A 125,079-nucleotide genomic window follows, 5' to 3' on the forward strand; every position below is an offset into this window, starting at 1 on the left:
TCCATGACTGGTCTTTGTCCCTGGATTACATTCTTTTGATTATCGCTATGACCTTGGTTCCCTTGATTATTATTTAACTGTATGCATCAATGTTTAAAACAAAATGAAGGAAAAAATTATAAAAACCCACAATTATCACTTTACTTATACTAGCTGAAATATAGTTCACACACCTAGAAAGCATAGTTGAACCAATTAAACGTTCTGAAAGTGGTAAAAAAGGACAAAGTTTGGCTGGTTGCAGCGATGGAAATGAAAGTGGTGGGAAAATACTCACAGCTCTACATTTTCAGGATTAAGTGTTTGGGGTTAGTTATGATGTGCATTGAAGATATTTCAACATAATAAAGGTTTTTGTAATGTATGGATTGCACTGCTTCGGACTACACGGTTACCACACGGGTTGCTCCATAATTATATGTATGGGGAGTATTTGATACCTCAAAACTAATTTGTAAAACGACGGGTTTATGAATTATTTAGATAAAAAAAACCAAAAGTTTCCGTTTGAGAATGTATTGAATGAAAATATGTATAAATAATTGTTCGAATATAAATCATGTTTCCGTGTAACCTGACCTTATGCATGAAAAATTACTAAAGGTTCGTTTTATCTAATGCCAAACTATTTTTGATGAACTGATAAACCGTGGTAGCTTTGCATTGCAGTTTCGACAATGTATTGCTTTTTGACAGATTTTTATACTATATAAAAATACGATATCGATGCAATATTGACAATATTGACGATTAATTAGATTATTCATTACTTTTCATGAGTTTGCTTCAATCGCTGTTTGGAATGTAACAAACGTCCCTACTTGTCCGTTATAATGCTTAGGTGAGGATCTCAATATTTTGTAAAAGTGGGTAGGGATATTCCATGATATTACATGTCAAGTTTCGCATCCAAATGCACGAAATTAATTAAAATGTCAAACAAAAGTGAGATTTCAAACGCCATTACCCTCACCAACTGGATCGGCCATGATGTTAAGACTAGTTCATTAGTGACATACTTTGTGCTGTTTGGTAGATGCTATTCCATGACACGGATGTTATTTGGGGATGTCCACTCACAACACAGGTAATTTCCACATTATCTCCTTCGTCATAATTGAAGTATCTGTATGGGAGCATAAAAGTTGCTCCTACAAACTCAAACTTAGGTCCATCTAAAAGTGAAATCATTCCAAGATTACCACAAACAATAAAACAGTGAAACCACGCTGAACGAAACCCCTTTTGGACTTTCAAAGTAGTTAACTGACAAACTGCACAAAGAAAGACCCGACTGATCCAAATTTTTGATGAAATTAAAATTGTGATTCATTGTTGGAGAGCCTACATTTTTTTAGCTTAAAATGTAATAGTAAACATGTGGCTTTTCATATAACCCTTGTTCTTAGGATATCAAAATTTTATAGAATGTACTGTAGAATTCAAAAATAAGGGTAATAACTCTGTAAATGAGACTCAAATACAATTGAATCTGAAGGATTATGTGGATTATCTCCTAAAAGTAGACAGAATGGAATGAATAACTATGCATTTCATCATATAAAGCAACTTGATAACAAAAATAAAAATTTGTAGCCTTTTTGGGGTGTATCACTTATTAGAGAATTTGTATGATTCTTTCAAAGACCAATACTTAAGTATCAATCTTTCTAAAAATCAGAGGTGATTCATGGATTTCAAAACCTTTATCCAAATTTAGTTTTATTTCTTGTTCAGGAATAGTTACTGATCAAATAAACAGTATTAGTTATTCAGTTGGTTGTTGCGCTTTTGAGATACAAAATTATATAGATTGTACATGAAATTGGCACGAGTTATTGTTCTTTATTTAGTTTCATTTGGTTGATTTTGGTGGGAGATGAATGTATGATTTTCTAAAAAGTGCAGATCTGAATGCAGAAATGTTTATCGTTATGTGAGAGTATATTATATGTAGACGGAAAAAGCATCGTTTGTTTGGAGAAATTTCTTCGACATGATCACTTTATCATTGGCTGTGTCTAAATTTTAAGTGGACTGCTACTTAAAAACAAAATAAAGAAAGATCATTAGAATGAAAGGAGTCTTGAATGGAACCATCCTCACAATATCAAGCATGGCACCTGTTCCTATGACACAAGTGGATACAGTAGCCATGCCATAGTGGGGATGAATTTAGACTGCCAATACTTGTGAAAATTCATTAAGTAAGCATTCAGAGATTATATTGATTAACACCCTCGTCGTAATTTCGGAGGGGGGGATAATTAAAAATGTTACAGACGTTATCATGTTCAACCTAATTATTATCATTTTTTCTAATAGTCCGATTAACAATTATACATACAATAACGATTGACTACCACTCTGTGTGATAATCAGGCAATTGGTGGTACATCATTTTCTCAATTTTGTCTTTTTTTTGCCCTATATATTTTCATTACATCTCAAAAAAATTTAACAAACTGAATATCAATTTAAATTTATCCACAATCTGTGAAATGGATATTTTTACGGCTTATATAGGGAAAAAGTGCGGACATTTGTTTTTACAATATGCATTTCAACAAGATATGACCTATCAATATCTAAAAAAGGCAAACTTTACAAACACTTTGATGATATTTCAAGGTTATGGTGTCTAAAGGCTAGGACAATACAATAGAATCTGCGTTTATTTTCCTTCGCGTGCCACATCTTATTCACATTTTGCCTGATTCTTAAATAGAGACGTACTTAATACTTACAGTATACGTCAATAACCCTTTTAACTAACATAACAGATGTTTTGTATATGCCTGTTGTAGAGACAACACATTTAATTTCAGTGTTATTTAAGCTGAGTTCGACAGCATCAACATGATATTTCTGCTCATAACGAGTATATATAGCCAGGTTCTGAAACGAAAATCAAAATATGCAATAAAATGTTATATACAAACACCATAATAGAGACGGAGCGTTAGCGACGTCCTATAATTTTACCAAGCTCCGAGCAGAGTTTGACCCTCGAAATTCACTCTAGACGCTGCACCCTTTTAGAAAATGCATTAATCTTTCAAATTCGGGAAAAATTGTATGATTTAGGTTACAGACCACCAATTTCATCATCAATTTGTAATCTAGTTCCCTGGTCAATATCATAAGCGACCCTAAAATAGGGTTGTATTTGACAGAAAGTATTACCCGGGCTTCCAGGTTACACCAATTTAGAACGTACGCAAAAAAAAGTCGTACGCCAAGTTACAAAGTAGTCGATTTAGCATGCCATTATATAAAAAGTTGACAATATTTTTAAATGAATGAACTTTTTTTTAAATAGGTTTGGAGTTCTCGGCTCGAGTGCAGAAGGTCGCGGGTTCAATCATTTGCCGATAAATAATGAAGAATTTTAATTCGTTGATGTCTTGTTAAACAACAAATGCGTGATTTTGACTTTGTAATATGTTAGTCGTTACAATGAATGGGACAAGACTTGTCGTGGAAACAGACAACTTTTGGGGTTAGAGATTTCCATTGTAACTTTTTTCAGTTATACTAAACCATGGAACAAATCGTTTGATGCAGTTATTCAAAGAACCTTTACTGAAATATTTAAAAACAGATTAGGCCAAAATTTGGGTAATCAGGAAACATATTGAGATGATTAAAAAGCAGATATAAACCATAGTGACATTAGGAATCATGCAGAATTATATCGTCATGATTTGTAATCCAGAGTGGATGCCTGTTTAGGGAAGTATCACTAAGTATGTAAAAGATATGAGCCTATGGCAATCTAATCATAACGAGACGTCATTTAAACAATGCTTTTTGTTATGAAAAAGCACATCCAATACAGAAATATATTCACAAGTACCAATCACAATGTAATATTTTGTGAATTACCCACAGAAAAGATTAAGATTTTAAGCTAGCAATACGGTTTGCAAGGCTTGTTTTCTACAATGAATATGACAAAATGTACTTTAACATGTACGCACACCATTTCGTTCGACCGTAGTATTACTTGCAACGGTAATTTCATCCGTGTCATTATACCATTTGAAGGTTGGTTCTGGGTACACATATCCACTTGAACAGGTCCAATCAGCACTATAACCTAAGACTCCAATCGTAGTCCCAGTAAGCTGTGCTCCTTCCGGACCATCTATTTGGGGAAAAAATCACGTTTAAGTAGTATACATTTGTATTTGTAAAAAAGAACAACACGTCGATATTTTTGGTTATTGTTCATTTCGGTTGTATAGATTTATCAAAATTGTTTGGACATCTTAGCGAGAGAGCCCGAACAATACAAATTTTGAATAATTAAATTTCCTCGAAGATAACTCGCACATTATTAGCCGGTCATAGCTAATTTTTCCAACTTTAAGAAATTCATAATAGCAACCGTTATATATACATTTTTAAGCGGCAACTCATACAGTATGACCGATCTTTCATTTTCAAACTTGTATGATTTATAATACATGTACATTTAGGCACTAATGTATTTATTACATTATTACATTATTATCTATTGAGAAATATGGGTGTAAAGACACTAACAATTTAAGGTGTGGCGGAAGGACAAGCAGGCGGATGCATGGATGCAAGGATGGACAGAAAGATTGACATGCGCCCTCATATCAAAATCCCTTTGCAGGCGGACAAAAATGGATTACGTTATCATATCCTGTTTAAGAAAACTTTTAAATCAAATAAATGTGTCACGTGTTTTGTGTCCGTTCGATGATAACTTTTGCACGATAATTTTTTTTCGACGCAGTCGGTATATTAGTGCTTTTTACCCTTTGACCTTATGGACGCTCTTCAATGGAAACGAAAGTCAACTGATTGCAATTCTGTTTCCCGAATCGCCAAAAACTGATAACTTAGTGGCGTTCGAAAAAAAATGTATCGAAAATTTGATATTGCGTACCATGTGTTATTTTCTTGAAAGAAGTGTAGAAACTTTTAAAATTTTACTGCGTCGGCTATCTTTTTTAAAGATATTACTTGTTTTAAACTGTTCACGGTTGTTAAATACGATAAATTACAGATCAAAATGTAGTTTTGGCAATTCTTAACATTTTGCCATTCCTATTTTTTCACCAATACTTGGCGGGGTATCATTTAATGTTCCTTTAATGTCCTATTTTGCATTTAATTTGGTGAGGAAATGAAACAATTATTTCGGCAGTATATTTTCTAAACTTCTTTCTCCGGAACAAAAGGATACATTTTCTTCGAATAATAAAAAAAATGGCCGAATATAAAAGCCTCCTTGTGGCTATGTTATTGTAAACAGAATTAACATGTGACTTCACATATAATCTTTGCTTTAAGGAGATAGATATTATAGAATTCAAAACCCTTTGTTTCATAGAATTTATTAACCTGGGAAACCTATGTGTATGGTCGCTCGATCAAGAACTTTACTTGCTCACTTGACCAACAAGGGTTTTATCATGTCATTTTGAGCTCAGAAATATTGGTTGTAAATAAGGCCAAGTCTAAGAGTTGTGACTTGGGAATAGCATTTTTGCATGATGGAGGATGAGAGGACGGATATTTAAGTAACAAGGGCCATCCATTGACTTGTAACAAAAATGATGCAGATTTTTTTCCGTCTCAGATTGTATACTTTATATGAAGGAAACTCTGTAAATGCCAATAGAAGATACTAGTATTGGATTTTCGATATGTATCACAGAATTGGCATGATTCTTACAAATACTGTTACTTAAAATTGCATTTGATGTTTAGTTTGTCTTTATGAACATTATTTTATGTTACTGACTGTGTGCGTGATTTGTTTATTATTATTTCTGTTTTCTCTTGTTTTCCGCCCTTTTACCATACCGATGTGTTTTCGATTAAGAAATTACAATTCACGCATTTTGATATATACTTAGGTAATAATATATATGTAGGGTATTTTTTCTATAAGGTAGACCATACCTAATATTAACAGACTACAGGTTTTCTTCATTTGACTCAAAGATGACGTTGAAAAAACATACTATAAAAGTTTTAAATTATTAAAATATAAAAACACAGGTCACAAAATTTAATTTCGAGAAAATGTTGCCCTTATGAAGGTGATTTTTAACATAGATTATGTGGTGATATTTGACTATTTCGCAAGCAGAGAAAAAATTGGGAAATACAATCCTTCAAAATTTGTATAAAATATTTTTTTTCATATTTCAATAAAAAAAGTGGGGTCACCGAAACCTACCTATTTCATGTTATATTAAAAACATAAAATTCCCATAACATCATGATAGAAACAAAAATATATATCGATAAGAACCAACGTTATAACGTTCAATAAACTAATAATTCTAATCATAAAATTCTTCATGCTTATAGCCGTTTTTTTATTGGTCAAGAGCATTTTTGCCAGAAAGTTCATAAACTATTGAATACCCCCAAAAAGGTCTAACTCCGCAAGTTGTGTCAATCTATCAGAATTATCAATAAGAAAATGGATTTTTTCATTTAGCCATTCACTTATCATCCTGCTTTTATCCACCACACCTTAACCCACATCTTTTTGTATGCTCCTAAACTTTGTATTTATATTTGAAATTCTTATTTTTAGCTAGTTTTTTATTTGTACTAAAACCTTTGTTCCTTGCTGTATTTTTTGATAGTTATTTGTTCTTCATTGTAAAATATGCATGTTCATCTGTATACCAATGTTTCTACATAGCTAGGTTTCGCAGAATACATATAAGAATATTTCCCGACCAATTATCTCAAATGATGATATTTTAAAAGTAAAGATATACCTCGTTTATCTCAAAGAAACATTCAGTAAAATTTGATATAAAACATAGGTCACTGAAATTGATTTCGAGATTATTAAGACCTATTACATAGATTCTATGATGAATTTTGTAAGGAAGTCTTGCCATGCCATTTAATGAATAGTGCAAATAATTACATCTTGTGCGCACCAGTTTCAAATCTTGAACGCAAGTTGGTAACTCGTGTACACAAAATTTAAAACTCGTGCGCACAAGTTTGTACACGATCCGTAATTTTGACTATTTCACAGGCTTTAAAAAAATCTGGTAAATAGAATTTCTCCAAAATGCGTATGACATTTTATGACATTGTTTTTCAGAGAAAGAAAAAGTCGTATGGTGAAAAACAATAACATTCTTCATGTGTAAGTTTCTGTAAGAATCAGGCAATGGTTGAAACATGGTATGAAAAAAATCCAACATTTTGAAAGTTTAAATTGACTATTTCATAAAGTTTCATTGAAATGCATTGAAAATAAACGTTTCAAGGGCAGATAACTCTGTTAAAAAACCCATTTTTCTAACATTCTCTAAAAAAAATCTGAGTAAATCCAGTGATGCAGAGATAAAAAAAAAAGGTCTGTGCAAAAAGAGAAGGCATCCTTGAGCGAAGTTATATCTTTAGATAAGTGGGTTTTTGACAGGCATGTTTCTGATTATCTCATTTTACCTGATTCTTACACAAATTTACACTTAACACTCACAATGAACATTCAATTCGTCGCTGGTTGTCGAATATTCTGTCGTGCCAATACTAAATGAGCAATCAAACCGCTTTTTATGGGAAAACCGGTTTATCCTCTTGAAAATCGTAGCTGTTGTATTGTAAGTATCTGTGATGTTGTCATGACGGACATCAACTTGAATTACTTCATAAAAAATCGGTACCGTAAAATTTTCTGCAGCATTTAGGCTCCCAATAACGTTGCAGGTAAAATTATAGTCTCCTTCTACAAACGTCTCTAAAACTCCACCGATGTAATACGCAGTTGGTCCCACTGCATAAGAAATATTAGACATAAAGAATAATACATGGCAAAATCTGTATCAACCCGATGCTCTTATATCAACCAAAAGTGCCATCGGCCAGCGGGTTGATATAGGTCGAGGGTTGATACTGCCTGTGATACATGTTTTGACATGCCATCTTCATTTGATCATATTTTTAACCATACTTCAAGTACTGTCTTTGAAGGGGTGCGATTTAATTTATGTAATATAGCTCCAGGGGTGCGACATATAGGGTATGCAATATAGGTTTAGAGATGTGATGTTGGGTACGCGATATAGGTAAATGATATAGCGTTTAAACAAACACTAATAATGCATGTACAAAAAAGTTATATTATAATCTAAAGATATGATATGTAAAGAATAATACATGAAATAATCAATATCATATGCTGTATCATCCCGAGATATCTATATCTACACGAGGGACAAGTATTGGTAGAGGGTGATACGGCTGCTACCCTTGACAGATTTTGCCATGCAATATGTATACTTTGTTTTCTTTGAATATGAGAGAAGAACAGTTTATTACATAGTAATAATTTTTTTTTCTATTCAATTCAATAGAATTTAAAAGTGCAATATTTATCAAAAGTCAATACGCTATATATTGACTCATACTCATGAAATAACCCTATAATACAAAATGTCCTAGAGACCCGGCAGATAAAATGATAGAGGACCCTGAATAGGGATGTGAAAAAAGTTCGGCGGCCATACGATAAACATGCCAGGAAATACCCCAAAAAATTTCTGGTCTGCCCCCTACAGGCATTAATTATCTTTGGTAACGCGATAGTACAGATGTGGTCATTATCTCAGCAGGGTCTAAAGTTGAATTCTGGAGTGGTTTGTCTTGGCATGGGGGTGTGGTAAAGTGTGTGACCTTAGAATGTTTGATACAGGCCAAACAATTGAGACCTGTATTCAAAACTGTAGTACTTTCTACTAAATATATAATAATTAAGGATTATTGCATGAATATTGGTGAATATTGGCCCGAGCAGATATGTTTAATGAGCGTGCGAGTGCAATATTTAACTCTGCGATGACCAATATTCACCAATATCCATGCAATAACCCTTTGTTATATGATAGTAAACTTTCATAATTGTTCTTAGCTGAGGAGTGATTTTACACATGCTTCTAATATTGCACAAAGTCCAATATAGTGATATTAGTACGATTGCAATATTACTATAGTTATCTTTTGACAGTGTTTATATTCAATAAATAAGTATATTTTTTAATCGTTCCATTTTATTCTTTTAACTAAAACCTGACAAATAAACTTTGATGTCCCCCAGCCATCCCAACTGTTAGATAAGTCGATTTATAATTTCTCGGACGGTTACAATCACTACACGGATGGGACATTGATAGAAACTTTAAATTTAAGATAGATGGAACGAGGTCATTTCAACTTAACATATATATTTTATTGTCCTGTTATCAATATTTAGCGTATTATCTCACCATTTTTGTTATTAATAGCTCCTCCGGTGGAAAAAACACAAAATATTGCCAAAATCCAATACACAGCAAATGTTAATTTCATTGTAACAAATTAACAATAAAAACATTAATTTACGTTTTAAGATGAAAGCTGGTGACGTTTGAAATTTACGTATCAATTCTATCCTGTTTTATTATAAAAGATCATGGATTGTAAAGTTCACTGGGATTAATGACGAAAATTCTCATCACAAGGTTATTCTTTTTTAATCTTGCTTTTTACAGTCAAACCTCTATAAACTGACCCTATTTTGAACTTCAAAAATTGGTTCAGTTAAGACACGTGGTGGTTGTACCAAGGTTTTATTTGACTAGTTCTTGGTAATTCCATGGCGCAGTGTTTCATCTTTATTGGCAATGCCATAAAGTATTTTCCTCTTAAATCTGTAAGTGGAATATATTCATATTTTCGCATATTTTCTGTTTATCTTATGCCCACTCTCCGTTGGTGCAGGGCTGATGAAAGTTTAAACATCCTTACGCTAGATATCATTTCCACTAGGTCTCCTGTACCCATAATGGTCCAAAATCACCGAAACTTATCCCCACATGTCATTGTGCTCTTCAGATATTACACGTAGACTTGTCCTTTGGTAATGTACTGATATAGAAGACTTACTCATGATACTTACTTTTCACATACAATCATACACATAATCTACCAAGTGACAAGGTTCCGCTTTTAAAATAAAATAGACACATCCACTGACATATGGATAATCTCTAAAAACATAGGCGGATTGCCGATTAGACATGTTACTAGTATATTATACAATCACGGGGGGGGGGTGGGGGTTGGGGGCGGCAGCCAGCGGCGGATGCAGAGGCTTTGAAAAGGGGAGGGATGCTGATAAATTGCGATAACATAAAAACGTACCAACAGAAGCAGGAGCCATACTACATCGTCTGCAGACGGTAAAAATTAACAACTATAATAACAGAAATGAGCTTTACTGAAAGTGATCAGCAATGTAATAAAGCTTTTTTAAATGACTGGATAATTTGGATTCAAAAATTAAAATTTTATACCAAGTGCTATCCAGTCTCAACTAAAGAAGTTAACGCCCATCACTAATCAAGCACATTGGAATGCGTATTTTATTACTTTTGTGGTCGTTGCCTTTCAGAGCTTACTTAAAGGTGTGTTAACACTTGTTGAAGACATTTAGATGATATCTGTAAGTATTTACTATTTGTATAAAGGTTATACGATGGTGCATATGTTGCATTTCACAATATCTGTTCTTTTTCTATCATATCCATGCAAAATATGCAAATTCGAACTACAATCGGTCATATGACTTCTGAATAAAAAATAACGAAGATGACATTGAAACAAATTCTTATTCGAATTTGAAATGCAAATTTAATTGACACCGTTTCAACATTCATTAAACGCAAATCGAATGCGCATGCGTATGGTGTTCAAAGGACAAGCAGGATGCATATACACCAGGATTTTTTTTTTAAAAATAGTGAAATGCCTATAGCAGGGCCTATATAGCATCAGACCGAACAATTATCTACAATAATAAAAAGTATTGGCGATATCTGAATTGTATTTTGATAGAAAATGTCTAAAATTTAAATAAATTATGTTGGGTACTATATACTATGAAAAAGCGAACCGGTATTTTCTAAACCACAAAAAATATCTCTGCGACGTTGGCGGTATTCTCGCTAGGATAGGGTATTGATTAAAAAAAAAGAATTCATACAAAGTATATTTATGTATTTCCTGAATAAATACACATATCCTTGTCAATGATCTTTTCATTAATTGTGCATATAGTGTCATTGGGCACAAACGATTTTCCTCTCAAGGAAAAGGGGGTGGGGGAGTATGTCGAGTTAGAATTTTTTTCGCAAGCGAGAACATAATGTTATTCCGTGTAATGGCAGCCGCAGTTAAAAAAAAAATATTTGAATATCTACATTGTTAAATAATAGGGGAAATTTTTTATCATATTTTTGCAATCTGTGGCTGTGTCAAAAAACAATTATTTTGCTCAAACTGGGAAGAATATTTTTTTTTCAAAATAATCTCAGTTCCCCCTCCTCAGTGTAATAAAGAGCTGCGCTTTAAGCGCATGAAACGTCCGTTGCCCTTTTAACTTGTCCTTATGCTTTTAATGAATTTATGTGATCAATTAGAAATATTGTGAGCCCTGTCAAATACCCTCCCCTACAAAAAAAGTAAATAAAAAATGCACACGAAATATGGCACGGTTAAGGCTACCTGAAATTTAACTAAGTTTGTTTGTCTTGATTTTTCACCCATACATATCTATCTTAATTGTTTAAAACACACTTTGCTGACAAGGTTACCAAGTACCTTTTATATTTATTAATCGATCATCATAACAAATGGTCTGTTTTAAACGATTTTTCAACGCATAAAATTTACCTGGCCGTTTCCGGCTTATTTTAACGAGTAAAACTTCATAACAAGAAAATGTAAAATTTGACATTTATACAAATCGGAAGGGAGCTATCTCCCTTTTTTAAGTATACAAAGTAATACCACGGAAACGAAAAATCTGGAATTTATAAAAATCAAAGGGGAGCTTACGTCAAAATACATGAACAATTCACCAAAGTTTCATTAAAGTTGGTAAAAGCGTTTTTGAGTTGTTGTCCGAAGTATGGACAACGGTATACCATAATACTTCCGGTCTTAGACCGGCCTTTAAAATGGTGGGTGCCTTATTAACCTGTTCATGTTATGTCCTTTAACATAAAGGATAACAAAAAAATAACAAATATTTCGAAAAATAGATATCCTTATTCGGTGGGACAACAGCCGGTTAATGCCACGTACTGTTCAGTTAAGTATACCTCAGTTTAAGGATCAGGCAAAATGTGTCTTAAGCTGTGGCACATAAAGGGAATAAATACAGAGATCTTATTGTATTGGTAAAGTATTTATATCTCATATCCTTCAGAAATAACCATCAAAGTGTTAGTAAAGGTTGATCTTTTTTAAGATATTGGTAGGTCAAATTTACTTGAAATGCACTATGGAAATATCCAGGCACTTTTTTCACTATGAAGCAGTAAAAAAAATTCAATGCCACAGAAGCTTCAGGGTAAATTTAAATAGCTTTCAGTTGTTTTCTAGAGGTACTGAATGTGTAAGAGGCAATTAAAACCAAAACCAGAAAAAAAAACCATGCTATCCATTGCCCAATTTTTACATAGAATGATACGTAAGTCATCACCATAACCTAGTTGTTCAGTGTCGTCCTTTTGTTTCTAGAATGACTTCTGAACAATATTTTTCATAGATTCTCTTCTCTTTAATGGACATGACCTTCAACAAACAGCCTAGTAGGTGTTTTGTAAGAAGCAGGAACAGCTCAATCCATCAGAGCATGAAGAACTCTTATTTTCACCTCCAATTTTTAAGGAGGACTCTTGCTGAACACTTCTGTGTACTTATTTTTGTCCTTATCATTGTTTGTCATAGTTTATATGTTCTCAATTTACCCTCTTTGATACTCCCTCATTTTCATAGGAACTCACATTTTCAATTAGCCTTCCTTTCAAGATGTTAGCAGCTTTGTTTTAAAACAATAAGTATTTCAAAGGGTTGTGAAAGTTTTAAGATCTTTCATGCTAGAACAATATTAGAAGAAAAAAACAGATGGGTAAATGTGCTTGTTTTTTAGATAAATGCATTGGAAATTTTGGTGGGAAAAGAATTCTCTAGATTTTTCAAAAGGTTCTGTCTTAGTAGGTTTTGAATTCATACAAAGTATATTTATATACATCCTGAATATATACACATATCCTTGTCAATGACCTTTTCATTGGTTGTGCATATAGTGTCATTGGGCACGAACAATTTTCCTCTAAAACTACTTAAGAAAAGAAACAAGGATTTCATCAAAACTTCCCAAATAACACTGTAAGGTGTTAATTAATGAAATAATTAAAAGTGGAGGTCACTGGGCAAAAAATATTACTGCTATGAAGTGAAAAAAAAACCAGAGAAGTCCAAAAATCTGACAAAAAAGCTGAAAACATTCTTAATACAACCAACAAGGTTTTAAGTGTCAGCCTATGTAAAAATCAGACAGTGGGTGAAACATGATATGAAAAAACAATACTTTTTAAAATTTAATTTGACTATTTGCACCATCCAAATCAAGGACAAAAGACAAGATTTTCCATATCATGTTGGTCCATTGAGTAATAATTTCATTGAAAAGCACTGAAAATGAACATTTGAAGGGCAGATAACTCTGTCTATAATCTCATTTTTCTAACATTAATAATGATCTTTTCAAATTGAGAAAGTATCCTTGAATGATATTACATTGTCAGATCAGTGGGGTTTTGACATGCATGTTTCTGATTTTCCCATTTTGCCTGATTCTTACAAACACTTACACTTAAGTTATTGTAACTGTACTGTCATTCCAATACTTCAAAAATAGTTCATCACCTCAAACACAGTTGAAAAAAATATATCATTGAAGTCAGTATCTCTTTCTTTAAAAACATGCCCTCAAAACAGAGCATTAATGGAACATTAAATGATACACCTCGCCACGTAATGGTGGAAAAACTGGTTGGCAAAATGTTCAAAATGGCCTAACTGAAAATTAAACTTAACCTGTATTTTTATCGTACTTAACAACTAAGTAAAATTTTTAAAAAATTCATTCAACTGTTCTCAAATTATTATCTGGAAACTGTTGGGGTACAGACAGACAGACAAATAGATGGACAGGCAACTTTTCAGACGGTATCACACAATACCTCGTCACTTTGTGTAGTAGGGTATAAAAACAAAAAGTTAAAAAAAAAAAAGTCCTATTTTTTCTCCTATGCCATCAGTAATGGGTTTTGTGATTGAGAAATCTGTAAAAAAAGTGTGAACAGATGGATGGACAAGGTGATGGTATAAATGTTTGCAGTAATGAAACAATCACAACAATTTCATAAAAACATGTATTGAAAATTATTGAATTACTTGGATACTGGTAATAGTTTAAAGTAATTAAAAATCAAGAGTTGACTGGATCCTGAACATCCCTATACAATCCAAGAACCAGGCTACCGGCACTGAACACAAAGTTTCTGTTCTGATTGGTTCAAATTTACCATTGTTGTCATGGATAACAAAAATACAACATTTTGATAATGGACCACAAGATGGTGCATGGTATGGCACATTTTCCATTTCTGTAAGGGTATGGCCTGGTTTCGGTTCTCGTGTTATTATTTGTCCTCCACCTGATTTCACAAGTTCAGCGACATCCTCTTTATCTGGTGTTGGATACTGGAATTTGCCATAGAAATAGAACATATAACCTTCAAATAATTTAGGGAGCTGAAAGGAGAGAAAGAAAATATAAATATAAAGTTTTTGCATTGTTGTGCTAGGCATACCCCTACCGGCATACTATATAATGAAACTGATGTCTCTACAACATGAAAATGGCAAAGTCTCACACATACAGGAAATTTATATCCCATAGCAAACAAAATTGCCAATATTGTAAGCTCCACCTGTATAAAGCAACAAACCATCCATTCATTTAAACTTAAGATACCTGTTACAAAAGAATTTGCTCTAGTAAGTACAAAATTTGGCCTCAAAATCAAAGTCTACCCTAAAAAATAATTAATGATGTTTCTCCAACTCTTTACTGTGTTTTATAGTTGATTGGATTGGTTTATGGTAATAATTTGAACATATATGTCCTTCAAAACTTGGCTGAAATTGGAAAAAAATCAGTTAAAAAGGCTGGAAACACTAGGTTTTGTGCAGTTCTTCATTCTTTTAACAATGGCCACATGCATGTTCATTCTCATGCTTCATATATTTTGTGCATAACTGTCAGTTAAAACTCATGTGAAAATATCTTAAGTGAACAAATGCGTGGCCACATTCATTCCAGACAAAAACCATACTAAAAATTGTAGAAATGTTAAAATTTCAAAATCTTTTTAAAAGTTGCATAAATACATGTACATTCTGTTATTTCGGTCTTAATGTCATAAATCTTGTCAAAAACAGCTTGAATTCATTGTTTGCAACCATTTTACTATAAAACTACCACCAATAAATCAGCTTTAATCAAATTTTAAAAAATGCACAAACAATGTGGCAAAATGAAATCCTTACCAAACTTCCTCCTTTTGGTGGAAAGAATGACAGATGAACAGACAAAATGATTCCAATACTAACTTCAATTTGTTCGGAGGGTGTAAAAGGAGAACCTGTGCTACAAATCCCTGCTTTACAAGTCAAGCTAGATAATTTAACTCAGAAGACAAGTGTTGAACATACTTTAAATCAATACCAACCTTCCTTTTTGAGTTTGGCACTTTGTGGCAAAATTTCAAAGAGATCCATTAGCTTTAACTCAAGTTACAGAAATCAGAAAAATACATGTTTCTGGCCTCCTTTCAGTCTCTCATTCCTAAATGACTCGTATTGTAACCTCCAAAATCAATCCTAGTCCGTCATTTCTGGTTCAGATTATTGTACAACATCAAAGACACCCATAAGCTTTCACAGAAGCAATATAGTTTTTAGGACCACAACCCCTAGAATCAATCCAAACCTTTATTTTGAAGTATTTGTCTTTGTAAGAATCATGCAAAACCTGAAAAATGTGATACACCGCCAAAAAAGGCTGCATATTTTATATTTTTGTAATTAAGTTGTTTTATGGGTCTATACTATGAAATGTGTAATTATTCATTCAAATCTGCCTGCTCTTAGGAGATCATCAACATTGAAATTCCAATAGATTCTTTTGTATTCAAATGTCATTTACAGAGTTACCTTCCTTAATTTTGAAATCTACAGTGAATTCTATATAATTTTTATCTCCTAAGAACACGGGTTATATGAACAACTGAAAGTAAATTTCTGTTTACTATGGCTATTCAAACAAAATATCAAAAATAAAAATATGTAGGCTTTTTACCCATGAATCACATTTTGCATGATTCTTACCAGGTGTACTACTTAAAAAAAATCCCTAACAATCAACCAACTAATATTTTCAAGTTATTGCTGCACAAACACCAAGTGTCTACAGATGATGATCACAAAAAAATAAAATTATACATGTACAACCACAATTTTTGTTCAATATTTAAAAAAGGGGCCAAACACAAGAATTATAGAATTTAACTATATTACTTGCTTTAAATCTGCTTATACTACCTGATGTATTCTGTTAGTCCTTCCCTTTTCAGCAGCATGGGATTCAATGTTCTGACTGGTGCCTGGTATCTCAAAAGCTTCTTCGCAAACTTTACTTCCAAACTCAATACACATTTTGACCCCTAAAAATTTTAATGAAAAAATTTTCAGTAATGGATTGATTACAAACAAGTTTATGCTCATTTTCTGTGACAACTTTCTTGCATATCATCTATTTTTCTGAGTACTTTATTCCTAAACAGTTCCAGTTATAACCTCAAAAATCAATTCAAGTCTTCTTTTGCCTCACTGCAGTAAATTTTCTGTCCGGTTTTATTGTTCATCTGTTACCTGTTGTTTGAAATGCATGTACCAAGTCAGGATCATAGCAGTATCAGCTGCTCCAGTGGTGGAAAATCTATTTTGCCAGATTTATTTTGGAATTGAATTATGAATTAGAATAGTGTTCGGTAATTTTGTTGTTACCCTTTTTTACCATAATCTACCTCTGCCTGGTACTCATAAAAAGGTATACTAAAACATAAGTGGGTCTTGTTTTATCTATGCTAAATACTGACATTACTGCCCAAACCCATGAAAGCTACAGCCTTCAAAAGTTGTGTCACTTGAAACTTACAATCAAATTTGACAATCCATTTTCCATTTAGAACACCATGTAAGTACTTGAATGTCCTGGGACACATCCCCTCTTCATTACATGTCGTCACTATGTGGGTAACTGAAACATGAATAATTAATTGCCCTTGAACTTTTAAGTAGCAGCTAAGAATCATGCAAAATGTGATTCAGGGGTTAAAAGCCTACATATTTTTATTTTTGATATTTTGTTTGAATTGCCATAGTAAACAGAAATTAACATTCAATTTTTCATATAACCTGTGTTCATAGGAGATAAATATTATATAGAATGCACTATGGATTTCAAAAATTAAGGGAGATAACTCTGTAAATGACACTCAAATACAATTGAATATATAGGATTTTCAATATTGATTATCTCCTAAGAGCAGGTAGATTTGAATGAATAATTACACATTTCATAGTATAGACCCATAAAACAACTTAATTACAAAAATAAATATATGTAGCCTTTTTAAGGGTGTATCACATTCTTCAGATTTTGCATGATTCTTACAAAGACAGCTACGTTGTACTTAACTCCAAATGCGAACCTCACCTTTGATCTAGAAAATTATTACTACATTTTTCCTGAAATAAATATAGATTCACATATTCACAAATTCAGTAATGAATGATTTAAGCTATTAGTATAGTTAAGATTTCCAACATGCAAGCTTTAGTACTCCATAAAAAAAAATACATATGGAAATATTCTAATTCTATGCCTTACATGTGTATTATGCAAATAAGAGGCATCTTTACACTGATGAGGTGGGAAACAGTTTTGCATTTTTTGAAACTGTCATGCCATTAAAAGAAACATGAAACTTGAAATACTGTAAGAAACTCACAAATGAATACCCCCACTTCAAATGGAATTTAATGTAGAACTGAAGTTCATTTAACTCCCTTCGAAGTCCTCAGATAGTAAGTATATTCCTTCATGTACATCTACATATGATGCTCAATCTTTCTGCAAGGTTTCATCAAAATCCCTTGACCCACTTAGTTGTGCTGACCAGAAATGTGGACAGACAGACAGATGGACTCATGGGGTGGTTCCTACATAACCTCCATAAACGTTGTTTGCTGGTGTATGATTAAGTACTTCTCCATGTAAGAATCAGGCAAAATGTGTATAAAGTGTGGCACATAATGGAAAAAACGCAGAGATTTTATTGTATTAACCAAGTATTTATACCTGATAACCTCCAGAAATAACCATCAAAGTGTTTGTAAAATCTGCCTTTTAAGATAATGATAGGTCAAATTTAGTTAAAATGCACCATGGAAAAATGGTGGGAAAATTTTCCTGCACTTTTCCCTATATAAGCAGTAAAAAAATATTCTACATCACAGATGCTTCAGAATAAATCAAAATAATTTTTTAGTTGTGTTCTAGATGTATTGAATACATTTGAGGAAAAAAAAGACCAAATTGAGAAATATGGTGTGCCACCCATAGCCTGATTCTTACACAGAATGGTACTTAACAGGTATGTAATTCAGTGGAATCCATTGATAATCACTTTGACTGCTCAAAAAATGACTCCTGTAACAAAATCAGTGTGTACCTTCTGGACAGAATTCATCCACAACTTTCCCCTGGATCATTGTTGCACACTTCTGTAATGTTATTTTCTGGTCTCTGGACAGACCCGTAGGAAGTAAACATGGTTGTTGGTATTCTAAGACATCAACTTCCTAAAATAAATATTGATACCACTGTGAAATCTATCTAAAATGTAATACAACAACTATGTCAGATCAGAGCATGCAATATTGCATCTCATAGAACACATGAAAGAAAGAGACAGAGAAGTTCAGAATGTCCATTTCATATTTTGTAAACAAAATAAATTGGTGAAACCTTTTCAGCAGACAAGGATAAGTTACACACAGAAAAAGAACTAACTGAAGTCAATTACAAACTCTTATATGATGTGCTTCAAAGCTCATTGGACCACAACCATTTTAAAAAAGTGATACATAGATGACCCACAAAGGCCTTGTTTGTTAAAAAATATGAAGAAACTAGACCAATCAGAATCAAAATAAACCATGGAAACTCCATTTTATCATACTAACGCTATACCTCAGTGTAAAATAATGCGACATAAATGGCCAGCCTGTGGTAAAACAATTATAAAATTGAGTTTCCATGACTTATTTCTTAAGTAGACAAAACAAAGTAAAGGTTTTATAGATCAGGTTCGGTTTCACAAAAAGTCGTAATTGTGAAATTGATCGTAAATCATGACGCCACAATACTATTATAGTTTATGACGACATTACTTACGATCAACTTTACACTTACGACTTTTTGTGAAATCGAGACCAGTCAAACAAGCAGCAACCGTAAACAAACTGGTGATGGTATGGGACTATAGTGTTATATTGTTATATACTAGTGTGGTATCAAGGTAAGACAAACCTGTGTGATTGAGGCTGTAGTGTAGATGATACCTGAGTGGTATTAAAGTGAGAAACCTGTGAGATTGAGACTGTAGTGTTGGTGATGTTTGTGTGGTTTTAAGATGAGACAAACCTGTAAGATTGAGACTGTAGTGTTGGTGATGCTTGTGTGGTGTTAAGGTGAGACAAACCTGTAAGATTGAGACTGTAGTGTTGGTGATGCTTGAGTGATGTTAAGGTAAGACAAACCTGTGAGATTGAGACTGTAGTGTTGGTGATGTTTGAATGTAGTGCCGCCTTCAATTCATCTGTTTCAGCAAAATCTTCTGGTGTAAGTCCATTTATATTTCTGAAAAAAAAAAAAATAAAAAAATAAAAATAAAAAAATAAAACTATCAACATTTCTCATTGTTCATTTCTGTGACTTTGTCTATGAAATAACAAATAATGTTTACTGTTGGAGTGAATGATGACCAGGAATTCTCCATTTAAAACAATGTCCATAAACAGTTAATAGACAAAAGTGCAATTACAATATTTTCATATATGTTAACTTTTCAGAATGCAAAATACATGTAGAGATATTTTTCAACCTTCTAAAAGGCATACTTAATTGATATACATGGACAGTTTCTAAACTAATAAATCATTCCATAAATATTTGTTAAACAAACAAAGGAAACCATTTAATATTCTTGCAAAAGTCAAGATGGGTGAGCAGACTGTCAACAATCTTGAGATAAGACCTTAATAGTTTGCAATCTTCCATAAAAACTGTGAGCAATGCTCACTTGGTAATAACTCCCACATCCCTCCCCAGAAACCATATAGGATACCCCACAAGTGATTTAAGCATTTAGATGGATAAAAAAATAGGTGCATGATGGCAACATGTAAAAAAGAATCAGTGGAAGTTTCATAAAATTCCATTCCAGAGTTTTAGAGGAGTCTTGGATTAGAAAGCCCTGTCCCCTACCCCTGGTCAACAAATGACAAAGTCTATATTTTGCACCAGGAAAACAAAATAGGAGATGCTTAATAAAATCATGTAATAAAGAATCTGTAAAGTTTCATAAAATTCCATTTAAAAGTTTCAGAGGAGTTGCAGATTAGAACTAAGGACGGATGAATGGATGGACACCATGGTCACTAAAAATACCTCCAAATACAAACAAACACAACAGAGAACATGAAATAACCATACAAAGAACCGCAAACTAGAAAAACTGAGCAATGGTCACTAACTTGATACCCTAACTTCCCCACTAAAAAACATGCACCTTTTGACCTCAATGTAGATTTGGATTAAAATTTAAAATGAGAGGTGAACTATTGAACATGTTTTAAAGATTCTGTAAAAGTTTCATTCAATTCCATACACTGTTGTAGGAGGAGTAATGTATAAGGGATGGGTCCACTACATGTATGTCCCCATATTCATAAATGACCTAGTGCGTGTTTTGCTATGTGAAACCCCAAAACTGATTCAGATCAACATTTAAAATAGGAGGTGCGTGAATAGGAACATGTGATAAATATTCTGTGGACATTTCATTTGTATCCATTTACTGTAGGAGGAGTAGTGGATAAGAGAAAAGGAAAACTATGACATGGGGAACATATTAGTTTTCATGGTGCACAGGACCATATCTAGACAGCGATGACCAGGAGAAGTTCAAGTAAATTCTGTTTGAAAATTAACAATATTGACATTATTGTCTATGTTATCTATTATAAAAACTTCTCCCTCTCATAGATGAATGGGAAAAGTGAGCACAAATAAGAAGTTTTTGCCCATTTCTCCCTCTAGATTAAGCTCAGGACACAGAAGGATACACCATAACTAACCAAGTGTTGGTGAGGACCATAATACTTCTGTAGTGATGCCTTTAATCTATTAGCAACATAACCCTGTTCCAGAAGCCTACTTAATGAGTTAGACCTCAGGTAAGGGACACAACTCTTACAAATCATTGGAACGTTTGTATTAAGCATTTTACATCAATCTCATGTAAGCATCACAGTAACTCAGACTGATTTCATTCTGTTTCAATTGGAAGCTTGATAAGCTTTGGTGAAATTGAATGTGATACACATGTATCACTGATTTCAACAGTTAGATCCCTTACCCTAGGTCTATCTTCTTAATCTGAGTTATCTCTTCCAGAAAAGAGTAACAGGCAGTTATTTAAAATGATTACAATATTGCCTCCAGGTATAAAAATCTCATATCCTTCAAATAGTTTTACAATGAGTTTCAATAACTGCTTCCATAAATTTGTCAGAATCATTTTAAAATTTACATTACCAGTGTAGAAAGGGAAACAAACCTGCTAGTAGTGCATGCACCATGCGATACAAGAAGTTTGACACATGCTAACTGCCTCTGTCTCAGTGCATCATGAAGGGGTGTGTCATTATCAGTCCCCGGAACATTTATCATTGCCCCATGGGCTAACAACATTCTGGCAATGTCTGTATGCCCATAGTGAACAGCTTCATGCTACAAAATAAAGTACTACTGAACTATATGTATCTTTCTTATACATGTACATTATATAAGAAATAGGCAAAATCTTATCCATAATAGTCCTAAGGCTGAAATGAAGTAGGGCTGATAAGGATATCAATATCAGTCCAGCAAAAATGCATTACACATACCTGGAGATAAATGTCACATTAATAGGAGGTACAATGTACCTATCTCTAATTTTTAATAAATATTCTGAGAAAGTTTCATTAAATTTCATTCAGCATTGTAGAGAAAGGAGTAAGTTTAACAAATTTCATTTGCAAAAGACTTGCATATCAAAACAGAAGATATAAAACAAACTATAGACTCTAAAGAGCATGAATCACTCATCTGACTTGATTTGCATCATTCTAAGTGGCCATGTTTTTTTTCAATAAAAATTCCTAATGCTCATACCTAAGGAACAAGCAAATCAATTTTCATTGAATTCTGCCAAGTAGTTTCTGGGGAGAAGATTGTTGACTGAAACAACTTTAAAAAGACAGAAAAAAAACATCAAAAAGGGCAATTACTGCAACATGGCATAACAGATTAACACAAAAATTTAAACACAGATAGACTTCATCATGCTGAACACTTTAAACCCCATGTCTGAATTTGGCTAAACCCCTATGTTCTATTTTTAGTAATGGTGGCCATGGTTTATGACAGATCAAAAATAACCCCACATTACTTCTATGCAGAATATCCTAAGGAACATTCATACCATGTTTGGTTCTAATTGGTCTAGCAGTGTCAGAGGAGATGATTTTTGAGAAAAAAAAAATTACATTAAAAATAGCAAAAATATGTAAAAAATGGCAATAACTCAAACACGGTTTAACAGATTATTAGATTATTAAAACTTTTACTGCCAGGTCAGAATTTGGCTAAACCTTACAGTTCAGGTCATATATGCAAAACACTTCTGACTGACCCCTATGTTCTATTCTTAATACCAGCGACCATTTTTTGCAGGTAAAAAATCCAAAGGCATTTAGTGCAGGATAACATTAGGAACAATTATGCCAATTTTCTTTAAGTTCTGTACAGTAGTTTTAGAGATGTTTGAATAAAATGTTAATGATGATGACTGTGAAGAATGCCAAGTGACGGCAATAGCTCACATTGCCTATGGCCAGGTGAGCTAAAGCACACTTTCTGCATCATAGAGTTACATTCTCTTCTTAAGACTACCAATGAAAGTTCTAAATATGGTATTTACTAGTGGAGTCCATCCAGCATTGTCCCTTGTATTTGGTGTAGCTCCAGCTTTCAAGAGTTCCTCCACTCGAGCTTTCTCACCCTGGAAGCAAAGAAAATACTTAATCATAATCTCAACTCTACTACTTACATGTGGTATTACACAGTGTGGTAGCTGATTACCGGCATTTATTTTCTGGACCATTTTACATCATTTCAAGACATAAAAATTTAGTTAAGACAATCATGAAACATACTTGTTTATCAAAAAATAAAGTACATTCGTTCATCAATTAATTTAATTAGAAACAGTTTACTCTGACAATTTCATTAATCACTAATTACCCCACCCCCACTTGGGAGGTATAATAAAATACAAGCTTTTGTAAGGTTAGAAAAAAGACCAGTCTTGTCCAAGACCCTCATACCTTTATTGCAGCAACTTGAAGTAGTGTTTCTCCTTTAGTATTTCTTTTTACTAGTGGGTCAATACTTTTCTTCCCACTTCCTGTCAAGAATGTATTAAGGTTTCCTTTTAAACTTTGATCATGACTAGATCTTTTAGGTGACAAACTCTTTCTGGACTTCGCAATTTCCGCATGCTCCTCTCTTAGTTCTTGCACTCTTGAGACTCCCCCAATCGAGTTTCTCCTTGATTTAGTCTTACTAGGAGGAGTCTTTTGGCTTACAATATTTGGTGACCTTTCAAAGGGACTTTTTAATGCAGAATTACAAGGAGATGTCTTTACAGATGACATGCTAGTACTTAGTTTGCTTATTTTGGTTCTAGTTCGAAGATTGTGGGAGTTGAACTTCTTTGAAGCTTGATTATTTTGTTTTGCTTTAGAGGCACTAGTTTGCTGACATTTATCGTCAACTTCCATTTTTGCATCGTCAGAATCCACATCACTGTCTGAGATATAATCAAAGAACTGACTCATAGTTGTTTGATTAACAGAAACTTGACCTTTGACCTGTTTCCTGTCAGATTTTGAGGGCTTTTTATATCTCCCTGTTTTCCTACACTTGACTGGAGTAATTTCTTCATTAAAACAGAAATCATTTTGGAATATTTCTTCACCATCACTGTTATCTGGTACAAGCATTTGGGTCATAGTCCTTTGATTTGACGGAATATGTCTTTTCTTACCACCTAATCTGGGATTAGGTGATGACTTGTCAATTCCACAAGGAGAGATCACTCTTTTTTGTATCCTTGTCATATTAGGACTGTTGTCGTGGAGACTTGAACTGGTTCTCCTTGTTTTTTGACTACTATCATCTACCTCCTTTGTTACTACTGGTTCAGGAAGACAGTGTGTGGTGCTACCTGAAAACAAAAATTGAAACTGAGTGCTTGAGATTTTCAGCATGTTTTGCTTGCATAATCAACACCCAGACTAAGTAACTTGTTTCCCATTTCTAAGATGCATTTAGTGTAATCCAGTTATTTTCCTACTGATTTTGGGAAGAGGCCAGGAGCCTAACCAATTACGGAAAATGAGGTTAATGGGGAAACAATGGTGCATGAATCATACGGCCATAAAATGTTTAGGGTAGGCACAAAAAAGGGTATGTAAGGCAACAAGAAACAAATATGTTATTTCTTTTTCACCTTTTATGGAAAGCATATTTACCATCATTGCCTTCTCTACCGATCACTCTAAAGGCCTCTTCACAATCTTGGTCTGTCAGCACAGCTTCAAGACGTTGGCACAGTCTAACAAGGTTAAAAATCTGTCTATTGACTTGGGCATCCTTGACACTGACATGGAATCCGCAGATTGGACATTCATTCTTCTCAAGGTTAAGGTCACAACAGGTGCTGCAAGTGAAAGAACAAAGTGAAAAATTCTTACAGGAAGTTTATTATCATATCAGAAAGAAAAGTGAACTAGAGGCTCCAAGGAGCTTGATTCACTCACCTGGCTCATTTCAAGGAAAATAACTCTAGGAAGGAGTCATCCACAAATTTGACATGATCAAGAATTTTCAAGATATAATAGCTAAAACAGTAAATAACTTCTGTTTTGCCTTTCCAGGGCAATAATTCTAACAATGTGTTGTCCTACAATTTTGACCCAAAGGATACTTTAGTAGAGCTTTCCAAGCAGAAGACGGATATTCACATTTACTTTCCAGTATCTCTTATAAAAAAATGTAGTTTTTGAGATATATGAAAAGAAATTGATGACTTTACCCCTGTGGTCTAAAATAGAAACTGCTGTCATGTTTTAAGCTTGATCTATACAATCAACATTATTCTCTAAGAAAATACCCTTAGGATGCTGTTGACCAGATTTGGTAATAATCTACTGAATGGTCAGAGGAAAAGATTTTTAAAGAAAAGTTAATGACGACATGTTAAGTCAGCTAAAAAAACTGCAATATTTTTATCATTAATTTTATGTTTTAGTTTCACATCCAATTTTGTTACTTTTTTCAGCATTATTTTCTAAAAAAACATTTTTTTTTATCAATGTTTATTTACAAGTACCAATCATGTTAATAGCATATGTGCATGCTTTTATATTATACTTATTTTTATTTTCACTGTAGGCAGTAGTATTTGTTATATTGATGCAGCGTTTTATTGAATGTTCCCAGTGTAATAAATTGCCATAATTCACACTGCGAAATAAATTTGGTAATTTCACTCTCAGACTTTCTCCTGCCAAATCATCACAAGTTTGGTTACAATCCGCCAATCAAAGAATTTAAAATTCCTGTTAAAAATATCGATAAATTATGAAGAAAATCTACATTGTATATAATAAATAGGATAATTAATTGGTTATCGTCAACAACCAATATATGATCATTCGTGCCAAGAACGCTAGCAGATATAACTGGTGCATGGAACAAGTTCAGCACACTCGTTAAATCTAGGCGTTCTTCGGCACACCTGATAATATTTTGGTTATTCACTCTTTCCAGTTCATTACATGTATCCTATTATTCACTGCTGTACATATATTTGACTCTCATATATTTTATATACTGTTACATTTGTACAATGTGTACACTGTCCATGCAGAAACCAGCTCGTTATGATATCAGAGACTAAGAGAGCAGGGATTTTTCTCTATAAGAAAAAGGAGGACTTCTTATATACAACTATAGTACCCTATAGTGTTCTCCCCGGGCGATTACAGGCTGTACTTTACAGGTATGATTTTTTAGCACTGTGCTATCAGTAATTAATTTTAGTTAGAATGCACCATGGGCATTGTGGTACAATATTGGACCGGGTTCGACGTTAACTTTTATATTCACTTGTCCAGTTGGGCAAGTGACATATGTGATTCACTTGCCCGAAATATTGAAATACTTGCCCGAAACTTTGTGTCACTATATAGTGTTTAAACCAGAAACCCTTGTTTAATAAGACGTGGATGGCAAGAAACTGTTCAACTATAATGCAGATGACAGTGGTTTAACATAAATTGACCATTCTAAGATTCGATTACAGTGATACATAGAGTTAGACACCATAATCAATCAACATTGTTGAATATACTATTTTCAGAGAATTCTGTAAGGCAAATAGAAAATGTACCAGTCAGACAAAGGATACACAAAGTGATGGCAAAGGTCAGCTCATGTTGTCCTGTCAGAATTGCACCAAATACAACATGACATGTAACCCCAGTTACCCCACAACAGTCAAGTGTCCCCTGCTTGGCCATGCTTACTCCCTCGACACTTGGGGAGAACTGATTAATTGCAAGCCAAAGAAATCGAAAAGCCGTCATATTTTTTGCGGGAATAAGGGGTAAAACAAGAAGCAAAGAAATTACAAGTATTCATGTGAGGAGTTTTTATTTCACATCTTTAGTTTAACAAATGGACAACAATAACTATCTTCAATAGAATTTTATTTCTCTTTTTCTCTCATATTTTCGAAGTTTTCGATACAGATTTCTTACAGTTTTCCAAAGTAAGAAATTCCATAAATAAATCGCGATGTTCAATTGGATAACGAAAATAGATGTACAATTGGACGCATCCGATTGGTCGACATTAATATCATACGATCTATTTTTGGCAAAGGGAAAATCAGAAAACTATCCAATGATAATCTAGGTCAGCAAGGTCGGGAAGAACGGCGAACTATACAGAAGTAATTTTCGATGTTTTAGAGCTGTGATGATCAGAAATAATGTAATTTGGGCACATATTTTTTTCACTTGCCCAGTCGGGCAACTTTGATGTCGTTTTTACTTGCCCAGACCGGCGATTTACTTGCCCCGGGCAATCGTTAATGTCGAGCCCTGTTTGAGGAAGGCCACAAGAGCTGTGCTATGCAAGTAAGCACTGCGCTATTTAAGAATTATGGGGAGAACAAAGAATTATTTCCCATTGTCCTAAAGTTTCATTGCTTTCCATGTGTCAAATTCATTTCATTCTTACCATTTCAGTAAATTACATACTAGCATTGATTTTTTTCCCCAATGGATAAATTTTTTTTGGAAACAAAATTTGGCATGTGCCACCCACTGCCAAGGTCTCCCATTGACATCCTCTTTTTAAGAGTACCTAGAATTGTATAAAAAATATGTTTTATTTTTTTTTTAACTTTAAACTATTTATACAGCAACTGTTCACTGAATTCTGATTATGACTTACTTGCAGAATATATGTTCACAACCTCCTAAGGTGCAAGGGTTTTCGGCAAGATTACCACTATTAAAACAGAAAGAAAGAATTAGAGATACTGTATAATTACATGTACATGTATCTGATATCATCAGATAACATCTTATGTACATGTACAATGATGTAAGCCCTCTCTTTGGATTCACTGATCTCACTTCTGCCTGATTGATTAGAACTAAGTCAGAACTTACAAATGTTACTTTCTTTATTAGTGATGTCACAATTGATTTGACGTAATACTGCCATTTGAAATTGCTGATATTTTTCCGACACAGTCGATAGTGAGTTCCCTTGGACATCATGTGACATCAATGATGCTTAACCATGGCAACAAAACTGGTGGAGCTTACATCCTCACATTTTATAAGACGAAAGTGATACATATAGCAGGCTCAATTATTAGGGGCATTTGTGTCTTGAATATTTTCAATCATGTTTATTTATTAAATTAAGAATAAACTAATTGAATAATGGAAAATACATGTACATGTAGCTCACTTGTGGAACCAATTAATAATTGAAATACAGTGTATGAAAAATAGCACAGTGATCACAGACTTCACCATATAAAATCTAATTAAAATTGGATTTGGAATGAAAGAATATGTGCCAGGGGATTTTTTTTTAAATAGTCCTCCTTTTAATAAAACACCATATCAGGATGTTGTAACAACTGAAAATTAATAAGTAATTAAGTTACTGATAAACAAACACCTATATTTGTACTGTATTAAGTACTTTGAAGAAAAATTGTAGGAGAGTTCCCCAATCTCATTAGTTGGCAAATAAACAACTGACAATATCATTACTAGAATCCCAATTTTCAAATCTGTATAATTTCTTTACTTTACATCCAATTTTAGTTCTGTAAAACGTTCCATTTGGATAAAATAATTCATATTTTGAATCTGAATTAATAACCCTTTTTTCTTGAAAAAATATATTTGGAAAGATAATTACATGTACATGTAAATCTTAATTTTCATAATTAGAAAAATATAGTTTTATAGACAATAGACAATTTTATTTGCACAAACACAATTACAGTAAATGGTTATGGCATGAACAAAAACAGAACAATGTAATATACATTACATATAAACTAAACTTATGACCATGGTGCGACAGTGATGTAAATCTGTTCAAAACAGACTAATCTATAGTTTTAACGTCATATATTAATATAATTTCTGTTAAATTAAATTGACCTTTGATTCCAACATTCAATCATGAATTTGATACTTATTTTTTAGTATTTCTACTGAACTACTGTTTAATACATGTATATATGCCATGTCTCTTGGTCTGAGGTGAGGTTTTGAGGAAGAAATTAAATTATGGTTGTCCACTCATATAGTCTAATTATTGAATATTTATTTAAAAAATTCTAACGACTAAAAGAGTTGTGTTTGCAGTTCAGGGAACCAAAAGATTTTTTCAGTGATCTTAAAAATGATGAACGTTACGATGATTTAATGTTAATGCCCCATGCCACTCAATGGATGTTTCGCCAACCCCCAAAAAAATCGCAGGTAATGGCCGGTAAGTCATTACATCACGAACAACACTCCTATAACCTTTTTTCACAACACGTACCATGACCCACATTTGAAGTATGTCTGTAAATCTTTTAAGGCATCGAATGTTTTAGGAAACTGCAGGGATGTCATTTTGTTACATAAAACAATCTCGCAATGTTTTTGTTTTCATCTGTTCGCGCCAAAAAATGACCCGGAAGTTAGGTATCTCCCATGAATCATCATTCAGCATGGAGTCTGAAGGAAGTCAAGAAGCAGAGAGTTGTCAAAAATTATCTTCTATCTGATGCTATAGCTTTCTTAATCGTAAAGTAGGTTTCACTGATAATTATTTATCTATTTTCGTTAATTTCAAATAGGCGGACAAGAGAAAACGCTTATAAAATACCTCTATTTAAGCCGACGTAGTGTTGGGACATTTCAGCATTGGTTTTGATAGGGTTTTTATTTTGAGACTTTCTTATATCAATATAAGTTTCAATATCTGTGCACGATTTTTTATTAACTTATTTGAGCTACTGGTTATTTAACATTTCAAGACTCGGAATAATACAATAAAATTTTTTTGTAATGTACTCTTAATATTTTGATGACACACCATCAAAATACCGATTAAAGTGATTTTGCCAATTTTAGGGTCAGTTTGTCCAGGTCCAAATAATTACACTGTCTTGCCACTCCTGAAAGGCTTATATCTATTTACTTGGTCACCTTCCTAAAAATTGGATGATATGAGGAAGGTGAAACCTTACACTCCCAAAGAAAATTAAAATGAAAAAGTCAAACACCTTCATTATTATTTGTCAGCCCTGTTATTAATATGAGGAAAGTGAAACCTTAAATTAACAAAGAACAAAACACCTAAATCCTTTCATAATCTTGGTTAGGCCTGTTATTATTAAACTTCCAAAATGGTAAAATTTGTTATGATGTATGGTTTTTATTGTCCTTATGCATTTTCCTATTGTCATTGTCTGAAATATGTAGATGTATGAGTCAAAATGTCTGGTTTTGTGTGAGAAACTGTAAGTTGTCATAGTCCAAAATGTCTTGGTCGAAATGTTTGGTATCGATAAGCTGATAACGTCATTTTCATTAACATTTGGGTGCCAGGTTTTGACCATTCCTATCTTGGAAAAAGTTAAGATTCAGTTTGTAATTAATCATCGAAGCTAGCTAATGTTTCTAAGACTGGTGTGATGATGCTATTTTTAAGCTCCCAAATTTACATTCACAACCAGATATTGAGGGTTTTTCTTGCTTTAAATATACTGAACCCAGTTGATAATTCAACCATTAGTGTTAGATCTAGGATTGAAAATGGGCATGGTAATTTTTTTTCCCAAGTGCACTTTTTGTCGTAATGATCGATTTTTAGGGCACATTGATTTATTTAAAAATTGTTATACAATTTAAAAAATCAAAGACACATCTGAATTAAAACTTTTTTATATGAACTCAAACTTAATTTGAAAAAGTCACATACCTGGCAACTTTGGAAAATCCTGATGAGGGTTTTTACATGGGACAATGTGTGAATCAACATTTTTGTGACATATTTTGCAATCTGCCTTGGTTTTACTGTAATAATGTATGAATTGAGACAATTGCTATAGCATTTGAGGGCCTTTTTCAGTTGAACAACGTGCATGCACTATAATAGATTGAAGATTGTATGCTTCCTTTTTTGTGTTGGATTCCTCTAAACCTAATTAAAATTCCAAAGTTTTTTTTTCGAATTGAAAAAAAAATAAATGAGAAAACTTTTATTTACGTTCTAACTCATTTCTATTATATGAAAATTTATGCATTGAGCACATGTTAATGTCAGTTGAAGTGGAGTTAGTATTCTTGTTGTGAATATGGAAGTTTTACAGTTCAGCAAGATATTTGGGGCCCTATATGTAAAAGAGTCTGAAGTGGAGCATTTGTAGCATTATGTTGTGAAGATTCTTGAGTTGATAGTGGGAAACTTGGGCAATTTTTACTTTTCGTTAAATGCATACCAAGAGGTGCAGTTTATGAGGAAATGTAAGAAATATTCAAGAATGTTGATAATGAATGTTCAAAATCATCACTATTTGAAAGGAATAGCATTTCTTTTAACTATTGCAAACAAAATTTTTGGGGAAAATACTGCATTGTAGAAATTACAGCAAATGTGAAGACTGCAGGGGAGGTAACTCATTTGTATAAACAATGATAATTTTAATTTTTTTTTACACATGTGGTTCTACGGATTTAAGATCTATTAAAATAACAACATTGTCTAATTAATTAATTGTGGAGTAGAATATTATCTTTAGAAAATGGTTGGATGTTTATAAAACAGTGGTAGATCCAATCGGGATTGGTTTTCTAATTGTCAAACCTTGATCAGCTGATTGAACCTTGGAGACTATATTATGAAATGTATAATTATTCATTCAAATCTGCCTGCTCTTAGGGGACAATCAACATTGAAAATCCAGTAGATTCTATTGTATTTTAGCGTCATTTGCAGAGTTATCTCCCTTAATTATGAAATCTAAAGTGCATTCTATATAAATTCTATCTCCTAAGAGCACGGGTTATATAAAAACCAAATGTTAATTTCTGTTCACTATGACATTTCAAACAAAATATCAAAAATAAAAATATGTAGGCTTTTTACCCATGAATCACATTTTGCATGATTCTTAGCTGGAGTGCTACTTAATATGTAAAATCAAAGTTTGTCCAGCTCTGTGATAATCAATCATAAAGACTTATCTCACCTTAACATATTAACAAAGCAGGTGATTGTTTATGCAAATGATATGAAAATTTAGTATATCTTACATGTATATTTATTCATTTTCATATTTTTTTTTAATGTTTAAGTAAATTTTACCCAATATTTGATCTATGTTTGATCTTCAGTATTCCATTTATTCTACATTGAGAATGTCTAATAGCTGTGAGTAAATCAACAGTTCTTACGAAAACTAGCCACAAATCATTGTATAAACAAATATTTTCGAACATTAAGTTTTCAGTAGAAAATAATTACAAGTATATAATGTAAAATCAATCACTGAAATTACCGCCGTAATTATCGTCACATGTCCGGATTTGCTTGACTAAATTTTGTAGACCTGACTATGACTTCAAAGGATAATGCAGCGCGTGGCCAGTGCTAAACTTTTATTTATTTAAATTACAAACATTATCTTGAATACTTCGATTAATTGATACAGAACTGTGATCTAAGTCAACATTCATCAAAGAAAACAATCGATTATTATGCTTAATTAGCATTGCGTAACTGGGCACATTGATAAATTATGGGTGTTGATAAAAAAAAAATAGAAAAAAAATAGAATAAAAGCACTTTCTTTCATAGAATAAAACATATTAAATCAATTTTGAGGTTCAAGTGTATATTTTAACGTATTCTGGTGTACATGTATTCTTGGGTATTCTGTGGTTTTTCTTTGGTCCACCTATTTGTGTTTTAGAATTGAAGCCATTTTTAACTCAAGCCATACTGAAGTTCCTCCCTTGTGACTTTCACCCAGACAATTTGTTTCCAAAATAATAGTTAAACAATAGAAGAGGAGATCATTGACAGCATTTTATTGTTCTTTTCCTGTCCCTGGCTCCCGTAGAATAATCATTTTCCTTATTGTTTTTACAACCAGTTCTAATTAACACCTGAAGTGTCATTGACCAGCAAAGGCATGGTAGAATTTTACTTTTATGTTTTACTGGTAATTTTTTTAATTGTTGTTTTATGTTGAATAACTAAGATTTAAAAATTAGATACAATTTAAGACTATATTTCTAGTTTCTTGAAAAATCTTCTTGCACTATATGAACAAGTACATTTACAAGTATTTAGGGAATGTTCAACTTTGTATTGACATAGTACATTTTTAAGGAAATTTATTTTTATTTACATAGTACATTTTAAAGGAAATTTATTTTTATTTACATAGTACATTTTTAAGGAAATTTATTTTATTTACATAGTGCATTTTTAAGGAAATTTATTTTTATTTACATAGTACATTTTTAAGGAGATTTATTTTAATAGATAAGAAAATGTGCAATTTTTGCTTGAATATCACATCCTAAAAAATTAATAGATAAGTATTCTTTACTTGAGGAGTAAATGCTGATATTGTTTCACTATTATTATATTAGTATAATAAGTATTCACATTAAATATATGCTTAAGACTAAATGAATTTTTTCCTGGAATTTCATTTAAGATGAAATTATGGATAGAATGTAATCCACAAAAGTTCTATTGACTAGTATTTGCCATTTGAGGAGTATTTGCCTGGCTGGAATTTATCATAAAAAATGATATTCAGTTTGGTTGTTTCACGTACCTTGTATAAAAACATGGACTTGAGTCTCTTGTGAATATGTTTCCCTGTGTTTGCAAGCCATTTAATGATTGAAATTCTGTAATGTTTTGGTTCCATTCAACAAGTCAGCTAAAATGTTTACCTTAGGCCAAAAAAAATATATCTTTAGGGTTATATTCCTCCCAAAAAAAGGTTTGGGCGGTAGGCATTTTCATTTTATTTTTTCTCGACTAAAGTTGAGCCTATATTTGTAAAATAGCATCATGTTTAAGTCATGAAAGTATAAACCAGTCTCCTATTCAAACGCTATTTTGACCTGGTTTTAAACGTACTTTCGGTTTTACCGCAAATGATCCGTATTATACTGGAAATTGGCGGAAATTACCAATTTTGTCAATTTGGAGAAAAAATGTATTAGGGTCGTGAGAAAAAATTAGGGTTGGTTGGGAAACCCGAAACAGACATTTTTTTTTGGCCTTACCTGTTCATATGCAAATCAGATGTTTCACTAAAACAATGGTGTTAAGTCCGACCGTTTATAAAAAAAAATGTTTTAATGTGCCAAGCTTGTGTATTGATATTTGACATCTTGAAACTGTCTATGAAGCAGATTAAAGGATTTGTGACAATTGTTACCTTTGAAATTGATCTGTTGTTAATTGATAATTTAATGACAATTGATAATTTAATGACAATGGACCATAGGACAGGTTGGCACTCCCAGTATTGTGTATTTGACGCTGCACCCCACACAGGTGAAGAAGTTAAAATTAGTATGGCATGTTTTTAAGAGAAAAATAAGAAGCCAATCATGGTTTTTTTGTACAAACTATGAAATGTATGAGAACAGCATTGATGGATGGAACAAACGTTAAATAGCACTGAAATTTTTTTGTTTATTTCAAATAAAACTGTTCAAAAATATATAAAATGGCTCGATGTTGTCTTTTGTTGACAACTTTGGTTCTGATTCAGGGAATATCTAGAAAGTCATTGATTTGGTGTATACTACGCACCCCCTTCCTGGAACAAGGAAAAAGTAAAAAAAAAAGTGTACAGAATAAAGGGAAGACTATGGTATATGAATTATTTTTCTCTAGATTTTATTATTTTATCATCCTACCTACATGTACATTTTTTAAAACTTACATGTACATGCACATGTAGATAGCAGTACATTGTATAATTATCTAAAGCCCTGTACAAGTGTTTGTAAACATCACCAACCGAAAGATTGTTTTTGTTCAACTGCATGGACATTTGCATCATCAGTGATCTCTTTCATTTTAGCTTGAAATGGAAACCAGAAACAACTAAAGTAGCCTTGGCTCTCAGCAACAATGGGTTGATATAAAGTTGGATAACAGAAGTTCAGTATGTAGACTATGGATCATGGCTGACACATCTGTCACAACGGCAAACTACACTGCAGAAGATGATTTATCATTGCCCATACCTCAATCACCTCGATTAGAGAGAGTTCACATAAGGGAGAGAAGCAACAGTGAAAATGATCTTTCTGCTGGTTCCCCTCATTACTTATCATTTTTGGATGTCAGTTCAAGGGTTGTGGATTTATCTAAAGACCCAATAGTGAAAGTATCTTGGGATATAAAAGAAGATGTTAGTGCTGGGGATTGGATAGGCTTATATTCTTCAGGTAAGCTGTATCTTTACTAAAAGTTGTTGTCGATTGTTGGCAATATGTATATTTTCCTACATGTATGTACATGTACAGTTTTCAATGTAGCATTCTTTACTCCAAATTTCGAATTGTTCAGATGAATCCATTCCAATTTTCTTATTCTGTAGTAGGAAGATTTGTCTGAAACTTTCAACTATTTAAGTATCAGTCTGTGTAAGAATCAGAAAGTGGGGGAAACACAGTATGGAAAACTCTGCCATTTTAAAAGATTAACTTGACTATTTGCACCATCAGAATCCAGGAATAAAGACAAGATATTCCATATCATTTTGGTAATTTGAGTTGGTGTTGAATATAGTTTCCAAAAAAAAAAATGGCTTTCAACAGAAATGTTTAGCATGAAAACTAACAAAAGAAAGCAATATGCAAATCTTACTTTCTCTTTCCAAAAGTAATTTGAAAATTCATGAGCTTGATCTTCAAGCAAACTCAATAACTATTGTGATAGAATATTTCTTTTTTTTTAGAAAACTGCAGGGATGATTTTTTTCCGCTTTTTAGAGGAAGTCCGCTATTTCAAATCCATATTTTACTGTTACAATTCTTTTTTTACTGTGTACATGTATTTACTTCTGATTTTGCCAATTTCTGCTTTGTTCCTAGACCTGGTAAAATCATCTTGAAACTACATGTAAATATGAATAACAGAAAAAAGTTTCATGCATTCATTTTTTAACATTTTATATTTTTAGGAGAAGTAGATAAATCAAAGTTTTGGGACAGTAAGAATCGTGGTGGTAATGGTGGTCAGATTGGAGAACTTTTCTGGGATCTTCATGATGTAATCTATAACTTCACCGATGGTGTGTAGATTTTTCTTTCAATTCCAGACATGATTTTTTTTTCCACTTTTTAGCGAAACTCGCTATTTCAAATCCGGATTTTACCATTATGATTCTTTTTTTTTTTAACTGTATATTTTGCCCGTTTGTTTGTAGACCTCGTAAAATCATGTCTAAAATTCCTATATGGCCCATTAAACATTCAAATCTAATTAAGAGGGCCAGTTATTAACGATTGATGAATAGATCAAGATTTTTTTAGATGACAGCAAAAGATTGGCAGCCTTATAATTGTATCATGCTGTCAACAATAACTTGAATATAAGTGCATGGATCTTATAAAATTGTACCATCAGATGCCATACTGCAAAAGAAAGGCTGAGATCCATTTTGTTGCTTGTGACTTTAATGGTTTACAAATTAGGGACCAGAGACAAGTATTTTCATGATATTGGACAATAACTTGATTATAAGTACAAAAAGTATGGATGTGGTGAAATTAAACAAATGTACCAGTTTTATAATATCAGTTCAAAACTGTAATCACTTTCAATAAATTGTATCATCAAAGGGTGTCATACTAATAAAAAAAAAAAACCCAAAAAACTGGGATCGGTTTTAGGGGTTTTCACTTCATTGAGGAATAAGGATCCAGAAAGAGATCAGAAACAAGTATGTTCATTATACAAAAAAATGTATTTGTCAGAGCAGTAACAATTATTAGTGAACAGATCCCACAAGATGCTTTATGTCCTGAAAAGAAGACACATTATTTTTTGGGCTTGTGACTTGAACTGATTAGCAATTAGGGGCCAGGCTCAGTGCTGTATCAAGCTTAAATGGGGTATCCATACTTGTTCAAACTGTTCAGGTGTCGACCACTGCAGTTTTATCAGACTGCGTCCTGTGAAGCATTTTACTAATCTGGTAAGCAAGCAGATGAAATGTCTATGTTTTCATTAAGCTAAACATTTCTAAGAATGATTGAATTTTAGGAGTCAGTTCAATAGCACTACATTTCGGTATGAACAAGATCCATTGAACTTCCTCTTTGTTTAAGCTTGATGAATATCTGATAAATAGTAATAGTGTATTAATTATTTAAAAAAAGATAAAACCTTTTTTACAGAGAAAACCAAAATCTGCTTTAAGTACTACACTGGTGTAAGTAACCAGATAGTGGCAACCAGTCCATCTGTGACAGTCATCAACCATGAAACTGGCAAGGTAAGATTACATGTCTTTTTATACCCCCTTTCAATGAGTGGTTGGTATACTGGAATCACCTTGTTTTTCCATCTCCATTTCATAACAATTACTTCAACTCCAAATGGATGGAATGATTCAAATTTGGTATGTGGTTTATATTAATTAGGCCTAAATAAAAAAATTCTGTGTTTCTGGTAACCCAACCGACCCTATTTTTTCTCTGCTGACCCAATTTTTTTTATGGCGTCAATAAAACACACAAAAACCTAGATTTTTGGCATTTACGTCTAAATTTAATTTTTACTAGAATCGCATTGATCTCTGATTTGGAGGTTCAAAATTTGTAAGAAGAAATGAAACAACATGACCATGTCTATGACAAGTTCATTATTTCCAATAAAGTTGTACCTAAAAATACATATAACAGTTGTGTCATAGTAGAGGAAGCAAAATGGTAGGTTTCTATGTCCTGCAAATCTATAAATTTTTTAAAGAAAAAAGAAAACAAAATAAAACCTACTTTAAACCCTAATTTTGAAGATATTACTGGAAACACAGAATATTTTTTTTTAGGCCTAGGTCATACATTGTAATAAATTTGGGTTTCTATCATTCTTTGTGAAATCAATTATCTGTTTTGTTGGTCTTTCCATTTTCGCTAAATGGATCGACAGAGAAAGTTTTTGTCACAAAAATCTTGGTTGTCCCTAGACAAGTTGATTTCAAATATGGTGTGTGCGATCATATAGATTTGGCATTCAGGGAATGTTTTAAGGAGGTAGACCTAGGGTAAGGGACATAACTCTTACAAATCATTTTTACATCAGTTTCATGTAAGCATCAAAGTAACTTTGATTTATTTCATTCTATTCCAAATGAAAGCTTGATGGTCTTAGATGAAATTGAATATGATACAAACATATCACTGATTTCAATAGTAATGTTCCTTAATTAATCTTGTTGCAGGCAGAAATGGATGTTTCTATTGTTTACTATAAGGAATGGGTAGGGGTGTACCTAACTTCATGACCAACTTATTTTAAACTCCCTAAATGATCCAAAGTGAGGAGACTCAGGCTTTTGATGAATCAATTTCATGCTGACAAACCAGAGAGAGTTTCAAGAGATAAATGAACAAACACTTCTTGTTGTTTGTGCTCACTTCTTGCATTTGTCTTTGACAGAGAAAATTTTTGGTATAGATTACATAGAAAAAAATTGTCAATATATCAAAACTTAAACTAAACAAAACTTTTATTCTAATAGAGTTTGGTTAATGCATTTTTCTCTGTACAAATGGAATGATTTGGTAAACAAAACATGATTGTGAGTGCTGAAGAGCTCAATTTACATAAAGCTATAAAAAGAAATACAAGTTCTAAGGCCTTCTCAAAATTTCTGGGACTCTTTAATCGAGAATCTGAAATCATATTTGTACTGATAACAACCACAATCCATCATCTTTTTTAATCCAAATATTAAACTATCCATGGTAGTTATTTAAAAGAGGTGCTGTTAATGTAAAAGTATTAATTTTGTGGTGCACTTATTTTCGCTATTCTCGTGGTAGACAGAAAGAGCAAAAATTAGTACCCGCAAAATTGATTTTTTTACACTAGAGCGCATATCATTTTTTGAAACTATGAAAATTATTACCCTGGAATAAGTACAAATGTGCACTTCACAGACACTGCGAAAATTAGCAACCATGAAACTTAATACATTTACAGTATTTCAGAAATTTTTGCAATGTTTTTTATTTTTGCAAAAATGCAACTGACAAAAATTGCAGTTAACCAAACTTGCACTAATGAGTTTTTAATATACTTTTTGCAGGACTGTTCTTTAAAATGCAAAATTAAGAATTCCCATTTGAACTGAAGTGAAAAAAGTCACAATTAATGTACACAATTTCAGATTTTTTAGTCTTTAACTGCCTGTTTTCATTTGTACAGTATTGCTTATTTCTTTCTTTTCAAATTCAACTCATTGTTATTTATCATAATATAAATCAAAAGAAGTTATAATGTTTCCACTATTACATAGAAGTTTTTATAAAAATCAGACATGAGATGATACATACATGTCAAAACCTACAGAATTCATTTTTATTTCTTAATTAGAAACAGTTATCGACCACATAATCAGTTTTAGTTCTTAATTTTTTAAGTCTCTAACACTGTTAAAGACTTCTTGCACTCATAATTTCAGTACTTTATATTTGCATATAATTTTCATAATTTTATATTATTACACCACCTTAGTGTTCTCTCCATAATTTTTAAATTGCACAGTGCTTACTGACATAGCACAGCTCTTCCTCCGAAATTATAGCACAGTGCCTATAGTGTATTCTAACTAAAGTTAGTTACAGATAGTGCTGTGCTAAGAAATCATAGTGCTGCAAAGTACAGTGCTGTAATGGCTTTGGGAGAACACTTCACCTTATGCTGCTGATGGGTGCCGTAAAATGTCAATTCTGAGCTTCTTACGAGATTAAAAATATAAATGTACCTCTTAAATGTCATTCACATGTATTCTACGTGTGTATTTTGCTTGTATGAAAACAGAAAGTTTACATTATAAGATGAAATGATTGGTTAGAATTGGCCTTAATGTAATATTACTCAATCTCTGATTCAGACACAGGGGCTCGTTACAGTTGACTATAAAAGTCATAAATATATATATATATATGTCTGGTTCCAAATCTGGTTCCCTGGTCAAGATCATAAGCAACCCAATAATCGCTAAAATTTTGAGAGAAACTTGTGGAACAAAAATATTACCAACACTTTCTGGTACAATGTAACTGGTAACCATTTGTTTTGATTGAGAAACATTCAGATCATCATGGTTATGGAAGAGTAACTATATCATTGGAACCAACATTCTAGCAGAGGTCACCCATTTTTGGAGCATATTGCATTTCGTGCCACTTTGGATGTTGAAAGCAAGCTTAAGTCAGCGGCATACATTGTGTAGATTATTTGACGATTAGCGACTTGGAAGAAGTCAGTCTGATTATTTTTTGCCCTTTTGAGGATTGTATATGAAATTGGCACTTAGCAATTTTGAGTTATCCTACTTGATGTATTTGCTTTCAGTGGTTGATGAATGTATAGCTTTTTTCAAAAATACAGATCTGTAAATTAAAAGGACTATAGTTTCAGTAAAATATGGCTATCATAGACCAATAAAAAACACCTTTTTTTTCATGGATTTTTCTTCTCCATGAATCACCTCAACCATTGGCAGTGTCTGAATTTAATACGAATTTATACTTAAAGCATAATGCTGAAACCTGTTGGTGAAACGAGTCATAAATCTTTGCTGTTTAGCAAGAGTCTAACTCCAATGTAAATGTCAGTACCTTTTGGTGTAATTTTATTGAATTTATCATATTTGAGTTTCTGTGTTTTGAAAATTTTCCCCATATTTTCTCTTTACTACATACTATTAAATACAATTCTGTTAGTGATTTATGACTAATTGTGAAATCCGTCTGGTTTATATTGCAATCATCACTTTGAACTACTCCTTTACACAAGTGAGACCTTTTTATTGTGATGAATTTGTTTGTTTCATTAAAGTAATGATCCCATTTTTGCCTAAAGGCTGTTAACATTTGTTTTGGTAACTATAATAACACTTAAGGACACATTTTGAGATGTGGTTACAAATTTATGACTATTATAAAATGACAAGCAACTCCACAGTAAAAGTGAATGAAAGGTGTAATGTAAATCCAACTTTATTTCTAGATGAGATAATTTGTAGCCTACCCAGACAGTGACATTTTATGTACATGTTTCTTTAAAAGCAGAGGACATTTACTGTAACATATTGGTGCGCCTGGTCTAAGTTTATTTGAGTCCTGGTTGCTTATTTATTTTTGTTTCTTTGTACATGTTATTTTGGTTATTTCATGTTTTTTGTTGTGTCTATTTTCACTGTCTAGACCTTTTCCTTGGAACATTTTTTAATACCCCAATGTTGGTTCCTTCAATTACCCTTTTATTAAATTTCATATCTAAGAAATGAATGAAATTTTTTGTTTAACTTAATGTTACTTCTACCAATCAGATGTATTAGTTCTTGTTCTCTTATCTTTTACTGTAAACATACTAATTTTCGCTATTTTCGTTGTTGACAGAAAACTGTGAAAAATAGTACATGCAAAATTGATTTTTAACACTATATAACGTGAATCATTTGTTGAAACCTCGAAAATTGATACCCACTAGTACGTTCACTTGACAGAATCCTCTAAAATTAGCAACCGCAAAAATTAATATGTTAACAGTACTCCTCCTACTCTGAATTGTATTTAGATTTTTAAATAAATAAGTTTTATTGATATGATAAAATTTCAAATCTTAAACTCATTCAGCACCAAAATCATTCAAGTCATAAAATTTGATTTACAATGTATAATCAACATGAAGATGTTAATCATTATTTTTTTTTATATCCTTTATGACTCTTACAAGTTAATACAATTTTTGAAGTACATTTCCCTCATTCAAGAACTTTGACCCCTGAGATGACCTTAGAATTGACCCCTTTCTCAATTTTAACACATTTTATTACTTTGAACTTTTTCATTTCATCAGATTAACTTAATGGGATATAATTACAATAAAATTACGTATTATTGTTTTAATGAAATGTAAACAAGCGCCCCCTGGGTTAATGCAGTATTGTCATAGGATGTTTGATCTCAGTTGTGGTTTGCTAATCAGGTGTGAATGTCGTCACGCATTGTCGAGTATTTGTACTACATGTAGTACATGTACTTGTCATGTGAAGTATTTGTCAAAGTTGTAGGAGATTTAAAAAACAACAACCTCATTCCTTGGTCAGCTGTATTATGAGTTGGATTGATTCCGTTTTGGAACCACAGTTGGATTACATAATTACTAAATCTTGGAACTGTGACAATATTTGTTTCATCATCACACTGTGGTAAGAATTTCAAGAACATTTTTTTCATTCTACTTACTATAATTGTATAAATTTTCATTGTAAACTATTTTTCGCTATTTTCTCGGTGGACTAATTAGCTTGATAAATAATTCCATCAAAGTTAATTTTTAATGCTTTGTAATGATAATCTTTTTTCAAGACCACGAAAACTGATACTCCCAAATCAAGGGTCTGGAAATTTTGACAACCCATGCTGGTCATTTATCAAACTTCAGCAGACGTTTGTGTCAGTCTTTAACATGCTCAGCTCGAAAATAAACTTAAAAAAAACTTTTTTATGGAGTTATTTTAAGATAAAATATTGGAATTTGTGTTCTTTCATCACATACTCTGTATGATATACTCTGACCCAAATATGTCCATTTGACAGAATCCACAAAAATTTGCACAGCTCATCTACCACAGTGCCACAAAAGTTAAAAAAATACTTAAGTGTGAAAATATTCTTAACCCCATGGTAATTCCAATCATAGTCCTTGAAATTAATGACTTCACAAACAGTTAAGAATTTTCTCAGTAAATTTTCAATTTTTGTTGTGCTTAGGCCTGGTTTGAAGAGGTTTTCAGATTATTCAGGGTTTTGTTTCTAGACAACATAGGACACTTACCCTACCGGTGCATCTAGTCCATGCTCCCAGTTTTTAATGGAGTCCAAGCCACTCATTTATTTTTGTTACTTTGTATATATTATTTTGGTTACTTTATGTTCATTGTTGTGTTTGTCTGTTTTCCGTGTCTGGTCTTTGTCCCTGGATTACATTCATTTGATTATTGTTACAATCTTGGTTCCCTTGATTACTTTTTCATTGTAATCAACAACTCTGTCTATAAGCATTTTCAGTAGGTACAATTTTGCCTTGTATGTATTAGTGCATTTATTATAATTTTATATTAATGTTAAATTATGATGAAAAATTATGAAAACAATTAAAAAAAAGGAAACATTTAGAAAACTTGCTTTATAAACCAATGTGCAAAATTAAGAATTTGTGCATCATTATAGTACAGCCATCCATGTTGAGATGCTATCAGATAAGTTGTTAGTGGTCATTGACTTCCTGTATAACAACAGTTATGTAATATTTCCTGATGAATGATCAGAATCGTTCATTCATGGCATCAATACAGAAGCTACCATAATTGTTTAAGATAGAAAATTAAAAAGTTCTATTCCTTCGTACAGAAAGGATTTAGCATGGATACATTGATTTGTTTGGAATTTTGCTGGAGATAGTGTCTATATAGTGTTTTATTAAGGCTATAGTAAAAAATTTCTTGGTTAATTTCCCTGAGTATCATAGTGTGGAACTCTCTGAAGGCAAGTATTGCATTTAGCTAGTGTTAATTATTGAGCTCCTGGGAAGGTGGCTATTTATACTTTTCAGACTAGTATTTTAATTTCCTTGACATTACAGTTTTAAGTGTAAGTGTTTTTAAAAGTCAGGCAAAATGGGAAAAAGTAAGAATCTTCATATCAAAACCTCACTGATCTGACAATGTAATATCACTCAAGCATACTTCCTTTATTTGAAAAGATCCTTATTTGATCTTTGTATCATTGGCTTGCCTCAGAAATTTTTCAGTAGATTGTTAGAAAAATTAGGTTTTTCACAGAGTTATCTACCCTTGATATGTTCATTTTCAGTGCATTTCAATGAAATTATAACTCAATGCACCAACATGATATGGAACATACTCTCTGTTTATCTTGATTTTGATGGTGCAAATAGTCAAATTAAACATTCAATTTGGTGGTTTTTTCATACCATGGTACACACACTGCAGGATTCATATAGAGACTGGCACTTAATGATCTTATCCCAAAACTTTACTGAACTGATCTTTTATGTTCAGTGTTTATTGGGTGTAGTTTTTAAATAAGCTGGTTATAGGGAGTAAAATTTTATATTGGGATAGTGATTTGGAATTTTCTCTCCCTGATCCATTTTGTACTCCTCATGGTTTTTTTTTTTTTTTTTTTTTTTTTTTTTTATATAAATATAGATCATGCATGCAATTGCAGGAATTCAAACTAGCTGTCAAGAAATTTTCAAATTTCAAATCAAAGGTCCCCTTGAGTAAAATTAAATTGTCAATGTAGGAAGTCCAGGATGTGGAAAAAATAATACCTTGCTAGAGCACCTGATTTCACTCCCATTTTTGTTTTTTGAAGTTCATATTTCTAGTGCTGTAGTTTTTTGTGTCATGTCTTTTTTTCCTTATCTTCAATATTTATGTGCAATCTTTTCGTTTATCTTATTAACATTGTGTTAATAGATTAGTTTTTGTTTTTGGATTTTGACTCTATTTGAATTTTCCCACTTCTGACGCTATGGTACTTTTTTACCAATAGTCTCGTCTGAATATAGCTGAAATATTGCTGCTCGGACGTTAAACCCCAACAAACAAACAAACTTTGACCGATAGTCAAATGTTTGGGTTCAGACATTGAGATCTAGAGTCCAAGACTTTTTACCCATTGTAGTAAAAAAAAAAAAAATGGTGAGGCGTCTTAATTAAATTACTTGCATATATACTAAATAAGACAGTAAAGGATCCTCTTTAAGAATAGAAGGGAACTATATGGCAGATCAAGAACCTATACATGTAAGTATCAGAAATTGAGGGTCTCAGGCCATAGTGCTTTAAAGAATTTTCAGGTCAGATAAGCAGACTATTAATTAAATTCCAATTTAATCCCTTTGATTAGCAATGATCTTTATCCAGTTAGCTTAATCCAATTATTATATACTAAAGGATGAGGTTACAATACAGGGTTTCAAGTATGCAGTCAATATTGCCTTTAGCCCATAAAGAAGCATTATTGTACATGTATTTGTGCTTTGCATGTCCATCTGTCTGTTATTGTAAACAATTTCATGCCTTTGTTTTACCAAATATTGATTGAGTTTACATGGAGGATTTATACCAATTTTTGTGGATTAGGGAAGAAGTTAGTGGATTTTTGAATTCGTGGTTTTGAGGTTTTCAGTATACACATCAATAGAAATTTTCTTTTCTGTTGGGAACCAAATCTCGTGGTTTGGCCTACCCACGAATACCACAAAAAACGTTCACAGTATATGGTATTCCAGCTCAATTATTATGAATTCAGCTGTCTTTATGAATATCAAACAAGGGATGATGCATGTTATGAACCAAAAAAAAATAAATCATGCCTTCCTAAGATCTTTCCTTAGAACATGAAAATGCAGTTATACTGTGTAGAGGAAAAGACCATATAGCATGTTGAATGTACTGTATACACATCAGGTATATATTGATAAAACAGACACCTAAACAAAACAGAAGATAAATACATGTACCTTTTGGGCGGTTTCTGTATATTGAGTATTGTTATCCTGGTACAAGATCTTTATCACAAAACAGATAATGTACATGTAAAATATTCAGGTGATATCCTTCATCATCATGATCATTGAATATGAAAGCCAAGGACATTTGTATTTTAGGAGAATAAGGCCCCAAAAATAATTTTTGAATGTGGAATATTTCCTTCTTTAGTTCAGTAAAGATTTTATTTGGCTCTAATGAGTTGCATGCAGATCTACAAGGTGGATACATTTCAATGTATTTATCTTGATATAATTAACCCTTTGGTACCCCTTTATATGTATGGTATCCAGTGACCAGGAAATTCCACAGTGACTGTATCTTGATTAAAATTCTGTGGCAAATCACTTCAATCTTTTTTATCTTGTTGAAATGTCAAATGGATTTATGGGATGTTGTCTGTGTGGAGAGTCATCATCAGAAGTCGCACAGTGCATTTGATGAATGAACAATTTGATCACCTTTTCCAGCTGTCTCTCCATGCATTGTTTGGATAGTCAATTATACTTGAATGTATTCGAACTTGGACATTTAAATTTGTGAAGGAAGACTTTGCTTGTGTTTATGTACTATAGTACTAGTATATGGTAGTAAATTTCAACAGGACTGCCGAGGGGCAGCTCTTTGAACTGTTCTTTTGTTTTGTCAAGATAATTGATCACTATGGAATGTATATAGGACTTCAACTTTACTAAAAATTGGCAGGTAGTTGTGAAATTTTAATGACTTCGTTTTGTCCAAATTGTTGTTTTATCACAGTGTTGTCTTAAGGCTGACTCATAATTTATATCTATATACATACTAGGGCCCATTTAAACATATTAGTTTAAATTTTAATTGTATTTAAAATTAATTTTGTTTGACAAATTGTTTCATTACTTGAAAATGATATTGATTTTTGTTTTGAATATAGATATTTCTGTTCCAAAGAGTTTTTTATTAGATTTACAACTCAAATTGCTCTTTAAATGTATGCCATATTTTAATTACTGTATAAGAAAAATATCTATATTGTCACATTTGTTATGGTTGAAATAATTTGTTTTTATTGAATGTGCATGCCATTGAAGTTGTAAATATCTGCAGTTAATGTGTTAGGGTTTTTTAAGGTCCTCGACTACCCTTAGGGTTTTTTAAGGTCCTTGACTACCCTGTTGGTGCTCACACAGACAGTCTCTGCAGTTTTGTGAATGTCTTAAATTTAACACATGAGCTGACAATACATTTGGCATGATAATTGTCCACAATTTGATATTGACATATTTATGGCTTGTCCAGTTGACAATTTATGTACATTTTACCTGTCTATTTACCTGATGTACACCTGTGCAGTTCTTGTTAGGTACAGGTATGTATACTATGGGTCATAACAAGTTTTCTGTGGTTTTGTCATTTAGTCTGTTATTAAAGAAGGTATATATCCTTTAAAATGAAAAATTATACTGTTGTTGAAAACTATGAATAATATACAGGTCATGGTGATTTGGGAGAAGCATTATGATTTTTTGTGGTTTTTGTTAGTTTGGCTTTCTTACAATAAAAGTGCAAAGATGTCTTTACCTAGCTTTACGTGTGTTATAGAAATTGATTTAGGGTGATGCACAACAACAAGTGAAGAAATGAGTTTTCTGGTTCTAATTTAATATGAATGGAGCATCAGCAATGTCTTATTTATGTAGAATTCAATAGGACCAGATCTATGAATGACTTAAAAATATGCTAATGGTATTGACAAAATTTTTCAACATGGAAGGAGTGATTGCACAAGTGTGGAGGTTCTTTTAATATGACATTGAGCTCGGTCCATCATAGGCATAGCCTAAAATCATATTAATTTCAGTAAACAAGTACTATGAGATTAGCAATATATATACAGTGTTTACACACAGTCACAGAATCAATGCTAGACTGTAGTCATTAGCCCAGTATCAGGCCTGCATGCGTCTAATACCAAAGGTTTGGATTTGGGCTACTTTGTCAAATTTCATAGAAAGGACTTCAGGAAATTTGTGAGTAATCATGATATGCTTGGGAGTTGAGAGAATTTTTTTTAAAGGGAAAATATAAGCTTTTTTCATGGAATTCTGAATGTTAATGGTGTAACAATTGCATTTATCTTCTTTTCTTCTTCTGGTATACACTAAACAGTCATTCACTGATCCTAGGTCTATAGAATTTTTTTTAAAATGAGAAATTAAGGTCCATTTTCAATGCTGATGAAAGAGTGGCCCTTAATTCTTCCCAAATCATTGGTTATATTAATGGTAATGTTTTTGGTCTTGATGCGTCAATCTTACATGTATGTAACATTGCAAAGTATCAAGATGGATGGAGCATCATCAATATCATATACACATAGATGCTCTGAAATCTACCTTAAATGCTTAAAATCATTCTGTCAGAAGTCTCATATTTAGAAATGAGAAATGCAGTCATTAGAAGTTTGAACTTTAAACAGAGACGTACAGTGTGTGTTACAGGAAATCTTCTGTATTCCTGTTGGTCAAGACATCAGCAATGCAACACACAGTCCATGCATTATTGGCATAATTAAAAGCTATTTGAGTACAAATAGCTCCGTCTCCTATAGGCATAGCCTAAAATAATATTATTGAAGGATAAATTGGATGGTTTGTCAAATCTATGTTAGTCAGTTTTAGATTGATAAATTGATTGGTTTAATTCATGTAATATGAGCGTCACTGTTTACATTTTATCATTTTGAAGTTAATCTTGTGTTTAATTGACTTAATGACAGAAAAAAACAAAGGAAATCTGTACCTGATAAACTTGGAAAATAAATCTCCCCAAGTTGTGAAATTAAGCTTAAATATACTTACATGTACAACTGCTAGCACTAGCAGGGTTGAAATGGGTCCATGACCTTTTAAGATTAATGATTTGAAATCATTGTCCACTTAAGGAAAACCAAAGGTTAGCTCAATGTGAGTAATAAAGCTCCAAGACTTAGATAAAGGAATTTAAAAAATCCCGTAAGAAATTGAGGGTCCTGAACCTTATCCCTACTTTAATTTGAACCCTTGAGTGGCTGACTTGGTTGACAGATTTCTGGATTTTTCAAGGTTTAGATTAGACAGGTTTCCAGATTATATAAGGTTTGGATTAGACAGGTTTCCAGATTTTTCAAGGATTAGATTAGACAGGTTTCCAGATTTTTCAAGGTTTAGATTAGACAGGTTTCTGTGTATATAGAACTATCAGTTTATTCTGTAATGATATTCAGTATAAAAAAAAACCCCAAAAGTACTAAGAAATCTAACATTACTGATATAATTCTTTTCTTTTACAGAAGTTCCTCCCAGAAAGTTTTTCCAATGCCTTGGCAGATTACAGAAAGAAGTTAATTAGGATAATAATCTCAGGTAAGAAACCACAAAGAATAAAGAAACAAGTGCTTTCCCTATAATCTTAAAATTGTAACAGCACAGATTTTACAGCTTGTTATGTACTGTTAAATTTTTGTGTTTTGTTTGTGAGTTTGGAAAACCTCAAAATACGGTTTCCAACAAAATGAATTTCCATTCATATGTCTGTGAATCTACAAACTGACATTTTTTTTGGCGAACAAAGTATAAAAGTACTTTCACAGTAGTTAACTTTTAGTAATCAAGTTGGTCTTCCAAGCATTGAATGACCTAACTGTTAACTGGAAGAGTTACCAATATTCTAGCGGAAATCAAAAGAATGTAATCCAGGGACAAAGATCATACATGGAAAACAGACAAACTCAACTAAGAACATAAATAAACCAAAATAATACATAAAAAGAAACGAAAGTAAATAAGGAACTCTGACTACATATGTCTGTTTTCCATGTCTGGTCTTTGTCCCTGGATTACATTCTTTTGATTACCGCTATAACCTTGGTTCCCTTGATTACTCTTAAAAACTGGGTGCATGGACCAGGGGTACCGGTAGGGTAATTTGACAAGGAGATTTTGTAGTTGCTTAGGTGCCTAATATAAAGTTAAATTTTTTTGTCAGTTGTCCAGAAGTCTTCCTTAGGATGGCCTCTGAAATGACAGAAAAAACCACTCAATACTATTGAAGTATTAATTTTTGTAGTGTACTCGTTATCGTTTTGCCATGGACAGAGAAACACAAGAAAATAGTACCCGCAAATTTGATTTTTAACACTATAGAACCCTTATCAGTTTGAAATTGCCAAAAATTGATATAGTGATTATGTTCGCTTGTCCGAATCTTTGAAATTAGTTCGTTTACTGTACCCTAAACATATTAACGATCAAAATAAATTCAAATCACACAAGATTTATGTTACTTTAGCCACTGCGGCCTATTATATACATGGTACAGGCCTAGTTCCAACGCTGAATTTTATCGGTGACAAGTCTCTTAATTTAAGTTCATTTTTAGTCACATAATACTTTACATGGATTGCTGATTGGCAGTTTGCCAAATCCCAAATTGCTGAAATTTTAAAAATGTTGTGGATAGTAGGCAAAAGCATTCGGTTAGATTTATGAAATTCAGAATTTTATGTTTATTATCAGTATTTTTATTTGAGAAAGAATTCCACGGAATTAAAGGTCAAATGAATAATGATCAACAACTCAAATATTCCTTCACTTTTAAAAAGGATGAAAGAATTCATCACAATATCAATATATCACAATACTTTTTGTCACGAAATTGTACTATACATTTGATGGAGGTATTAATATGATATGATACAGATCAAAATATAACTTTTTTCTTGAAACATTTGATGAAATTCGTATGCAAATAGTAAAGTAGGATATGTCTTGTGAAGAAAAATCCATTTATTTTTGTTAAGATCAAAGTAATAGACTAAGAATGAAACCTAGCTTCAACAATAGTCATTATATTTAAATCTGTTGAATATTTTATGTTCTAAATTGAAGAAAATATATAGGAAAACATGCTGTTGTGTATCTTATTGAAATGTATCATATTGCATCCCTGTATCACAATATGTATCGTATCGTGAGGTAGGTGTATCACCCTAACTGTTGATAAATTAGGTGATAAGAGATAACATTCATGTAAACCTGAACCATGGAACAAAAAAAGGAAAAAAAAAACAAAAACCAATGTATTAGTAAAAGTAAGATAATAAATGTATATGAAACTAATAGTGAGCTTGTTAAAATCTTAATTTTGTCATAGAGAGGAGCAAAATACTTTGATTCAGTGTTTTTTTCCTAACTAACATATTTTCAATAGCTTAAAAAAGTGAAAAGTTTTTTAGACAACCCGAAGTTGAATTTTTATTATTATATAGATAGCAGTGATTTACCGAATGTTCTCAATGAAATTTTTTTGATAATTCACACTGTGAAATAAATTCAGTAATTTCACTCCCATGCTTTCTCCTGCCAAAACGTCCCAACACGAATATCAATCCGCCGTTCTCAAAATTTTAAATTTATGTTGCAAATAATAATGAATAATAGAGGAAATCTATATAATAAATAGGATAATCAATTGGTTATCATGAATAACCAAAATGTGATTACTCGTGCCAAGAACGCATTAAGATTTAACTCGTGCATGGAATAAGTTCCAAACACTCGTTAAAGCTATGCGTTCTTCGGCACTCGTGATCATATTTTGGTGATTCACTCTTTCCAATTAATTAACCTATTACTCTCAACAAACTGAAAGTTAAAAATTTCCAAATTCTATTTTCAAAAGGTACATGTCTGCATTAGGTAACACAAAATATTCAGGAAGGAATGATGATACATATTTTAAAGTTCACTCTACTTAAAAGGCATGAGAGGTGTCGATAGTTTTCAAGTATGGCTTAATTTCTCTTTGATGTTTCACAAAATAGATATGAAATTAAACACCCTTTGAAGTCATTCCCTCAAGCCATTAATCTGTTTAACCCCTCTGTATGATATTTTGTAGTAACAGTGTAATTTTATGATAAAGTTTAATAAGTTATGTGTCACATTGATTTAATCATATTTGGTACTTTAAACAGTTCTATCATAATCTCATTATGAATGTATAGATTGTTCTGTATTAGAATGGCATTTTCTATCTTGAAGTGGACATGAAAATATTGTTGTTTTTGTGAATGAAAATGTTTACATTTTGGATAGTTGATGAAGGGACGGTGGCTATTTTGTAGTAAATAACATTGATAGGTACTTAAACCAAGATAACAGTAATTGCATTGAAAATTTGTTTCTTTTGAGATGGTAGACCTAGGGTAAAGGACACAACTCTTAAAAATTATTGGAACATTTGTATTCAGCATTTTACATCAATCTTATGTAAGCGTCTAATTAACTTGGATTCATTTTATTATGCTTCAATTGAAATCTTTAGAGGCATTGGTGAAATTGAATATAATACAAACATATCACTGATTTCATGAGTTATGTCCCTTACCCTAGGTCTACCTCCGTAAATTTGTTGTTTGATTTTTTTTAATGATCTACATTACACATGTACATTTAAATTGAAACTCTGCATATCATACTATTGCTTCTATTTCCATGAAATTTTTTCAGATTGTTTTTTTTTAATGACAACTTTTAGTGCAATTATATGGTATTAAGCCTCTCATTCAAAAACTATTTTAGTTTGCACTTACCCTACCAATGACTTGCTGAAGTGATTAGGTAGGCATATTTTTGTCAGGATATTTCTGCATGAATTATTTTTATAAAGATTACTTAATTCTTTATTGCAAACAACAAGTATGTAATTTTTTATAGTCTGCCCTACCATGAATAAAATTAATGCATTCATAAACATAATCATGAAGATTTGGTATCTAATAGGGAAACAAACTATTCCTATTAGTAATGTTGACATGTCAAGACTTACCAGGAACTATTAAATGTATTGGAAGTTTCAGGCCAAAAGGAAATTTCTCAATCAATATCCAATTCACCATTATACAACTGTACAATGGTTAAAATGGCCAGAGGAAAAATTAATTAAGGGTCAACAGGTAATGCGAAATTGATGTGTATAAAGTAACACTAATTATTAATGATGATGTCTATTTCAATGTAATTACAGTAGAGAAAATTGACTTATAATTAATTACATTTCCTTTGAAACTAGGCATTATTTCAGGGGTTATATGTGATATGATGGTGGCATAGTTATTTACTGATATTCATTTTTAGGTTATCTTTTTTATGGCATTTTTCTGTCTGTTATTCCATATGTTTCTTTGTTTGTCTGTCATCAAATCATAATAACAATGTGGGAGGTTGTGGGTCGATTCTCATCCAACTCGCACCAAAAACTTTAGAATTTATAGTCTGCTGCTTCTCCACCAAACTTACGCCACATTAGCGGTAGAGTAATGACTGGTTGGGAGTTAGAGCATTGTGGCTAAGTAGAATGACATGGTTACCATGAATTTGGTGAAGTTTTAGGTGCTACGACCTTTGGTTGCTGAAAAGAAAATTTAATTCAGTCTTTAGATAGAAGAATAAATAACTGACAAATTTTATCTGTTCACAGATTTGGAAGCATGTAATTTGAAGCGTGGAATGTTCTTCAACCCTGATCCATATGTGAAGATGACATTAATTCCTGGGAAATTGTACTCTCCACAGATTCATCATCATCAAGAACGAAGGACTTCCATCGCTAGTAACACAACTAATCCACATTGGAAACATCAGGTAGAAATGAGGCAAATGGTACAGTGAATCCAGCGTAGACTGAACCTCTTTTTGTTCTGTTTGGACAGGTGTTCAGTTTACCTAGGTTCTGAATGGATTATTAAAAAATTGATTCAAATAAGTGTCTGGAAATATTCAGGGTTTGGTTGAGACAGATTTTACTGTATTTTGAGTCAGAAGTTAAAAGAAGTGGAGAGAATTGGTATTTAAACCAAATTTTTATCAAAATTGTATATTTTTGCATTTCAGAATATTGATTTATATGGTGGCTATCTATTTTTGTGACTAACGCTCAGTCTTACTTATTTTCCATGATAAAGGGTTCATGGCAAATTATTGTTATGATTTTTTGTCCTTGTGAAATTAGCAAAAATATACTGCACATCATAAAAAGTGGTCTACCAGACAAAATGACCAAAAAAAAAATGAAATGCTTCAGCTTCCTAAGTGCAGTTCTTGAACTGACATGTGCTACAATTTGATGGACCAAATTACTTACGACTTGTGACCCATCAGATTGTAGTATTGCCATGTAAACTGATGGAATGAACCAAATTCAAAGTACAAATTATAACCTTTCATAATTTATATTCAAAATTTTCCACATTTTATTTAAAAAAAGCAAATATGAAGTATTTTCATGTAAATTATATAGTAAATTAGTGTGAAAAGAAATTCAGGCAAAAAAAATAATATGTCTGTTTTCTGCTACCCTATTTACTTTATGGCCATTTTGGCTTAAGCACCCTTGAAGTCTAGATTGTTTCTCCATTCATTCAGTGTAAAATGTTTTGGAAAAATACAGTCATTTCCCTTCATAAATACCTACCCTAAAAAGAAAAAGGAAAAAAGACTATATAGGCTAATGAGTTTACCCTTAGGTATTGTATGGGTATATATATATATAGGCTAATGAGTTTACCCTTAGGTATTGTATGGGTATATATATATATATATATATATAGGCTAATAAGTTTACCCTTAGGTATTGTATGGGTATATATATATATATAGGCTAATGAGTTTACCCTTAGGTATTGTATGGGTATATATATATATATATATAGGCTAATGAGTTTACCCTTAGGTATTGTATGGGTATATATATATATATATATATATATTCTAATGAGTTTACCCTTAGGTATTTTATGGGTATATATATATATATATAGGCTAATGAGTTTACCCTTAGGTATTGTATGGGTATATATATATATATATATATATATATATAGGCTAATGAGTTTACCCTTAGGTATTGTATGGGTATATATATATATAGGCTAATGAGTTTACCCTTAGGTATTGTATGGGTATATACATATATAGGCTAATGAGTTTACCCTTAGGTATTGTATGGGTATATATATATATATATATAGGCTAATGAGTTTACCCTTAGGTATTGTATGGGTATATATATATATAGGCTAATGAGTTAACCAGTTGGTGTTGTATGGGTATATATATATATAGGCCAGTCAATATAGGTATTGTATGGGTATATATGGCAAGTTTGAACTGATACATACAGATTTATTGATAATACAACTTCAAAATGGCTGTTTTTGTATATCTGTATTTTTTCCCTCTCATTTCAGAGTTTTACCATTGACACTTTACCAGCAGATATTATAGAGTTTGAAATCAAAGATAAATTTGCAAAGAGCCGTCCAACAATAAGCCGCTTTCTTGGCAAAGCCTCTCTTCCTGTACAGAAAGTTCTAAACAAATCTATACCTGGGTAAGTAACTTCAGTACAGAATAGATTGGTTTTAACCTGACGCAAATCTTTATTAGAAATAAAATTTGAAGTTGACATTTAAACATCATTTGATTCACCCGGTATACCATTGTCCATTCCTCCATTGTTCACACTGTGCAAACAACTTTCATGAAACTCTGTTGAATTGTTTCTTTTTATTGATATGAGCTTCCTTTTGGTTTTTTTCAAATTTCTTTGTTTTAAATATTTTATGGGACTTGACTTTATTCATTTGAAGTTCTCAATAAAATGTTAAAAGGGTTGAAGATCCAGAATCCCATTAAATGAATTCTAACCCTGAGCAGTTCACATTCATTTTTGGTTAATTCACGTAAGGACCCTTTTGATTTGAAAAAAAAAACTATTTTATGCATTATTGTATATTTGGACTCAATTCATACATGAATTGGACCAGTGGGTCTAAACTGCAAATTTACCCAAACTCTACTATCCATGTATCAAATGTACTCATCAATATCTTCAGAGGCTAGATACATATTTACCAAAATTCTTTAAGATTGATTGATTGTTAGGGTTTAATGCCCAAGCAGTAAATTCTTCATGAATATGCTGTTGATAGGACACTTTTAAATTGTACATGCAGATAAAAAATGACAATTTTTCTCTCACACCACTTGACCATTGACAATTTGAAGTCAAGTGGGATCTTAACATACCCTCTTCATCTGTATAATACTGTTAAGTAGCTGTCTTTGTAAGAATCATGCAAAATGTGAAAAATGTGATGCATCCCAAAAAAGGCTACATATTTTTATTTTTGTAATTAAGTTGTTTTATGGGTCTATATTATGAAATGTGTAATTATTCATTCAAATCTACCTGCTCTCAAGAGATAATCAACATTGAAAATCCAATAGATTCTATTGTATTTGAGTGTCATTTACAGAGTTATCTCCCTTAATTTTGAATTCTACAGTGCATTCTATACAATTTATATCTCCTATGAGCACAGGTTATAAGAAAAACCAAATGTTAATTTCTGAAAATTACTGAAGCATTTTAAACAAAATGTCAAAAATAAAAATATGTAGGTTTTCCAACCATGTATCACATTTTGCACGATTCTTAGCTGGAAAGCTACTTAATAATTGGAATGTTTGTGGTTTGTTTGATAATAGGTTTGTGTATACTCTTGTTTAATAGTGCAGAATAGATATTTATGTCTGCCCCCACTTTGGTTCCCTTGATTACTCTTTGAGGGTAGTGATGGCATGATATTAAGTTGATACACATTTATGTAGATGGGCATATTACAGGAATTTATGATCGGCTGAATGTTGTGGAAATTATATGCCTGTGAACTTTGGAACATCATTGTACGCAGAAACGAACTTTAATTTTAAACTGTTTTGCCCCAGCTCACTGAGCCAAGTTATTTGGTGAAAGTTGTATCTGTCTGTTCACTCAAGATTTTGTTTGGTGTTTGAACTTACGATTTGATTGAACCACCAAAACCACCAAAATTGGTACCCAATGAAGTATAATTCTTTGAATTAAAAGAGTTATGTCCCTTACCCTTGGTCTACTTCCTTAATTAATGTGCTATTAATGTAATCCTTTTTATGAGTTGAGTAGAGCATATAGTCAAACTTGTTTTAAGTGACCTTTACAAGGAAGAGCAAAATCCTGGTCACAGAAGACAAGGTGGTCTTTTTATACAGATTAGTTTTACATAGAATGCACTATTTAGGGATATTACTATCCTAGTACTTTTAGACAGGATATAGCTGAAGACAAGTGGTGGCCTAGGACAGTCTTGACTATAATATAGGAGGATTAAATTATTTTACATGTTCAAAATAGATAAGATCAGTTTTAATCAATAAGCAAAAAAAAAGATTTCTTTATAGAAGAAGATTAAAATTATATACATGTAACTCCATATTAAGATAGACAGGATTTTGTTTTGAACAACAGGACATAAATAATAATCTAACAATTTAATGACACTTTCAAGCATCTATTGTATTGTGATTTATATTGAATTGATGGAGGAAATAGAAATATTTTACGGAAAAGTTACTCAATTTCATTGTTATGCTTGAAGTCAGAAATTTTATGACAATTGTGATCTTTGTTTAATTACCAGTATTATTTAAAAAAAAAATGATTTCTCTATCAGTGATTATGAGTAATCAATATGAAATTAAATTCCAAATTTTGTGCCTTGATCAACAGTGGACCTCTTGACTAATCTTTCTACTCTTTTTGGAAAAAAATATGTGTGAGTCTGGATCCAGTATGTTTCTAACCAAGATGATCTTTGATGTTTCAAGAGAGTACAGGTTGGATATTTTTATGTTTAAGTAGCAGTCTTTGTAAGAATCATGCAAATTCTGTAAAATGTAATACACCTAAAAAAAGCTACATATTTTTATTTTTGTTATTTAAAGTTGCTTTACATGTCTATACATTGAAATGTATAATTTTTCATTCCAATCTATCCGCTTTTAGGAGATAATCCACGTGAGAAATCCTATAGTTTCTACTGTGTTTTAGTGTCATTTTCAGAGATATCTCCCTTAATTTTGAATTCTACAGTACATTCTATATTATTTTTATCCCCTATGAACAAGAGTTATATGAAAAGCCACATGTAACGTTCTGTTTACTATGACATTTTAAAGAAAATATCAAAAATAAAAATATTTAGGCTTTCCAAACATGAATCACATTTTGCATGATTCTTTTGTGGAATGCTACTTCAAAAAAAGTCAAAAAAATTGTTTTTTTATTTTCAGGTCTTCTCTTTTCAATGGTGCATTGTTATCTTATTTTCTTGGTATAATATGAAATAACTTCACATCAATACTACATGTATATAGTATTGATAAATGTGACTTACCATAATTCACCAGTTACATGTATGTATCTGCATTAATGGCCACAGAGAGACTAATAGTCCATGTAACACTAAGTCTGACTTTGAAAAAATAATGTGTAAACTATTTTATCGTAGGAAGTTGGCCTTAAACATTTTTATAGTAGTCCTCTTGTTATGTGAAATAAACAATTTTGTAAACCATGACAAGTTTCTATATACATTGTACTTTCTGCTGTAAGATTACTCGAGAAAATTTTAATGTCTTCTTTCACTGGTATAGAGACTTATTGTAACAGTTTTTATCTTGTCCATCTTTCCATCTAACTTTTACTCACTTCTTGAAACTATTTGACTGAATTTCATGAATCTTGGTAGGTAGCAAGAACACCAAATTTTGATACCTTGTAATATTGTTAAAACTTATTAGTTAGTTTATAAGTGTTCTTTGAAGTTTTGATATTCACTTGAGTTTAATTCTTAATGTTTCTTATACATTTTTTGTTTAACTATTGTTTTGGAATGGTGGTGATACAGTTTTGCAGCCAAATATTAACTTTATTTTATAAATTAATTAATTTTGATTTTTCAGCCCTGCAGAGTATAACTTGGACTTGACTAAGCGAAGCCCATCTGACAGTGTTTCGGGTACACTCAGGTTTATGGCTGACACACAAATTGACCATGGAGGTAAATATATATATATTTATATAATTTTGATAATAGAATAAATAACAGTAGAATAACACATAAAATTACACTGCTCATTGTGAGGTTTTTTAGCCTCTTTCCTCCTGAGACAGTTAATGAACTTCATTAACGGAAATGTAGCGACCATCGGTAGTATATTTATATTTATATGCTGTGGAAATACTTTAATTCGTGGGTACCGATTTTAGTGGATTAGGGAAGAAACACAGGTTTGTTGATTCTTTAATTTGTGGTTTTGAAATTTTCAGTATACACATCAACAGGAATCTCCTTTTCTTTGGAAACCAAATTCATGGTTTGGCCTACCCTTGAAAACCATGAAAATTAGTACCCCACAAATAGTACTTACGGTAAACAGTATGGTTCTTAGCTTGTGTCTTGTTTCTTATAATGTTTGTGTAAGAATCAGACAGGGATATACCTTAAAATTTTGTAGTAAATACCTTTGCTGCAGGACTTTAAATTTACTTTCAATATTGAAAGGTCCTGGACTTTTCAAAGCTTCAAATTAATGGTCCGCTTCAGGAGAATCAAAAGTGTACAATAAAGGGTCATTTAATGGGATTAAAGATCCAAGCCCTGGGTGAATGCATTTCATAAGGCCAAATAAAATTAATTATTAGTTTTCACCTCCTCTCGCCTCTAAAAAATTGATAATAATAAAACCAAATGGGGATGGAATTTTAAAATCAGGGTATTTTTGGCGTCCGTATCTAATACTGAGATACTGTAACACACAAATCTTTAATTTCTTGGTGACTAGAACAATATAATTTCTCTGAAACTGATGTGGCTATTAATTCAGAACATATCTATACAAGTACTTTAATAGCTTAAACTAGGCTAGCAAATATCTGGTAAGAAATAAAAAATAAAATCCCCCCATCCGCACTATATTTTTTGTGATTGTCAGATGAGAATCTGCCTTTTAAGTTTATTTGGCCAAAGTCCTAGGTCAGAAATGGACGGTCCATGATCTCGGACCACCACTAATTTCAACCCTTGTGGCTGAAAATCAATACTGTTAAGGGGGAGATATTGTATGTTACAGTAAAAATTTCAGAACATTATATATTTTTAGTTATCAGTAAACAGTTTTATTTTCCTTTGATCTTGTTGACAGATGTTTCTCAGTCTCTTGTACACATACATGACAAGATAATCAAATTTAACTGTCAAAATATTTTGAAGTATTGTGTTGCATCTAAATTGTCGTTAGTGCAGTTTTGAATGAAAATGATATTACTCATAAACAGTGAGTGGTATACTTACAGATTTTTTTGCAGTACAAAAGTAATCCCAAAAATAAATGTGTATTGAAATGGGAAAAAAAATGCAAAAATTTGATTAACAATAAACCTAAATATAATTACTCTATATACACCATAAAGATTTGATAACACCTATTAATATTTTTTTCCTACTTTCAAAAAAGAATCAGACAAACAATATCCTTGTCCAGAAAAACATGTAATCAGATGTATTTGTACATTTTGTATATCATGAAAGAAAAAAAAAGACAAAAAGCCTATAATGAATGAGTAGAAAATTAAAATCTTATAATTATTATAAACTTAATTGTTTTTATTATTTTTCAGAGCATTTTATTTTTCCATCTGTTACTTCTGATAACTTTTCAAGACAGTCTTCAATAACTGACGATTCGTTACATCGAATGACTCAAAATGAGTCACAAAATTTAAGTATCGATGAAAATGTGGAGATCAACGGAAATTGTGGTGAAAATGAACAGAAAAATGAACAAGAGGATTCTGGGATATCTTTTCCTCAGGAAAGAATTCCAGATGATGTTGAAGTAGAGTTGGCTGAAAATGAAGCTGAAATATTAGGTTGTAGCCCTCAGAATTTGGCCTCAGTGCCTAGTATAGTATGTGGATATAATAGTCATATTGACTCTCATAGCCTACGCAGTGATGAAATAGGCACAGCCCCAAACAGTGATAATTCTGGAGGCATGGAGCTTGTAGCTGCTCCTAGCAATAATACAGCATTAAATGGATTAGCATTAATACATACATTTGACAGCTCTAGTGGAAATTCTTCCGCTGAGAAAATTGAAAATTCAAATAACTCTGTGTTAATGGATAGTGAAGAAATTATGAGCATTGCAAGTTCATGTGATAATGAAGTGAGGACTTTAATGGGGGCTGAGGGAGGGGTTGAAGAGAGATCAACAGGCCCCCCTCCAGTTTTACCCCCGAGAACTTACAAAGCCCCACCCTTACCTCCAAGGAGTCGGAATAGTGATGCTCCGCCCCTTCCCCCAAGGACCCCAGAAAGATTGCTCGAGAAACCTGCATTTGTGAAGTCCGTCAGCCCAATGGCTGTTGCAGAGGGACACTCCCTGGAGTTGCCTCCCCCTCCTTTGCCACCAAGGACATACAGTCCCATCAGCACAACTTCAAATTCTGATGAGCTTTCTTTGCCTGCCATAAATGAAACAATAACATGTGAGGAAACCAAGGATAGTTTTGATAGTACTGAAGCTTATTTGGGATCAAATGATAGTGGTACTTCAGCTGGATCCTTAGACTCATCACGTGTCAGTGCTCCAGTTAGGTTAAAACATGAAACGACTCAGAGTTTGGCGAGAAATTGTGAAGGGTCTTTAATTGGGGCTGTAGGGGGGTGTGTTGAATCTCAAAATATGAATGAACAGACAATTAAAGCTGTGACTAACAACAGTAGTGTGGATTCCCCACCAGATATTGTAGAAAGAACTACTCATCCATCATCAAAAAGAGTCTCAAATAGTGTTGAATCCACACCTGTTAAGACAAACTCTTCCAACTGTGATTCGTGCTTAGAGGGGGTTAAACAAAAGACACGTAAAACCAAAAGTGATCCTACTAAAAGTGATAAAGTGAAAGATTCACCAGGACCAAACACTGCCATAATTGCTCATATATCAAACTTGCCTTCCGTAGAAACTGTGGCATCTTCCAGTCGGGGGCGACCTAAACTTGGCAATAGCCCACAAAGTCATAGTGTAGAATGCAGTCCTCGATCGAGTCCTGTATCAGTAATTACATCTTTTTCTGATTCAGTAGCTGACAAATCTCGTCAGAAACAAATTCAAAAGCAACATTCTGTGGATAGAACATACAAACATAGTGATTCTGTGCATACCACTCCTTTACGTCCTATTGTTGATAGAACTTCTGTTTCAGCTTCTCCTCCTAGAATAGTACCACGGACACGAATTTTAAGTGATGAGGAAAAACAACAAAATCGACAGCACATTGTTCAACAATTACAGCAATGGACTGAAAAACAAAAACACAAATCACGTGCAGAATCTTTAAATGGTCAGGAATTAGAAAATGATTCTGTGTCAGGTTGTGAAAATTCAAATGTTAGTAAAGAAACTTCTAGAACTGTCAGCGAAGTTTCTACAGCATCTGTTAGACCAGGATCAGAAATGTCACCAGTGTCATCACACAATGTGCAGGAACTGGTGGCAGCTTCTGCTAGGAATGGATCTGAATTGGCACTTGTGGAACCAACTGATCCGGTTGAAGAAACTCATGCTGTAATTTGGCAATTGCGGCAACCTCAGCAAAATGCAGTTAAATCGCCAGGTGGAGCCACTGGTCAGACCCCAGGTAGGTGGAGATTGAAAGAGACAGATTCACTAACAACAGTTTCAAGCCTTCTATTTTATTAAAAATTCAACTTACTCTTTTAAAGGATCTTATAAAGAATCATATTTAAGTAGTTGTCTTTGTAAGAATCATGCAAAATCTGAAAAATGTGCTACACCCCAAAAAAGGCTACACATTTTTATTTTGTCATTGAGTGGTTTTTACAGGTCTATATGGTGAAATATATAATTCTTCATTCCAATCAGTCTGCTCTTAGAAGATAATCCACATTGAAAATCCAACAGTTTCTGTTGTATTATAGTGCCATTTACAGAGTTATCTCCCTTAATTTTGAATTCTACAGTGCATTCTATAGAATTTTTATCTCCTAAGAACACAGATTATATGAAAAACTGAATGTTAATTTCTGTTTTCTATGGCCATTCAAACAAAATATCAAAAATAAAAATATGTAGGCTTTTCACCCATGAATCACATTTTGCATGATTCTTAGCTGTCCAGAATGCTACTTAAATGTTAAAATGGTAACGGAATTATAAAACACATACACATTTGCATTTATTGACATCTTAATTACATGTGTATCAAATTGTTGTCACAAAATATGGATCATGTCGATTCTTTGCATTTCAATTTTCAGACAAATTGTGTAAAAGTAACAGGTTCAGAGAAGGGGATTCAGACATAAAAAATTAGAATGAATGTATATGTTTGGGCAACAAATAATACCTGCGGCTTTTGTTCTTTAAATGCAATGTATTTAAGAGTGTGGTACTAGATTCTCTTTACCATCTACACAAAAATGTCTTCTGAATTGTTTTTAGTAAACTATCAGGCCTTTCATTAAAAGGCAGTAGCAGGTACTTTTACCCATCTAAGCTACTGAAAGGTACCTCCAGAATTTAGAAATATCAGATATTTTTTTATACCAGAAAATGATGAAAAGTATCTTCTATAAAAGAAAAGGTACCTGAATTGCAAAATAAAATAATGTAACACCTGAGTACATGTATAACTTTTTACACATACATGTACTATGTATTACCTTACCAGTGCACTTAGTCCATGCTCCCAGTTTTTTGTGGAGTCTTGAGTTGTTCATTTAATTTTGTGACTTTGTACATGTATTTATTATTTTGGTACTTTTTGTTCTTTGTTGTGTTTGTCTTTTTTTCCATGTCTGGTCTTTGTTCCTGGAATACATTCTTTTGATTTCTGCTAACATCTACAATGTATAAATAGGTTCCTTTGAGTACTCGTTGAAAGGCAGATTTATCTTCCACATGTTACAATTCGGGTGCAATTATTATGCGTTTGATTTTCAGACTGGTTTTGAATTTGACAGATATATTTTTTAACAGATTTGAACTGAAAACCAAAACAAAAAACATAAAATCAAAGTGTTCCTTACTCTTTTATGTCAATTTACCTTTAATGGATTTTAATGCTTGCTTTAGTGCCTTCATTTTTGCCTCCAATGTACCATAGTACACTTAGTGCCCTAGAACAGTACAATCAGGGGTTCATCTACAAAGAAGAAGAAATCAGTGAAAACTTTTACTAGTTTGTGCTTCTACCATTTGCCCTTGACAGGGAGAAGTTTTTGTAATACATGTAGATTACATAGACTAAAATGTCAGTATTTGTTATTTTTCAAACAGAAGATACCTAACTTCTCCTTGTCATTGATGTCTAGATTAAGCTCTAACAACTCAATCATGATATACTTTTTATTGGTAAATATAGTGTTGGAAGTTCTACAATAAATTATGACTAACCGTATATTGCTTCATGATATGGATTTTAAATTTAAAATGTATGTTCTGAACAGAGCCACAGTCACCATTGCCTAAGTTACCAGCCAGAAAGAAATTCCAGAAAGTTGATCCTACTCATGGTGATGACCCTTTACCTCCTGGTATGTATTATAATAAAACTAATGTGTAGTTCTATTGGAATCACCTTGTCCATCTATCCATCCGTCCATTAAATTTTCATCACCAAAATCTTGATTCCCACTTGGCAAATTGATTTAAACTTGGCGGCTTTATATACTGGTAGGTGGGACATACATTGTAAGCTATTTTGATTGCTGTCCAATATCCTCTTCCTGTTTTCGCCAGACTGCCATGTTTCATTATATGTATTATAGAGAACATTTTTGTCACAAAAATCTAAGGCCCTGTTGGATGGATTAATTTCAAATTTGGTATGTCTCTTAATGTTGAGACATATGTATCCCATATCCCACACCAGTTTAGGATATACTATACCTAGGACTACTATGCATGTACATGTAACTTCCATGTTTATAAATGACCCTTTACATCCTGGTATAAATGTGGTATTAAACTTTTGTCATCAAAAACATTCCATAAACCTCTCTGTTATAGTCTTGTGATAAAACCTGAATCAGTAACACCTGTTTGTTTTCTTAACTGTAAACTGGGAGATATTTTGCAGCAGTTAAATTTTCTTAAATTTTTTTTTTAGTTGGATTGATAACACAACAATAAAGCTGATGATTAGATAAATCTATGATTGTAAATTTAAAGCTTTTGGATTTGAAACAAAATATAAAAAGAAGAACTTTAAGAAATTGGTGTGATTTCTTAATTAATAAAAGCTTTATTTTTAAAAGATTTTGTGCCCCTTATGAAAGGTATAGGTCCACTATCAAACCTAGTTAAACCCACCATTTCAATTGGGAAAGCCTGTACCAAGTGAGGATGGTGACTGTTGTTTCTAAATTTCATGTTTTTGCCCTCATATATTCATTTATTATTTAGATGGTCCTTCATTTGGTTATTATTTGAGTTATGTTATGAGATGTTTGGCTATAAGTTCAGTAATTTTGTTATAACCCTTTATTGCTTGAAAATCTTTTGGTGCTATTTAATCAGTGTTTGATTGTTATTGTATATTTAGGATGGGAAGCCAGAGTTGACAGTCATGGGAGAATATTTTACATTGATCATGTCAATAGAACAACAACTTGGCAGAAACCACACAGTGGTCAAAGTACTATACAGAGACGGCCAACCATCAGCTCAGAGCAGAGACAACAGCTTGATAGAAGGTATATATTGGGTGTATCTACCATAAACAATTTTTGCAGTGTACTAATTTTTTGCCATTTTTGCAATTATCAAAATTATTTACACTATGAAACACTATGATTTGATCAAAACTGCAAACATTGCAGGCAAAATTGAAAAAATAATGAATCCAGCTCAGAAAAAAAACTACATTAATTAGACAATGTGAACACATAGTTTATCATCTACTGAATACAAATTGACAGTTTATTTGTCAAAGAAGTGTCTGATGATACAGAAAAGTGAGAATTACGTTAAAGTAGAATGATAGAGAAACATGAGTTATTTCCCTTGGACGATGAAATTGCAGTGCATTTCATTTATTAATTATCAATTTATACCTTTAATAACTTTCTACAGTCGACTCCACTTAATCGCATATCGCTTTATTGCATATTTCGGTTATTAGCATAATTTTCTCCTGCACAAAACCATTTTCTATTATTCTATTAGGGAAAAAATCGCTTATTTGCATAGGCCTTGGAGGTGCATTTCGGTTTATTGCATAGAGAATTTTGCCTCGTCCAGGTAAAGACAGGTTTTCCCAAATTCTATTTTAAGACTGCGGGTCATAAATATGTCAATCATATTTATTGTTGTAAAAACTAGATTATCATCAATCAGGAGGTGTTAATAATGGATTAAAAAAATAATGGACATAAAAGACAATATAAATGATTTCTATTTACATTAAAATAAACAAGCACCTAGGTGAACAATGACTTCTGACGACATGCCGAACATCACCTTTTGATGCGGCTTGAGGTTCGGCTTGGGGTATTTTTTGTCCCTATTTAAATTCTTCCGACTACAAATGATTATCAATGTAAATTTAATTTTATTTAATGAGCTGAACAGTTTTGAGTGAGCTTGGGTTACTAGGCATAAATATCATACGAAAATTAAAAGTCATTCATTCAGTACAATGTCTAATGAAATTCAACTACCCTAAGGTGCCCCATACTATCCACACTTCATAGGAATATATCGAGGTCAATGACGCGTATAATACACAACTATCAGTGTACAATGAACAGAGGAATAAAAACACACAGACCATTTCAAAAGCCCACAAACTGCAAACATTGATGAATATTACACTGTATCTTGGCTGAAATATGGGATTTTCTTTCGTAGAAAGGTCAGGAAATTACTTGACTATTTATAGATGAGAAACACGTGGTTTTACTTATAAATACACACAACGTAAAGAAGGTCAATAAACAAGACAAACACAATATATATTATTATTTATTGATAAAAGAACAATACAATGAGAAGGTCTATAACAATTAAATACCAGATCAGAAATGTTGAACAGTGATATCCCTGGTTGATCCACAGGATCGTCGTCTTACCTGAACTCACACTTCCGGTAAAATCGTAATTTCGGTTATAAGAATAGCCCGGTTATTTGCATAATTTTTACTGGCAAATAGGCTATGCAATTAAGCGGAATCCACTGTATTAAAAAAAAACAAAAACAAATGCCATTTCTGCATTTTAGATAACATTTTGAATAAGATTTCATAGAAAGAATTGTGTTTTTTTTTTCCACCAATACTTACCCACTGCCTGATTCTTACAAAGAGTAGCACTTTATACTGTACATGCAAGATTTTTTTTGCAGATACCAAAGTATTAGGAGAACTATGAACCGTCCTGAGCCCGAGCTTCCCAGCATAGAAAGCACATCATCAGGAGGTAGTGATAATAGTCCTCAGACCTCAGCCCAGGCCAGAGTTCCTCCCCCTCCTGCAATGCCAGTACCACCTATACCCCCACCAGCTCAGGAACAGGATGATGGTCGACCCCCTGCTGTCAAGTTCTTGCTGCGTACAGATTTCTTTCCTCTTTTACAACAAAATGATGTAAGTTCTAACAAGTTTTAAATCAATTAAAGGTTTCCCTAGACCAATTTAGCATGGCGCTGCGTCATGTCTTCATCTTGTAGCACCATGCTGCCCTCATCATGAATTTTACGATGTGCCCCAGGTGGACAAACCCAACTTTCAAGTTATAAGATTAATTGATTTTTTTTCAACTAATTTGCATGTTAACATGAACTCCTGTTGTGTTGACACCCATTTATGATACTTTTACTATACCATACACAGCCAAATATGCCACATGATAATCATATGGTGCTCAATTCATATGATAATCATATGATGCTCGATTCATATGATAATCATGATGCAAACCATCTGATTCTCATGTGTGGCACATTTTGCCTGTGACTAGGGTGAAGGCTGTTAATTGTAGGTGTCAAGGTGGGATGCCTCAATGAAACCTTCTTGGACAGTTAAGTGCCCTCAAAATACCCATGCCTCCACAAATTTCTACGGAAAACACTACAATATATGATGAAATTATTTGTTGGCTCTATAAATTTAACATGAGTTAGCTACCATAATTTTTTGTCTTGCAATCCTGTATAAGTATATTGTTCAGTGGTAGGATAATTAATTGGAATGAGTGAATTACTGAAGTATAATCAAAGTATGGGTGCCAAAAACCACAAAGATTTAACTAGTGCAAGAAACAGGTTTCACACATGAGGTTAAATTATTGAAATTCATTTCACAATGTGAATTAACGAAATTTATTCACTTGGGAAAATTGATAAATCCCTGCTACCAATATAATTAATCAAATCAATGACATTAAGGTTAAATATCGTTAGTAAAATAAAAAAAAAAAAAAAAAATGGAGGACATTTTCATAAAAAAATTAATTGAATGCTTAAGGAAGAGTGATATTGCATGAAAAGTTGATAATGTATCAGGCCACAGGCAAGGATATTATCAGTATTGAAGGCAACATCACTAAGCTAAAAGTAGGGTAGCTCATTCTTCTCTGATACGTAATATAAATCGATTTTTAAATAATAATACTCATATTAAATCATGTCGTTATACATTCTAGAGCTTTGAACTCTAGAAATATGTTTACCATGTGTTTAAAGTAATTAATTTTATCATTTGAAAAAAAAACCAAAAAACAAAACATCGAGCATGATACACAGCCAAATGTGCCACATGTGATAATCATATGGTGCTCGATTCATATGATAATCATATGGTAATCATATGAAAATCATATGATATTTAACATGTGGTAGTCACATGGTGATCATATGATTCTCATATGATAATATGGGCTTGAAAACATATGATAATCATATGTTTGTGAAAAACATGCGATTATCATATGATAACCATGCGATTATCATATGTTAACTGAAACACATGATTATCATATGGTGCTCATATGAATCGAGCGCCATATGATAATCATATGATGCAAACCATATGATTGTCAGTTTATCACAACTCAGAACTTTTACATTTTTGCAGAGGGCAATGGCAGATTACAACAGAAATGGCACTCTAAAGCATATGATACACAAAGTACGGAGGGATTATAAAAACTTTTATAGGTACGTTTGATATCTTTGACAGTCCTTAATTATAGTCCTTAACATGGTGTAAATCACAAATGTCCTGAAAAATCAGGGTTAAAATTTTATTTCAAGAGTGGATTGTCCAGGACTTTACATAGTTTGGAATCAATTATCCACTTGAGGAAAAGAAAAATTTCACAGTGAAGTGCTAATGAGAAAAAAAGGTTAATGCCCAGGGCCTCTGTAACTGTAATTTTAAAGGTTGTTTATTAGAAATTGAGGGTCTTTGACTTTGGAATACCCCTTTTTTGAACCCCTGAATACCTTGTTCTATTTTTAACTGACAAATGTTTGGTGTTGATTGCAATAGATATGAAGAAAATCTCATTTAAGGATAATAATAATAAAAAAAAACTTGATCTTACGAATGTCAGTTAGAAACACTAAAAATTCAGTTGGAAAGTGATTGTAGTTGTTCACTGATAAATGTAGGATAATTCATTTTAACCAGACAATTACTATGAATGTTAGCTTTTTGCAAAATGAATTGAAACTCTTTGAAACCTTGTAGATATCAACACAATCGTGACTTGGTAGCCTTTGTGAATCTGTTTGCTGACACAACTAAAGAAATGCCTCAAAACTGGGAAATGAAGTTTGACAGAGGTGGAAAGGTTAGTCTTTATGTGCCTGTTTTTTTTTTAAACAATGTATAATGGAATTTACTGCCTGTGTGTCCATCTGTCAACATATCCTGTAATTAAAATATGTGATTAGTTTTAACTAATTGTTTGCCACTGTGTTCATTATCAATGCAGAAAGCATCATTTGTTTCAATGCTTTCCAACTTTTTAATTTAGAGTTTTAGAGTTTTTGTTTTCATAGCTGTTATATTATTAATGAGAATCTTTATGATGCTGCAAATGGTGTAGCAAAAATAACAAGTTAAACTTCTCCAGGATTCTGTAAAAATACAAAGTTGATACTTGAAATTATGTGAATGCATAAAAACATTTTAAAAATCTAATTTATAAGTTATTTTGTTTCATTGGTAATTATTTTTTTTGGGGGAAATGCTTATTATGATATTATATACAAGATTTTCATGGATCCAAATATTTTCTGAATTACAGATGTTTTTCATCGATCACAACAAACGCCTGACAACATTCCTCGATCCTCGCTTGCCAACAGATGTCCCTCCAATCAACACAGATTTCTTACACACATCTTTGTTTACTGGCAGGAATCGTGGTGCTAGGAATGTTGATGACTCAACAAGAAATCTCAACTCTGTAAGTATTTGTATCTGTCCAAAATTGTATGTTATGTTTGTATGGACTTTTGCAAATTTCTGTAATGTCACTGTACATTGATGTTTTTGCATGGCTTTTCAAATACAGGAATTGGAAAGAAACGACGTTAACATCTCAGTACTGTCTGCCATTCAAGTGTTGGGATTTTTTTGTTTTTGTTTTTTTTTTTGGAAGTGGGGGGTGGGGTCATCAAAACTTTTTTTTTTTAGGATCATTATGTTGAGGGAGTTAATGTGAAAACCTTTTGTAACCAATTATTTTTGAAAATAACTTAACAGTGAACTTCAAGTATATCATCAGATCATCTTTTAATTCATTCTAGTAATATGACTTTACCAATAAGGGACAGAGCTATTTGTACTCAAATTACATTTCACTTTATTGACAATGCTTGTTGTTATATCGCTGCTGCCTCAACCAACAGGAAGATGCAAGATTAAGTTCAAACAATCACATACTAACTGCTGAATTCACTTTCTAAAAATGTCATTTCCGACAAAGTTTTTGAGCCATTCATGTTTTGACAGAATCTACATATGTAAGTTGTCAGGGGCGGATCCAGGATTTGAGTTTAGAGGGGAATGGGTTGTTAATTGAATTAAATGCTGTGTTAAGCAAAGCAAAAAATATTATGTGGTGAAACTTGTGGTGAAAAAACCTTTTCTTACCGATTTCGGGGGGAGGGTGCATACACCTCCTTGGATCTGAGCCTGGTTGTTGTATTAAATCTGTTATTCAAGCTTAAGTTATGGAAGAATCAAAATGAAGATATATCCACAGTCCTTTCCTTCAAAAGTCTCAATGACTTGCTTGAGTGGTAGAGGACTATTTAGGTTTCAACTAGCCGGAAATAAGAAATGTACACATCATTTACTAGCCAGAAACAATTTTTACTATCCCTGGGATTCGGGCTAGTAGCTAAAGACGAGCACCGTATAATCCATAGAGTATGAATATGATATTGAAATTTATCTATTTTAGAGTGGATCTCAGGCAAGACTTTCAACACAAGAACCTGAAGTGCCCACAAGTAGGTTTTACTATAAATATATGTAAAATAATTATGTCACTTAATGATTAAAAATCTAGACCAGAAAATTTATCTTCTTATTTGCCAAAAGAATTCCTTGTTGGTTAAGTATCTAGTTTTATGCAATAATAATATTTATAGCTAATACTGTCTATTATGTAAATCCATATTTTCCAAACTACATGTAAGTCAACAACTTTGGTTTCTACTTTTCATTTGTTATTTCAATAGTTGGGAGTGTCTTTCCTTGATAAATGATAATCACTTAAACAATAGAGTTGGTCTCCCCTTGATTAATGATAATTACTTGATAAATTATAATCGCTTGAACGATAGAGTTGGTCTCCCCTTGATAAATAATAATCACTTGAACAATAGAATTGGTCTCCTCTTGATAAATGATAATCATTTGAATAATAGAGTTGGTCTCCCCTTGATAAATTATAATCACTTGTACAATAGACTTGGTCTATTTTTGATAAATGAGTTGGTCTCCCCTTGATTAATGATAATTACTTGATTAACTTTTTAGAAAATTAACCAGACAACTGACAAAGAGATTAATATTTTCTCTCGAACTTAAATTAAAATACCTATAAAATGATAATTGTTTAGGTAACTACTTAAGACATTGGATTCAATCAAGGTTAGATCAATTCTCTTTGCTGAAATTTACTCTTTTACTTGCTGTAAATAATGTATTGATGAAAATTCAAATCACGATTGAAAAGGATTTCTGCTCTTTCAGCCTACAATGAAAAGGTGGTTTCCTTCCTTCGGCAGCCGAATGCTGGTGAAATGTTAAAAGAGAAATACCCAACCTACGCATCCAGTTCAAAGTTACGAGACAAAGTTTTGAAAATTCAATCAGGTGGAACAGAAGTGTTAGAGAGAATGTGCAATGATTTGGATCTTATTCTTTTATTGAGGTGGGTTACTGTAAACATGCTAATTTTTGCAGATTCTGTCAATTGACCATATTCGCAGGTATCAATATTCTCGGTTTAAAAAATGATTAGTGTTACAAAGTATTTAAGATCAGTATCATGGTTACTGTTTTTTGCACTTTTTAGTCCGCCGTAAAAATAGCAAAAATTTGTACATTGCGAAAATTAATACATATACAGTATTATGAAATAACACGTTCATCTTTGTGACACTGTCCATGTAGAAACCAGGCAGTTCCTATGATATGGGTGGCACAGAGTAAAATTTATCCCATCAAGTTTTTTGTTCCTATGTAATGTATGATGTAAGAGTTTACATGGAAACCCCTTTCTTCAATTTAAAAAAAAATCTTTAACAGACATGATTTTCTTCAGTTACAGACCTTACTCCTCTTTATTCCTATTTTTTCTCTTAACTTACTTTTTTGACAAATCATGTCTCCTTCAAACATTCTGATTCTTAGTTAATTCTATATTTTCATCTGATTTGGTCGTTTTTCTTCTTTTTAGTTTTCTGTTTTAATCTTTATATTCTATATTCAAATGTTTGAGCAACTGTACTTGATTTTTCTGTTTTGTTTTTAATTATATTTATATTTAACCACTTTCAGTGTTTTTGAAAATGATATAATGTCTTACGTGCCGTCACAGTTATTACAACCTCCACGCCCTGATTCTCCGTCGGAAACTACACAGGGTTCACCGAGTGAGTATTACTTTATTTAATGAGTTTCAGCCGTGTTTTGCATTTCACATACTTGTATATGTATTTTTTAATGTAGTTTGTAGTATATTAGTTTAGTGTCAGACAGTTTACAATTTACAAACCTCAGTTTTGCACATTAAGTTTTTCAAAAGAGCACATATTCATTTTGAAAAATTGAAGCTACATGCATATTTTATACCACAAAAGTGATTTCCTGTCTATTCAGGTGAGAACAAAATCCAGAAATTGACAGGGGTGATTTTTTTCTGCTTTAAGGAATTCTGCTAATTGAAATCTGGATTTTATTGTTACGATTCTTTTTTATTTACCGTTTATTTATTTTGTATTTGTTTGACAACTTCATAAAATTATCCCTGAATTGAGAATTATTCACTTTTTTTTTTATTGTATAGATGTTCAGCGTGTTCGTGTCCATGCTCCACAAAAGAGAGACTTTCAAGCCAAGCTTCGGAAGTTCTATAAACAGCTGGAAACCAAAGGTTTCGGTCAAGGCCCAACAAAATTAAAGTAAGCTTTTTATAGCGATAGAACGTATTTCACTGTTTATGTGAATAAATTTAACAGTTTTAAGTTTTTTTGTAAGGACAGAATGTAAGGACAGAAAAAAAACTTTGTAAAATAAATTTTTCTATGTTCCCATTTTAGGACATGCTAGTTCAAAATGTCCTTGTATATAATACTCATTTGTGTTTAATCTTGGAAATTTTTTTTACAGAATTATTATCACAAAGGTTTGGGGTTGTATAGGATTCACTCTGTCCGTCCATCTATCTACATACTTTTTGTCAGTGCCCTTCAAGAGACTGATGAAATTTTTTTAGGAATGTTGGATGTCATAGGTAGATGTGCATGAAGGAATATAGTTACTGTCAGAGGACTCCAAAGGAAGATAATCGAGCATAAAGGCATTCATTTAACTCCATCATTTTAGGATATTCTCTTTATGAGCGTGCTCACTATATTTCTAGTTAATGTTGTTTTTGTCTATTCATTTTCAGATTAATGGTTCGGAGAGACCATGTTTTAGAGGATGCTTTTAATAAAATAATGTCTACACAAAAGAAAGATTTAATGAAGAGTAAATTGTATATATCATTTGTTGGTGAGGAAGGGTAGGTATTCTAGAGTTAAAAGATAAAAAAAAAATTTTCTTGGCAACTTAACATTTTTCAGCTATTCTCCACTTCAGGCTACTAATATATGATACTGAAAAAATATCAGCAATTTTTCAGAGACAACATACATTTAAAAAAATCAATTTCGACATTGCCTGATAAAATAAATCTTTTCAGTCGTACAACTAGACAAATCATTGCATATTACCTTACAGACTTATTGTAATATTTTCTATCTCAACTGCCTTTGTTCTGTATATAAAAACTCTTGCTATTTAACTAAGCTGAAATGACATGACATTTACATGTATTTAAATGGGATATTAGAAGTATATGTTTATGGCAAGATAGCTTTGACATCTATACCAAAATTTTCTCAAGTGATATATTTAAAACCTACATTGTAACAAAATGATTATGCATTCATTAAAATACATGAATGAAATGCATACACAATATCACTCTGAAATATCTGATTTATTGAGGCATAGTTACTGTAAACATATTAATTTTCACGGCAGCTTATTTTCGCGGTTTCTGAACTGTCAACATGTTCGCAGGTATTAATTTTTTTGCAGTTTTCGAGTTTGAAGAAAAAGTTTTTCAATGGTTTCAACAGTGTGTGATTCCTCTTTTGATCAGCTATTTTATCGTTAATATTTTAATAAATTAATGAGCTGTTTATACAGTATTAACAAATTGACAAGTCTACTTATGTAGTTTCCTATGGCCAGTTTAGTCTAACAGTGTATATATTCTTCTATAACTAAAAAGAACTCACTTAATTGCCCAAGCTGTAGCTGATTGTAGGGATTAACTTTTGACACTTCAATGGGATAAACTTTTTGTTGACAGTTCTTGGCGTGTGTATTTATCGGTAACCTTTTATCCGTGATTACCTGTAGTATGTGTTTAAGTAGCTGTCTTTGTAAGAATCATGCAAAATCTGAAAAATGTGATACACCCCAAAAAAGGCTACATATTTTTATTTTTGTAATTAAGTTGTTTTATGGGTCTTTATTATAAAATGTGTAATTATTCATTCAAATCTGCCTGCTCGTAGGAGATAATCAACATTGAAAATCCAATAGATTCTATTGTATTTGAGTGTCATTTACAGAGTTTCTCCCTTACTTTCGAATTCTACAGTGCATTCTATACAATTTTTATCTCCTATGAGCATGGGTTATATGAAAAACCAAATGTTAATTTCTGTTTACTATGACATTTCAAACAAAATATCAAAAATAAAAATATGTAGGCTTCCCAACCATGAATCGCATTTCGCATGATTCTTAGCTGGAGTGCTACTTAACACTTCAATTTTGTTCTTTGATGTGACAGGTACTCAATGGCAATTGATACAAATCATTATGAAAACAAGATCATGAATTTAGAAATTATAATCCATATATTTTACCGTATATGATTTTATTATAGACTTAGTATAAATTCATTAAGCAACCGTGAATATAGTGAAAATTAGTACACCACGAAAATTAATACGTTTACAGTATTTTGAATATTGATTTTTAAGTAATTAAAATTGTAATTGCATTTTTTCATGCATTTTTTTTTATACTTGATGCAAATCTATAATTTTCTTTTTTCCTCCAGTATTGTATAATTTGGTAATGAGAATTTTTTTTTTTTTAAATTTTGTTCCAGGTTAGACTATGGTGGTCCAGCTAGGGAGTTTTTCTTTCTTCTGTCACGAGAATTATTTAATCCATATTATGGCCTATTTGAATACTCAGCTAATGATACATACACGGTGCAAGTCAGTCCTATGTCTACCATTGTGGAGAATCATCATGAATGGTAAGATACAGTGTTTTAGCCAGCATTTTGAAACCATTAGTCACTTGCTAAATTTAATGAAAATCATATGAAAAGTGACTAATATTGTATCGTTTTGGTTTTTATGTTATTAGTATGGTGTTACAAATTTGTAATGAGGATGTGGTGGGAGGGGGGAGTGTTAGCAGAACCCAAAAATTAGTTTCAGTTGGCCTGATTGTTGAAGAAGAAGGTAGGATGCAAAGGCCTAAACAAAATACGATCACAAACACTGAAGGATGCACCGATTTAAAGAGTGTGCGAACTTGTTCTACACACAAAATAAATCTTTATGTCTTCTTTGCACAAATTATTATATTTTGGTTATTGACAATTACTAATTGAATATTCTATTCATGATATGGATTTTTCCTATAAATTATTGATATTTTTGATATTAATTTAAAATTTTGTGATCGTCAGATTGATATTTGTGAATTTTGAAAAATCAAGTGAAATTACCAAATTTACTTCACAATGTGAATTATAGAAATTCAACACAGGCAGCTTTTCATAAATCACAGCTACATGTATCTATGTTGTAATAAATCAAATGCATTTATTGATAAAAAGGATTAAACCAAATGATAAGTTTTTTTTCCTTTAACATGAGATGGGGAAATGTCTAATTTTGTAAGGGGGAGATGCAAGTAAATAATTATCATTGTGTCATGTACAAATTTTTTGTTACAGTTTTCTCTGTAACTACTTGTTACATATGTTTTGACAGAAGCTTTACATAAAAACATGTATGTCGTTTAAGAATAAAAAATAACATAAATTTTTCATGTGCATATTGTTTATTGTGCAAAGTGCAATAAACAAAATATGCACATGGAAAATTTATGTTATTTTTAAATAGACAAAATTTTTATCATAGTCTATTCTTATAAATTAATTTTAAAAGATATTTTTATCTTTAAACATGAGAAAAGTAGCTCTGAATTTAACTGAATAGGGGCGTGTCAATAAATTTTTTTATCCATTGAGATATAACAAAATTATTTTAACCAATCAGATTACAGTATTCATCTCAAATTAATTTATATGATTTTGATTTTGATAATGGTTTTTATGTTTTAATCATATGGTATGTTTTATGTTACAGGTTTCGATTTGCTGGTAGAGTGTTAGGTTTGGCAGTGGTGCATCAATACCTTCTAGATGCATTCTTTACCAGACCTTTCTACAAAGCTTTGCTACGAATGTAAGAGTCAAGTTATTTAAAGTACATATACATTACATTTACTTTACATTACTTTACATCATAATGGCAGACTTAATGTACATTTGCATGATTTTGTTATGTACATTGGCTAAGAAGATGCTTGTTGGGTATTGTAATGCTACTGTCTTGAGTTTTGAAGAAAAAAAAACTTAGTGTAAACTCTCTACATGCTACAGAAGATATTCTTAGAATGATTTGGACCGAACTCATAGGAGAATTTTGTACTTTAAATACAAGACTTTAATACAACAGCAAGTTGAAATAAACCAGTTCAAATTTCAATGCAAATTTAGGTAGGCCAATTAGTAATTTAAATAGCTATTTAGGTAGAAATCTGCCCTACATTATACTAATGTGTCTTACTTAACTACCACAGAACACCTGTGTGATCCTTTGAACATTGACTTAATTGTAAGCTATTCTTACCAATGATTTCTTTTTAACATGAAATCCTGCACAAGTTTATCCACCCCTTTTGGGTTATGGCCATTGTTTTTAATGTGGAACTACTTATGTAGGTTGTAGCCCTTGTTGTAATATAATTGTTTTAGGCCTATGTTATAACATGTAATGTAATTGTTTTAAGACCTTTGTTATTGACCTATAATGTAATTGTTTTCAAATCTTTGTTATTGACCTGTAATGTAATTGTTTTAAGACCTTTGTTATTGACCTATAATGTAATTGTTTTCAAACCTTTATTATTGACCTGTAATGTAATTGTATTCAGACCTTGGTCATTAGGAGATGTAGAGACATTAGATGCAGAATTTCACCAAAGTTTATTATGGATCAAAGAAAATGATATTTCTGAATTAGATATGGATCTGACTTTTTCTGTGAATGAGGAGGTGTTTGGTCAGGTAAGTTAATGTTATTACCATGAATGTTTGAAAACAGGGAGTGAAAGTGCCAGTGATTAGCAGGTCTCAATTCTGTTGTCCAAATTTTGCAAAATTGAATTGTCCTTATCTTTCTGAAAACAAAACAGGGGCATAGATAAAAAATTTTAAAACCTTCCAAAATTTTGTGATAATAGGTCTTTAAGTCCTTTTTTTTTAGTTTTTAAAGATCACTAGATATTGACTTATGATTAACTTTAATGATTTATAATTGTTATAGAATTATACATAAAAAATGTCTATGCTAATGTAATAAGAAATATGATTTGAATAAATGAAATTCATACTTTCTCTGAAGAAGTGGGTGGTAAATTGCAGTTACTTTTCCTTTTTCCTCTTGTGATGGCAATAATTTCTGTTGCAAAAATCTCAGCTGTATCAGAGGCCAATTCCCATATCAATTAAATACAAAAAAGCAAAATTTTTTGTTTTAAAAACACTGTAAAAACACTTCCCCACCCTTATGATTTTAGAGAGGGGCTTGTGATTTTTGGGGCTATCTTACACCCTTAAGATTGTTGTAAAATTCCTGAGGATTTAGCTAATTTTTGTTTGTAGAAAGTTTTGCTTCCAATTTGTCTTTACATATCAAATTATCTTACAAAAATGAATAATTAACCCCCCCAAAATCAACCAATCAATTATAACTGTTAACATTATGCATTTATATCAAGTGCCATTCACATTTATGTGTTAATTGCTCCATCATTAAAGTTACATTTTATTCCCAAAGTTAGAGTCTGTTAGTTACTATTTTTCATATCAGCTTACTATATTTTTTGCCAACTTACTTGCAAATAAGGGTCAGGCAAGTCTTCTTCAGGGAAAAAGATAAAATCATCATACGTTTTCAAGAAAAATGGCCCAAGAACTAAGAAACTAACTTAGAATGGCCTTATGAGAATGATTTGGAATTTATTTAGCAGTTTTATTGTATTGAACTGTACATGGTATACACTTTATGTTGCTTCCCTTTGTTTACTTCCTAAGTTGGTCTACTCATAGCACAATAATGTGTACAATTTCAAGCTCAATGTGTTTGTAGGTAACTGAGAGAGAATTAAAACCCAATGGTAAATCTCTGGCTGTAACAGAAAGAAACAAAAAAGAATATATGGAGAAAATGGTCAAATGGAGACTTGAACGAGGTGTTACTGAACAGACTGAGAGTGTTCTGAAGGGTTTTAATGATGTAAGTACTTCATTGTGTACTGCGAAAGTATGTATATTTGTGGGGTACCAATTTTGATGGATTTCTTGGTTGACTTGAAAACCTCAAATTTAAAAATCCACAAACTAATGACAGTGATTTTGGTACCCTTTTATTGCAGCTGAATACCAGCTGTTTTTCTTTGATGCTTTTCCCAAAATGTTGGAAAATATTTTTGTTCCAAGGGAGGAAAATTCCAAGTTGGCAGGCATAATTTTTGAAAACCAGGTAAAGAAGACAGTGAAATGTTCCTGGAGACATGATTTCTCAGCCTGGTACTTTGTTCACTTCTTGGGAATGTTTTTTTTTTTTGGCAAGTTGTAACCGAATGAATATTGGGAGTATGTATTAGTCTGTATGGTATTGATTTTCAGTTATGGATTGGCATACAGTCATTGAACCAATCCGTGCAATGGTTTGATGGATCGATGACCGTTGAATGATTGACCATTGACGGATCGGTAACGAATGACCAGTGACCGATCTGATCACAGCTTTGTTTTGTAAAATGAGGGATGATCTATTAAAAAGAAATCAAAATAAAATAAAAGTATAAATTGATGTTTAAATTTATTGCATTATGAAAAATGTGTAAAATTGACGAAGAAAACACCGGAAACCGTATAATATATTGACTGCTATGTGGTCATGTGATGCGATCACTGGTTTAATGGATCAGTTTGATAGATTGATGACTGATCGGAAACTGATCGATGATAAATTTTTGTTGCACAGATCAGTTCAGGTACTGTATGACACGTTTCTGTTCTATGAAAATTTACAAAGAGATCTTAACTTTCTATTAGAATACATATGAAGTGATAGAAAGTTTAAATCTGCTTAATAATTGTCCAGTTAACTACTTAAGACATTTTATCATGTAATGGCTGTTTAATCAAGGGAAACCAAACTCTTTTCTCTGAAGTTGTCTATATTATTACAGAGGTGTTTACCATTACTATTTTGCCATAGTTTCTACAGAATTTGACTGCAAATTACACTCTACTGATTGTGAATTTCTACATAATAAGGTTTAAGGTTTAAATTGGTATTTACATGTATGTTGAACCTCTAATGACTAAGTTTGCATTCATGTTGATTGTAAGCTCTAAATTTGTATTCCTTTATTTTTTTTATTAAAGGTTTTAGATAGCCGTATAATATCGTTATTTGACGCCAGAGAGTTAGAACTTGTGATCGCTGGTACAGTGGAGATCGATATAAAGGACTGGAGAAGAAACACAGAATATAGATCTGGTTAGTATCTAGAATTAAGCAAAAAATATATATACTGGGCTCTCGTGGAGTATACCATTACTCAACAAAAATAAACATGAAGAACTTGCCTGTATCATAGAGTTTACTTTTACTCAACAAGAATATACATGTAGATCTGGTCAGTACTCAGATTTCAGTGAACAAGTTGATTGTTGGTAATTTTTATACTCAACCAGTTGTACTGGAACCACTTTTTCCAGCCATTATTCCATCAATCAGAATTTCATAGAAATTATCCTGAATATAATGGTTTAATAGTTCAAATTTGATATAAAGTTTTATATGTGTGTAGGTGGGGCATAGGAGGTAAGCTATTTAAGTAGCAGTCTTTGTAAGAATCAGGCAAAATCTGAAAAATGTGATACACCCCTAAAAAGGCTACATATTTTTATTTTTGTAATTAAGTTGTTTTATGGGTCTTTATTATGAAATGTGTAATTATTCATTCAAATCTGCTTGCTCTTAGGAGATAATCAACATTGAAAATCCAATAGATTCTATTGTATTTGAGTGTCATTTACAGAGTTATCTCCCTTAATTTTGAAATCTACAGTACATTCTATATAATATTTATCTCCTATGAGCATGGGTTATATGAAAAACCAATTGTTAATTTCTGTTTACTAAAGCATTTTAAACAAATTATCAAAATTAAAAATATGTAGACTTTCCAACCATGTATCACATTTTGCATGATTCTTATGTGGAGTGCTACTTAATTTTGCTGTCTGAAATCAACTTTATGTTTTGTTGGACTTTTTATATGACAACAAAACAATTTGTGGTGGTATAATTGTATGGCCTTGTTGTCTTTGTATATAGCTGGACAGTTGTTAGGTTTACACATGTAAAATGAATACAAACTGATTCAAAGGGATTTCATGAAATGTCTTGTTATACCCCTGCAAACAAAGTTTCTTTTGGCGTGGTAGATAGAAATCCTCCAGTCTGTCCGTCCATCTGTCAACATTTCTTGACAGCGCAACTCCTTCCAAGCGATTCAAAGAATTTTGATGAAATTTTAAAGGAAGGTTCAGCATCATATGTAGATGTGCATGGTAAGTGTCAGAGGATTCCAAAGGGAGATAAAGGGTTTTACATGTTAAAGCATTGTAAGCAAAACTCCTTAACTGCTCCTGTCAATTTCATGAAATTTTTTAAGAAGGTTAGTATGCTGATTTGCGGGAAGGCATATAGCTTCTGTCAAAGGAATATAAAAAAAGATAATTGAATTTTTGGATGTATATTTAACAGCATATTTGAAGGGAAGGGTATTCTCTTTGTGAGGTTGCTCACAGTATATCTAGTCTAGACAGTTTTCAATTTATTCAGGGATTGGTTTAGATAGTGTTAATGTAAGTACAGATAGTGTTAATGTAAGTACATATAACTTATGCTTTAATTTTAAGAATTATTTGTATCAGGTTACCATGACCAACACCAGGTGATACAGTGGTTCTGGCAGGCTGTAGAAAAGTTTGACAATGATCGAAGGCTGAGAATGTTGCAGGTATGTCAAGATTGGATTCAGCATGCTTCTGAAAATTTGGGGTTACCATGACCAGTGTGATATTAAGTCGTATTATCCAATCAAAATCAGAGCATTGGCGACATCACGTAATTTTGCGACAAGATGTCACAATGACAGTTGTGTGTTCTCCTTAACTTAAAAAATAAATTTGAGTATAAAATGCAGCATGTTTTTTTTTAATTGATAGTGTTGAGAAAGAATCTTTACAATAAGTGAAGTGCAGTTATATGACTTAAAACGCAATTAAATTCTCTCACGAGTGTGAGAAACCTGAGAATTTCATTAGGGAGGTTATAAGTACATTGGATTTTGAAAGATATTTATGGAATTCAGAGGAATTTTTTTTTTTTTTTTTGCTTTTTCTTATGCAAATAAGGGGATTTTTTTTAATGGAACATGTAGGAAATGATTTTGTGTTTTGATTTCTTATGCAAATAACAGAAATATGCAATTGACATGTATGGGGTTCAGTGGAATCCACTTTAGTGTGTGCAACTGTTATAAAAGTATTTCAACTTGAGTTGAACCATGAATAAAAACTTAAGCACCTGACAATACAAATTCAGATGCCTTTGGTATCTAATAAATGATGCTTTTTTTAGTCTACAAATGCTTTATTTTTTCCATAGTAATAGTTCTTTCTGTATTCAGATCTGTAATTTTGAGAAAACCCTTCATTTATCTTCTACAGAAATCAACCAAATCAGGAACAGTAACTCTTACAAAGTTCCAATTTCATACACAATCTTAAATATTTTTTTCTCTTAAAAGTGCAACAACCATTTGAAAAACTAAGACTGTTTATGTGGTTTGTAACTATTTTTTGACATAAATAAATCACCTTGAGTCCAGTTAAGTCTACTTAAGTATTAGTCTTTGTAAGAATCATGCAAATTCTGTTATATGTGATACACCTCAAAAAAAGCTACACATTTATATTTTTTGTTTTAAAGTTGCTTTATATGTCTATATGATGAAATGTATAATTATTCATTTCAATCTATCTGCTCTTAGGAGATAATTTGCATTGAAAATCCAAAGTTTCTAATGTATATTAGTGTCATTTCAGGGTTATCTCCTTAAATTTTGAATCTGCAGTAAAATTGTATATACTTTTTATCTCCTGTGAACAAAGGCCACATGTAACTTTCTGTTTACTTTAACATTTTAAACAAAATAACAAAAATAAACATATGTAGGCTTTCCAACAGTGAATCACATTTTGCATGATCTTATCTGGAGTGCTTCTCATTTACACATCCACTTTCTGGTTACTGGAGTGCAAAAGGAATTGCTTTTACGATGGAAACCTTTCTTTTAGTTTTCTTGTGTTGTTGGGAATTCTTATTCAATATACATGTATATTTTCTGGGTTATGATTTATTGGTATTTTTCAGTTGTGCAGGGAGGATTTTTTTCTTCATTTTAGCGGAAATTCGCTATTTCAAATTCAGGTTTTATTGTTTTTACTCTATATTCACTTCTGATTTTGCCAATTTCCGGTCAGGTGCAGGTTAAGGTGTCAAAAGAACAGGCCCCCAGCAGCGCCAAGCTTGTCGTAAGAGGCGACTAGATGTTGCTCAGAACCCTAGTCTGCCCTTAGAGTGGTGGAATGGGATACCCCTGGCATGCTTCATGCTGGGGTCGTCTGGCCATAATATGGAAAACCTGACTGTAAACCATAGTGGTGCCCCATGTTTAGAAAGATGTCACGTTCCTTGCACGTTAAAGAACCTTATAGTGGTATTCTCTTGGAGTAGGAAGCTTTTGGATCCGCCACAGGAGGCTAAATGGCCAGACCCTACCCACCTCTCCCTATTTCTAGTGGCAATCTAAATTTGGCAATCCATTATCCTTGTGTCCCATCCCATTTCATGTTCTCATCATTTCATCTTCATCACCTGAATATAGCTGAAATATTGCTGCTTGGGCGTTAAATCCTAACAATCAATCAGCTAATTTCTGCTTTGTTTGTAGACCTTGTCAAGTCATCCCTGATTGTGGTTTTTATTTTAGTTTGTAACCGGGACATCCAGCGTACCTTATGAAGGCTTCTCAGCTCTACGAGGAAGTAATGGACCAAGGAAATTCTGTATAGAAAAATGGGGTCGTATCACAAGTCTTCCCAGGTAGGTGTTGAATAAATATTGGAAATGGTCAATTTATTTTTTCATCGTTCCATGTACCAATAATGGAGAGAGACCTACAAAATTTTAAAGATTGATTAAGGAGTGTTCAAGCATAGATGCCAACCTTTATGATTTGTTAGTAATTTTTATGAATTTGAGGTAGAAAATACGGTGTTACTGTCTATTATTTAAGGATTTCCAATCGTTTCTGGTCAGAACCATATACAGTTTAGAAAATGTATTCTGTTCTTATAGATGCTTAGCAGAGACTATTGAAATAAGTGCAATCAGATTTGGATCATGCAGTGCATTCATTTTTCACAAATGTTATCCATCTGTGTTAAGATCAATCTTATTGTGAACAAACATATTTTCCTTGTTTGTCTACCCCGGACTCGACTTTTTATGAGCAACTCGGCGGATGTTTCTAGAAAAGCAGCGGATGCTTACCCTACCGGTGCACCTGGTCCATGCACCCAGTTTTTAGTGGAGTCCGAGTTGCTCATTTACTTTTGTTACTTTGTATGTATGATTTTAGTTACTTTATGTTCTTTGTTGTGTATGTCTGTTGTCCATATCTGGTCTTTGTCCCTGGATTACATATTTTTGATTACTGCTATAACCTTGGTTCCCTTGATTACTGTTTCATCAATGACACATATGAGAAGTCAGTTACTGACAAAAGTGACGAATTTCTGACAATTCTTTTTTACAGATTGAATTGAAATGAAATGAAAATGCAGTAGTTATATATTTTTTTTGTGGGGAAGGGGTATTAATCACTTTCAAAGGATTTTCCTCAAAAATGTAAAATTAGATTTTGGTAAGAGGTGTTAAATCTTAGTCAACTTTAAGCAACAAATGAAATTGATAGTGGTACTAGTGTTTGTAGGGGGTGGGGTGCCAAGTGTTTCAGTACTCTTATGAAATTTATGTTTATTTCAGGGCTCACACATGCTTTAACAGAGTTGATCTACCTCCGTATTCCACTTTTGACATGCTCTATGAAAAATTGGTCACCGCTGTCGAAGAAACCAGCACATTTGGCATAGAATGATCGGGTTATATAGATAAATGTGCATTACTTTTTTGTCTAGAAGTAAATTTGCTGCTTCAGTACTAGATTAATACAGAAGGATATCATTACATTCAGCACCAAGTGGAGAAGCTATATAGATCATGTGGTATATTTGTCTCCTTTTCTGGAGAAGGAGCCAGTTCATTTATTCTTAGAAAATGAACCTACTTAATAGTCCAGTTTATTGAGCTGTGAAAGTTGGAGCACTTAGGTAGTTCATTTTTTCCCTATATAATGTGACTACCTGTAACAGGACCTTTACAGTCATTACTATATAAATTTCTGACAACAAGCCTAAGCTCAAGTATTTCAGTGAACTTATTTTGTAATCATTGGCATGTAGGTCAAATTCTACAAGCCCACCAGCATTTTAACCAGCCATGGCTATCGGGCTGGTGTCAGTTTCAAAGACTGAATATTTGTCTATTTGAACTACATATTCTATCATGTCTAATTAAGTGTTAGTTTTTGTAAGAATCAGGCAAAATGGGAAAAATCAGAAACATGCATGTCAAAAACCCACCGATCTGACAATATAATTTCACTCAAGGTTTCTTTCTCTTTTTAGATTAGACCATTATTTGTTCTCTGCATCACTGAATTTGCTCTGAAATTTTTCAACAGAATGTTAGGAAAATGAAGATTTTGACAGAGTTATTTGCCCATTTAATGTTAATTTTCAGTGCATGTCATTGAAATTATTATTCAAAATACTGAAATGATATGGAAAGTCTTGTCTTTTGTCCTTGATTCTAATGGTGCAAATAATCAAATTACACTTTCAAAATGGTTGGTGTCTTCTTGCCATATTGAACCCACCGCCCGATTCTTACAGAGACTAACACTTAAAGAGTTAACAGTAAATGAGTTTGAAATATTATAAGCTAGGAAGCTTTTTTTAGATTAAAATCTTATATCCTGCATTATCTAAACATGCATGCAGTTAATATTTATTATATTAAAAAGTGAATAATTTTAACCCACAGTCTCTCTCTCCATTATCTTCTCAGCTGCCTCATTTTCGTTTTTTTTTCTACAACCTTTATATAGCTTCCCCACTTATTATAGCGTATGTAAGTCTCATCATGTGACCTCGTGATTTCACGAGAATGGGCCCTAGTCTACCATTCAAAAGCATGGAGATTTGTCATTTAGCGAGTATTGAGTTCAGTGTTAAGGGCAAAAATCTTTGTTTAAAAAATCCCTATAAAAATGACAAATAACTATTTCTATATGATAAATGTAGTAATAAAAAAGCATGAACTAGAAGGTTTTGCATTGTTATACAGTGTTGCGAGTACCCATAAGTAAACAATAAAGTACAGATCGGTTTTCGGTTTTCAATATGTTCTACATCGGAATTTCTGGTAAAGAATATGAAACTAGAACGAGACTTACATACCCTATTGGCATTGAATAATATCAAAAAATATATCTCCTTTTTTTTTCTTCCATTGAACTCTATGAGAAATGCCCTGAAGTGCCAAAACATTTTATTTGAATGATGGTGTAAGGTCATTTTATCACTGATAACTGTTAAAGTACAAGACCATGTATTGTAGACCTTTTTTTGCTGATTTCCAAATTATACAGTATTTTTACTAAGGATAAACTCCTAAAACTTTCTCCAAATTTTGTTTGGTTAATGGACAATTTGATTTATCTTGTTAGGGTGCTTTTGTATTTTTTAAGGAATTTTAATTGTTATTTCAGAGCATCTATTTTACTAAGACTACCAGAAATTTATAATACATTCATACAATGTATGAATAACTATGATATTATTAAATTATAGCAAATGAAACATTTACATTCAGAAGATAGAGTTGGTCAGGTGGAATGATCATTACCTGGTGAACTTTCTTTGGTAGGAAAACTAGAAAATTGAGGGGAAGAATTGAACTTTCTATCTGGCTTAAATGTAGATTCAAATACCTATTAAGGAATTTTAAATCTCCATATGTATTGCCCAATTAACAACCTTTGGAGGGTCACTGGTTTAGGTTTAAAATAAAGACCAGTTTTTTCCCCATGAAATTAACTGTTTTACTGGCTGTGAAAGGTTTTGTGATAAATGTTGTGATTATTGGTCAGTATCTGTATGATTGTGTTTTTTATGCAATAACTGTTTTGGACTTTGAATAGTCTTCAATCCGTCATGGAATATCACTATTGAATGTGTAAGCTATGATATAATATCTACTTAATTAAAATTGGAAAGAAAATACAGTGAATTCTGAGATCTTGATTACATACACCATTACAGGTCAATTTTTAGCCCTTAAATATTTCAGATCCTGTATATAGAATTCTCTGATGCTATGTCCCTTTTAAAACATCATTACCTCTCAGCATTCCTTCATGTAATAGCAATAGAATTTGTATTTATTTGACCTGGCTAAGGGAGATTACTATTACAAAATCATTGTAACAATTTTACATAAATCTCATGGCATTAGTATCAGTGTTCAATAAGGCTGCAGAAAATGACTTTTCTGATGTGCTGTTTTTTTTCTTATTCACATCCAACACCATTACACTTAAATAGCAAGTTTTGAATTAAAAAAAAAGTTAAGTCTCTTTAGAACTACAATTGACAAGGCCTGTATTTGGGAAGGTCTGTGTTTGTGACAGAAATCAATATTTATTTCCTTTGTACAGGTCCTGTGGAACTTAGTTTCAAGGATCAGGATGATAACCAATGCAATGCAATGTATATGTATATGTCTAGCTTTGTACATTTGTGTTATGTTGTATATTTGTACTGTACAGTTCATTATGTATTTAATACATAAACCATTTATGGTTATATTATAAGTATAGTCAACATTATGTATTTGTTGATATTTTGGTTTTTTTTCACTTGGGTATTCCTCCTAATCCTGAATCATGGTTCATGTTTTTTTAAATAGGTCAAACATGTTTTTTTTTTAAATTGGTCACAATTTTTGTGGATGTCCATCAGAAAATTGTCAGCTTGTACATAGTAAACCTTGTTTTAATATTTTCAGCAATTTAATGTTTACGTTCTCTTGGATTTTCCTTACTTGTTTGAAATAAACAAAAACGTGTTCATAGCAGTGGAGGATCTTGGGGTTGGATCCCTGTCACTTTTGTTGGAAAGTTTTGCTTATTGTGTGCATAATATGGGCAAAATTGAGCATATAATAACCTCAAACCCCCTTCCACATCCTTTTAAAAAGTCTCTGGGTCTGTGCCTGCATTCATTATTATAATACACAATTAAGAATATTCAACTTCTTCCTTATTTTCTTAAACTTTTCTGAATCAAATTAGTTTTATATTCACAAAAATTATGACAATTTATTCCATAATAAACAGCACGGTTTTCCATCATTTGAAAATACCCAGAACATGTTAAAATTATGCTACTAACTTCATTTCTGGCTGTGAAATGTTTATGTGCTCTTTATATGAAATACATTGTATATTGATATATAATATATGTCATTTCTATTTTATTTTCAATATTAATCAACTGTGTTGAGTACAATGTACTTCACTTGGCAATTCAATTGCATTCATTGGCATTATATTTCAGTAATCTAAATGACCATTCTTTTGGTCTACCATATATATAATAGGATATTTACTGTAAACCTCCTCAATTTCACGTTTTTTTTTAATTTAATTTCTGTGCTACTGTGAAATTACTATTGTTTGTGGGGTGCCAATTTTCATGGATTAGGTGGGAAAGGTAAACCACGAAATTTGATTCCCGACAAAAAGGATTATTTACCTTAAATTGTATGACAGGATCACCAAAACCACGAATTCAGGAAACCAGAAACTTGTGCTTTTCTGCTAAAACAGAAAAATTGATGCCCACAAATATAAGTACTTGCACAGTATTTAATTTCTTGACTAACAATTTCTCTAATTTGTTCATTCTTTATTATATGGCCAAAAAAATATATGTTTGTTTAAGGTTACACTGGCAAAAAAGGGGTTAGGTAGGTAGGTTAAATAATTTCATTTTTTAAAATTATTTTATATGGACACCAATGGGAGGTTTTCTTGACTTTAATAGGGCTCAACTAAAAGTGATGGTTTGGAAGAATTTCATAAAAAAAATACTAATAAATCGTGCTAGAGTAGGCAGAAAAAATAGGGTAGGTTAGTTTACCTGAACCAGACATTTTTTTTCTCTGGCCTAAAATGAGACGTGACTCAAAAGCAACTTATTTGCTTGTGAAATCTCCCATGGAAAATAGTTGGTTGACAGAAAATGCTATTTTAGCAGTAACACTTTTAAAAATCATGTGGCTAAAATGAGAATTGTGAATCCATGTCATTTATTTATTATTATGTAGATAGTATCTGTTTACTAAGCAATTTTGAATACTTGTGTACCTGTACATTTTTGTTTATGTATTTTTATGGATTTTGTATTATTGTTGTTATGAATGACCTTATCGTAAAGGTCATATGTGTTCTATAGAGTAACTTCAACAGATCATGAATTATCAAAAAATAAATTAATTCTAAACAATAACATGTAGTGGTTTATTTGTAGAGTATAACATGAAAATATGCTGAAATGAATTATGTGTACTTTACTATTGAAAAACTAATGGAGGAGTTGAGGCCTGTAGGCAGAAGGAGATTAAAAACAAGCATTTGTTTAGCTTATTACCTATTTTTAAGGAAATTTTCCTGGTTTTTCCAAGAAATGACAAAGCATGATTGACCATGGTTCCATAAAAAATATTCCAAGAATTCCGAATAAAAAGAGTCCCCCAAAAGTCATCATTATACCCTTGCAAACAAAGTTTGACCGTCTTCATATTTCTTGTAAAAGCAACTACTCCTAATCTGCTCAAGAGGTATTTTGACGAAATTTTATAGGAAGTTTGAGTATCATATGTAAATGTGCATGAAGGAATATAATAACTGTCAGAAGACTATAAGGGGAGAATATCCAAATTAAGGTTTTACACTTTGAAACCTTATAAACACAACTCACCCTAAACCTCCCAAGGGATTTTAATGAAATTTGGGGTTGGTTATCATGAAGATGTGCATGAAGGAATATAATTACTGTTGAATGACACCTCAAGGAGGTAATCCAACAAGCTTATTACATTTGAAGCTGGGAGTATTCTCTTTGTAACCTTACTCACATTATTTCTGGTTTTTTTGTCTGTAACGACTTTGCATTCATCAGTTTTATCTCTGTTTGACATTTCGATACTTTTTTACTCTTGCTCTAATTTAAATCAGTTATTGTAACCTTTTCTTCATTTAGTTTTTCATTTCTTATTTTTACTGAATTTATTTTGAATCCTCTGTGATTGTTTTTGTTTTTTTTTTTTGTTTTTTTTTTTCAAAACTAGATTTATTGGTTAACACCATTTTTTTTTAGAAGAACAATCTTTTCAAGTAAATTTGGCCCAGGATTACCTTTATCAGCCATGTTGACTTGTTTTTTATCATCAGTATATAACATTTTGATGTTTATGTTGAGTATATCTCATCGACGTGATGAGTTTGAAAACATCATAGAACTTTATACAGAAATTTTATTTTCATCCTTGATATTTTTGATCATCTTAAGTTGCACTGCAGCTATGAATCATGCAAATTGTGATTCATGGTTGAAAGGCCTAAATATTTTTTATTTTTAGTATTTTGTTTAAAATGTCATAATAAACAGAAAGTAACGTGTGATTTTTCATATAACTCACGTTCATAGGAGATAAAAAATATATAGAATGTACTGTAAAATTCAAAATTAAGGGAGATAACTCTATGAATGACACTAAAATACAATAGAAACTATTTGATTTTCGATGTGGATTATCTGCTAAGAGCACACAGATTGGAATGAAAAATTATACATTTCATCATATAAACCTATAAAGCAACTTAATAACAAATACTAAAATATATAGCCTTTTTTTTTGGGGTGTATCAAATTTTAACTAAATTTTCCTGATTCTTACAAAGACTGATACTTTAAAGTTTAGAATATTGCAGAATCTATTTGTTTACAATTATTGTAAAGGTCGTCTTACAGGTAGCATGTGGATACACAATGTTGAATAATAAATGAATACACACAATCTGCTCGTCCACGTCTAATCTGAAACAAAAGAAAAAAGATTAGAAATACTGGAGCAAGAATCAAGTTGGTGATCAGAATTTATACTAAGTTAATTTGAACCTGCTTTAGATATAGTTTTGTCATTTATTGATTTAGTCTGGCAGATAAATTCATTCAATTTCCTTTTAGATTCATGCACTTTTAGCAAAATTAATGTTCATAACAATACTTTTCAAACAGTACCATACATTATATTCACCAAAAATTACTATGAGGTGGACTATTTCAATATTATATATCTCAGTCTAAACATATCTCTATAATTAGAAATAATGGTTTGTGTGTAACACATATTAAGACTAATAACTGATACAATTAAGTAGCGAAAAGTGAAAAAAAGACTTATTTTAAGAAATCTATACATTTGAGATTTTACTACTTAAATGTCCTTGTCAAATATGTTTGCCCTCTTTGGCATGACTTCCCTGAACTGGTTGGGAAATAGTATTATTGGACCATGTTCTTCATAAACTAATATGTCATCTCGTATAAATGAAGCTTCATTTATTTGTTTCTGACGGATATATTTATCTATGCTTGTATGGTATCTTGAGATAAAACAAATCTCTACCCTGATGAAAACATTGTGCAAAAAATTTTCTAATAACTATCAAGACCAAAATCACGTGGATCCAAATTACTCAGTGGTCAATTTTACATAAAGAGATATTAAAATGACAAATTGATTGTAAGTTATGACGTCATAACGTAAACTAGCAACGTGAAGACAATACTGACAACCTATTCTACACTTTTTGAGAAATTGACCACTCTTTATGAATGAAATTTCGGTACAAAATAAAATATCGGATCTTAAACCTTTGTTCCTCATATTCAACTGATATATTTGTGATTGAATAGATCTTCAAATCATGAAATACATTAGATAAAATTAATCTGATTAATGAATCGCCTTGCAACGACGAATAAGTTGCAATAATTTTTTTTTTTATAAAAGTCTGCGTTAAACACTTCTACTGAATTAAAAGGCGTCTTCGGTGTTTTACCTTTACATAGTGGAGTGTGACCTCAGAAAGACTTTATTTATGGTTATTTGCTGGAATTATTGGTGTATTTTTTGCCAATTTGAACATAATTGTACTATAAATGTATATTGTTTAAAATTCCAGATTGGTATTAAAAAATTGATAAAAAACAAGCATATTGACATTATAAACATACATACTTGAGTATATATACTTGAACATAATACTTGAGCACACATACCTGAACACATAAACATAATATTTGAAATATTGAGGAAATACATTGTATATTTATAAATATGTTATGTTTGGCATTTAAATATGTGCAATTGATAATGACGTTTATAAAGAGGAGATAATCGTTTTACTACAGTCAATGATATTGAACTAATTTCAAAAAAGGTGTAGAAATAAAGCACTATTTATGGAAATTACTGCCAAAACAATTCTTATTTCGTATTGAAAATGACGGCAAAGGCTCAAAACATTTTGTCAAAGAGAATTTGCAATTATTCACCTTCATAAATACCATTCACTGTTGTTTGTGCTTTTATGTTCTACATATATACAAATTAGATACCTTAAATAATGGTTCCTGGTTGCAATGGACCAAGGTACTGCCGCTCCACAGAACTGCTCAATATGTATTGATATCATACACACACATGATATGACGTGTATGAATCTCCATTGCTCACATGTATTTCATGATTGTTGTATTAAAGAATGGATAAAAAATTGTCGGACATGCCCTTTGTGCAGGGCCAAATGGATAAATATTGAATACTAAGAAAATCAAAGGATAAGATTGGTCCAAATGGCCCTATTTTTGAATGTTTTTTGGCACTGAAGGGGGCATTTGTTTATATTTATCAACTGGGGCTGACTTTCGTTTTTTCCAATGAAAGATATTAGAGCGATCTAGCTTTTCGTTTTTTTTTATTTTGATACATGACTACAAAATAGGGACTATTAGAGTAAGACCTTTACCAAATTTAACAGTATTTCTAGCATATTGACATCGATAACAAGAATAATCTAATTGACACTTTGATAGTAATGTACCCAAAAAGTTTAAGCCTTTTTTCTGTAGCATAATGTTCTGACTTAGGGTAAAAGTATTCAGAATGCTGAGATCTATCTTTGGTCAAATTTGATAAAAAATCTGTTCACCCATTTTGGAGTTATTGCCCTTTTTGGACGTTTTTTGCTGTTTTTTTGATGTTATTACATTAAAAAATCTTTTCCTCAGAAACTACTATACAGGATTCAATGAAAGTTGGTATTCTTGTTTTTTCAGTGTATTCTTAACAAATGACCGCTTGGAAAGTTGATCGGTTAAGAAAAACATGGCCATCGTTACTAAAAATAGAACATAGGGGTCAGACAGCACATTTTTACATCCCCAAAACCGTTAGGTTTAACCAAATTCTGACTTAGGGTAAAAGTATTCAGAATGCTGAGATCTATCTTTGGTCAAATTTTGGTGAAAATATGTTGACCTATGTTGGATTTATTGCCCTTTTAGGACGTTTTTTGCTGTTTTTCATGTTATTACTTTCAAAAATCTTCTCCTCAGAAACTACTATACAGAATTCAATGAAAGTTGGTAGTCTCGTCTTCTAGGGTATCCTAAACAAATGACCGTTTGGAAAATTGATCGGTTAAAAAACATGGTCGCTGTAGAACATAGGGGTCAGACAGTTGTTTTTTGCACATTTCTCATTTTTGGAATTTGGTATGCAAGACGTAATTCACTGAGATGTCGATTTTCTCGCAAATTTTCTCTTACGGAGTTATCTCATCACCATGGAATGATTCAAAGTAAAAACTATCGGTAAGCGACAGCCTTTACTTTCAATATTTCAAAAGGCTGGTAATTGGTTTGTCTGTGTTTTCTGTACTTCCAAATTTAACTTTGATACAAGTTCTTCGGTTTTGAATGAACAGTGTACTCCTTCGACAACAAAACATTTGTGTCGATACATTGGCGTTCAGACCATTCTGTGGCAGCGGCGGTTTTAAGTAACACGTTCGATCAAGGTTAGACATTTAACGGTGGAATGCATAAAATCCTCTGTCACGACATTCACGAATGTGTTATGTAGTATGCCTTTGTCTACATATGCTAATATGATGTTCGTTTTTGCGATGTCGACACCATTGTCGCGATATGCAGACTGCTGTGATGTGCTCTTCTAAACAGTTAAAGCTATCAGCATAATCTTTATATTTGTACATTCGGTAGATTCGTATATATCACGACAGAATGTGCGTAGTTTGTTTTGTGTTAAATTGTCAAGCCTGATTTGTGCTCAGTCTCCTGCGATATTCGTCAAAAAAAAAAAAAAAAAAAACGGGACTAGACGGGGCATAACTTTGTAAGAAGAACAGTTGTCATCATTAAGTTTATGTATTCCTTGTATGGAATTCCAAATATATGATGAATTAGATGACATTTTCTCTTAAAAACAGTCAAAGCAATCTGATGATGGAAATTTAAAAAAAACACATCTCACTATTTTTTCGGAAAATATAATAGACACATGTTTTAATGTCTGTGGAAAATGTATTAAAGAAACTTCGTCAGTGAATTCGACGCAATATTTGCATTTGTGTTCCTTACTGAAAAACGTAAGGATAGTATTGTTAGTGTTGTCATTTCACTTTCTGTTGTTTTCAATCATGCTTACCAGTCTTTTATTGCAGGACTCATACAGTTTGGTATCACATCCTTTGCCATATTCATCAAAGAAAATATTAATGCCTGTAAAGTATGGAATGGCAGCAGACTCATTTGATTCAATACTACGAAGTAAAACGTGCTTAAAGGAATCTTCAGACTCAAAAGATTCACGGTAAATACACAAATCCTGTATATATATATATACAGACGTGCAGATCAAATTACGGCACAACTTCAGAATCATGTTTATACAGTTATCATTACAAAGTTTAATCGTAAAGATATCATCTAATCCTCGCACAAACATATTTGTTGGAACTTTAAGTAATCGATCTGTATTGAAGGATAGGTCGCCAGTTATATTATTCAATTGAAGTCATCACTACAGAAGTTTTATGGTCGTCATCATGAACTCGTGGATCGTTATGATGTATCCATCAACACCATGAAAACTAATTTATTCAACGGGTCATAGTTTACCTTTCCTCGTTTGACTACCCCGGACTTGACTTTTTATGAGCAACTCGGCGGGTGTTTCTAGAAAAGCAGAGGACACTTACCCTACCGGTGCACCTGATCCATGCTCCAAGTTTTTAGTGGAGTCCGAGTTCCTCATTTACTTTTGCTACTTTGTATATATGATTTCAGTTACTTTATGTTCTTTGTTGTGTATGTCTGTTTCCCATGTCTGGTCTTTGTCCCTGGATTACATTCTTTTGATTACCGCTATAACCTTGGTTTCGTTAATTACTCTTTCACCTTAGTTTTATTCAACCGCACACAGATATCATCCCGAAATGGCAATGTTGTCGAGTCTCCCTTTCTCAACAGTGTTACAAAAAGCCAAAAAAATATAAAAGTACTATGCATATTTATGTGTTAATGTACTTTCATAACTGCACGTGAACAATATTGTACGGTGAATATATCTGTCTGTCAGTTTTCTGTTTATATATACACTACTTCGCAATATGGTTGACATTCTACAAACATTGTGATATTGAAATAAAATACTTTTAAAATAATTACCAAGTGTTTCATGCCATATTTGTTATTAAAATATCATTTTATTTATATAAAGTAGAGGAGCTTTTACACTAAAACAAATTCGCATATTAATTCAAATAAATTACGAAGTATCCTGAAGTCCCAATATTTTAAAAGCCTATAAAGTTTGAAAAAAAACAAAATTAGTATTTCAAATATCAATTATATTGATATTTTTTTCCTTATGTAAATACGAGTATGAATACACGTGTTTATCTCATGCAATGTTCTAATGTCCGTTTTTAATGTAACTATATTCTAAATTTCTGATTTATCTGTAGAAATAAGTTCTGATTTGTTTTCAAAATATAAATTGAACCACAACAGGCCTTAGTAAAATGATAAATGAATAGAAATGTCACTGCATGTGTATGACTTTTAATTGATATTTCTACAATTCCGCTGAACAGTACTATAAACATCCTTGGTGATACATTTAACTGGCATTACTGTGTATAATTATTTCTTGGATGTGATTCCCAGCCATAATTAAACAGAGGACCCATAATATGTCAATTTTATAATCCAATCTTAAATCCTCACTGATGGCAGCACTATTGAGAACATGGATATATGACCCTTTTTGGTCTTTTTACGTAACATAGCAAATAGTCGAAATTAATCAAACCAGGAACTTTATGTTACACAATAAACACTCCATAACATATATTCTACGTAAATATAAAAATGTTTTGTATTGACAAAAATGTTGAGTAAAAAGGCTTAGTTACATTTTTCTAGGACCAGAATGTTTGATAATAAGCCACCAATGAAAAAAAGAACATTTATTTTTATGTTGAAGTACCTTCATATTAACAAACTTTATCTTGCAGAGTAAAATGAACATTATGTTTATTTGAATATTATTAATTGAACTTAGTTTCAGGTCCACGGTATTACATACATCCTAGGAATATCCCTTTTAATTAAGAAATTATTTCTTTAACCTCATAGAAAATCGGTAAAACCTTTTCTTAGATGTCTACAAACAATTGTTGATACCCTTGTCTTCACGATTTATCTTACTTATTTACTTGATAGTTCAATTAACACATTATAAAATATTGTCAAATGTGAAGTGGCAACTTACTGTTCGCATTTTATCACCAACCAGTCGAAAAAACACAAAGAGTTATCTCTCTCTTTTTTGTTCATAATTCTAGCACTTGTTGACAATGTTTGTCATTAATATGTCTTTGTGTCGATTTTGACGTTTTAGTTTAATTTGAAGAAGTGTCATCGTTCTGTTACCATGGATTTGATTACTTGTGTTGTTGATAGAAATAAGTTTTTAAGCCTGCTAATATAATGTTTAAAAGAAAAAAATAATGAACGCTTTTACTAAAAAAACGGTTCGTTTCTACTGTGTCAAACGTCATACTTATTATTTCTATATAAATATAAATACTTTCGGATTTTTTAGAATTAAAAAAAATATTTTCACCAAGTTGTTCAGTATTACCAACCGTAAGATTTTTTCGCTTTACTACCCAAAAAGCGCTTTTTGAATGAGGGTAAATTTCCTTGTCTGATTGTGCAAGCATAACTTGCTCAAAAGGAGAGGAATGTTTTATTATTTGATTTAAAATTTCCTTCCAGACTTTAAGTATTGAAAAATTATATTCGCAAACTGCAAGTCAAAGTAAGAAAGTAACCAGGAGAACCAAGGCCACAGCAGCAATTACGTCACAGTACCAAATAAGTTCATACTAATGATCTTATCTGTTTCATCAAAATAACCAAATAACAAAACAACAAAAAAAAAGCCAAAGAAAAAAAATCCAAACAAATAGACAAAAAAAACTTAAAAACAAAAAAACAAAACAAAACAAAACAAAACAAAAACCCAAACAAACAAAAAACAAACGAATAGATCTGAAAGCTTATTACAATTCCAATAAAATTATATACACATACAAAAGAAGGCTGATATTGTCCAATGGTAGATTTCACCAAAAACTTTCAGTGTTAAATTGGTCGTCTGTTATAAAATCACAATACTTTGACATTTTATGATGTCATAGTTTACTACTAATTTTACACTTACGATTTCTTGTGAAAAAGATGGCGGATTTTAAAATTTAAAATTAGATAACATGTTTACTCTCGTTGAATACTACAAATACGTTTTCGTAGCTCGATCTGTTAGATGATCTGAAGTTATGATTTGGTTACCATATAAATTTAAATTAAAATAAATTAGTAAACAAATGGTTAAAACGTCCAATCCACCGACGGGAAGTTATTTATTCTAGTTAATAATTCCAGGCTTGTTAAATTAAACATAATATGAGTTAGGCACAGCCTACAACCAAGCATCGCACTTATCCACTTTTCATACGTTTAATAAATGATTGAAAATGGGACAATAGTTGAAAGGGGCGAGGTAAACGGTTGTCTATCGTTTAAAAACAATTCAGCGTACCAGATTTAGATATTGTAAATATCCATTTTTTATTTTTTTCTTGGTTTTTGAATTGCATACTTTTAACGGTTACTTTCACTTTGAATTCCTTTTCCTGACTCATACCTTTATCTGGCCTGTCTGATACCTTTTTCCGGTTTGACTGAACGTCTATCGTTAGCCTCGCATGCAATGCCCGGTAAAATGGAGCAAATGATTAATTGACATGATGATTTAAAAGGTGCAGAAATTTATAATGTAGTCTTTAAGAAGCAATGCCAGTTTTTTCTGTCGTTAGTCATATAATCTGTCCCCTATTAATACAGTAAAACCTCTGATACTTGTATAGTTTACAAAGTGCGTAGAATTGCTTGTATGAGTGCATTCTGAAGAGTTTATATCAAATCGGTAATATGGAAGAATGAGGAAAGTGAAATAGAAATAAAAACCAGCATAGCGATAAGTATCGTTTATTTAATAACTTACATATTAATTTATTTTTTTAATCTACTGTTGATATTAGATATTTAGATCAAACACATCCCCCTTTTTAAATTTGTTTGGTGTACTTGGATAATTTTATAACAGAACAAATCTGAATGTGAAAAATAATGTCAATTTTTATAGCAAATCAATCTAGTTAATTTGAAGTTTGATCGTAAAAAGAGCAGATCGTCATGTCAGATATAACATTAATACTACAGAATTATTGCTTAAGATTTACCATATTGCCTTAGTTATTAGTCCGAAGCTAGCGATATTGGGCTGAGGCGTAGCCAAAACGTAAATAAATGTTTTAACGTTTTTGTTTTACACATGATATTTACTTTGAGCTACGTATCAAATTTTAGATAAAAATAGTAGATGCTATACATGAACAGAATAAAAAAAATATCTTTCTAATTTCTCCTGATTATTTTTATTACTATTCTTTTGTCCTCTGGCATTAATTGCAAAACAGTTTCACAACGTATCATTTCGATGCTTGGTATTCTGTTCGTGCATCTGAAGGGCTTTTTTCTTAGATACAGATTTATCTGCTTCGAAAATGAAAACCTTATTTTGTAAAAATATCGGAAACCGTTGAGGGTATACACAAAAACCGGCAGATGCATATTGTGAAGAAACTGCCATCACTACTATCAGACAACGTTTCGAAAATTTTTAAGGTTTTCCTGTTATGCAATTTGCAATTTCGAAAAAAAAAAGGATTATACATATAAGAATATACAACAGTCAAATGGGATAGTCAAAAGTAAATCCAAATGAGTAATCAAGGGAACCAAGGCTATAGCGGTAATCAAAAGAATGTAATCCAGTGACAAAGACCAGACATGGAAAACAGACATACACAACAACGAACATAAAGTAACTAAAATCATACATACAAAGTAACAAAAGCAAATGAGCAACTCGGACTCCACTAAAAACTGGGAGCATGGACCAGGTGCACCGGTAGGGTAAGCGTCCTCTGCTTTTCTAGAAACACCCGCCGAGTTGCTCATAAAAAATCAAGTCCGGGGTAGTCAAACGAGGAAAGGAAAACTATGACCCGTTGAATAAATCAGTTTTCATGGTGCAGATGGATACACCATAACGATCCACGAGTTCATGATGACGACCATAAAACTTGTGTAGTGATGCCTTCAATCTTGTAGCAACATAACCCTGTTCCAGAATCCTCTTTGTTAGAGTTCTAGTACGATACAAAAAGCCTGCGTAGTATCGGCAAGCTCTAGCATAACGTATGAGGGAAGGAAAGGGATGTTGCCACAGATGAAAGGAAAGTTGACAATTCTGAATGAAAGTCATCACCTTTGTCGTAAAGTTTGATCAATAGTTTTCCTTTACCATCAATTTCTAAGTGTAGGTCAAGATATGAGGCTGACTTCACAGTGTCTGTAGTATTCTTTATCTCAAGTTCTTTTGGGTAGATGCGATGTATCAAATTCCGAAATTAGGATTGTTTAAGATATATAGCGGACAATTAGATTGAAGGATCTAGCCAAACGATATTCTTTCTTCCTGATTAGATCAGCTATAAAGTCAGCCTCATAAGAGTGAAGGAATAGGTCAGCAAGTAAAGGAGCACACTTTGTTCCCATTGGAATGCCGACCGTTTGTTGAAAAACACGTCCACCACACTGGACAAATATGTTGTCGATTAAAAATTCCACCATTTTGTAAACATCTTCCTCTGTATATTTGGAAGATGATTGGGAAGTATTTCTTACAAAGTATGAGGAATCTCTACCAAGAACTATATATTTGTATCTAGGAGTACCATTTTTTTTGAAAAACAACGATGTATAATGTTTTTAATTCGGGATTTTACTGAGTATGGGGAATAGAAGTATACAGTGTTGAAAAATCATAGGTTTTAAAGCTATTATATTCAGATAATAGTCTTAAACTGATTGTCACCAAAAGATCTTTCGAATTTTTCAGGATCCACATTGAATTAATACCACTACGGGAGTAACAAGTGTTGTGGTAGGACTGCAGACCCTCTTTGACAGTTGTGAGTATAGATGTTAATAGTTGTGAAAGAGATTTGGTAGTACATTTTGCAGATCCAGCTATGAAACGTTGTTTGTATGGATTCTTGTGGAGTTTAGAAGTCCAGTACATAAACGGTAAATCACAATCATCGTCTTTGGTAGAGATACCAAACGAGGATAGCACAGATTTATGGTTTTCCACAATCTCTTCTTTGGAGAGAGTGGTAGCAGTATAGGTCTTATCACTGCTATTATTTTCTACGTCTACCTCTGATAATAAACATTGGATGTAAAACGTTTTGCAGACAAAAACAATGTTGTTTTGGGCTTTGCCTGATGGTACGACAACATATTTGTCATGTATAGTAGACAATGTTTTTGCTACATCGGGGTCTTTGAAAACTGATGTAGCCTTGGCACTCATTGACCTACTTAAAACTTTCATTCGTTTCAAAATTAAAGACCTCACGGCCTTTAACCACTCTGACAATGAATCAATATCTTCTTATTCTCGTGTCGTTTTATCCATTTTCTTGCAGTCCTCGACGGCATCCATAAGAACTTTAAAGTTATAATTCCAATTTATGGAGCGTGGGTCACGGTACTTGGGACCTTTAGAAAGGATATTACGTAGAGATTCGTTTTCGATAATGGATAAATTTCCCGTAACGACGTGACCAGAAAGACCATATTTGAATGGATAGCTTTTGCAAGAACAGTCAGGTGGTTTAGCCTTGACGTCCTCAATATCGAGGTTCTGCAATAGCTTTTTATAACTGAAAATTTCGGATGCAATGGGTGAAGTATAGGAATATGAAATAATTGGTATGGATTTGTCTTTGAAATATGGGGAAAATTTGTTGGTGTCGTTTTTGTGATGAAGGATGTTAACCAAATTAATTGCATCTATACCTTTGTTGACAAACGGTAGTGGAAGAAATGATCGTTTTTCTTTATCTTGACTTTTCACACAAACTGGTTTAAAGAGTCTGTGGAAACCAATATCCAAAATGATGGCAACAAGTCTGTATAATGATGAGGTGGGGTCAGAAACAGGAGTATCAAGACTTGTTTTGTAAAGGGAGTGTAGTAGAGTGAGAGGTATAGAATAAAATTTGGTTCTAATGTGATGAAGTCCAAGAAGTTTTTGTATGAAAGGAAGGAGACCATCTATGGAGACATCATGTAACTTAGGTGACGTATAGTGGCGATGGCCATGACTCCTTTCCCGTCTTGGATTTTTGTTAAATTAATTCATCACATTCATGCTATTGTTATATTGGCTTGAAAGGTTTCCTATTACAGTACCTAGTCTGTGTATCCAGTACTCCTCTCTTTCCCTACGATAGTTTTTACTTAGAACGGGACTGTTCGTAGGATGGTAATTTTTTTCTAAAATACGAACTTTCATGGAGAGGATTGAATGATCTTGTTGATTAAAGTGTTGATAAACTGTCGGGAATTTGGTGGTGTTAATTCACGAACGATGACCGCACATTCTTTTATTTAATCGTTTTTGCGTTTCTCCGACATATATTAAACCACATAAGTTGCATTCTAATCCATATATTAAGTTTATTGATTTGCATATTAAGTCGTCGTGACTTCTTGTATGGAAGGTTTTGTTTGTAAGGGAACTGGAGAAGTAAGGGTCGGTTATAAGAATGTATAGATTAGCTTGCCGAGTGGTCTAAAGTGCTGTACCTAGCACCTGTACCTGTTGCCATATATGTCATAGCGGTACGAATTCGTGTTCTACAGAGGAAACAAGCAAAAGTGTGTCAGTCAATATAACTGTCATAAGTAAATAAAAAAAAACCAACCTTATTCATAAAAGTCTGTAGACAAGACCTTATGTCTTTAAATACCGGCAAAATATACGTTCCCAAGCAAAGTATAGTTATAATATCTGGTTAAAAGTAAAAACAAAATGGCCACCCTTAGATTCCCTGGGTCACTTAGAATATAAAAAGTAAATATAAGACATAAAAAAATTAAGCCAATGTCCATGATATTTTGGCTTTAATCATTCTATCGCTGAGAAATTAAATGGTACAAGCCCTGAATGAAACTCGCGGATATATTTGCCCATGTACGTCTGATGGCTTCTCTCAAGTCACTCGGAGTAACAATATTGTGTACCTCATTTTCCGGGTACCTCTTCACTTTCTATCGATAAATGCTCAGAAACTTGGTAGATTTATAAAATGCACAACAAAAGGCTTTCCTTTGTAATTAAAACTTACTAAAAATTGTAAATGTTATTTTTCCCGATGTATGAATGGATCAGGGTGTGAAGTAAAGTAGGAGTGTTTGTGTCTTATTTTGTGTTAAATAATTTATTATATAACGTCTATGTACCATTAAATGTTTGGTTAACTATCTTAATCTTAGGGAAGCTGATACTTGATAAAACTATTCCTTCACATCTAAAGTACAACAATTTAATTTTGTCATGTGATATTGACTGTTTACTTTTTAAAGCTCATTTCTCAGTTTAAATTTATTATGTAAACAGAAATTTAAAAAATGGAAATCAACGAACACTGATTCTTATCTATGTACAATGCAACAAACTTAACAGCTATGTTGGTATCAACCCTGTGTGAGAAGTTTGTTACGAAATGCATTTCATAAACCTTTAAAACTATTCCATCTCATCCAAAGTAAAGTGATGTAAACAAAAAATTGACACGGTTTAGATATTCTACAATGGACCAAGTTTTCTGAAAATATGATTATCTGAATGCGTGTTTGATAATAATCCAAATTTCAAAATAAGTACGGTTTAAAATGTTGAATGCATTTCAGCAAAACCAAACAAGTTAAAAGATATTGGGAATATGGTTGAGCTGGGGTATAAAAATGTGTTATTTAGAAACAAAGACAAAAGTCAATTTCTTTATGTGTTGCTTATTATAGTTTAATTTTATTTAAATAATTGTAAATGGTCTCCTGGCTTGTTTAACTTAGATCTGTATTTTCAGCGAGAAATGTTTTTCCTTACTTTTGTTTTGAGTTACTGATGGCAATTAAATCATTGAATGTTTCTTGCTATGATATGTTCACGAATCAATACTTGTTTTTTACTTTGTTTAATTGTCTGTTGCTTAATTGAAATACAATTTGCACAAATTGAAAATCTCTAATACAGTGTTTCTGCATTTAGATATCGATCGTCTCATTGTTTTATGGATAAAGCAGCTACAGAAAGTTCAAAGTTCAAACCATACTGTATATATTTTTCAGTTTTATTTATAATAATTAGATTAAACAACTATATGAAGACGAACATTACATATATTGTGTAAAAGTGAATATGATGCAGCATTTCAAGCATACATCAAGCATGACAACAATGAGAAATGAACAAATACAAATACAGGCATATCATCTACCCTATAATTGTATGGGATGATACATATGTTTTATTTTGTGGCGCATGATAAATACGGTTTATTTGTAATTAATTTCGCTTTGAATATGAATGTATACACTACAACACCATCAGAACAGACAGCAAAAAATGTTGAAATGTCTATTTAGAAAATAACGTTTTGTTTTTTTCAATCATGCTAACCAGCCTTTCATTGCACAACTCATACAGTTTTGTATCACATCCTTTGCCATATTCATCAAGGTAAATGTTAATGCCTGTTAAGTATGGAATGGCAGCAGACTCACTGAACACAACGCTACTAAGAGGAACGTGCTTAAAGGAATCATCAGGCTCAAAACATATGGTAAATATACAAATCTTGTATATATAAAGACATACAGTAGGAACATATACGGCACAATTTCAGAATCTTGATTGTACAGTTATCATTACTTATTTTCATCGTATAGATGTCATCTAATCCTCGCACATACATTTTTGTTGGAATTTTTAGTGATTGATCTGTATTGAAGGATAGGTCGACAGTTATATTATTAACCTTTGTTTCATTCAACCACAAACAGAAATCATCCCGAAATGGCAATGTTGTCGAGTCTTCCTTTCTCAACAGAGTTACAAAAAGCACAAAAACAAAAGCACTATGCATGTTTATCTGTGTTGATGTACTTTCATAACTGCACGTGAATAATATTGTATACTGAATATATCGGTTTGTCAATATTCTGTTTATATACCCACTACTACGTAATATGGTTGACATTTTACAAACTTTTTGATATTCAAGCAAAATACATTTTTAAATAATTACCAAGTGTTTCATGCCATATTTGGTGTTTAAGTATCATTTTAGTTATATAAAGTAGAGGGGCTCTTGCACTATAACGAATTGGCCAACGAACTTGGAACGAGCTGCACATTTGATAAACACTCAAGAAACGTAAAGGGAACGTTCAGACTTCGTCTAGCATTCGTTTTGCGTTCGTTTGTATTCGTTCAAGTTCGTTTAAGAACGTTGCAATTCGTTCAAATTGCTAAGAAATTTTGTGCATGCATTCATAAAAAAATATGGACGAACGCCAACGAATTCCTGTACAGTGAACGTTCAGTGAACATTCGTAGATTGTTATGAACATTATCAAAACAAAAGAGTTTCTAGTAGCTGTGCTCGGTTGGTGCTCGTTATCAGACAGTTAACCCCGCTAACAGAACGCTTTCAGTGTGTTTTGCATTCGTTTCCAATTTTGTGAAAGCAAAATTTATTTTTATAAATATATCTTTATTTCGATATTATTATTAAGAGCAACCAAGGGAACCAAGGCTACAGCGGTAATCAAAAGAACGCAACCCAGGGACAAAGACCAGACACGGATAACAGACACAAACAACAAAGAACATCAAGTAACTAAAATCATACATACAAAGTAACAAAAGTAAATGAACAACTCGGACTCCACTAAAAACTGGGAGCATGGACCAGGTGCACCTGTAGGGTAATCATTAAGAAGTGATTGATGGCAGCTGGGAAAATATAATCATATCTGAAAAAATCTGAAAAGAGCACAGTTTATTATCTGTTGCAGCAAAACTTTCCATTCATTTTTCTTTCTTTATGTGAAAAAAATATTAACTGGTAGGAGATGTATATGCAGCACTACAGAGTACGAATGACCCTTTTTTGGTCTTTTTACGTAACATAGCAAAAGATCGACATTTATTACACTTTATGTTACATAATAAACAATCTATTATATATATTCTACGGAAATATTTCCGGGAAACATAAAAATGTTCTGTATTGACAGAAATATTGAATAAAAAGGATTACTTACATATGAAAATTCCTAACCATGACAAATTTTGAAGCAAGTAAATAAACTTTTGTTTATGTTAATAAAGCATGTCTTATCGAACGCGCTACTAGGGTTCTAGATCTTTATTCAGTAAAATAAATAACCCTGAAATTACAACAATACAACATTAAAGTAATTCCACTATCACAAATTATATAAGTAAGTATAACAAGTTGCTGTTAAACTATCATTAACAAGATACTGTTCACACTCTAGATATGTAATTAGAAAACAATGTATAATTCTCAAAAATATCAATGTAACACGTCTCTATGATGAAAGTACTAATACATGTAGATACTAGCAATAATATAATATATAAGACTAGTACATGTATACGTAATTATCATGCAATGTCAAATATAAGCCCATGACTGCAAGGGTCAACGTCGCTCACAGAATCTCTCTAAAATCTTTCAGACTACAAACAAACCACAGATTCATATAATAATACATTCACAGATTCATAAACGATCTCGTATCTATCATATCAATTGGACCACGTTCCAAACGTACCAACTACGGACATAACACACATTGCATACGCCAATCACGCTCTTCACTCTACAAAGTATGATAATGTACTTACCAGATATAAAGTGCTTCTTTTAGCTACTTCAATCAAGTGTTCCTTTGAATATTTTCTTCTGCACCCAAAATATGCACTCAAGTCTATATCTCAGAATGTGAATTATTTCAAATGTATGACATTATGATCAAACATCCATTTTCAATAATAATTTTTAAAAATCCATTTTGTCTGACCAATCAGAACTGAGAGCAGAGAACTACATCAAGTGTTACAGTCAGCATTGTAAAGGCAGAAACTATTACAACCAAGCTCAATGAAGTGTGACTGAAACCCCAAACATAGTAGAGACCATATATAGCAGTCGACGGATAATAAAATGAATACGCAAAGAATAAATATAAAATAGTAAAAAATACACCCTATCACATTAAAGTACCTTCATATATAAACTTTATCTAACCATGCGTAAAATAAACCTTAATGCTAATCTGAATATTATTAATTGAACTTAATGCCAGGTCCACGGTATTACATACATCCTAGGAATATCACTTGTATTAAAGAAATTATTTATTTACATCGGCAAAACCTTTTCGTCGATGTCTACTAACAATTGTTTTACCCTTGTTTTCAGGATTTATTTTATTATTTTATTATAATAGGATAATTAATTGGAAAGAGTGAATAACCAAACTATGATCACGAGTGCCGAAGAACGCCTGGATTTAACGAGAATGCGGAACTTTTATGCTTATGAGTACAATCTTTATGCGTTCTTTGCACGAGTGATCATATTTTGGTTATTCACGATAACCAATTGATTATCCTATTTATTACATAGATGTTGTTTTTAATTTACTTTTATGTATATAAGTTTTTTTAAGCATGCTAATTTAATGTTTAAATGAACAAACAGTAATGAACGCTTTTACTAAGGAATTGGTTCTTTTCTACTGCTTCAAACATCACACTTATAATGTTTAAATATACATTCTTTTGGATATTTTAGAATAAAAAATGACCAAGTTGTTCAATATTACCAACCGTAAGATGTTTCCGCTTTATTATTAAAAAAAGACCATTTTGAAGGAAACTTATTACAAATTCAATTAAGTTTTATAAACGTACATGTCCAAACCAAAAGAAGGCTAATATTGCCCAATGGTAGATTTCATAAAAAAATAATTAAGTGTAAAAATAGTAGTCAGTTATTACGTCATAATACTTTGATATTTTATGACGACATAACTAACAAATATTTTTACACTTACGATTTCTTGGGGAAAGGGCTGATGGATCATTTAAATATGAAATCAGATGACATGTTTATTCTCGTTGAATACTACACACAGTTTTCGTTCTGTAAGATGATCTGAAGTAGGTTACAAAAAAAAAAAATTAAAATGAATTAGTAAACAAATAATAAGAACGTCCAATCCACAGATGGGAAGTCATTTACTGTAGCTAATCATTCAAGGCTTCTTATATATAATATTATTTAAGTTAGGCACAGGTACAGCTTGCAATCTAGCATTGCATAATGAGGTATATTGGTTAAAAACGGTTCTCGTTTGATCATTTGACATTAAATGTTGACAAATATCGTAAGAAATGAAATGTTGTCTTTAAGAACCAATGACGGCTTTTCTGATGTTGGTCATATATGTTATTCCCCTATTAATACATAAACTTGCATATGCTTGTACAGGTTTTTAAAAAGTGCGTAGAATTGCCTTTAAGCGTGCAATGTAAAGGGTTTAAATCATTACGGAGTAACATGGCAGGAGTAGCAGAGTGGAATAAGAATAAAAATTAGCATTGATCATTTACATACATACTCATCCATGGCATTTTATAATAAGATTAATTACAAACCCCTTTGAAAATGTTTACGGTATACGTTTCAAAAAATCTAAAGCAAAATGTTAATTTTTTATATTAGATATATCAAGTCTATTTGACATTTGATGCCAAACCGAACAAATTATCATTTCAGATATAACATTAATATTATTTCCCAAGGCGTCTTTAATCTAAGAGACAAACATGAATGAAATAATATGCAATATCAAAAAGATTTAACATATCTCTCCATATATATTCGGTTTTTTTTATGGAATGCGTCTTTCTCAAAAAGTCTTTTAATATCTTTTATTGATAAACGACATTTTCATTTATGTTATGCCTTGAATATCCGTTTGCCTTCCTGAGAGTACGTTTAAATTACAAAAAAAATTCTAATTTTATCAAAGCTAAGATGTCCATTTCCGGAGAGGTAAGATGTTTTTATCCTCTTCCGGAAGTGGATGTGTTTGATAATGATTTTTTTTCTAATCATAGCACACTTCAATATGTTAATGACTCTATTCTTGTATCTGTGACAAGGATTGCAATTTTCAAGACACATTTCATCGTGTGTTTTAGTCTATACTTGATTAAATAAAATGCTCTTTAAATGCGTCCTATATTAGAAGTACACGAACATCCTTACAGAGAAGTCCTGCTATAATAAATATTTTCGAGTAAACTCATTTTTTTCTATAGGTTGAAAACGTCATGCTATTGTGTTAGTACGATATATATATATATATTTAGAAAGTTATGTTCTATAATCTATAATTCATTTGTCAGAAGCAGGATATTACTCGATAAGATTTCGATGTCGGAAATTGTATTTTTTCCGGCAGCGTACGTTTTTCACATCCTTGACCAAAAGCCTGTCTCTTAAGCAACGGTGGCGCATTAGGAAGTTAAAATAGTCGCTACTAACTCTGACATATCGTTACAGTTGACAATAATAAAATAAACATCAAATGCATGCAAAACGGGTATATTACAGCAAAAGAAAGGGAAATTCATTAGTTTAACGTTAATATAGTGTCGTTCGTCAAATAGTACTGAGATGACTACTATCGTTAAATTCGAGAGTTATATATCACGACGATTAATGCACACAAGTAAAATAATCAACAATTAGGATAATTTCTGTAGAAGACGGCGAAATTTACAATCCTTTGTTAAATGCAATGTATTTGGTTCTTGCATGATCGCCAGGCATGTTATATATAACATATAATAATACTATATGAACGGTATAATTGACATTACGATTGAAAATAAACAAAACTTCATATTTAAGTGTAATCTTGTTCAGTTTAAGAGAACATATTCTCTCTAAATATATAAAAACATCTTACTAACATAAGTTCCATTCTAACAAGAGAAATAAGTGTATGACACAATGTGAACATATTTGTTCCAGTTTAAACACATATCGTTTGAAATGACATGCTGTCTTTAAGAATCATATTCGACAGTTACAATGTCACAGAAATTGATTCTTTTTAAATACAGTAAAAGGGAAGAAGTTCGTACAGGAGACAAACGTGCGTAGATTTGCATTTAAATGTAAAAGGGCAAGCTCAGAACAGCATCTAAAGTTCATTCTAGACGCCGCAGCCATCCCTCTCAGAAAATGACACAATCTTGCAAAGTCGGGAAAAAGTTAATGATTTTACGCAACGTTATTCAATTGCCAAACAACGTATGATTTAAATATTGTCCGAGAATTTCAAAAGGCTTATCTGTAGGGTTAAGTAAGAAGTAACAGAGGAAACAAACATCTGCCGCTGCATTGAGCATGATAAAGGGGCTTAATCAATACTTTTTTTCTCATTAAAGGCCACTGCTTCTCGTGTCTGTGTGTAAATTGCAATCCACTTGTATTGAGTAATTAGATAATTTTATTTGTTCGCATATGTTGTGTCCCCGTCTTTGTCTTGACTCAAGAGTTTTACTCGTCTTAACCTTTTGATGTCACCAATAATATTATTTTGTTAATGACAAAAAGACCATTATGTTTTTTAATTCAACTTTTAAAATCAAATTTCACCTTTAATATATGATTTAATCGTATCTTACATTTCTATCTATCTATTATTTCATTTCTCCACTTGGAAGTGAAGATCCATTATATACAAATCATCCTCCATATAGATATTGCAAATACCGGTATACACATATTTTATATCCGACTACTGAGCTAGTAAAACATCCGGGAACCTTGTCCCACCATTAGTGATATTAAACAAGTCGTTGCTAAATACAAATATACAATGTACCATTAATATCAATATTGCTAAATCTGGAATGCTGTATACGTGTTCAAGGAGGAGCTTCTAAACAGCTTTAGAATCAATTACATTAGACGATTTAAATAAAAAAATGTATACTCAAATTACTCAAAACGTAGAATCTTAATATGATATGATATGATATGATATGATTTATTTCGACTAAATATCAACATATTACATGTGTTACACAATTTACAACATATATATACACAATATAAAATACAAATATACATTGTCTATAAAATTTTAAAAGAATAAAAGAATTGAACTGTCAAAAATATAGAACCCAATACGTTGATATCTAATCACGGATGGCCCATGAAAGCTAAATAGCTTATTTACAATGGGGTCCTCATAGAGTAAAAATCTTAGAGGTGAACAAAAAGTATAACAATTCAAAACTTTGGCAGGGTATCTTGAAAGGAAACAAATCACTAGTATTATAAATAAAATCTAAAAACTTTAAGTGTCCAAAGAAGAGTTCATGGCTGTTGACCGAAGGTAGTGTCCAAGCGCCAAGCGCCACTCTGCAACAGTAACAATGGTCCTCATCCAGTACTCATCTTCAAACACTCAAAGTACTGACGTACAGTAAAATCCACTGTATTACAATATAATAATGAAACTATTTATGCCGAGCTTGCTTCAATTGATCAAATAAATCTTTTACTCCTAGTTTCAACGCATCTGAATTTTTTAAACTCTTTAAATTTGCTGGTAAATTGTTCCAGTCTTTAATTGCATTATAATAAAAAGATTGAGCAGTTGGCCCCTTTATAATTGAAACATAAAAATTATTTTCACTAGATCTGGTAAAATGGTTATGACAATCTCGAATTCTTGTGAAATTACAATTCATATAAGATGTTGATTTTCTATTAAATATTTTATAAACATGGTTTAACCTCATTTGTCGTACCCTGTTTTCCACATTAAGAATACCAACGTCTTTAAATATATTAAAATCTATGCTATGTCTAGAGTCCAGGTTTTTAATAAATCGAATGACTTTGTTTTGAACAACCTGAAGTTTATTTTTTAATTTTTTATTGAGACCAGCATACCAAGATGAACATGCATAGTCGAAGTGGCACTGAATAAGTGCCACACTCAGTGACTTCATGGACTCCTCTGATAGACATTTAGCATTTCGGTACAGGAACCCCAGTCTTGAGCTAGACTTTTGGACAATATTTTTAACTATAGACTCCCCAGACAAGTATTGATCTATGTTTAAACCCAAATATTTTAGGCTTGTCTGTGAATCTATTGTATGGTCGTTGCATTTTACACTAAACCGGGTAAGTTTCTTTAACTTTCTTTTGGAGCCAAACATAATGCATTCTGTCTTCCCAAATGCAACGACAGTTTATTGTCCACCAGCCATCGACTACAAGACTGGAGTTCCTGACCCAGTCTGGATGATATAATACCGGGATCTCTATGTGAGTATAAGATTGCACTGTCATCAGCGTATAATAAAAGTTTGCATTGTGAGCTGATACTGGTTGTCATATCATTGACATAGCACAGAAATAAAAGAGGGCCTAATATACTACCCTGAGGTACGCCACAGGTTACATTCAAAAATTAAATTCAGATTCTGTTCTGTTTATGACGACTTTTTGTTTTCGATCTGATAAGTACGATTGAAATCATTTTGTGGAAGAGACACCAAGAGATTTTAATTTGTGGCAGAGAATGTTGTGGTCCACTGTGTCGAATGCTTTTTGTAGGTAAAGCATAATCATTCCTGTGTATAAACCATGAGATGTTTGTGTTTTTATATGGTCTAGTAGGTGTATTAGTCATGTGTCGGTTGAGTAGTTAGATCTGAAGCCTGACTGTAGGTCGTATAATAGGTTATGTTTTACCAAATATCTCTCCAGTTGTGAATATATGGATTTTTCTAGTATTTTTGATATCACAACTAGTATGTTTACAGGCCTGTAATTACCGACATCCAACCTGCTGTTTTTCTTATAGATTGGACAGACACGTGCTTGTTTCATGTCATCAGGGACAATGCCACTGGTAATAGATAAGTTTATAATAAATGTAATAGGTTTATTCAAAACGTGTGCTCCGTCTTTAAGAAATCGTGAGGGAATACCATCCAGACCCGTACTCTTTGTAATATTCAGAGATTGTAGTTCTTTAAAAACAAATTCCTCCGTAACAGGAGACAGTTCTAAACATAAATTATTCGTGAAAACCTTTCTATAAAAATTTTGGAAAATATTTGAGCTGTAATTGTAAAACCCTTTAGCTGCTGGCAGTTTTGCAACTAGTTTTTCAGCTACAGTAGTGAAGAAGTTGTTAAAATGATTGGCAATTGTGCGAGAATCATGACAGCTACTGTTTTCAATATTTAAAACAATTTTTGAAGTATCTTTTTGCTTATTACTATAACCCAGATTTCTAAATTGTTCCCATAATTTGTTGGGGTTATTTTTATTCTCTTCTATCTTATTTTCAAAATAACAAGATTTTACACTTTTAACACCAAACAAAGAGTTAAACTCAGTCCCTAGAAGTTCTAACAAATGCATCACAGATAACTAATTTAATAAATATACTGAACTGAAACTAAACCACTTTGCTTGAATGAGTTTAACAAGATTACACTAGAGTAGAATATCAATTAATGTCGCAATAAGAAAAAAATAGAAATACATTACACAAGCTCACAAAAAGAATGCCTCCGTTTCAAATTCAGTTGAATATAAATGTTAAGTAACAATAAGCCCTTTAACGCAACTGTTTTGGAATATCCGACAGTAATTATATTCCTGGCCTCATCTTACCAAGTTATGCTTAACTCTCCTACATAATTTTATCGAAATGCCTTTGGCAGTTAAGGAAATCTTTCATTTACAAATTTTCGCAATGTTAAGATTCAGGTTTGATTTTCTCACTTAACAATCTTACGACAGTAATTGTGCTTCATTCACATTTAAGTTGTCGCCAAATCGTCCTGTAAAATCTCATCAAAATTGAAGAGTTGCTCTTACAAGAAAAATGTGGACAGACAGAGGGACGGAATGATGACTATATACCACTAAATTTGATTGATTGAGGGAGGGGGTTGAGGGGTAGGTATTATTAAAGCCTCATAACGATTTGCATGTAATTGAAAGATTGCAAGAAAAAAAGAAATCTGTTGGTTCTCCTAGTCTTTATCATGCTATCAGGGGTGTTTCTTTTGTCTTTCTGTACAGCACTTATACTTGTACATTATGTATCATGGTTTGTTTTATGGTGACAGCTTTAAATGTCAAATGTGATAGACTTGCAGTCTGTTATAGCTGGTGATATGCTAGAAGAGTAATCAATAGAACCAATATTCTACCGGAAATCAAAAGAATGTAATACCGGGACAAAGACCAGACATGGAAAGCAGACAAACACAACAAAGAACATAAAGTTACTAAAATAATACATACCAATAAGCAAACGTAAATGAGCAACTCGGACTCTAGTAAAAACTGGAAGCATTGTCCAGGTGCACCGGTTGGGTAAGCGCCCTATGCTTTTCTAAAAAACACCCACCGAGTTGCTTATAAAAAGACAAGTCCGAGGTAGGCGAAAGAGGAAAGGAAAACTAATGACAAGTTGAATACACCAGTTTTCATAGTGCAAGTGAATACACCGTAACGATTCACGAGTTCATGATGGCGACCATAAAACTTTTGTAGTGATGAATTTAATCTTGTAACAACATAACCCTGTTCCAAAAGCCTAATTGTAAGAAGTCTAGCACGATACAAAAAGTCTGCGTAGTTACGGCAAGCTCTGGCAAATCGTATAAAGTCTAATATGAAAACTCCATACATATGTGCTGAAGGAATGTTGCCACAGATGATAGGAAAGTTGACAATTCTGAATGAAAATTCATCACATGTTTTGTAAAGTTTAGTCAATATTTTTCCTTTACCATCGAACTCTAGGTGTAGGTCAATATATGAGGCTGACTTCTCAGTGTCTTTAGTATCCTTTATCTCAAGTTCTTTGGGGTAGATGCGATGCATAAAATCCCCGAAACTAGGATTGTTTAACGATAATACGTCATCTATATAGCGAAAACTGAGATTAAAGGATCTAACTAAACGATGTTCTTCCTTTTGGATCAGATCAACTATAGTCAACCTCATAAGAGTGTAGGAATATGTAATTAAGTAAAGGAGCCCAATTAGTTCACATTTCAATGCCGACCTTTAGTTGAAAAACGCGTCCATCACACTGGACAAATACATTGTCGATAAAAAATTCCAGCATTTTCTTCTGAGTATTTGGAAGATGATTTGGAATTATTTTTTTTGGAAAGTATAGGGAACCTCTACCTAGAACTACATATTTCTATCTAGGTGCACCATCTTTTTTGGAGAAACAAAAATGTATAATGTATTTGACTTTGAATTTTAACTGAGTATGGGTAATAGAAGTATACAGTATTGAAAAATCATAGGTTTAATGTTATTGTATTATGATAATAGTCTTGAATTAATGGTCTTCGAATAATTCAAAATCCACATTGAATTAATACCACTTCTGGAGTAACAAGTGTTGTGGACTAGAGACCCTCTTTGACAGCTGTGAGTATAGAAGTTAAAAGTTTTGGAAGAGGTTTAGTGGTACATTTTGCAGATCCAGGTATGTAACGTTGTTTGTTTAGATTCTTGTAGAGTTAAGCCAAGTTAAGGAATACAGTACATAGACGGTAAATCACAATCATCGTCTTTGGTAGAGAGACCATAAGAGGATAGCACAGATTTATGGTTTTCCGCTACCTCTTCTTTGGAGAGTGCAGTGGCAGTATAGGCCTTATCACTGTTATAATTTACTACGTCTACCTCTAATAATAAACATTGGATGTAATACGTTTTGCAGACAAAAAAAAATGTTGTTTTGGTTTTTTCTGCTGGTACGACAACATTGTTATGTATAGTTGACAATCTTTTTGCTACATCGGGATCTTTGAAAACTGATGCATCAGTGATACTCATTGATATATTTAAAACTTTCATTAGTTTCAAAATTAAAAACCTCACGGCCTTTAACCACTCTGACAGAGAATCAATGTCTTATTGTCCTCGTTTTATCCATTTTATTGCGTAATACTCCACAGCATCCATAAGAACTTTAAAGTTATAATTCCAATTTATGGAGCATGGTTCACGGTACTTGGGACCTTACGGAGAGATTCATTTTCGATAATGCTTAAATATCTCGTAACGACGTGGAAAAAGTAGATGATAATAGACCAATGCTACATTGTGGATATTGCTGTGTTTCTGGATTATTTTTGTAGATATGTAAGCCTTGGTGTGTCTTAGCGTAGTTATTTAAATGTCAATAATGACATCGACCTCATCATGTCTAATTGAAGAGGCAATAATACAAAATATTTCAACCTGTTAAATATGATATAAAATTTCTCTTTGGGTTCTCGTAATTATCAAATGGTCAATATATAATGTTTGCTTCACAAAAAGGCATTAAAGCCTTCACAACATTACCGTATTTACCATTATATACCATTTAAAAATATCATGTTATATGTCATAAATTCATTTGCTTTGTCCTTAAAACAAACAAATAAAAACAACAACAACAACAACAACAACAAAAGCAAAAACATACAACATAAAAAATAAACAAACTTGCAAATAACTAGCAAGCACAGAAGCAAAACAAAAACAATATGAATCACATGTAAATAAACAAGTACTCATATGGCTTCTGGTAAATTTTATAACATAAATTGATCACATTCTACAAAAAAAGAACATGATTTTTACATCTAAATCAGATATATAATCCGATAACCAACATCATTTTATTTCTATTATACACTCATTTTATAACGAGTTGAAATGCAATTTGCTTGATTAGTGCCTCTGCAATTTCTTAACTTGTATTTTCACTGCTTTATAGATTATTGATTTTTCAAACTTTGACCGGCGGTAATTTTAGGCTACCTGCTAATATTGTAATATGTCAAAAATAATCAACCGCAATGGACAACGTAAGGAAAAGCGCGCTATAAAGTTTGGTTCAATTCACCATTTACATCAAAAATGCCTTATACCCTGATATTACCATTTATTATACGGACTTTCCTTTTTGGGTATTCATTTTAACTATTGCCTAGAGGTCGATTTGTAATTACCATCCATTTTGGGCTCCTCGGCGGTAGGACCGTCCTGCATCAAAGGAAGTGTTTAAAACAATTCTAGAGAAGTGTGTTGCAAATATAACACTGTCTACCATTGTCTTTTATCAAAAGTTTGCATTTTATATTCAGAACATTGTAGTATTTATATTCTTCATTCATTGGAACAGTGTAAAACAGAATATTGATAGGTATGTAACACAACAAATATGATGGATTTGAGAGTTTGAATTAATTCACCGAGATGGTCTAAAAAGTTTTACTTAGTGCATGCGGTATTGCCATAAATGTCACAGCGGTACGAATTCGAGGTCTGTGGAGAAAACAACCAAAAATGTGTCATAATAACTGTCAAAAGTAAAAAAACCTTATTCATAGCGGTCTGTCTACAAGACCATATATCTTTAAATATCGGCAAAATATGTATTCCCAAGCAAGGTATAATTACAGTATCTGGTTAAAAGTATTCGGAAAAAGCAGGATGACCACCGTGAGATTCCCTGGATTACTTAGCATATAAAACTATATATATATAAGGGCATAAAAATATAGCCACCTTTCATGATATTTTTGCCCTAATCATTCAATCCAAACGTCGAGAAGATAATTGGTACAAGTCCTGAATGAAATTCTTGGATAAATTTGTCCATGTACGTCTGAATTCACTCACAATAAAAATATTACTCCGTTACGAATATACCATATTATAATTTGAATAACGGATTTCAAATTTAGAAAATAGCCTAATAGAATAATTCATACATATAACTTACAGTTCACAATTCACAAAGTACAATGTTACAAATTAATATATTGAGAAGTACAATGTTTCAGATCAACAGTTAACAAATCGTATCTCTGCTTTACTGACATATTTTCATGTTAATACCCTGTTTGCATTTCATAAAGATTATTTATTTGATGTGACTTTTATTGTTAATTTGCTCCACTGTTACCCAGAGGAGCTGTCCTGTATTGCCATTCAACGTGTACTCAATTAAAGCCTTTGATTGAATCTTCGGAGAGGAATTTCCCGGCCAGTGAAAACTACATTTTTATCTAGCCTCTTTGGCCGAATGATAGGGCACTGAACGTAGTGTAGGCTATCTTGTCACAGATTTTACAATACAAGTGAGAGTCCTCCGGAAGAAATAACCAGTATTCATTTAAGCGGTAGTTAATTTTAACTGTTTCCATCGAATGACCATATTGGCGGGTATCAATTTTCGTGGTTGCTAATTTTTGCACTTTCTGTCGAGAGACCTTATTCGCGGGTATAAAAATGATTACGATTTAAAAAAATGATAAGTGTTACATAGCGTTAAAAAATCAATTTTGCTTAAACTATCTTTTGAACTCTTCAGTCCACCGTGAAAACAATGAAATATAGTACATCGCGAAAATTAATACGTTTACATTACCCAAGGTAATGTGTAGAGAAAAACCGCAGAGTTGAACATTTTTTGCCCCTTTTGGTACATCCACTTGCGATTGAAATTGTAGGTTGAACTAGGTTTGATAGTGCTTCCGGTATAGTACGTTCAAGTGTTTCCGGTATATTGCAATGCATGCCGGGATAACACAATTGCTTCCAAAACAGTACAAAAGCAATGATGATGGACATATAAATTACACAGCAAAAATATAGAAATCTTGAGATGTAAATAAAATTTATGACTTGGTATCAATCAAGCATAATTTCATAACGATATAATGTTTAATATTATTATGACGGTTTCATAAGGAAACAAAATTTGTCATGTCGTGGAATAAATATATTTATCATATAGAAAGCAGTGGTTTACCGAATGTTCCTAGTGTAACAATTTTCAATAATTCACAATGCGAATTAAATTCCGTAATTTCACTCTTGCACTTTCTCCCGCCAAAACGCCACAACACGAATTAAATTCATCGTTCACAAAATGTTAAATTTATGTTGAAAATAGCAACGAACAATTGAGAAAATCTATATAATAATTAGGAAAATCAATTGGTTATCATGAATAACCAAAATATGATCACTCATGCAAGAATGCATTAAGATTTAACTCGTGCGCGGAACAAGTTTCGCTCACTCATTAAATCTAGGCGTTCTTCGGCACTCGTGATCGTATTCACTCTTTCCAATTAATTTTCCTATTATTCCTGTTTTCCGCTGCCTACACTCATCTATATTGAAAATGGGAAATCAGCAATCCTTTCACATTTGAGAATAACCTACAAGTTCTGGCTGTTTGTAATTCATACATTTTTGCTGTATATCATTTTAACTGTTTGTTGTCCTTTATTCTAATTTGACGTCGTTAACAGGCTTTGAGGAGCACGCGACTTATTTATCGTCGCTTGTGTATGTTTAAATTACTGCCAACCCTAACCATGTAAATAAACACACGTAACTTCCTGATGTGTATCAGCCATTTCCTTCATTTCAGAAGCTTGAACGAACTTCCCGTTATGTTTTAGAAAAGTATTCCGTAAAAGTCACTTATATATATACTCGGTAGCACTCGTCTCGTGCCACATGCTCATGTATGAAACCAAACAATAACAATCGTCAATTAATGGAACATTGTATCTGTCCATGTGTGAACGCTGTGACCATATAATGCAAACGACTATTGCCATATCTTATATCGTTCTACTTAATTCGCCTCTTCCTTCATTGTAAAAAATACGAAACAAAGTTTTTTAACTGACAAAGCCAGCGTTATGTGTACGGACAAATATGACGGGTCAAAGGATACCGTAGGTCACGCAAATGTAAAAAAAGTACCGTTATTGTCCAATTAGAATCAAAATAAATCACGAAAACTCCATTTTATCATTGTTTTACGACAGGTTGCCCATTTGTGCCGCATTATTTTACCCCTAGTGATAGCGGGTCTCTTAAATAACCCACATATAACATTTAAAACTTCCTTAACTTTCTAAGCAAACTGCAATATATGGCACAAATGAAAAATTGTCGAATTCCATAAGTTATTTTCATTTAGCCGTTACAAGATACAATTACAATTTGAAGGCACACTTTAAAAAGTAAATTAACGGCTGCACTATAATAGCATAGTAAGCACGTCAATTATGGCGGATAAACGCAAAATAAACAAACAGAACTGAGCAAAGTAAACACTTGACTATTTCATTGAACTTTAAAAATGTATTACACGCTGAAAATGTTTTTAGGAGTACTAAAAAGTTGATACTGAGAGCTTTTTTGTACAGGAGTTGCTTATATAGAGGGACTTTCATAATAAATTGACTGCCAAAAAGGCCGGTGATTACGCATGAAACGTTGACAAACCCACAAACCATAGGCGACGGCTTTATTCAAAGCAATATCCCTTTCCAGAAGCAGTCAATTTATCGAAAATTCCCTGTACATAGGAAATTTGTGTGTTTATCTAGGGAACAGGACATCGAAAAAGCTCTGGAGTGTAATTCGAACATGTATACTTCTGTCAAGTCCAGGCATATTGTCTTGTAAAAATATGTACTATGTTTTTTTAATAAAAGTTTTAGTTTATTGCAAATACAAAATGTGTCGAAAGCATTGTAGTAAGAATAGACAGCAAGTGAAAATAAATCTTCGTCATCGTTGCAATCACTCATACAATACAAAATGGGTATTCTGGTGACCACTTTGTAAGAGAATTATCATCATGTAACTTAAAAAAATCAAATATGGCCCTTTGTCCACATATCAATATTGATGTCAGGCCATATGAAAGCGTCTGACAATCAATAGTGTTTCGCGGAGTTGCATTTTTGTTGCTAGATTATTACCAGATTATACTCATTTACAATATGTCGAACGACGCTGGCGGAGCATCTATATACGTGCTTAATTCGAAAGCACCTCATGTCACTCCCGATTTCTTGTGTGAGTTCATATTGCCAGTGTTTTATATTTTTGTGTGACTGTAGCAGGGTCGTTTAATAAAGATAATCGGTAAGGTTCTTGTTTTTTATTCAGCATATATCTGAAAAATTCCCAACGATGTTAGAACTGTCAAATTTGCGATGCAAATTTTTGGTCGTTCCCTCCGCGGGACTTGAACTTGTACCGCTGTGACATCTATGGCAACACCGCCTGCACAAAATTCAGCGCCCTAGACCACTCGGCCAGCTAGGCTACCACTGTGACATCTATGGCAACACCGCCTGCACAAAGTTCAGCGCCCTAGACCGCTCGGCCAGCTAGGCTACCAATGTGACATCTACGGTAACACCGCCTGCACAAAGACCAGCGCCCTAGACCGCTTGGCCAGCTAGGCTATATATATATATATATAACATAGTTCTGAAACAATAAATATGAAGAAATTAAATTTAAAGACAATCATCGAGGTGATTTACATAGTATTCGATCACTTGATCACAATCACAATAAGTTATATAATAAAGAACCCAATACACACCACAATGGAATGTTCTTAAGTTCCAAAGGTCACATGTACTTTTAACTTCAAAGTTATCAAAAATATGCAAAACTACTTGGAATCTAACATTTACTATAGTTTAATATTTTTTTATTTTATATAATATTGGTAAAAATGATAAAAGACAATATGAGACATCTTCCTTTAAAATAATACAATAATCAAAATGGTAGAAATAAAGACAAATGACGTCAGAATTGGAATTCACATTCAAGGGAAGTTATGTTAGATATTTCCCGAACAGTTAAAAACATAAATACAAATAGCTAACGCTTAACATTTGTAGAATGAGCTATTTTATGCTCGAGTGAACCAGACACTCAGTTTAGTTAAAAGATCTCAGCAAATCTGAAATCAATACACAATAGATCAATACTTGTTCCCGTGAAATCTGAAACCAATACACAATAGATCAATACTTGTTCCCGTGAAATCTGAAATCAATACACAATAGATCAATACTTGTTCCAGTGAAATCTGAAACCAATACACAATAGATCAATACTTGTTCCCGTGAAATCTGAAATCAATACACAATAGATCAATACTTGTTCTAGTGAAATCAATAATCATCTATACATGTATTATAATCAATATCTGTGTCGATTCAACGATATATTTATGATTCACATCGATTACTCAAGCAAATACACTATGTAAAAAACAACTACCTTGTACATTATTTGCACCTCAAATGTGCACATTTCGTCCTTCACAATTACCGGATCAACAGGATCAGAAAATACATGAATGCGTTATAAAAATATAGCGATAATATGTAAAACATGAAATGCTCTTACATGCATCACTCATAACATTCGAAGATCGTGCAAATAGAATTCTGCGTAGAAAGAAAATGTCCCTTATTCCGTTAATCATACAATTAGAGCATTAAAAGAAGAGAAAATAACTTACAGAGTCATTATGTCTGTAATGGGTATTAACTGTTCATCAGTTCATGAAAATAAAAACTGGCAAGAATTGTAGAATACAATTTGTATCAATCACATCGACCCCGAGCACTACTCTCAACTCAAAACCAAAAACTGCGCCAAATCATGACGGAATTTCCAATAACCAATTAAAACCAAAGATTAATAATTACGTGTACTTTTAATATAGTCTATTTCAAATAAGGCTTTACTAATGCTTTATTTTATTAATATATTAAATACAACAATATAAGAATTTTACAATACAAAGTAAATACACATATAATATATGGGTAAAATTCGACACTACTACATGACGTCGTGTTTCCTTATCTTTAGTTTTTATGTGTACTCTTTTTTATTCAATATCGCTTCACTGAGTATGTAGAACGTCTTCGTTTCATGTATTCGGATTTAGGCCATTAAACAAAATAATTGACGTATTTGAATATTCCAACTGCTGACACTTCGGTAGTGTTTTTGCCGAGAGACTGGACAGAGATGTTCGAAATTTGTATCCCAAGATATCCGGAACAAATCTGTTTGGTAATACACCTATGAAAAGATACAGTCATATTGTATTAAAATAAGATCATCACACATCATTTTAGAACAATCATTCACCTTGGTAACACGATGGACGCATCTGCATACGTTTGGCCCATTTAGCTTCAATAATGACCTTTCTTCTAAACCAAATGAAAAATAACTAAAATAAAATACGTTTTTTCTAATAATGAAGAGGTTTAACTACTAAGATTGTCGGGGGTGTTTCTAACAATTGTCATAGGTGTTACCGTTGTAGTAATTTATCTGAGATTTGCTAAATCATGAAACCAAAAAAAAAAAAAATAATAATAATAAAAAAACAATAACAAAAACAAACAAATAAACATATTTTAATGTAGGAATTTTCATATGGAATAAAAAAAGACCTCCCCTGTAAAATCAGGTCTCAATATGAAAGAAAGTACGCATTCAGAGCATTCCAATACAATAAAACTTAATTTTCTGGCATTTATGATGCCTATTCTGATGTATCCAATGCGTTTGATCATTTAATTGACATTTTCAGAACTTCAGATTTCACCCGTTTTGATTATTTTGTTAATATTGTGATTCAAACAAGCTTTTCTAAGATACAGTGCCTTTATTTGGCGTCTTTTGTTTGAGACCAAGTAATAAATCTTTGGACTAACGATATTTCATGTTCATTAAGGAATAAAAGTGTCACCCTTACCACTGACAAAATATTCTCAACTTGAACCAAATATATAATTATAATTAGCGTATAAATGTTGTAAAAAGGACAAGTTGGCACATTTGTTTTAGATATTGATGTCTCCACGATTTTTTTCATTCAAGTACCTTAATCTCACATTTAATGTGACAATAATTATTATACATGACCAAAAAAAAAATAACTAGGTATATGTCTAATGCTTATATAGCACTATGCTTTACCTAAGTACGCTATACTACTACTCCGTCTGATTGTTGTCTTTTCTTGACCAAATCAAAAAAGGGGAATCCCGCAGTTCTTAACCCCGCATGGAAAGAATTGTGAATGATATTGCATACGATGTGGACAAACCGTTTTGTAGGTTTAAACTGGTCTAAAGTCTTATGTCAGTTAAATGTTAATAGTAGTTTCCACAAAAGCCATAGTTAAAAGGGAATGAGTATGCGATTTTGCAACCCTGATGCATTGTTTCGTGCCTGCCGAAATACTTAAGTCTGAAAAAAATATTTACTTCAATAGTAACGCCAATCAAAGTCTTTGAAATTGAAGACGTCACAAACAGTTTGAAATTTTTGCTGACTTAAGTAACTTTTTCAAGTTTTATTGCGCTGGAGCCAGGTAAAGAAATCAGTTAAAATTGCAGTAAAAAAAATTCTTACTAAAATATGTCTTATTTTGTCACATACTTTTGCATCAAAATTAGAAACAGGTTATGAAAAAACATGCAAAATTGCATTAACTGCAAAAAGTAAAAAAGAAAAAAAAAAGGAACATAAAACGAAACATGAGCTCATTGTACCAATCTCCAAGCAGCGTTACTCTTTCGTTTTCTCTCGAACAAACTGCTGCAAACAGGCCTTCCGACGTTCTTGGAAATTAGTTGAATCAATTGTCATTTGAAAATTGGAATATGCCACATTGAAAATTTACTTATTCCCGAATTTTGAAAGATTTTTTTAAAATATTTAATAATTTTCTGAGAGACTGCAAAGTCTATAGTCTTACAGTATATCCCGAAAAAAAAAGGACTAAGATTCCTTTTCCAGAAGTATACTTCATGCAATTTATAATTTTTTTGCATTTTTTTTATTAGGATATTTTACCAGTTTGAGCCAGACATGGACATGGATATTCCAGAAATTTAAAAAAGTATTAATCGGGCAGTTCCGAGTTTAGCATAGAAAGAAGCGTTTTATCTTTTCTATCGACAGAAGATTTTTTTTAAATGAACAAGTCACGTTAACCTTTACCCTACCGGTGCACCTGGTCGATTCTCCAAGTTTTTTTAGTGGAGTTCGATCGCGCAAGTTGCTTATTTACTTTTGTTGCTT

The 125,079-nt window shown here is 32.2% G+C and overlaps 2 protein-coding genes across 4 annotated transcripts; one reads left to right on the forward strand and one right to left on the reverse strand.

Annotated features, from left to right (window-relative positions):
• Window positions 1–14,271: 14,271 nt before the first annotated feature.
• Window positions 14,272–29,665, reverse strand: LOC148602719 (BRCA1-associated RING domain protein 1-like). Its single transcript, XM_088554083.1, has 11 exons — window positions 29,525–29,665; window positions 27,899–27,955; window positions 24,907–25,094; window positions 23,698–24,599; window positions 23,292–23,372; window positions 21,885–22,057; window positions 19,804–19,903; window positions 18,714–18,843; window positions 17,135–17,236; window positions 16,519–16,640; window positions 14,272–14,667 (listed from the first exon to the last, which is right to left on the reverse strand). The coding sequence occupies exons 1-11, from the start codon at window positions 29,596–29,598 to the stop codon at window positions 14,335–14,337; spliced, it is 2,262 nt and encodes a 753-aa protein (XP_088410209.1). The 5' UTR covers window positions 29,599–29,665; the 3' UTR covers window positions 14,272–14,334.
• A 14-nt stretch (window positions 29,666–29,679) lies between these two features.
• LOC148602720 (E3 ubiquitin-protein ligase HECW2-like) lies at window positions 29,680–89,803 on the forward strand. 3 transcript variants are annotated; one of them, XM_088554084.1, is made up of 28 exons: window positions 29,680–29,777; window positions 35,094–35,463; window positions 36,201–36,311; window positions 37,420–37,517; window positions 49,153–49,225; window positions 53,343–53,506; window positions 55,111–55,253; window positions 58,709–58,806; window positions 60,426–62,453; window positions 64,285–64,371; window positions 65,382–65,532; window positions 67,182–67,422; window positions 68,911–68,993; window positions 69,529–69,631; window positions 70,091–70,252; window positions 71,255–71,303; window positions 72,052–72,232; window positions 72,862–72,956; window positions 73,370–73,484; window positions 73,976–74,089; window positions 75,761–75,913; window positions 77,040–77,138; window positions 77,890–78,022; window positions 79,107–79,253; window positions 80,414–80,528; window positions 81,974–82,059; window positions 84,097–84,209; window positions 85,155–89,803. In XM_088554084.1, the coding sequence occupies exons 2-28, from the start codon at window positions 35,196–35,198 to the stop codon at window positions 85,264–85,266; spliced, it is 5,322 nt and encodes a 1,773-aa protein (XP_088410210.1). In that variant the 5' UTR covers window positions 29,680–29,777; window positions 35,094–35,195; the 3' UTR covers window positions 85,267–89,803. The 3 variants fall into 3 exon arrangements, with proteins under 3 accessions (XP_088410210.1, XP_088410212.1, XP_088410211.1); XM_088554086.1 differs by lacking the exons at window positions 29,680–29,777; window positions 35,094–35,463; window positions 36,201–36,311; window positions 37,420–37,517 and adding an exon at window positions 42,304–42,467; XM_088554085.1 differs by lacking the exons at window positions 29,680–29,777; window positions 35,094–35,463; window positions 36,201–36,311; window positions 37,420–37,517 and adding an exon at window positions 46,166–46,547.
• The last annotated feature ends 35,276 nt before the right edge of the window (window positions 89,804–125,079 follow it).

Source organism: Perna viridis, chromosome 11 (assembly GCF_037379345.1).
Source record: "Perna viridis isolate PV_CMFRI_1.1 ecotype Kerala chromosome 11, ASM3737934v1, whole genome shotgun sequence".
Classification (NCBI taxonomy): Eukaryota; Metazoa; Mollusca; class Bivalvia; order Mytilida; family Mytilidae; genus Perna; species Perna viridis.

Coding starts and splice junctions, on each gene's coding strand:
- LOC148602719 (XM_088554083.1), bottom strand. CDS start 29,598: ATGACATCCCTGCAGTTTCCTAAAACATTCGATGCCTTAAAAGATTTA. Junction 27,956..29,524: donor TACTTCAAATGTGGGTCATG/GTACGTGTTGTG, acceptor CTGTTTTAATAG/TGGTAATCTTGCCGAAAACC. Junction 23,373..23,697: donor TTCAAGTTGCTGCAATAAAG/GTATGAGGGTCT, acceptor CTTTGCTTCCAG/GGTGAGAAAGCTCGAGTGGA.
- LOC148602720 (XM_088554084.1), top strand. CDS start 35,196: ATGGCTGACACATCTGTCACAACGGCAAACTACACTGCAGAAGATGAT. Junction 49,226..53,342: donor AATTAGGATAATAATCTCAG/GTAAGAAACCAC, acceptor ATCTGTTCACAG/ATTTGGAAGCATGTAATTTG. Junction 78,023..79,106: donor ATGAGGAGGTGTTTGGTCAG/GTAAGTTAATGT, acceptor ATGTGTTTGTAG/GTAACTGAGAGAGAATTAAA.